The sequence below is a fragment of the Miniopterus natalensis genome, chromosome 12 (assembly GCF_054644295.1).
Source record: "Miniopterus natalensis isolate mMinNat1 chromosome 12, mMinNat1.hap1, whole genome shotgun sequence".
NCBI lineage: Eukaryota > Metazoa > Chordata > Mammalia > Chiroptera > Miniopteridae > Miniopterus > Miniopterus natalensis.
In genome coordinates, this window is record NC_142092.1 from 6342871 (window position 1) to 6487049 (window position 144179).

Consider the following 144179-nt stretch of genomic DNA (forward strand, 5'->3'; position numbering starts at 1 on the left):
TGACTGTTAACTAACCTGCACCCACCTAAGTAAAAGAAGTATGTCTATCATTTTTGCCCAATCCCCAAGGTTTCCCCTCTTTGCTTTCTCCCGCCTCCCTAATCTATCACAAATGGATTTTATGTAGCCTACTTTTGTCTCCTCTTTTGACTGTAATGCATAAAACAAGGTGCAAAACTGCCATTCTTGGGAGTATTAACCTGTTGAGATTCTGCCTCCTGGAACGTGTCGACAGTTTGGCTCAAATAAACTTGCATTCTTCACAGGTTTGAATGTTTACGTTAACCATTACCACAATTGAACTTTAAACATTTCCCCCGCCTGGCTGGCATGGCTCAGTGGTTGAGCATCAACCTATGATCCAGGAGACTGTGGTTCGATTCCCGGTCAGGGCACATGCCCGGGTTGCGGGCGTGCAGGAGGCAGCCGATCAATGACTCTCATCACTGATGTTTCTCTCTCTCTCTCCCTCCCCCTTCCTCTCTCTGAAATCAATAAAGATACATTTAAAAAATTTCCCCTCACCCCAAAAAGACTCCTAGTATCCCCAGCCCCCGTAAACAGTAATCTACTTTCCATCCCTAGTTTTCCCTCTATAGGACATTTCATATAAATGAAATCATGCATGTGGTATTTTCCATCAGGCTTCTTTCATTTTACGTGTTTGAGGCTCCTCTATGTCATAGCATGTACCAGTTCATTCCTTTCTCAAGCAGTGTTCCACAGTGTGGGGTCCTGTGCTGTGCCTGTCCATTCACTGGTTGGTGGAAATTTGGGTTATTTCCTTATGGAGGTATTATGAACAATGCTGCTACAAATATTAGTTTACCTTTTCTGTAGACTTTTTTTTTCAATTCTTATGTGTATATTCCTAGGAACCTAGGGTATTATGGTAAATTTATATTTAACTTTTTAAGAAACTACTGAACTGTTATCCAAAGGGCTGCAGCAGCTTCTTGGAGAATCAACACATCACCGCCTGATTTTTGGACTAGTCGTGCTGGTGAGTGGGAAGTAGCATCTCAGTTAATCTGCATTTCCCTACTGACAGGCTGTTGAGCATCTTTTTGTGTGTTTACTGGTCATCCATGCATCTTCTTCATAGCAATGTCTACTCAAATCTTTTGCACTTTTACTTGGACTGCCTTCTTAGAGTTCTTGATATATTCTGGATACCAATCCCTTTATCAATGTCATTTGCAAATATTTTCTCCCAGTCTGTGGCTTTTCTCATTTTCTTAACAATGTTTAACAAAAGTTTTAATTTTGATGAAGTCTTATCAACTTTACCTTTTATGGATTGTGCTTTTGATGTTGTATGTAAGAAACTTTGGTCATGAATATTCTCACCTATGATTTCTCCTAAGTTTTACAGTTTTAGCCCTGACACTTAGGTCTATGGTCCACTATGATGGTCTAAATTCAGCTTTTCCTATGTGAATATCCTATTATTCTAGCCTCACTTGTTGAAAGGGCAATCTTTTTTTCTACTGAATTACTTTTCTATCTCTGAGGAAAACCAATTAATCATGAATGTAAGCATTAATTTCAGGACTCTCAATTCTATCACTGAGATAGATGATTGATAGGTAGGTAGTAGGTAAATAGATTGATCTAGATATATCCCTATCCCAGTACAATGCAATCTGGATTATTGTAGATTCACAGTAAGTTTTAAAATTGGTGTTAGTTCTCCAAATTTTTTATTTTTCGGTATTCTTTTTTGCTATTGAGTCTTCTGCATTTCCTTTAAAATTTTAGGATCACCCTGTTCATTCTTCCAACAAAGCCTGCTGGGATTCTTATAGGGACTGCCACATTAATCATGAGTCTTCTGACACATGACCATGGACTGTCTCTCCCTTTACTTGGATCTCCTTAAATTTGTAGATTTCAGGGTACAATCTTATACTCTTATTAAATTATTCCTAAATATTTTAACCTTTTTGATGCTGTTGTGGATGGAATTAATTCTATTTTGGGTAGTTCATTGCTATATTTATTATCTACACAGAAATGCAATTGACTTTTATATACAGATCTTTCACTCTACAATCTTGCTGAATTGATTTTGTCACTGGATTTGTTGATTTTTCTGGATCTTTATTCAAGGGATATTGGTCTGTAGTATCCTCGTGATGATGTTGTCTCATAGAGACCTCATAGCATAAAGCTGGTAAGTACTCCCTCTCCTATTTTCTGAGTCTGTGAAAGATTGGCATTTCTTTTTTACATGGTAGCACTCACCAGTGAAGCTACCTGGCCCTGGGCTTTGTTTCGTGAGAAGAGTCTACTTTCTAGTCAATTTCTTTGTTATAGATCTGTTGAGATTTTCTAGTTCTTCTTGACTAAGTTTTGGTCATTTATCTAAGACTTATCCATTTGACTTCAGTTGTCTCATGTGTTGGCATAAAGTAATTCATAGTATTTCTTTACAATTCTTTTAATTTCTGTAGGGTTGGTAGTAATGTCCCCTTTCATTCCTGATGGTGATTTGTGTTTCTTTCTTGGTTGGCGTAAAGGTTTGCCAAACGTGTTGATCTTTTCAAAGACCCAACTATTGGTTTCATTAACTTTTCTCTATTGTTTTTTTTACATTTCACTGATTTCCATACTAATCTTTATTTCTTCCATTTGATTTATATTTATTTTGCTCTTCTTTTTCTAGCTAATGTGTAAGCTTAGACTATTGATTTGAGATCTCTTAAATATAGGTATTTACAACTATAAATTTCTCTCTAAGGACTGTTTAGCTGTGTCCATTAATTTTGATATATTGTGTTTTGCTTAGCACTTATCAGGAAGTGATGTTCAATTTATTTCATCAACACCTATGTAATATTCACTTACAGATTTTGCAAAAGTCAACTCCCTTTGAGAAAGGTAACAAGGAATTTAATATAAAATATAGGTTGCTACTGAACCAATTCAAGTTCTGTCTCTCAGATTCTGAAAACCTTAAGCATATTAAGATCTCTCCCCTTCTCTACCTATGCATTACAGTCCAGTAATCAGACCAATGTGAGCAATCTAGAAAGTAAACACTGATGTGTTCGGTATTGGGCCACTGCACACACACACGCCCATATCATAATTTAGATGGTTTATAGACCAAGCTCCACCCTCTTGTAACATGAGTTCTGTGAAACACACAGCTAAGGTGGTTATTCAGAGAAACTCCAAGAGTATATGACAAATGAACTGTGTTGAAATACTATGTTTGTTCCTATTTAAAATAGTTGTTTCTTGTAATAAATAGTAAATATCTTCCAAAGTTGTATCCAATCCACAATTCCCAAAGTTAAATTCATGTGTGAGAGAATGAGACAGCATCCTGCAGGATAAAATAATTTGGTATAAGGATTTCCCTGTCCTGCAAGTTTTCTGTGGGTTTTTGTTTTGGTTAATCCTCACCCAAGGATTTTTACCCACTGACTTTGAGAGAGGGAGGGAGGGAGGGAGAGAAAAGAAAGAACCATTGGTGTGGGAGACACATCAATTGGCTGCCTCTAGCATGGGCCCTGACCAGGGCCAGGGATCGAACATGCAACCCAGGTATATGCCCTTAACCGGAATCAAACCCTCAAGCCTTCAGTGTGCACGTCCCACAGAGCACACCAGTCAGGTCTCTATTTATTTTGTTTTAAAACTTAATACTGGGTATCCTTTCAGGAACAGGATGAAGTAATTGAAAGTGACTTGAGTTCGTTTCTGATGGGGCTACCAACATTATCTCAATGCTGAAGCATGAGGGCTGTTTTCCACCAGGAAGTCTTCCCAAAGACCAGCAGCAAAGGTCACCTAGAACCAACACAGCCAGGCTGCAAATGGGCAAATCACAGGAATGCAATGTGCCGATAATCTGAGCTCCACATAGAACAACTTGAATCATTTCCACAGTTCCAGTCTTTTAAGAATAAGACTCTCATACTGATAAAAAAAAAATCTGGAGCTTTAAAACAGCGAAGATTAGGTCAAGGTTATTAGACACATAAAAGCATGCCCTCCTTATCACTGAGATACAGCCTGAAATATCAGACCCTCTGTGACTTTTAACTACTCCTAAGGTTTAAGACAGGAGTCAGGGAGCAGTGCTGCTTTGACTGCAGTTTCCTGAGTCCCAACCCCAGTGTGTGAAGGCCAGGAATCTGCATTTTAATAACCCTCACCCAGAGCCATGTAGCTGCTTCTCACACTGCACTGAGACGCCAGCCCCAGAATTTCTCATTTTCAAAGATCATTCTTAAAGACCATCCATTCCTGAGGATTAACAAAATTAGTGTGTAATAAATTCCTAATTCCTGGCTCTTTAACTCCTTTCTGCCCCAGAGGAGTAAATAACTTAATGGTAAGTTACAAACACAATGTCAGACACTGAGGAAAAAGCACACAAAAAGCTGCCTTTTAAAGATATGAGGAACCAACTGAATTTTCTGGAAGAGCTCTTCTGCGCTCATTGACAAGTAAAAGCATGTGAACTGTTGACAGGGCAAGGGAAATAAAGGTATGAAAAGACAGGGACTAATTTGTGTAAAAGAAAATAGTCACGTCAGCCAATAGGCCACCTGGCAGTGGGCCGCTTGTCTCTCTGCAATCTCATCACCAATGTGTGGTGAAAGGTGGAAGGGGCAATGAGACCCGCACCGGCTGCCCAGGCTGCAACCAGACACGGCTCTTCCCGAGCGCTGCACAGGACCAACTGCTAAGGCTGCAAATCCAGCATGGCCACATGGGACCCAGGGGTGGCTCCATCTGTGAAGCCCTCCTTCATGGGCCTCCCACCACCTACAACAGGAGTGTAACTGAGATAGCACCTCCACGACAAATCTCGGGACTAAGAAAGTAGCTCTCATACTGCTCCTCTTTCCAGGAAGTGGCCTGAGGGGCAGAAGGGTCCTTAGGAGCCAGTGGGTTTGAGTGTCATTTCAGTGTCCAGCTGACAGGATACATGACCAGGGACCACATTCGCCACTGGCCAGCAGGCCTGGGCTGCTCCCTGGACTTCACAGCAGCTGTGGCGGTTGACAGCACCGACAAGCAGGTGGCCTGTGACTGGTCCTGACCTTTGGGAAAGGTTGTACAGTGGTCAGAGCCCCAGGTGGAGGACAGCATAGCAGAGGTCCGTCCTGACGCCACCTGGTGCCCGCCTGAGTGCTCAGCTTCACTCTGCAGGCACTTGAAGCTGGCGGCTGACGCTGAGAACTAGGGAACTGTTGGTGAACTAAACAGGATCTGCTCAGGGTGTGGGTTCTAATGCCTACAGTCACCTGGGCACTTGCTTCAACGCTATACTCCATATTCCCCTTTGTGGGGACTGTTTTTTCAAAGTCATGGAAATCCACTTTCTCGAAAGGTTACTCTGGATAGTACTTCCCAGCGAATGAGAACTTAGCCGTCTCAAAAAATTCATGACACAAGATTCCTAAAATCGTCCCTTTAAAGATTATAAAAGAAAACCAAGCACAAAACTATATTAACACGGTCCTTTAAAAGGATCCTTAATAAAGGTATGATAATTTTACCTCACAGACATTATGGTTTCACAAAATGTGAAGAAATATTAGTAATAGGGTTAATTATAAAAGGGACTTTGTTTTCTTGGAAAAATTAACAATTAGCCTCAGAATAAACCAACTGATTATAAAGGCCTCTCAAATCAATTCTGAAAAATTTCTAATTTACCTTCAGTACTCAATCAGCATATAAACTATTAAGTCAAAACTAGGAATCTCGCACCCTGGCCAGGTAGCTCAGTTGTCCTGACATGCCAAGGTTGTAGCTTAGATTTCCGATCAGGGTACATACAAAAAAGCAAGCAATGAATGCATGAATTAAATGGAACAACAAAATGATGTTTCTCTCTCTAAAATCAATTAAAAAACCCAAACAAACTAGGATTCTTTCCACAGTATAAGGAAAACATTAAAATACTTTGGATAAGCCCTGGCTGGTGTGGCCAAGTGGTGTTTGTTGGCCCATGCACCGAAGGGTCCCAGGTATGACTCCAATAAAGGCCATATACCTGGGTTACGGGTTCCCTCCCTGCCCCAGGTCCAGCCTAGTACGGGAGGCAACCAATCAATGTATCTCTCTCACATAGATGTTTCTCTCCTCACCCCCCTCTCCCCTCTCTCAGAAAAGCAATGGAAAAAATATCCTCGGGTGAGGGTCAACAAAAACAACAAAATACCTTGGTTTATAGTTGTAAAGCTGGTCTTTTACTAGAGGTGGCAGAGGTAATAATACAAAACCTTATTTAATTGGGTAATTCACCCAATTAAAGTTAAGATAGGTGTCTACCCAAAAACCACACCCTGTTCCAGCTTGACACCGTAACTAGAATTGTTTTTAAATAGGAAAACATGGTAAACAGTTTTAGGGTATTTTAAATTACAAAGGCATAGAAACTAGGAAAAAGGTTTGGATAGCAATGGAAAACATGAAACTTCACCTTGCAATTCATAATAAACTATAGGATAGCGTGCACAGCGAACCTGAGAGGCAGCAGAGGTAACCTCCAACCAGGCAAGGCCTTGACCACCGTGAGTGGCTTCCACTGGAAGAGACTGGGCAGAAACAGCCCTGGTGGGTTCCAAAGTACTAACATTCTCTAGGCTAATGGTCAGCTGGGAGAATTAGGACTAAAGTGAAATCATACTGCAATTCTTTCACTTTGTTTTTTTTGTTTGTTTTTTTAAATATATCTTTATTGATTTCAGAGAGAGGAAGGGAGAGAGAGATAGAAACATCAATGATGAGAGAGTCATTGATCAGCTGTAGCCCACAACCCGGGCATGTGCCCTGACCGGGAATCGAACCCCGATCGCCTGGATCCTAGGTTGATGCTCAACCGCTGAGCCACACCTGGCCGGGCTGCACTTTCTGTTCTATAAAAGCCAAACCACGCCACTCTGGTTTCAGAGAATTAAAATGCCTAGGTGGTGGCTGTGAGGCGTGAGCCTCCATGGAGCATGGGACAGCGAGAACCCTGGTGAGCCACAAATGCCGCCACCAGCTCCACATCTTCGCTTTCTTAGGACAAAAGCGTGCCCACACCCTCCACACTCCCAGGAGCCGTGGAGCACGGGGAGCAGCCTGCTGCGCGCTGCCTTCCAGTCACCATGCCCTGGCAATCTTGCTGAATATTCTTCTGAGCACACGTGAGAACAGAAGGCAATTCTGTTGCAATTTAAATAAAGCAGCTGCTTTGCTGAGAAAGACTGTGGGGACCAAGGTTAACTATCCATACCAGAAACTTAATGACAGAATGTCCAAAAACTCAAGTGAATTTTAACACCTGTAAGCTGTTCCTCCTTAGAAACATAACCCACTTTTAAAACTTCTCCACAGAGGGACCGACTTCAGATTAAACAGGAGAGGAAAGGCAGTGAAATGACATGGTGCACAAAGGCGCAACCAGGGGTAGACTGCAGAGTGACCACTGCCCCCACTGCACACACAGCTAACCATTCATCAGGCATAACCGTCCTTTTTAAAAGACAGCTTCCCTCTTTGGCAGCAATTTGTTCTGAAAGTGGACCTGCTATTTAAATGACTACCAATTAGACCACTGCCTGACACTGCAAAGTCTAGCAACACATGTCACAAAAGGTTAGTGCTCATGGCCGCTGTGATGTGAACACTTCAACAAAACAGATGCGCACCTTTATTCAGAAAGGTTAGATTTACAGAGAGCCCTCAGTTACAACAAAATTAAAAATGTAGGTGGAACATCCCACCAACATATCAATAGTACTTATTATTACAATTGTTATGTATGTGGAGATGCTAGTTTTCTAAAAAAAAAAAAACACATAAAAACAGAAATCTTCCTGACATTATATAATAAATGAAACCGTGGAACTAAAGTGTGATCTCAAAGATCAAAAATATCCAAGCAAACACGGCAAGCTCTTAAATAACAAAGCTGCAATCTATGTAAGGTGCTACCTCCTGATAAAATGCCAGCCTGGGTCGGTCCCCTCTGTGTCAGGTCAAGTCTGCACCTCGCACACATCCAGCATCTCACTGAGTGTCATGGCAGGATGTGCCCCATTTATAGACAAGGAAAACAGTGAGGGGCTAAATCATTTGCCTGGGTCACACCAGCAGGAAGTGGGCAAACAGATCTAGAACTCAGCGAGTTGGCTCTTCTTTCAATGTTCTTTTTAGTAACTATGCTTATCCCTTTGTATGAAACTAGAGCATCGGTATTACTTTAAAAATAATTAGCCTGTCAAAGATAATGCCCTGCCAATAAGATTTCTTTTCCACTGCAGGGTTAACAGTAAGAAAGCCCACTAAATTTTAATATGATGCTATGGGGTGAATTGTAATTCCCCAAAATCTACATGTTGGAGGCCTAACCCCTGGTACCTCAGAATGTGACTGTATTTGGAGACAGGGCCTTTAAAGAGATGACTAAGTTAAAATGAGGTACTAAGTGTGGGCCCTAATCCGGGAGGCTAGGACAGACACACACAGAGAGGCAGGGACATGTGAGGACACAGGAGGAAGACCGTTATCTACAAGCCCAGGAGAGGCCTAAGGAAAAACCAATCCTGCTGACATCCTGGCCTTGGATTTTCAGCCTCCAGAACTGAGAACAAACATCTGCTGTTTAAGTCATGCTTTCTGTGGTGTTTGTTACAGCAGCTCAAGCTGACTGATACACACACGTAGAATTTTATCACAAAGCACTCCTTCAGTGGTGTACCACATATGCTTAACCGGATCATGACCCTTTAAAAATTACAATTACCTAACAAAAAAAGGGCCAGTGACGATGGGCTGAGCCATTTCTGTTTTTATGAATGTGTATGAATTAAACAAATGGACATCATAGTTTCCTGTGCCCAGATGTGTTCTCTCCCCCTTCGAACTGCTCAGAGGCAGTTATTGCAGTTGTGGGTCAATGCAGACTATGGACATCATCCGCTCAGGTACATTTTTCAGTCTTTAACATTCTATCTTCCCCTGCAGGACTGTTCTAAAAAGACCACAATCTGGTCTCTTCTACCGTGACAAATCAGCTTAGGGGCAAATTAAGACACAAACCCAGTGGTTAGAACTACTTGACCATAGTATTACAGGACAAGTCAAAGCAACATCATGGTAAAAATAATGTCCCTAGTAAATAACAGACACACAGACACAATAAACACAAACACAGTCCAGAATAAAGAACAAGTTTCAGGAAAAGAGCCTGTCACCAGGGGCCACGCTTGTTTTTCCAGTGGGGATGCTCAGAGCCTATCACAGGCGCGTACACAGAGCATGTGTAGTAACTACCAGATTTCTTACAAATTGTTAGGAGACAAATTCAAGGCAAAAGCTTTAAAGCTATTTTTGCAATGTGTTTGAGGACAATGGAGAATGCTGAATTTCAACTCAATCTGTTGATAACTCATGTTAACATCAAGGTGTGTTAGAGGCCTTCCTGCTGTCCTTTTCACACCATAACCTGCTTCAGTGGTTTCAGCACAAGGACAGACTTTTAAAGTTACATGAATGTAAATCCTGTAAAGGATGTTAGGTAGTTCCCATGTTACTTCAAGCTCTTACATTCCCCCAGAGCATGAATTTTCAACAATGGGGGGGGATGAAGATACAAGTGGAGGCAGGAACACACCTACAATGTAATTGGCAGCTTACTCACCTACTGTTAATGGCCAACGTAAAAAAGAAATGCTTGGAAAGGGCCCACACATACTTCAGTGTCACCATCGCCACCTTGTCCAATGCCCTCACATAAAAATTAAGCAGAAAGGATGCAATGTCATATTTATGCAAAATGATGTGCCAAGGCAATACACAAAAACCATCTGCCATTGAGTTACCAAAACTTAAAGAACTTTAAGGCCAACAACGTAAGGGCAGACAGAGACTATGTAAGAATGTCTGGTGAAATAATTTAAAGACTCACTGAATTCTCTGCAACACAGCAGCCTAAAAACAAACTTACAAAAGATGACATAAACAATTTACTATAAAAATTTTGTGTAAGATTTTGTGCTATGGACATAAGTGGTCCAGGTTTTATAAGAATATTAATTTAATGACATGTTTAAAAGCGTCTCTGAAACAGAAAATACTATCTCCATTCTTGTAATGGAAATTATTCACATTTCTTCAGCAAACTTCTCTCCAAAATAAAGTATTTATTTTTGCAGGAAACAAATAACTTTGGGTTCTAATTCTTACCATACAGAGACAGATTCCTACATTCTAGTGACCAACATAAAACTTTTTATTAGGCAATTTGGAAATAAAAAAGGTTTTGCTATCCACTTATGATAATTAAGGTTACAAAAATTATCCATAGAAATTAGGCTATAGATTATTCAAATCATTCCACTGCAGGAACTTAATTTTGAGGTGCTGATACAGCAGCGTTGAGGGTCTGAGCCCTGATGGCCCCTGTGACCCTGGACAACATAACTCAAACCCTTTCCTTCCACACGTACAACACAGAAAAGTCACGCCTTCCTTACAAGATTAAGAACTAAATGAGCCCTGGCCGGGTTGGTTAAGTGGTTAGAGGTTCAGCCTGAGGACCCAAGGGTCACAGTTCGATTCGTCAAGGGCCCATACCTTGGTTGCAGGCTCCATCCCCGGCCCAGGTCAGTCGGGGTGCGTGCGTGCGGGAGGCAAGCAACCAATCGATGTGTCTCTCCCCCCCCCCCCCCGCCTCTGTCTCTCCCATTATAAAAAAAAAAAAAAAATCATCAATGAAAAAATATCCTCAGATGAGGATTAGAAAAAAAAAGGATTAACTGAAATAATGGGGCGAAGTACTTGGCAAGGGACTCATCAAACACCTACGAGTGCATTTGCGACCTCAGGGCTGAGCACTCCGAGAAGGAACAAGACTGCAGGCCCAGCCATCCCTACAGTTCTCCAACAGTGTGGACTCGCTCAACAGCCTGACCCATCAGTTTACAAGAGCAGCCAGCAACCACCAACATTCAGACTGAACTTGCTTTGTTATTTTGGGGAAAGTATTTCGTGAACTGTAGCGTTGATACCACAAGACGACTTAAGATCTGGCCCGGGGTGAGCACCTGCGCTCCCAGGCTCACCTCCCCACACCATCTGCAGCTACTCCTGCCAGAGCCTTGGGGCCACCCCACGTCCCCTTGGCTGTGGAAGACAAGCCTCCCTCGGCCACCTGGCCTGACCTTCACCATAGAATCCCTAAGTCAAACTCAACAAGGAAACATAAAAATAAAAAAAAATCCAATAAAGGCACATCATAAACTCTACTTTTACCTCACTGATTAAAATAATCCTGGTAGATAAAACAAAGTAAACATAGGTCACAGGAGTACCTACATTTCTTTTACCTTACCACTGAAAAATGAAGATTTTTTTACTACAGAATCTCATAGATTGGTATTTAAGTATTAATAAAGCATCATAGGCAGCATACAAAGCAAGAATAGATGTGAAAGTATAAAATACATATTTAATTCTATTTAAAACAAGTTAAAAATTTTATGATAAATTAAAATTTCTCATTAACGGCAAATCACAAACTTTAATATCTGGAACTAGATATCTGGGATACTGATTAATGGCCCCTCTCCTTTCAGGTATTATTAAATATTATATTCAAATAAAAATTCTATTTGTTTCTTGTATATCTGACATTTACATGTGGTGAAAAGGGGTAAAAAAGGTACTTAAAATCTTAAAGTAAAACTTTAAAGACTTTTTTCCAGAAGCAGGTTTAACACATCACATTTTGCTCATGAGCACAAAATTTACAGTCAAAAGTTGCACATAAAGGGTTTATTTTAAATGTTTTAAGGATAGGATAGAGTTACATCATAATTATAAAAATTACTTACAGAATTAACAGATTTATATTGTTTATACTTCTAAATGCAGAGAACAGGGAACTGTCTACACATTGTATAAAATAAAATTAAAATTAAAAAAATGAATTCAAGCTTGAAAGATGAGGTCATTACCTAATTTTAAGATGCGAACACGAAGACCTCTGAACTATACACATTCGTTCAAACTGCACTACGATGGAAAATACAAAAAGCGCAGCATTTCCAAGGAACCACCACAGACATTTCGACCATAATTATTTGTTCCTGCTTTGTCTTTGGAGAACTTTCTTTCTTTCTTTTTCTTTTTTTTTAAGACAATCAGCTTAAGAATGTTTTCAGGCACTACAATTTGTGACAATCAAAACAGCCTTCTAATAGGTCCACAGCGTTCAGAGATTCAAGCCCAATGCACTTTGGGGTTTGGCACATAAAATAATAGAAATGAAATCCGGTTTAGAGGTAACTGTGATTGTTCTAAGATGCACAGTCCCTTCAAATGCTGCATGACATACACAACTGGAAAATCACCTCCTGTTGGCACTACATTTGCTTCACCAGTGCATTTTATCCTACAACCACTAAAACAGCACAGTAAGCAAATATACAGAAAACTGAAAACAAGTAAAAACAAAAATAAAAAACAAAAAAACCTAAATACCTTTAACATGCATTTTTCGTTAGTTACACTGAACATTCTACTTAGAATAAAGCATGCAAAAAAGGATGGTCTGCTTTAAGGTTTTCCTTTGAAGCTTTACGTGGCAGCCAGACATCACACACACGCACACACGACACAGTAATACTATAGCAGGTCAATGAGGAAGGCCAATACATTTTATACAGATTCATGTCTTGTGTTGTCACAAGTCCCATAATTTTGGAAATTAATGTTGGATTCCTAGAACAAGGAACCAACATTCAGATACCAGGAAAACGCAAGCAATGCATGCAGATCTGAAACATGAGCCTAAAACGAAGCCTGAAATACTCGGCTAGGGAGGAATTAGTCACAGCGTCAGTAAGTGTGGTTCAAGCCACACACACACACAGAGGAGGATGGAAAACAAACAAAAACCCTTCCCTTTCCTTCCCCCTAAAGGCAAAAAATGGAACAATAATTAAAATAATAACAATAATCACTTGTCACATTCATCTAGAGTGGCAGATCATGTGGTACTGAAGTTGCTAAAGGTACTTGTGGGAAAACCACAATGCAAGTCATGAAGTAATGCTAGAACTGTTTCCACTGACCCGACCTCAGCACACTTCCAGAGAACTTTGTTTTTCAGCCCAAAGTCACTGTGCTGTTTGTGTAGTGCACACGCTGGACACACTCACTCTCTGGGCCACACGTGTCCACTGGGTTTGGGGAACTGGGCTTGGCCTTAGATTCACATGCAGGAACTCTTATAAGAGCCACCAGGAAAGCAGCTGACAGATGTACAGCATGACACGTGTTCAAACATGGGAGGAGCATCTAAGACCTGGGTACTCACTGCATGGAGAAGCTCACCCTTGGCTGCTGCGACGAGGCGCTGGACACGCTGCAGAAAACATGGTGTTTGCGTCTACGATGCGCAGGGTTACCATCCAACAGCGCTAGGTGCAGCCTTCCTGGAGGCAAAGTGGGCATCATGCGAACCACAGGTGAGACCTTGAAACTACAAAATCTCTGACATCAAGGATGGCCATGACAGAGGGCTCACGGACTTCTGGTGTTTGACTGACAGCATGAGCGTAATTTAGCCTTCTGCCCAAATCTTAGGTAAGATTTCCAATCTCCCCAAGAGACTGGTTTCACATAGGCCTTTATCCTAGCTTTCAAACCAGCAGGGCTTATCTAAAACAAAGTGACAGATGGGTGTCTTGCTGCTAAACCAACCGCTTTTTTGGTTAAAACCACCTTGAAGGAATAAGCCAGGGAAGGATTCTGTGGCTAAGGGCTGCTACCAGTCACACCAACAAATGGGCATGGGCGACTGATCCTTGTGTGACAGGGTCCACAGCAGTAGCACATCATAAGCAAGAACATATAGCACCCCAAAAGATGTCAGGAGATTTTAGCTGGTATTTGTCTAGACATTCTTTGTAGGGGAAAGCCAGAGGAAAAGCCTTTGGACCATAATCATGTATCAGTAATAAGTAATAATACAACTGTCCCAGAGAACTTGTTAGAGGGCAACATTGTCATTCTTCAGCTTACATTATTAATGTAAAAGTACTGTTCCTCCAGGAGTACCACATACACACAAATGACTGATGTACTGTCACTTTTAAATCTGTGTACCAAAATCCAGATTATGGATTTGTACAAATAATGGACCCAATGTGCATCCAAAATGCACTAGAATTACACCGTGTGGACCAAGCACCTGGGCTATGCTAAATAAAAAAATTTTAAAAAAAGAATTTGATAAAATATTTAAACAAAAAAGTTTACAAAGCTTAGATTTAAAGGCAGCCTTTTATCCAGATTTCTAGCTGTTTTATAAAATTCTAATGTGGGTCATTAACTATTGAGAAGCGACTCACATTTGGACTTATGGTTTGAAGCCTCCAAACTGAAAAGGTGCTCAGAACTTCTGACTTTCGAAACAAGCTGAACATCCCTATCTGCTTCCTGTGCCCAAATTTAATATTAAATAAACAGCAGTAATATATTAAGTATTGAATTGGGTCAAGCACTACTATTAAACTGGAGAAAATTATTTAACCCCCATCCCAATCCACAAAGGACTGCCAATAAAGTGTGTGTGTGTGTGTGTGCGCGCGCGCGCAAGTGCACAGAGATCTATGTGTGTGCATATATATATATATTATATATGTATACACACAGGTATAGATAGGCAGGTATTGATACATATATATCTCAAAAAAAGGCAGTAACAAAAATAGCAAACTATGCTTGCATTGTGGCAGAGTAAGAGAATGTTAAGAGTGAAGGGGAAATGGATAAGATCGATTACAGTTTTAATTGACTATGATACTAGCTTAACTTTTACCAAACTTGCCTGTAACTCCCCTCCAAACAGACTTCTTTTTCAGAGGAAAGAGTTCCTTACACAAAATGCTTTGTGTTCACATAAATCTGTACTATTCAGAACAAAACCAGTTCTGCTGGCAGAGATTGTGGGTTCGCAGGGACATTTAAGCTTTCATTAAACTGGAAAGCAAAAAGTCTTTATGTCTACAAATTATACATTTAATAGTTCCACAAATTTGGCAGAGTTCATGACGACATCTAGGATGTTTTCACCAAATCGTAGACATAAATATGGAAATCATCATCAAACTTGATGAAATAGACAGACGGTTTGGCTTCTACTTGATGGATGACCATGCCAGTCCTTTTAGAGCCATCTTCTTTGGCATATTCCACTTGTTTGCCTACCAGGCTGTCCACAACTTCTCCAGGTTCCCTTTCTGCTGGAGGTGAATCATCTATATGTAAATAGTGGGGGGAAAAGAATTTATAGCCAATTTTTAGATACATACCAACTCACATGTCTATTTTAACAATTAACATTTTTTCAATATCCTTGGTTTCTCTTATTTAGACCAAGGGTCAGCAAATTTTTCTTCAAGGGCCAAACAATGAATACATTAGACTTGAGGCCACATGGTCTCTGTACAAACTACTCAATTCTGCTTGGTGGTGTGAGAGCAGCCACATATGATACATAGTTAGTGTGGCTGAGTGCCAGCAGAACTTCCTTTATGCTCTGGCTGGGTGACGGCTGGCTGGCGTGTCGTCCCGTACACCAGAAGGCTGCAGCTTCGATCCCTGGTCAGAGTGCGTATGGAGGCAGCAGAACGATGCTTCTCTCTCTCTCAAATCAGTAACAAAAACAAAAAAATATCCTCCGGTGAGGACTGAAAATGAAAACAAAAAAACTTCATTTACAAAAATAGTGTGCTGACCGCCAAGATCTCAACGTGTAAACACATTTAAGAGTCCTAACCAGAAATTCCTTGGACTATTACCTGAAGAGGTACTAACTCAATGAAGAAAAGGGCCAAGGAAAAAATCTAAATAATTATATATCTTTTTAAAAATAAGTCTGAGCTACTCTGAAATAGGACTTCACGGCAGATGCTGCTGCTGGGTTTCTAAGGATGTGCCGCACACTGAAGATGCCTAAGTTTACTCCCCGTCTTAAAGCTCCTTTGTCCTCGGCTTCCCTGTGCCACACACTGTCTTCCTAACCCAGTTTCAAAACAGAGAGTTCTACAGGTGATGTAGTAAAGAACTGTACACCTGAAACCTATTATATAATTTAATTAACCAATGCCACCCCAATAAATTCAATATAAAAGATAAAAAAGATTTCCTATGCTTTAAAAATAGGTGCTAAATGAACTCCATCCCCAGACCAATTACAACGGAATCTCCGAGGATGGCTGAAGCATCCGCATTTTTCAAGAGGTCCTCAGGAGACTCTTAAGTGTTGAAAGACGCGACCCTGTGACCCAGCTCAGGAGCTCTATTCTAGTAATACACATGAAGTGAGAGCAAACCATCAGCGCCACCAATAAAGTAAAAGAGAAAAAAGGGGAAATGGAGGCAGGCGGTTAACAATTCTGTTTTTAGAAGCCTCTTAACCAGTCCTGAAGAGCTCATGCTTTTCCCACGTACTAGCAGAGGGCAGGGCCCTCAGGCAGGGCAACCAGATGTCTGGCGTTCTCAGGACAGTCCGGGCTCCGGCTGGCTGCCCTGGCACCATGGCTGGCAGTGCACCATTCTGTTCTCACGGCATCCGGTTTGGATCATTGTCATGTAGTTAAAAGTCAGCGGTAGTTTGCCTCTCTGATTACAACAAATTCTCTTACTGAATGACATGGTCCAAACCCTATCTGATCTGGTACTAAGAGTCACAAAAAGTACAACTGAAACGCCTGAGCACACATTACAGCGATTCTCTTAAACAAGGAAGTGAAGGGGAAACCTAAGCTGAAATCTTCAGAAATGCTTTTCGCTCAAACAGCAGCACTGCACCACCACTTTCACGGGCCTTCATGTTTACAAAGGGATCCCAAAAGCATGGTTCCCAGACATTTACAGTAACACAAGAGAGCAGCAAGGGACTCAAACAGGCCCCTGCAGAGCTCTTCGCCTCAGCGCATCGATGCTGCTTCTAACGACAAATGAGCTTCCATATCACACACGAAAACACTTGGCAGTCTGGAGAGGAGGGTAGAGGCGCAGTCGGGAGGGGAGATGGGCAACATGCAAACGACCCCAAGCTTTCTGTCGTCAAGTCTACAACACTCACTGTGACTGGATATAACGCTACAAAAAGCACCAAAAACCCCAGCTTCATACAGGCTGGAGAAATGCTTTTAAGGAATGCTTTCATGTAATTCCTACCTATATAAATACTTTCCATTACACATTTATAACAAATGTACACAAACATTTAATAAAAATCTAGAAGGTAGAAAGTCAGGGCCTGATGAAACCATGAGTAGGTTCATTGCCTGGCTTGTTCACAGGAAGAACTGAAAAAAAAAGGGAATAGAAGTCCTGACCAGATAGCTCAGTTGGTTAGAGTGTCATCCCCATACACCAAGGCTGTGGGTTCAATCCCCAGTCAGGGCTCATACAAGAATTATCCAATGAACGCATAAATAAGTGAGACAACAAAAATCCATGTTTCTGTTTCTCTCTCTCTCTCTCTCTCTCTCTCTAAATCAAGAGAAAAAATAAAAATAGGGAGAATAGAGATGCTGTCACATTACTAATATAGTGTCTGTGTCTGTCCAGGGATCCGGGATTCATGTGTTTGAAGAAAGGATATGGAGTAGTTTTAAAAAGACCAGGCTAATTCCATTCACAATAGCATTAAAACAAATAAAATACTTAAGAAGAAATTTAACAACAACAACAAAAAAAGTGTAAAACTTATACTCTGAAAACTACAAGACAATGCTGATAGGAAAAAAAATTTTCAATAGATGGAAAAACATCCCATGCTCATGGGTCAAGATGGCAATACTCCCTGAACTGACCTAGAGATTCAGTATGATCCTATCACAATCCCAGCTGATTTCTTTGCAAAAACTGACAAGCTGATTCCAAAATTCATACGAAATTTCAAGACACCCAGAATAGCCAAAACAGTCCTGGGAGTGAAAAAAAGGAGTCACACTTCCAGATTTCAAAACTTATTACAAAACAATATAATCGAGTGTGACACTGACATAACCAGACATATGAGCCAATGGACTAGAAGTCAAAGTCCACAAATACACCCATACATCTATAATGAACTGATTTTCAACAAGGGTGCCAAAACCATTCAATAGGGGAAAGAATCGTGTTGGTTTTGTTTTTTCAAATGGTGCTCAGACAACCGTATTGTCACATGCAAAAGAATAAAGCTGACCCTTAAGCCACATCATAAACAAAAATTAAAACATATCAAAGATCTAAACAGAAGAGCTAAAGACCTACATGTAAGAGCTAAAACTTAAGGCTCTTATAAGAAAACATAGGGGTAAGTCTTCACAGCCTTGGCTTTGTCAAGAGATTACAAGACACACCACCAAAAGCACAAACAACAAAGGAAAAATAGCTGAAATAGACTTCAGAACCCCATCGAGGGAGTGAAGGGAGAACCCACAGAATGAAAGTAAGTATCTGCAAATCATCTATCTGACAAGAGACCTGCACCTAGAATACTGACTCTCACAACTAACAAGTAGCCCAGCTGAAAAGGGACAAAGGACACAGACATTTCTCCAAAGACATACGATGGACAGATACTTGCCATCCTGAGTCATCAGTGAAATAATGAGATACCACTTCACAACCACTAGGGTAAAAAAGTGAGGAACATGCATGGGCGAGGGTGTAGAGAAACCAGAACCCTCACACTGCTGATGAGAAAGTGTAACAGGGGGGCCGCTCTGAAAATTAGGCAGTTCCCTACACATTTCAACAGAGTGAACTACACCCCTCAGTATATACTCAAGAGAATGGAAAACACCCAACCACTCAGAAACTTGCACACAAATATTCATTGCAACAGTCTTCACAGTAACTAAGGTAGAGGACAATCCAAATGTCCATCAATGGACGAACAAATAAAACAGTGTATCCACACAAGGAGCTGTATTTGTCCATAAAAAAAAAAAAAAAATTTTTTTAAATGAAGTACTGACACATGCTACAACATGGATGAGACCTGAAAACACCATGCTGAGTGAAAGAAGCCAGTCACAATTATATGCCCCATTCATATGGAAGTCCAAAGTCCAGAGCAAGGAAACCTACACAGAAAGTAAATTGCTCTTGGCAAAGGGGTGAAAATTTTCACAACCTATGCTTGGTGTGTGACTAAAAGAATCATCACTTATCCCTAATAATTAAAATTTAAAAATGTATCTGCAAGATAGTTAATCAAGTATCTTGCTCTAAAATTCAAATTACTTTGAAATAATCAAAAATAAAAGTTGTCAATCCATACTTACTAGAATCAGGCATAATGCGAAGGTCACCTTCTTTATAATCATCTAAGAGCTGGTACATGTACAAGACGGGGTCTTTCTCATAGGTGATGTAAAACCACGTGTTCATTATAGGGGCACGTGCTAAGACCATTCCCCTCCATTCATCTTTAGAGCCATCCTCGGTCTCAAACATGTGTTCTACCGCTTTGCCAATCATTGTGTCGGCTAAGTGTGCATCGCTGATTCGAGATGTAGCTAGGGACAAAAAAAGCAAACAATGGTCTACAATGGGTTTACTGAATATGTACTGTGAAAACTGAACTTATTCAAAGAGACTACCTGAAATGTTTTCCACACAACACACTAGCCAGCATCAGATCACCTGGTGGTTTTAAGAACCACCAAAATTACACTGTGGGGCCCAGCCCAGATTTCATTCCATCAGGGCTATTTTATTGCTTCAAGTCAGTTATCTGGAGAATATTTTTCTCCTTTTAATTTTTCTGAACTCATCTGCTCTTGGTACTATATCTAAACTGGGACTTTTAATGATTCATTCAAGGTATACATTTTTTTTGTTATTGTTTAATAGTTATTTTAAAATGCACCAGTATTTTCCTTCCATAATTTGAGTAACGAATGCTTCTCATGGGCCATCTTTCCCCGGTGGCCCTCTTCCCTCCTGCTCTGTCACCTTCCTCCTGACCACCTACACCTCAGAGGCGAGGGCCTCTTCCTTTTCCTGGGACACTCCGCTCTCCTCGTCCAGGCCACGTGCTGCTCCCACACCTTCAGGGGCCGGCTCCGGAGCAGGTCTCCTCCCAGAGGCTCTCCAGCCCTACCAGGCAGTCACCAGTCACCTCACCCAGTTTTATTTTTTAACGGCATTTACCATTCTCTGCAGTGATCTTATTTTACATGTTTGTTTACTTGCTTTTAGGCTGCAGACCATGATGCAAAGCAGAGGCCTTTCCCATCCTGTTTCCAATACCAAGCTCACGGTGGTTCAATATTTGTTGTACAAATTACTACAGAGAACAGGCTGCGTGGATGGCTCCCGTGGGGAGGAGCACAGCCCCTCCTGGTGTATCAACAGCCCTCTGCAGCCCTGCTCCACCTTCTTTAAAGAGGTAGGAAAAAACTACAAGCTTCATTTCTTTAATACTGGGAAATTAGAGAGATTCTTACTGATTATAAGGTTCCTCCTAATTTATGTCTTTAAAATAAATTAGCAACCCTATTTTACTCATGCTTTTCTTTCTGTCAAATAAAATTCAAAGGAACAAAGATTAGATAGACTTTCTTGGTAAAGATGCTGCTTACCCAATTTATCAGGACATTCTAAAAATATACAGTGGTTTGGTTAATTATCAGATAATTAATAAAAAGTACATAGAATTCCCCAGTGCACAATGTTAAAACGAAATTCCACTAGTTTCTTCATATCAAAAGTTCTCAAATTTTTAATCTCAGGACTCCTTTACATTCTTAAAATTTTCTGAGGACCCAAAGGAGCATTTGTATACTTAGATGACAACTATCAATATCAATGATTTTAGAAATTATAAATGACAAATCTAAAAATATTTTAAAATACCTACATAAACATTTCTTTTAATAAAATATATTTTTATCGATTTCAGAGAGAGGAAGGGGGGGAGAGAGAAACATGAATGAGAGAAACATCAATCCTGCATGCCCCCTACTAAGGACTGAGCCGCAACCTGGGTATGTGCCCTTAGCAGGAGTCGAACTGGCAATCTCCTGGTGCATGGGACCATGCTCAACCAACTGAGCCACACCAGCCGGGCACATAAACATATTTCTAATGAAAAATAACTATCCTCTAATAAAAACTTAGTAGGAAAAGTGTCATCGTTTTACATTTTTGCAAATCTCTTAATGTCTAGCTTTAAAAAGGACAGTTAGATTCTCAAATCTGCTTTAGTATCTGATCTGTTATATATTCTTTTGACCTATTAACCTTTTCATATAATTCTAGATATTCTTTTATCATACTATATCAAAACTCAACATGTGGTAGCTCCTTAAAGGCTAATTGCAATGTAGAATCTAAAATCATTATCAATAAATTTGTCATACTGTTATTTAAATTAAAACTCATTTACCTCCAGAATTATAAAGAACTCCTACAGCTCAACAACAAAAAAATCAAATAATCTGATCGAAAAATGGGCAAAGGACTTGAATAGCCATTTCTGCTAAAATTACACAGCAATGGTCAAAAAGCATATGAAAAGATGCTCAAAATCACTAATCATCAGAGAAATGCAAATCAAACCAGCAGAACTGGTGAGAATGTAGGCAAACTGGAACCCTGGTGCACAGTTGGTAAGGACTGTAAATTTTACGAAAACTATGGAAAACAGTAACTGTATGTATATTGCTCAGAAAATTAAACAAAGAAGTACCATATGATCCAGTAATTCCACTTCTGAGTATACACCCCAAAATACTGAACGCAGGGTCCCGAAGGGATATTTGTACCCCCATGTTCATAGCAGCATTGATCACAATGGCCAAAAGGTTGAAGCAAGGTTCGTGTCCACACACGGATAAACAAAACATGGTCTATGCATGTAATGGAGCAGTATTCAGCCTTAAAAAGAAAGGACAGCCTGACACATTCTACAACATGAATGGACCTTGAGGACATTATCCTAAGGGAAAGAAGCCAGTCACAAAGACAAACACTGTATAATCCTTATGAAGCATACAAAATCATCACATTCATAAACACAGAAAACAGAACGGTGGGTGCCAGGCATTAAAGGAAATGAAAAAGGGGAGTTGTCTAAGGGGGACAGGATTACAAATTTACAAGATGAAGTGCTAAAGATCTGTGTCACAACAATGTGAATATACAAAACACGACTAGACTATACCTTAAAAATGGTTAAAGTAGTAAATTTTATGTTGTGTTTCTTACCACAACAAAACAGAAAGTCTGTCAAGTCTGTCGGTCTTGCCCTGGCTGGGTGGCTCAGTAGGTTGGGAGTCATCCCATACACCCAAAGGCTGTAAGTTCGATCTCTGATCAGGGCACATACTAGATCAATGTTTCTCACATCAATGTTTCTCTCTCCCTTCTTTTCTAAAATCAGTAAAAACATCCTCCAGTGAGGATTAAAAAAAAAAATGTCTGTGGGTCTTTGAATGGATCTCTTACAAGTACATGATTTGGAGGGGGAAACTAATACATGATTTAGTGATGTCATGCATTGTCCATATAGAAAATACACAGTGGGACAAGTATGGAAAACTAAATAATAATACAAGAATCAACTCTGTGTTTTATGTACTCCCAACTGTAACCCGCCTTTTGCCCCACCCTGTATTATTGTTTGCTGAGCTATGCAGACCTTCCAGGTGGGAAGGGCCACTGTATGACTGTCAAAGAATGAGTTCAAAGGCAAGTTCTCCCTTGTTATTATCAAAACAAATCTGACTTCACAAACCTCCTGAATGGGCTTCAGGGGACCTCAAGGGTCCCCAGACCATACTTTGGGAACCATTACTCTGTGCCATCTCATGCTTTTAAGCTGAATGACATGTTTTTTTCTCCACCTTTAGCCTAAGGAGAACAAAATTGTAACTATAGTCTAATGTACTGCCTGAAACAAATTAGCAGACTTTCCCCACATGGATCATAATTTTTCAAACTCAAGTATCATAGGGAATACTATAATTAGCTATTAATTAAATCAGGCACATGATACACTGCTGGTTTGCATAGAGGCCTTTGTATTTTCTTTGTTAAACTGCTTTGCTGTTTACAAACCCAATTCCATGTCTACTGTTGGAAACTGAGGTGACCCAGAGCCAGAAAGAAAAACACAAACACTAAGCAGCCCTTAATCCCATCACCAGAGATACTTATTTTGGGGTATTTTGGTTTTACCTTTTTAAATCAAGATAAAATATTTGCTTCTGTCCCATGATGACAAAAGAACTGATGTAACACAGGTCATGCAGCAAAATGGTAGTAAATTTCAAATGAGCTAGTAGCCTTGCCCTAAAAGGCAGAGTCTAAAATTCTGGGGCAGAAAAAGAATGCATGATAATTGCTTACTACAAATAACCGACATAAAGGTGTGGATAGCCTTAGCCAGTTTGGCTCAGTGGTTAGAGTATCGGCCTGCGGACTGAAGGGTCCCGGGTGCAATTCTCGCCAAGGGCATGTACCTCAGTTGCAGGCTAGATCCCCAGCCCCCCTCGGGGCTTGTGCAGGAGGTGACCAATCAATGTGTCTCTCTCACATCGATGTTTCTCTCTCTCCCCTTCCACTCTCTCTGAAAAGCAATGGAAAAAATATCCTCAGGTGAAGATTAAAAATAAATAAAGGTGTGGATAATGTTTTTTTAGGCCTTGAAGGTCAGAGTCATCAATGTTAGTTTCTTATGTGAGAAATGGACTGATGTCAAGGCCAAGACGAAATAGAGGGTGTGCTTCATGAGGAGAAATAACGTGTTCAGCTGCATTTAGAATAGATAAAAATGTTTTAAAATGCCACATATTTACCATTTCACAACTAGTTATCTTTGGGAGTAATTTAAAGAATAAAAACTAAACTATGCTTATACAAAATGAATAAAGACATAATATTTGCTATCTAAAGGGAAGATTAAAAAAAAACTTGCTGCTCTGGCAAAGCATTAACTTGCTGGGGGAAGCACATGTCCCCAGAAGACAACGGCAAAAACAAAGGCGCGAAGGGACTGGGTAAGCTAAGCTTCTTCCCTTGACAATGTGATGCCAAAAGCTCTCCCCTTCAGTCCAGATCTGCTGAGACTATATTTGTTAACTGCATAGGCTTTAAAGATAGTTCCAAAAGCATCATCAAGTGTTCAAACAATAGCAGCATCACAGTGTAATAGTATGAAAACGTTCCAAAGTAAATACTCTGAAGAAAGTAACATTAATTCGGGTGTATCCAGTGATCTTAAAAACAAAATCAGTCATTATTATTTATAGACACCTTATTCCTTAAGGCATTTAAATCATGCAAAGCAAAACCAATACTGTATCACTTTTTTTTTTAAAGAGCTATTTATTTCCGCAAATATTGTATGAACACAAACCCTAAGGAAGGTATAATAAAGTTTGTTTTGCTTGCTTAATTTTGGCTGAGAGTACAATTATCACTTAAGTAATAACACACAATGAAAGATACATTTCACATAAAGATTTCAAAATGTGTAAGATTTTTCTTAGCTCTTATAATCCGATGGAATAAATACATAGGATATTTAAGCTAATGAGACATATTCTTACCTATCAAAGTACAGATAAGTAGTGAGCAAAGTAACTATATTAACAGTGAGAAATAAGTATATTAAAAATTATCAGGCTGTAAATTACTTGGGGCACAAGTTTATTCATACAGGGGAGGGCAAAAGTAGGTTTACAGTTGTGACATTCTTGTGTGTTAACAAAGCTATCGTAATAATCATAACCTGCATGTCTTTTTCCATATGAACTGTAATCCTTTTTTTTGCCCACCCCTGTATATTCCCCCCAGTTCCTTGAACTGTAGTTTTAGGACATGCATTGAACAATTTTTGTGGTATTAGGTGACTGATTAAAATACAGAATGCTTGTGTCCCAATAAAAATTTAAAAATACAATACAGAAGAATACCCAGAAAGCATCCATTTAAGTAGTTATTTTGAAAGCATAAATGCAGAAATAGTAAAGAGAACTTACCAACTCTATCAGGGAGGACTTCAAGCGCAGAAACTCTTTCATCTTTATTAAGTTCTAGTCCATAAACACAGTCAAATCCATCGTATTTTATAAGATACAAAGAAGGGTTTACAGGCACCTGGTCCAGAACTGTTCCTTTCCACTGGGTGACAGGGCCACTGCCCTCCTTCCACCCATGCTGAATCCTGCAGCCTACGATGTTCCGCCGAGGCTGGGACACGGGCTTGCTGGGCCCCACACTGCTCCGGTGTTTTCTGTATTCACACATATACACACACGTAAGGTATCAGCTCAAAGGCATGCACTACTAGATCCAACACAACTGCTGCTAACTAGCATACGCCCACTAGACTACCCCAACTGTGCTAGCTACTGCTGCCACTCAGGCAGTCCTACTGCCAGGCAGTGTGGCTCACAGGGGTGTACACGGTGGGTTGGCAGGAGCTTCATGTGCACCCCAAGTGTGAAGAGACAGAAAAACTCGACTACTCAGTAGCAATTTAAGCCCCAATATTAAGCATCAGTTTTTCAGCTGAGTTTCCTAATACAATCAACTCACAATTTATCCCCGTTAATCAAAGAAAAGAGGCACATGCATCTGACCTTACAGAATTAAATCCATTTCTAGTTAAAAAAAAAAAAGTATATCCCGAGCCGGTACGGCTCCATTGGTTGGGCATCATCCCATGCCCAGATGGAGGACCTGATCCCCGGGGGGGCGTTCAGGAGACAGCCAATCTATGTTTCTCTCTCTCTCTCTTCCCCTTCTTCTCTCTCTTAAAAGAAAACAGTAAAAATTTAAAAACATAATAAAAAAATAAAGAAGAAATGTATAACTATTCAACTTCATCCATTCTAATGCTTACATAATTTTGCCCCTCACCCCCATCTCTGCTAGACATTGAACTTTATATTATTAAACCGGAGTCAAGACTGGCCTATATCCATGATTACACCATCATTTCTTTTCTAGAAAACATATCATCTTAAACACTTAAATTTGTGACAAATACTTAAATATTAAAAATTATTGAAGCAACACCAAACTACATTCTTTCTGGATTATTAACAATTGAAAAATCTACATACACTGTTTACAAATAATACACCTGACTCTTGATATCAGGAAAAAATCTTTTGTTTCACCTAGATATCCACAGATATCCAAAGGGGACAAGACCAGGCTGGAATACAAGATGAAGGCCAAAGCCATGCTGGCACCTGGATGCATTTTATGCCAAGAAGGAGAAAATTTAGAGAGCAGAAAAGAATTCCCTTCCCACACTTTTGTGGATATAAAGCTCTCATTTGGTATACCTTGGATAAAAGCGATGAACAACTTGCATAAACACAAATATACTTTAAAAAAAATAATTTTTTGTAGGCTGTAATACTTAAAACTACAATTGTATGTATGTTAACTAGACCAGTTTGGTAAATTTAGTGAGTTTTATGAAACAGAAATAGTTTACAGCAAACCATCAGGATCATCTCAACGAGGCCTGAAATTTTACCTAAGCAAGATGGGGAACACATTTGGAGAACACCACAGAAGAAAAACTTAAGTCAGACTGAAAAAAACTCAAGAGGTTCCATGTGGACTGTGAGGAGATCAGGAAATTCCAGGGCTGCCCCAGCCCTCGAGGCTCTGCAAACACTCAGCAAAACTGCCCTCCAAGAAGGCAGAGCCCTGCACTGAGGATGCACTGCTGGGGACAACTTTCTAAATGAGAAGGATGGGGCCACAGGACAAAGGAAAGGAAGTTCACAGGCTAAGGGCAAGTCCCAAAGGAGGAAGACTTTAAAAGGGCTGATCGAGGCTAATCAAAGGCTCTATTTTCAAGTATGCCGCAGGAAAAGAGACAGCTGATAGATCTGAGGACAGCTCACCTGCAATGGTCTCACCCTTCCCGTGTACAGGAGTACAGGAGAGGATCATGGTGGGACCAACATAGGGTGATACTGTAATAATCAGAATGATGCACCAAGAGGCAATGGAGGCAGACCCAAAATATGCTCACAAGGTAGAGCAAACTGTCACCTAACATTAGGCACACAACAGAGGCCACAAAAGAGGGCCTTACATCAGAAACAAGACAGCTCCACCAGACACGAGGAAAATCAGGCACAGTTCAGGAAACAAGCTGCATTTGAAAACTTTTCAGAAATGAAGACTAAACTAGAGGAACATGAGAAGAAACAGACACCATGGGGCACGTAATGGAAATAGGTAATGAAAAGGAGATGAGGCAATTAAGAGATGGTGACAGAAACAAACGAAACTTCGACTTCTACATTAACAGAATCATCCGAAAACTAAAATCGAAGAAACAGAATACTAAAATAATTCAAGAAAATTTCCTGAAATAGAGGATTTAAATGCACATATGTATCCCTGGGAAAGCTGACCTAGAGCTATGGGCACTAAGACATTCTAGTAAAACAAATGCACTTTAAAGAAACATCTTTTGGGCATCCAGGCAAAAGAACTACATTACACGTAAGGGAAAGAAAATCAGAATGCGGCAGTGGCAAAGGAAGTGACAAACTTCAGGTCTCAGAAAAGAAAATGTAGCCAAAGATTTTATAATAAGCCAAGAATTCTATACTGACCTCAAAATGAAAGGCCACAAAGCTGTAAATGTGTAAGAATTTGGGGAACACTGTTCTCACAGATGCTTCCTGCAGAAGTCGCAGGGCAGTTTGAAATACTCAAGGAACGCTTGGGAAAGTTTCAGCTTGGGGCCAATAGTAAGCCATGAATATATGTGACTGCACAGCAATCCTGGGGACAAGAGAAATGGAATAGTATGTAACTGTTATCTGCTTTGATAATAGAGTTAACACTACTCTGAAAAGGGGAGGAAACAACTGTAAAGTGGAAACAGCTCTGTATTACCTGGAAAAAACTACCTTACATTCAATGGAGAGAAAGGACAGAGCCAAGAGCTCAATTCAATACTGTTTGGGGGAAGGAGCCAACCTGTATCACCAGGAAGACAAATAAATTAATAGACTCTGAATGTAAACCTCAATGGAGAAAAAGGCTTAATGAAGTACTATCAAGTCTATAACTTGAAAATACTAATAATACTCAAACTCCAAAAGAAAGTGAAATTCAAGATCTTTTCACAACCCTGGGAATGTGCCACTACACAGCCCTCTGTGGAAAATGGTGACAGTGATTACATTTCCTTTAGAATACAGAAACTTTTAGTATTATATGTTTCATCAGACAATCAATTACCTACCTTTTGATCTTAGGCAAAAAGTCTTAGTGATTCATGCTGGGTACAGATCAAGCTTTCTTCACAGCAAAGACAGAGATGAGTTCCCCAACTTTACTGAGGAAAGCATTCAGTCATGCGCACCACTTTGTAACTCACTACCAAAACTGTAAGCAAATACAGCATCTTCACCAGTGTAATGGGTAATTTTAATGTGTCAATTTGGCTGAGCTACAGTACTCGGGTAATTACTCTACTTTTTTTTTCTGAAGAGACTTTTGTAGAAAAACAACATGTAAACCAGCAGGCTGGCCTCCATAATGTAGGTGGGCCATGTCCAATCAGTTGACGGCTTAAGAAAAAAAAAGTCCCTGAAAGAGGAGGCAATTCTGCCTTTGAACTCTAGCTGCAACATCAGCTCTTCCCTGGTTCTAATCACTCTATATATGCACGCACACTTGCATAAGCATGCACACACCAATGGTTCAGGTGCTTTGGAAAACATTGACAACAGAAAAAGATTCTATCCTACACTTAAAGACATGAAATTTCTGTTACCATGATTCTAAACAAAACCAATATAAACTTAACCCTGGCTGGTGTGGCTTAGTTGCGTGGAGCATTGTTCCAAACACCAAAAGATGGAGGGCTCAATTCTCAGTCAGGGCACATATCCAGGTTGCGGGTTCGATCCCCGATTGGGGCACATGCAGGAGGCAACCAATCAATGTTGTTGTTTTTATCCCTCTCTCTAAAAAAAACACACCAAAAAACTCAAGCAATAATAAAAACCACACCAATATAAACTTAGCTAAGTGAGAGCAGAAAGGGGCAACTGGCAAACTCAGAGCAGCAGTTTCCAATTCAGTTACTCATCCTTTCTGCACTCATTGGTGGCATTCTTCTGTCACGTGCAGTTGCCTCTTGAAGAGGGACACAGGCGTTCCATCAATCAACAACTTTCAGAACAAGAAGTTTTCTTCCCACCTGACTTTGGAGGTGGTCACAAGGCTGCCTCTCTCTCCTCCCTCTTCTGAGCTTTAGAAGGCTCACATATGGCTAGTGGGCATTCCTGTTCAAGTGGCTCCTGTATCCTTTCATTCTGAAGACATGTGACCCTTTCTTTTGCACAGATTTTATTTCCTCACTTTCTCTATGAGATTTTAATTAACTTTTTAAAATATGTTTTTATTGATTTTAGAGAGGGAGAGAGAAACATATGGCTGTCTCCTGCACGCCCCCTACCAGGGATCGAGCCCACAACCTAGGCATGTGCCCTGGCTGGGAATCAAACAGGCGACCTCTTGGTGCATGGGACAAGGCTCAACCACTGAGCCACATGGGCCAGGGCAATTTTAATTAACTTCCACTGTTGTAAGTAATATGCCTGGGTCTATTCTAACATTGTTTTGTGTTTGCAACGCTTTCATTTCCTTACCCTTTTTTTCCTTTAATCTGTACAGTTAGAATGAAGTTTCTTCACACCAAATAAAGCTTCTAATGAAAGCTACAGCTTTTATTTCTAATCTTATAGCAATTACCACTTTCAAAATATTAAATTTATACTTACACTTTTCTACTAAAAACCTACAATTAAATCAAAACCTACACTTTTCCCTTTCCCAAACCAAGCAAGAGTAAAAGCAAAAAATTCTTAGTAAAAAAAAAAAAAAAAAAAAAAAGGGTAAAAATTTAAAAAGCAAACACATTAAGCACATAGTAATCCCACCTGGCCACTTTCACCACATTGAGGAAATTTAAACTTCTGTTCCAAACCTAGTCTTCATTTTGCTACTATTTTAAGAATTTTTTTTTTAACATTGCCTCATTTAAAATAAACAAACAAGGATTTTTGTTTCTTTTTCCTTAATGTTTTCATATATTTTCTTCTCCTGTCTATTTTGTCTTTCCAGATATAGCCTCTGGTGAATCAGATAGCGTTCATAAATACAAACTCTAAATTCTTGCAAGCATCAAAAATGTTATTTTGCCCTCACCCCTGAATAATCTAGGTATACAAGTCAGGTTCCAAATCCCTTTCCCCTCAGCACTTTTATTGGAAAAGTTATTTTCATTTTCTTCTATCTCCCAGTTACAGCCAACAGATGCCAATGTGATCCTCGCTCCTTTGAGGGTAACCTGTTTATCTCTTTGAGCTGCTTTTAGATTTTTCTTTGTTCCTGGATTCTGAAATGTCACTAGAACTTGTGATATGTTTTTAATGGTCCCTCATTAGCACTTGGTCAACCTAAAGAAAGCTGTGCAAAATCATCTTCATTATTACTTTCCTCCTCCATCCCCTTTTTGAAACTCTTATTAGATGAACGAAAGCTAGTACTTCCAGATCTATCCCTTTCATACTGTTCACCAAGAACTCCTCAGCCGATGTGGCTCAGTTGGTTGGACACTGCCCTGTGCACTGATAGGTTGCTCGCTCAGATTCCCAATCAGGACACATGCCTGGGTTTCAGGATTGATCCCTGGTAGGGGGTGTGCAGGAGGCAGATGATTAATGTTTCACTATCACATTGACATTTCTCTTTCTCTCTCTCCTTCTCCCCTCCTCTCTCTCTAAAAATCTGAAAAACAGAACCAATCAACCAAAAAAAACCCCTCACTCCTCAGCTCCATTTTTCTTGAATTAAATAAAATAGACAGGCTTTAAGTTCATCCTGAATATCTTACATAGTATTTTTGATTTCTACAAAGTGTTTCCTTATCTTCTTTTGAACAGTTTTTCTTTTTAATGAACATGCCCATGATCCCCAAGGATAATGTTCACTTCCTTTCCTGCTTTCTCTTTGAATGAACTCTTTGGGTGTCAGCCTTCTGCGCGGGCCTGGTGCCATCTGAATGGTGGTTTTCTTCACATTTGCTGACTTTTGGTTAGCTCTGCTATTCTATGTATGACTTCTTTCATGCTGTCAGTGTTCCTTGGGTAACAATGATGAGTCCTGATGTGCATATTTAAAAGGCAAGGCAAGATATGAGTGGTATCTGTGGCTATAAGTCTATTTTTTCAGGCCAAGTCGAGGTCCTGGGCGTCTAAGCAGGAAGTGCAGGTTCTGATGAAGCAGCCATGACACAGGCAGGTTAGAGCAGCCAGCAGTGAGCACAGAGACCCTAAGGGCGGGGGGGGGGGGGGGGGGGTGGGGGGGTGGTACAGCAAGCACCTGCAGCCAGACTAGTGCTGCTGGCTTTCTAGAGTGACTTTGGTGGTCATGGCTAGCCTTTGCTGTCTCTGACCTAGACAGAAGCGATCTAGTGTCAATATCCACTTTTTGGAGGTTTTCCTTTTCAGCTCAAAGTGGCTGAGAGTTCCTCAGCTTAGCTTAGTTTTTATATAAATCTGCCCCCATTTGCTTTACATCTTTCAGGTGTTTCTGTTCTGGTCTGCTGGTAAAATGACCTTTCTATATCAATAATAACAGAAACTGCAAATTTTGAGAAGTTATTTTAACATAAATTATGGTGAGGTACTATTTCCTATCTGCTCATTAAATAGATATAACCACCCTTTTGGTAAGCAATCTGGCACTCCATTGTTCCAGTGATTCCACATCTAGGAAATTTATCAAAAGAAAGTAATGGACGAGCACAAAGGTATAGCTACAGTGATGTTTTGAGCAGTGTTCATAAAAGGGGAAACTAGAAATAAAAAATGTTCAACAGGTCTTACTGATTCAATAATTAATAGTGTATCTTTATAATAAAATAACTACATGGTTATTAAAATCATGGAAAAGAACTTAAAGACATTTAAATATCCACAAATGAAAGAAATGTGACCACATGAAAAATTTTATACACACAAGTATCCATACAGATATGTAGAAAAGACTTTCAAAATATGCATTAAATTATTAACAACTGTAATCCCTGGATAATAGCATTAGTAAAATTTTCATACTAGAAAGTTAAAAATTATATAGTAATCAAATTCTTCCATTTTATTTTAACTTCTAATTGCTAATTTAGATTTTAAATCAACAAAAAAACTTGAATAAAAATTAAAGCTTACTGTAGTTGAAGTAGTCTATTTTTTGCTTCTATAGACTCCTTCAACTAAAGTTGAAGCAAACAATAGAACATGTCAGATTACTGGAAGAAAATGTGAAATGTCACCTCTAGACCATGCGATCTAAGAGAAGTACAAGCAGAAATGTGAAATTAAGGATTTAAAGTAATTTTTTCATTTAAAATGGGGAATCCTTCAGAATATGGTGATTTTGATTTATGTTCTTCTTTATATATGTATTTTTAACAGCCCTCAATCTCTTGTACTTTTCCTGGGAAAAAGTCTAAAATGTTCTTCACTATCACTCAACTAGGCAGTCAACCAACAAATAGCAATACTATACACAGATATTAATACACTTCATTCAACCATCTGAAATTACAGCCAAGTACAAATAACAGTTCAAGGATAAAAGTAGAGAAACCAGAATTAAACACTGGTCATCACTTTCTCTGTTTCTTATCTACAGAAGCTATTTCTTAAAACAAATGATTAAAGGAAAAAAATAATAAAGAAACTGGAAAGTATATGGCTTCATTAGGGATGAACTGGTATCTGTCCTGATGGCTAAGAATAGCATTTCTTATAGTTTCAATGGGAGTAAGTAGTAACCAAGTACACAGCATCTTACCACCTTTCATTGCTATAATTGTGTGTATTAATTTCCATACAACTTGACTTAGTTCTGTGATGTGCCTAAGCTATCAGCCCTGACGAGGGTATAGGCCAGTGCTTCTCACTCTCTGGCATGCATCGCATCTCCTGCAGAGATGGTGAAAGGTCAGTCCACTCCACTCCCAGGTGTGGAGAGGGGTCAAAGGCTCTAGCAAGCCACTGCACCTGCTGACCCAGCACCACACCATGAATAGTGCTGATTCAAAACCACCTCTAATTTCTATGTACCCATGTTCCCAAAAGGATAAACTGAGTGTAGGAGACATTTATGTAGTTTGCTCAATACTTTAAGTAAGTTCTGAAAGTACCATTTAAATTATTTTGTCATCAAAAAGAGAAATCCTGTGTCGAAAGGCCTTTCATCTAGATTCCCTTGATGACTTAACCACTATTTCTCATCACCAGTTAAATATCTTATTTTGGTAGCCAATATTTATTTCAAGGTGCCACAATCTTTAATTTTTCAATTATCACAATTCTATGAGCTATACTCTATTACATACTTTGTACTTTATTATACAAATTACTGACACTTTCCTCATTCTATTTAGTATTGTGATATAAAAGCACATCTGTTCCAACAGATTTCAGAAAAAAATATTGATTAAACCAAAACAATTGTCTTTTTGCAAGATGCACATCAGCAAGTAGAGAGAAAAACAATTGCTTTTCTGGTTACTTGTTGCTTCATAGAAATTCTATAACTGATATCATCACTCCCAGTTTCAAGTGACAAATACAAAAACAGGATAAAAAAAGAAGGCAAGATTTCCAACCCAATCCTTATGGTTTTTCTTTTCTTCTTTTTAGTATGTCCTTATTGACTTGAGAGAGAGGAAGGGAGAGAGACAGAGAGAGATAGATATATCAATGAGAGTCACTGATCAGCTGCCTCCTGCATGCCCCCTACTGGAGATCAAGCCCACAACCTGGGCATGTGCCCTGACCGGGAATCAAACCCTGATCTCCTTCCTGGATCACAGGTTGATGCTCAACCGCTGAGCCACACCGGCTGGGCTCCTTGCAGTTTCTTTCATTACTTTGTCTATACACTACACCTGAGAACACCTGAGATGTTCCAGTGCCCCGAGGGTCTTCCACAGGGATATTCACTTTCACTGGTGCAAATAACAAAGTTACTGCAAGTTGAATGAAAAGTATTACATGTTTTGACCAATTTAAAACTGTCAGCACCATGCTTTATTTAGACACCTGCTCTAATAGTTACCTAGTCTTTCTGTTTATGACCGAAATAACGGATTTTTCAGATATGAGACAACAAAACATGCAGTTTCAGGAACTATAGTGTGGTACTGACTATGGGTTCTAGAAAGCAGACTGTCCTGTTTCTGAATCCTAGCTCAGTCACTTCTTAGTTGTATGACCTCGGACAAGCTACTTAACCTCTATATGAATAGAGGGGCTCATGGTTTCTACTTGACAGGGGCACCATGAAAACTACAAGACACCCTAGCAGGTATACTGGGAGGAGGAGTACAATGACAATCTTTGTCAGTCACCAGTACTGTGTCTTGAAGAAAAATATTCCCTGGAAATACACCTAATTAGTGTGTAACAGTCCATTTTCTAAATGTATGTCAGTAGGAAACAGACCAAAGCCCAGTCAAACTCTCCAACAATGCCCTGAAATGAAAACCTATCCACTATTCAAATTAGGAAAGAAAAAAACAGACTTATATTGGAAAACTGAAACAAAGCCCCTCTATAGCTAAATTCACCTTAGGCTCCCCCAACTACAGTAATCTCCCTTCAGGATGTATTTTCCATGCAAACACATTTCCCAAACAATCTCCTGGGAAGCCGGGAAAGGCTTGTCCTTGTCCACAAGCTTGTTCCCAAAATGTATCAAGGCATCTGTCCTGCAGGAAGGAATATAAGTTTGTTTTTTTAAAAACAAAAACAAGGCCCAGCTATATAATGGTTCTGGGTGCCGAGGCACTGCTCTACGCACCCTGACCCGATTCCCAGCACCCTCCTGACACCCAGGGGACAGAAACTGTTGAGTTCAGGGCAATGACTGCTGCACTCCTCTCCTGTGTGCTCCTGTGACTCTCTCTCAAGCAAGCAGAGGCGTGTGCACATGGGATTACTACTCAGACACTTGTGCCACCATGTGCCAACAATACAGACATGACCACCAATGGAAAGCCGCAGTGTGGTAGGCAAGGGGAGAGGGAGGTTCCTGCTCTGTTTTTCTATGAACATTTCATCTGTAGAAAGGATCTATGCTGAAAGCTGAAAACCCCATGGTTCTAATCCAACACTGATTTTAACCATGAGTAAACTGAGCGCCAGGCAGACAAAGCAACCTGCTGAGCCCACCATTGAGCAGGTCTGGTTCCCACTCCCAAAGCCAGGCAGCTTCTGAGCAGGGGCCTCTCCACCAGCAGGCCCTGCTTACCCTTCCAAAGGCTATTAGCAGCTACCACTGAGGAAATGGGGAAATTCTGTTTTGGTCCTTTTTTCCTTTCCACTCATCTTCATATTAGCATTGAGATTAGAAAAAATAGGAAAATACTGTTAACTTTTCCTTTCATTCTGACTTCTTTTTGCTGCAGAGGGATATGTTCAAGGCTTCTTCTAGTCTGTGAGACAAGCACACCTCCTAGTAAAGCACTGGATGGAGTTCCCCACGTCACAGGACACACAAGACCGAAGATCCTCTGAGTTGGTACATATATGAACTACAAAAACCTAATAGGCATGTGATGATTCCTTGTGCTTTATGGGGAAAAGGTAACTAGTGTATCAAAGCCATGAATTAACAAACATATAGCTTAGGATGAGGCACATGAAATCCCTCTCACACAAAATGCATTCAGAACAGGCCCAAGAGCTCAGATCCACAAATGCCTAAGATCCTCTACCTGGAAATATGTAAAAATTGATAAAACAGAATATACATTACATTCTCAAAGGCATTTATTTTAACCTAAGTAGCAAAATCTATTTTGCTTCAACTGTTCTGGTCTTGCAAAGTTAGTGTGTAATTTGCTTTTATTCCCACTGTATTTAAGCTTTTATCATCACCTTCTATTTTGCCAAGAAATGGTTTTATTACCATTTATGATAATAATACGATGCTGAGTGGAGATATATTACATCAGTTATCAGATCACTGGATATGGCAGAGCAATGAGAGTAATGGGAAATAAAATGAAATTGAGAAGAACTTTATCAAACATCAGGGACATACAAGAGCATACTTACCTTCACATTTTTACTTCCCAGGTCATTTCTTGAACTGAGTATCACAGACATTTACATTACATATTCGTATGGTCACTTAAATCAGGGGTGGAGAACCTTTTTTCTGCCAAAGGCCATTTGGATATTTATAACATCACTTGCGGACCATACAAAATTATCAACTTAAAAATTAGCCATGAAAAAAGTCCCTAGATTCATTGAATTTTGAGTCCCACCTGCGGTCGCCTTGGCAGGGCCACACCAAATGATTTCTCAGGCCCGACGTTCCCCACCAGATTTAAATGGACACAGGTTTTGCATTAGTCACCAACAATTACCGAAAGGAACTGTTTTTCATGCAGACCTTCCACAATAGCCCAGAGGCCTCTTACAGTCTTCAACCACTATGGTTCTGTGACCAAGGGCATAAGCCTTTTAATAGGAATAATTTGGAAACAACTGCTATACTGAGAGGGGCTCAGGAGGTGCTAGAGTCAAGGAATCTATGATTAAGACTCTTGCTATCAGAATTTACTTGTTAGAGTGGTTTCCATGGTACAGTAGCAGTCACCAGTACTGGTGGATACTATTAAACATAATATAGTACAGGGGGATAGTATTATTTAAGATAGTAGTATCTCAATTTTTTCCTTGGACATAATTATGTTACACTCAAAAAACAATTTGAGGGAGAAAATGGCTTCTATAGTCTGGTACCTATAGAATTTAGGATTTATAACACATTTGTCACTAAAAATACATGGCTATTTAATTATCTTTCAACATGCATTTGCTTTCTCTTAAATTACTAGCTCTTCATTCATTTGAAAATGTTATAAAGCAGTGAGTGTGCCAGGCAGTGTGCTAGCCAGGCCCTCAAGCATGAGCTATGGTTTCTGTCCACAAGGAGCTGATTGTCCAGCAGTGGACCCAAGGCCCAAAAAGGAACCTGGAGGCCAAGAGTATAGCCCTTCCAAAGAAAGAGTGAGAGAGGTTCATGATGCACCTGCCACAACTGATACCTCTCCCATCAGTTCAGCTCCCATCAAGCTGGAGGGGAAATCATGGCTCAGAGGCTTTTAAAGGCTGAAAGACAGACCTAAGCACACTGAGGCCAGGCGAAGGATGAGGGAGTGGTCAGGGGTACGAGTCATTCCATGAATCATTGAACAGTAAGGTTATGTGAGGCTCAATGCTGTAGGCACTACAAGGGAGAGTGCCTCACATGGGTGACCTTGCCCCCCCCCCCAACCAAAGCCAGTTTTCGAGCTGCTTACTTGTGGGAAGTCCTTTTCTTCATCATGCTCGCAGATACACCAGCATGACCTAAAAGAGAAGTGAGTATAAGTCAATGAAAACTGGATACAAAACAGCTCAAACTCAAGAAAAAAAATTAACTTTGAAAGCTGTGACATAAAGCATGAAATGAAAATAAACTGTAAATGGCCAATGTATGAGAAAGCCATTCATTTACTGAACTTTCAAAATGGAGACATAAGGGGTTCTGAGAAGATAAAAAAACAAACAACAGTTCACCTCCCCAAATTAGCCATAAAACACAAAACCAAAATCATGTCGACAAAAAAATACAACCAAATAAAAGTGACAATCCTAGCCATAAAGTACTAAAAGTTACAGAATTTGTCGCCTTGCCACACAACTAAAAATCAGAACAGAAGATAGGAAACATCTGGACCCAGATACTCAAAGCACAGGACTATGGGACCAGGAAGCAGAAAGCCAGGCGGGGTCCCACACCAAGCAGGGCTGCGTTCTGAACAATTGTGGGTGATGCTATTATGAAACCAAGAACACTGGTTTTGCTACGTTGAGAGTCATACTAAAGCTGGGGAGGGCAAGGTGGCTGGAAGTTGTGGGCATAGTGCTAGCAATGAGATCTCAGAGGGGGCTCCAAACATTGCCGGGGGGGGGGGGGGGGGGCATAAGACACTAACCTTCAAAGGCATGAAGGTTGTTCAAAATCGGCCTACCTCTTTGAACATTTGGTGCAGTCAATAAAAACCAATAAAGGGGTATCCCTTACAGGAAGTCTGTAGTAGCCCTAAGCAAAAGAGTTGCTACAGACCCATCCTGGCATCTGCTTTGAAAACAAACTACAATATTAACCAACAGACATCAACAAAAACTGAACACTTCACAACAATTTTCAAAGGTCCAATGCCCCAGCAAAAATTACTAGACATACAAAAGAGTGGCAAACTAACCATTTAACCAAGCAGGTTACGACCAAAATAGTGAAATTAGCAGGCAAAGAGGTGAAAATAACTATAATAAATATGCTCAAATATCTAAAAGACACAAACACTTGCCCTGGGTGGGGTGGCTCATGCACCGAAAGGTTACCGGTTCAACTCCCAGTCAGAGCACAAGCCCGGGTTGTGGGCTCGATCCCTGGTAGGAGCATTAATGTTTCTCTCTCTCCCTTCCTCTCTAAAAAATCATTTAAAATATTTTTTAAAAATAAAAAAATTAAAAACACGAACACTTAAAATAGAAAAATAGTAGGTAAAAAATGAAACTGGAGAAAAATACATGTTCTGAAATTTTTAAAAAATTACTGAATGTGATTAATAGCAGATTAGACTCCACCGATAAAGTATCCAAAATGGAACACCACCACCAACAAAAAAAACCCTGGGAAAATGGACAGTTTCAGTGGCTTGTTGAACACATAACATGAATGAAACTAGACCCCACAAAAGAGAGCACAGAGGGGTGAAGGAACAAAACAAGTCTGAAACACATAACGGCAGAAATTTTTCACATGTGGTATGTATACAACCATACAGCTTACAAGATCAACATAACCAAAGAAAAAAAATTTTAAAAAAACAAGAAAAACCATGCCAAGGCACATCCTAATCAAATTTCTGAAAACCACTGATAAAAGTATTTTTAAAACAGCCAAAGAATAAAAGACATTAAAAATAGGGAAACAGAGAATACTAATTCCAGATTTGTTGTCAGACACCATGTGAGCCAGAAGACAATGCACTAAATCTTTAAGGTGCTGCTGAAAGAAACAAAGCAACCTACCTGTGAACTCAGAATACCATATCCAGCAAATACCTTCCAACCCCAGCACTGATAACATTAAACGGACATAGTTAAAATGCACCAATTAAGAGACCATATAATAAAAAAGAGGTAATTAATTGTCAGACAAATTAACTTCAGGGAACAAAAAGGTTATTTCAAAATGATAAAAGGGTCAGCCCTGGCCAGCGTGGCTAAGTGGCTAGAGCATCAGCCTGCACATCAAACGGATGCATGTTTGATTCCTGGTCAAGGGCACATGCCTGGATTGCAGGTTCGATCCCCAGCCCCCCACTGGGGCACATTAGGGAGGCAACCAATCGATGTGTGTGTGTCTCTCTCTCTTCTCTCTCTCTTCTCTTCCCCCCTCCTTTCCACTCTCTCTGAAAATCAATGGGAAAAATATCCTCAGGTGAGGATTAAAAAATAAAATTCATACTAAGCAATAAGAATACAGAGAAAACAAAGGACTTTTTACTATAACTCAGAACAGAGGTTCCCCTGGGTGGAGGAGGAAGGCTTCTGAGTTCTCTCTCCTTGGTTTAGATTAAGGTGACCACTTTGCAAACAAAAATTTCTGTACTACTGTTACATTTACAATTTTAAAAAGTTAACTGAAAAAGGAAATAAATGGCCAATTGGTTTGTGTAAGGTTGTCCGTTTTAGTTCGTAGATAAAGATGGTCAGCCACGACCCTGATAGTGAGAGAGCCATGTTCACCCACTTTCACCCTGCATGTCTTCATGTACATGAAGAAGTGGGCAGCTCATGGGTGAGGAAGATAAGACACAGACTGGAAGGAGCAAATCTACCTGAAGCATCCCTAGAACATCTCTAGGTGTCAGCAGACAAGAATGAGATAAGAAATGCAAAATCAAGTTCAACTGACATTGCACCAGGCACCAGGATCCCCTCCCTCCCTTCCCATGCTGAACATACAAGGAAAGGGCAGCTGATTTTAGCATTTGGTGCACCCCCAGCATAATAGACAGACCCTTGTCCCTGCATCCTAGAAAGCTTATACGGCCCCCACACATCCCCACAAAATTGCCTTTACTTTTTAGAAGAGTACTACAGCAGAAACAATTTTCTATTGATCACTCAAGAAAAAGTAAGCCATTTGTAATTCATCCTTAATTCTCAGGTATGAACAAACAACGATCAATAGACACGTAACAAAACCTCAGTGGTAGAACTGAGAAAGATGGAAACAAGTAGACCACTGTTTACGAAATGGTGCAAGAACTACAAAGATTAAATAAAAGAACTGGTATTCTAAAGCAACTGAAAATACTATAGTCATAAATGGAAACAAGAGGCTATGAAAAGGGAAAACAAAAGCTCTTGAAAATTAAAAAGAACAAATAGAACTTCTGGTTTCCAGTCTGGTATGTTAAGAGCTTGGAAGTCATTACTCTGTCCTAACAAGAGCTGAACAAGCCGAAAAATCAACAACTCTTCTTAGATTGGTAACAGAAGTGAGGGCACAGAGCAAACTGCTGACCCCAAAACTAGAGAAATAGACATGCAAATACACAGAATCACAACTCATTTAGCAGGAACCAGTGCTGGGGGAGGAAAACCTTAAGAGTAATTGACCAACTACTGGAGGCTCAGTGTAAACAAGTCTAAGAGGTAAAAACTCCAGGGAAACCCAGTCATGGGGGAAATGGGGGGGGGGGGCGCACAAATTTATGAGTTTTATCTCCAGGATCTCACAGAAGATCACTGAAAAATCCCCTCCTGCTTCCAGCAAGGGGGGGAGAGGGGAGTACCCATTTTGAAATATACCATAGCATCCTGTTCTTAACTGGGCCTGCCCTCAAAAGAAACTATTTTATCAGAGCCTAACTAAGCTGAACACAGGGAAATACCCAGCCCTCTCTAGCCCTGCTGCAGTCCTATCCCACATAAGGGGGAAAATACAGAGAAGCACTTGTGAAGGTCACAGCCTGGTGATACAGAGACCTAGTCGATTACAGCACTACAGAATGTATCTTCCGCACCCCACCCCACCCACCTCACCACCATCTCACTAAAGGCCTATTCACTGGAGTTCCTTTACCTAGTACATCATGTCTGGCTTGCAAATAATTAGTTGTAAGGCATATTAAACAGCAAAAAACACAATTCGAAGAGAGAGAGCAGGCATCTAAACCAGACTGAGATATTGCAAGGTTGGAATGATCAGACCGGAAATTTAAAGTAAGTGAATAATATGGTAACGGCTCTAATGAAAAAAGTAGAAAGCATGAAGAACATGTGTAATGTAAGCAGAGATAAAAATTATATTAAAAAAATCAAAAGGACATGATGGAGATCAAAAACATCTAACAGAAATGAAGAATGCCTTTGATGGCTCGTAGACCGAGCAGTGCTGAGGAAATAATCTCTGAACTTGAGAATGTCAACAGAAACTTCCAAAACTGAGAAGCAAACAAAATAGATGTGAGTGGAACACAAAACAAAATAGAATATCCAAGAACAGTGGGACAGTAACAAAGGATGTGACATATGCACAATAAAAATGCCAGAAAAACAAGAAAGAAAGGAACAGAAGAAATACTTGAAGCAATAATGACCGATGATTCCCCCAAATTAACTTCAGACACAAACCACACATCCAGGAAGCTCAGAGAACACAAAGCAAGTGACGAGACAAAAAGAAGAAGGGCATATATGCTTATCATATTGAAACCACAGAAAATCAGACTTCTAGCTGAGATGGCAGAAGAGGTAAACTCTGCTCACCTGCTCCCACAATCACATGAAATTTACAACTACATTATAGAATAACCATCACTGAGAACCACATGAAGGCTAGCTGAACAGAAGTCCTGGAACTAAAGATATTTTTTTAAAGCAGCATCAAGACTGGTAAGGAAGGGAGGAGAGACAGAATTGGTAGGTCCAACACCCACCATCTGGCAATTAAGAATCACAGCTGCAGAGGTCCCCCACACCAAGAGATAGGGGCTAGAGACCCACACAGGGTACTAGTGTTGGGAGGAAGAGTCCGCATAACATCAGACTGTGAAATCCAGCAGAGGATTGCCCAGGAGAGAGACTAGTGCGGGAGAGAGACTAAGTGTGGCAGGGGATGGAGACACTCTGCTCTTAAAGGGCCAGTGCACACTCACTTGCTTACAAACTCACTCACTTACTCTAAGCTCCAGAGCAGGGGTAGCAGCTCAAGAAGTGCCAGAGACACAGGGGGATGACCTGAATTTACTAACTTTAGGGTAATGGCTGGAGAGGCAGGGGTCAGGGCGACTCTCTGGGGAGTGGTAGGGGACAAAGTGCTGGCAGGCTATACTGTTCATTCCCTTATTGTGCTCTACTTCCATCCAGTCAGTCCAGTGCAAGTGAGAACCAAATCTGTACTCCTGATTAACCTGGCTAACACCGCTTGGCCCACCCTGGTGATTCCCCAGAGACCACGCCCCATCCAACTCTGGCCTGAGCCTCTTCCAGTGGCTTCTCCACACAGCAGTCCACCTGGACTTGTGCTATAGATTTTCCCCAAATCTCTCAAAGGTACACAAACAAGCAGCAGTTGGCCTCAGTGTGCCTTCTAATTCTTGCTAAGCGGACCCAAGCCCAGCACAAGTGGCAGCTCATCTCAACTTGCACGGTAATTCCCATCGGGTGACCCCAAGCCTGGAATAAGCAGCAGCCAGTCTTGGCCTGGAACACAGCTTCAACTAAGCAGCTCCAAGCCCCACACAAGTGGCAGCAGTCCTCTGCTAGCTTCATGGGGCCCACAAAAGGTTCCCAAACCCAGCACCAGTGGCTGCTGGCTTCAGTTCATAACAAAGCCCCTCCCAAGAGGCTCCAGTCCCAACACAACTGGTGGCCAGCTTCAGACCACACCAGAGCACCACCCAACCAGTTCCAAAAACCCAAGGGTTGACTCAGATGGCACTAGAGCCCCATTATAGTAACTCCTGCTCCATGGGGTCAGTCCATGCGCAACAGCTTGTCCTGTACAGTCACAGTCAGCCTGAGGGTCAACACCACCCACTGACATCAGCAGCAATTGAGACCCAACTACTACAGGAAAGAACACACAACCCACAAAAGGGACATCTCTGGAACACAGGGCTCAAGTGGCCAGGGAGACTCTAGGACTCATAGAACACTTACTACATAAGGCCACTCTGCCAAAACAGGGATACAAAGCAGATCTACCTACTACATAGAAACAGATGTGTCAACCAACATGAGGAGACAAAAAACATGTACCACATGAAAGAACAGGACAAAAATCCAGAAAAAAGAAATTTTAAAAAATGGAGACAAGCAATCTAACAGATATGACATTAAGAACAGTGGTTATGAGAAGAATGTTCAATGAACTTAGAGGAAGAATAGATGAACTCAGTGAGAACTTCAACAAAGAGATAGGAAACATAAAAATGGATACAGAAAACATTTTAAAAAGTCAGAAAAAGAGAATACAGTAACTGAAATGAAGAACATACTAGAAGGAATCAGCATCACATTAGATGAAGCAGAGGATCAAATCAGTGATTTGGAAGACAAAGTACCAGAAAACACTCAATAAAAATAACCAAAAGGAAAAAGGATTTTAAAAATGAGGACAGTTTAACAGACCTCCAGGAGAATAGAAGCTTACCAATATTTGCATAATAGGGGTCCCAGAAAGAGAAGAGAGAAAGGGATGGAAAACCTATCTGAACAAAATGATGACAGAAAATTTCCATAATCTGGTAAAGGAAATAGACATACAAGTCCAGAAAGCAAAGAACTACAAACAAGATGAACCCAAAGAGGAACACACCAAGACACATCATAATCAAAATGCGAAAAGTTAAAGACAAAGAGAGAATAATCGTAAAATTAGCAAGAAAAAAGCTGTTAGATACATATAAGAGAACTCCCATAAGCTGATTTTTCAACAAAAATTTTACAGGACATAAGGAAATGGCATGAAATATTCAAAGTGATTAAAGGCAAAGACCTACATCCAAGGTTACTTTATCCAGCAAGGCTATCATTTTGAATCAAAGAAGAAATAGAGTTAGCCCAGACAAGAATAAGCCAAGAGTTTATCACCACTAAAACCAGTATTACAAAAAATGTTGACGGGACATCTTTAAGTAAACACAACCAAAAACAGGAATTAAAAAAATACAGAAAAGCCCTGGCCAGTGTGGCTCAGTGGCTGGAGCATAATCCCATGCATTGAAGGGTCATGGGTTCGATTCCTGGAAAGGGTACATACCCAGGTTGCAGGTTCTATCCTGTTTGGGGCACATACAGGAGGTGGCTGTTCAATGTCCCTCCCTCCCTCCCTTTCCCTTCCCCTCTCTCTAGGATCAATGAAAATATATGTATGAAAAAAGTTCTCACTGACAAAGGCAAATACTTAGTAAAGGCAGTGGATCAACCAATTATAAAACTAGTACTAAGGTTGAAAGACAAAAGTAGTAAGACCACGGGTAATTTCAACAACAAATTAAGGGATATACATAAGCACACACAGAAAATAAGTAAAAATGACAAAAACATAAACTTGGAAGGGGTGACTAAAATTGTAGTGATTTTAGAATGTATTCGAACATAGCTGGGTATATATGAAGCTTATGGTAATCACAAACCAAAATTCTTTAAGAGTATACAAAAGAAATAAAGAGAAAATAATCCAAACACAACACTACAGAAAGTCATATACATACAAGAGAGTAAGAGAATGAGAAAGAAAAAGAATGACAAAAACAGTCAGAAAACAATAAAATGGCAATAACTACACAACTATCAATAACTATTTTAAATCTAAATGGATTAAATGTTCCAATCAAAAGACCTAGAGTGACTGGATAGATTAAAAAAAAAAAAGACATGTACATATGCTGCCTACAAGAGGTCCTCTTCATATCAAGTCACACACAGGCTGAAAGTAAAGGGATTAAAAAAAAGATATTTCATGAAAATAGAAATGAAAGAAAAAAAAGCTGGGGTAGCAATACTTGTTTCAGACAAAACAGACTTTAAAACAAAGGCAAAAAAGGGCATTTCATAATGATAACGGGATCAATGCAATAAGAGGATTTAACTCTTGTAAACATCTACACACCCAATGTAGGAGCATCTAAATACATAAAGCAAGTATTGACGGATATAAAGAAGGAGATAGACAGTAATATAGTAGCAGAGAGCTTTTCCATAAGGGAGATTTTTCCATTGACATCAATGACTAGATCATCTAAAAAGAAAATCAACAAGGAAACAGTGGCCTTAAATGATGCAATAGACCAAATGGATTTAATTGATATAGTTAGGGCATTTCACCCAAAAGCAAAACATACATTCTTTTCAAGTGCACACGGAACATTTTCCAGGATATTATACCACATATTAAGCCACAAAAAAGTCTCAATAAATTTAAAAAGACTGAAGCATTCATAGCAAGTACATTCTTTGGTTACAATGGTATGAAACTAGAAATCCATTACAAAAAGAAAACTAAAAACACAGTGACCCAAAAATCAATGGGATACAGCCAAACACTTCTAAGAGGGAAATTTATAGCACTACAGGCCACCTCAAGAAACAAGAAACATCTCAAATACTCAATCTAAACTTTTACCTAATGGAGCTAGAAGGGGAACAAACAAAACCTAAAGGAAACAGAGGAAAGGAAATAAAGATCAGTGTAGAAGTAAATGCAATAGTCTTAAAATCAATAGAAAAGATCAAGGAAACCAAGAGCAGGTTCTTTGAAAAGATGAACAGCATTAACAAAGCTTTAGCCAGGCTCATGAAGAAAAAAAGAGAGAGGGCCCAAATAAATAAAATCAGAAATGGGAAAAAAGGGGACAACAAACATCACAGAAAAGCCAAGTATTATAAGGTAATACTACGAATAATTATATATGCAACAAAATAACCTGGAAGAAATGGATAAATTCCTAGAAACACACAATCTTCCAAGACTGAATCAAGAATAGAAAAACTGAACAGACCAGTAACTACTAACAAAATCACATAAATAATCAAAAACACCTTCCAACAAACAAAATTTCCTGGACCAGATGGCTTCACAGATGAATTTTACCAAACATTCAAATAAAAATTAATACCTATCCTTCTCAAACTATTTCAAAAAACTAAGGAGTAAAAGCTCCCAAATTCATTTATGAGCACAGCATTACCCTGACACCAAAACTAGACAAAAACACTACAAAAAAATAAATTATTGGCCAAATATCCCTGATGAACATCCTCAACAAAATATTAGCAAACCAAATTCACAATTCATTAAAAAGATCATCATACACCGTGATCAATGGGGATTTATTCCTGGGATGCAAGGTTGGTTCAATATCCAAAATTCAATCAATGTGACAGACCACATAAAAAAATAGAGTAAAAATCACAGGTAGATAAAATGCATTTGACAAACACCAACATCTATTTAAGACAACAACTCTCAGCAAAGTAGGAAGGGAATATGCTTCAATGTAATAAAGGTAATTTATGACAAACCCACATCTAACATCATACTCAACAGGGAAAAGCTAAAAGCATCTTCCTTAAGAATAGAAACAAGACAGAGTTGTCTACTTTCACCACTTTTATTCAACATAGTATTGGAAGTCCTAGCCACAGCAATAAAACAAGAAAAAGAAATAAAAGGAATACAAATTGGAAAGAAAGAAGTAACTATCATTATTTACAGATGACATGGTACTATATATATAGAGGACCCTCAAGAATCCACCAAAAAACTATTAGAATAAATGAATTCAGTAAAGAATACAAATTAACATTCAAAAATAGGTTGCCTTTTTATACACTAGCAGCAAAACTATTAGAGAAATTAAGAAAACAATCATGCTCATGGATAGGAAGAATTAACATCAATAAAATATCTATACTACCCAAAACAATCTAACATACCATCCATATCAAAATACCAATGGTGTTTCTCACAGAACAAGAACATATAATACTAAAATTTATATGGAACCTCAGAACACCTCAAATAACCTAAGCAATCTTGAGAAAGGGCAAAGTTGGAAGTATCATGCTACCAGATATCAAACGAAATTACAAAGCTGTAGTTATCAAAACAGCATGGTATTGGCATAAAAACAGACACACAGATCAATGAAACAGAATAGCCCAGAAATAAACTCATACTTACATGGTCATTAATCAATGACAACGGAGGCAAGAAAATACAATGGGGTAAAGATAAGTCTTTTTATCAAATGGTGTTGGGAAAACTAGGCAGATACGTGAAAAAAATTAAACTTGATCACTTTCTTACAACATATACAAGGATAAACTCAAAATGGATTAAAGACTTCAATGTAATACCTGAAACCATAGAACTCCTGGAAGAAAACTATATAACATCGCTCTTTGCAGTATTTTTTTTAAAAATATATCTCCTTGGGAGGGGGGGGACAAAAGAAAAAATAAATTACAAGTTTTTGCAGAGCAAAGGACACCATTAACAAAACAAAAAGACAACCTACTAAATGGGAAAAGAAATGATTCGTAAATGATACACTCAATATGGAGTTAATACCCCAAATATATTAGACACATATACCTTAACACCAAAAAAAAAAAAAAAAAAATTAAAAATTGAACAGAGGACCTAAATAGACATTTTTTGAAAGAAGACATACAGATGGCCAAGAGACATATGAAAATATACTCAACATCACTAACCAACAGGGAAATGCAAATCAAAATCACAATAAGAAACCACCTCACATCTGTCAGGATAGCTGTATCAATAAATCAACAAACAACAAGTGCTGATGAGGATGAGGAGAAAAGGGAACCCTCATGGACTATTGGTGGGATTACAAATTGGTACAGCCGCTATGGAAAATAGTAGAGGTTCCTCAAAAAATTAAAAATAGAACTACCATATGACCCAGCAATCCCATTTTTGGATATTTATCCAAAGAAATCCATAACACTAATTCAAAAAGACATATGCTCCCCTATGTTCATTGCAGCATTATTTACAATAGCCAAGATATGGAATAAGTGAAGTTAAAATAAACTGTAATTTTTCTTACTTAAACTGGTAACATTTTGTTCAAAATAATATATTAGTAAATGGATCAGAGAAGGAATTAAGAGTATTTTGCATTAAAAATATATTGTTACTACCAGTGAAGCACTACAGTGTCATTTTAAAGTGGATCTGGGATAGTTGTAAATGTATACTGCAAATTCTACGGTTAAAAAAGTTTTTGAAAAGCATACAGTTGACCCTTGAACAATGCTGGGGTTAGGGGAGCCCACACTCCACACAGTCAAAAATCCACATATTAACGACTGACTCTCCCAAAATTTAACTGCTAATAGCCTACTGTTTACCAGAAGCCTTATCAATAACATAAACAGTCAACACACACATTGTTTGTTGTATGTTTTATATTCTGTATTTTTACAATAAACTAGAGAAAATGGTATTAAGAAAATTATAAGGAAACTACATTTACAGTATTTAGTGAAAAAAAATCCATCTATAAGTGGACCTGCATAGTTCAAACCCACATTGTTCAAGGACCAATGGTAATTGATATGCTAAAAGAAGAGAAAAAAATGGAATCATGTAAAATGCTCAATTAAAACCATAAAAGGAAGAAAAAGAGTAGAGACAAAAACTGGAAGAAACAATGGCAAGAAATAGGATACAGTAACGAATATGGCAAATACTAATCCAACAATCACCTTACATGTCAATAGCCTAAATACCCCAATAAAAGGACATTGTTATACTCCACCAAAAAACAAAACCACACTGTGGCTGTCTATAGGAAACACACTTTAGATATAAAGATATATTCAGATTAAAAGCAAGAAACTGAAAAGATATACCATGTTAACAGTAGTCAAAGGAAAGCAGGAATAGCTATATTAATTTCAGAAAGATTCCAGAGCAATGAAAAGTCACTGGGAATAAAGAAAGGCATTTTACTACAACAAAGATGTCCATTCTCCAATAATACATCACAATCCCTGATGTGTACCTACCTAAGAATAGAGCATCAATCAACAGGAGGCAAAACTGACAGAACTACAAGGAGAAATAGATGAATCCATGATCATAGTCAGAGACTTTGATACCTCTCTATCACACATAAATGGACAGATCCAATTAGGACATAGTTGAAGTGAGTAGCTGATATCTATCTACTATTTCATCCAACAAGAGAACACACCTTACCTTCTCAAATTCACAAGGAGCATTCACCAAGATAGACCACATTCTGGAACATAAAACACACCTTAACAAATTTTAAAGAACAGAAATCATACCATGTATATGCTCTTAGACCATAATACAATTAAACTAAATTAAATAACAGAAAGATGGCTGGAAAATTTCAAACTACATGGGAGATGAAACAATACACTTCTAAACATAAGTCTCGTCGGGCTCCACCTACATCCACTTCCACCTGCTGGCTATCAGCTTTAGTCACTGAAAAGGCTGTTTCTGAGAGGGCTTTTGGTGGAATCAGTAGTTTGAGACCTCTTGGTCTCCTGTGAGTGGGAGGTGCTGATCAGTTTTCTGAGAAAATGGTGGGTGTGTTCCCCCGTCCTAGAGCCACTCATCTGAGACTGTCCAGGAATATTTCCTTGACCTCAGCAGGGTGGAGTGCCTCGTATGCAGTCTAGGGTGGTCTGCTGGAAGCCAGGAGTTTCTATCAGCTCCCTGTGACGTAGAAGCAACTGTCAGGTTCCAGGGACAGTGGGGAAGTGGGAATGACTCCAACCCAAATTCAGTCAAACCCTTAGGCTTAGCCTCTGTAGCTGTCTCCTCAGCTGTATCTCTGTGGGTGGGGTATTTGCCTTTTCCCCAGCTGTTGCTGCTGGGAGGAGCTCAGGCATTTCTCAGGAAAAACGGCTGGTGAGGTATTGGGGGGCCTGAGAGGGGTGTCAGGGGATGACAACCAATTGCAGGCCTCCTGGCCTCCTCTTTTCCATGTCTCCCCCCATTGCTTCCCACCCCAGCCTCAGGCAACTCCAGTCTCAACCAACCTCCCTCTACCAAGGCTTCAGGTCAGTGCCTGCAAATAAAAATTCTGTGCTCTAGGTTTCTTTTTGTTCTGTTTCAAAAACAAACGTGGCTTTATCTTCCACCTGCTCTCCCCAGCAGCCAGAAGCCCCACCTTTCACACCTGGATGTTATGTGGGCTTCTATTCTCAGCTCTGGGGTGTTTGTTGATCACTGGGTCCAGTGCTGGCCCTTGAGTGCATCTTGGCCCTTCCCATACGCAGCCAAGCCCTATGCAAGCAGACACAAACTGTGGATCACTTGAAGCTTTGAACAGGTTGGTGAGAGCTAAACATGGACAGACTTGGCACCAGAAATGGCAGAAAAAAACCAGTCATTTTCAGTCACCATAAGAGCATGATCCAAAGGGAGTTCTAAGGAGGCACTAAACTCTGCCAAGACTGAACTCCGCTTCACTTTTTTCCTTTTTTTGCATTATTTTCTTTTTCCAATTGCTGTATTATTTTTCTCTCGATTTGTTCACATCTGTTACTTCTCTTTCCTTCTCTTACTCTCTTTCTCTTATCTTTTTTCCTTTTCTTGTCTTTCTTCTTTCTCCTCATTCTTTCTTTTCATAATTTTTCCTTCCCCTTTTCTTTTATAGTTTTCCTTTTCCTGTCCCTTATTCTTATTTTTCCCTCCCTTTTTTCCCCACTTTGTTATCTCTTCTCGTGTTATTTTCTTTCCTTTTTTATTCTTGTTGTCTTTTCTCTTTCCTAATTAACTTTCCTTTAGTGGTTGATTTTGTTGTTGTTATAGGGGTCTCTTATATGTATTTGTTTTGTTGTGTTGTTTTGTTTTGTTCTGTCAGTACCTGCACAACAGTTGGACCACGTGGTCGGAGTTGAGCCTCACAGCCAGCCAGCCTGAGGGGAGATCCTACCCACAAACGGGACAACAATCAACACCCAATTACAACAGGAAAGCCCAAATAACCCACAGAAGGGACATTCCTAGTGCATCCAGCTCAGCAGAACAAAGAGACTTCAGCACTGGGTCCCACAGGACACTTACTACATAAGGTCATCCCACAAAGACTAGAAGGAATAGCAGTTCTATCTAATACACAGAAACAAATACAAAGGGACAGCAAAAATAATGAGACTAATAACACACAAATAAAAGGAGAAGATCCCAGAAAAAGAGCTAAATGAAATGGAGATCAGCAATTTATCAGATATTGAGTTGAAAGCAATGGTTATAAGGATGCTAAAGGAACTCAGAATTACAAGAAACTTAATGGTAACTAAAACAGCATGACAAAGGAAATAAAAATCGTGAATAAGAGCCAGTTGGAAATGAAGAATATCATGTCTGATATCAAGAATACACTGGAAGGAATCAAAACCAGACTGAATGAAACAGAGGATCGACTCAGTAATTTGCAAGACAAGGAAGGGAAAAAACACCCAATGAGAACAAAAAAGAAAAAAGAATTAAAAATCAGGAGGTATGTTTAAGGGAACTTTAGGACAAGATGAAACATAACAACATCCACATCATAGGGTACCAGGATAAGAAAGTAAGCAACGAATACAGAAAGTGTTTAAAAAAACAGTGATAGAGCCGTATGTGGCTCAGTGGTTGACCATGGACCTAGGATCCAGGAGATCATGGTTCGATTCCTGGTCAGGGCACATGCCCAAGTTGTGTGCTCAATCCCCAGTCAGTGGGATGGAAGAGGCAGCCAATCAATGACAACTCTGTCATCACTGATGCTTCTATCTCTCTGTCTCCCTTCCTCTCTCTGAAATAGAAAGAAAGGAAGGAAAGAAGGGAGGGAGGGAGGGAAAGAAAAAGAAAGAAAAAGAAAAAGAAAAAGAAAAAGAAAAAGAAAAAGAAGGGGAAGGGGAAGGGAAAGGGAAGGGAAAGGGAAAGAAAAGAAGAGAGGAGATAGGAGAGAAAGAGGAGAGAGGAGGAAGCGGGAGAGGGAGAGGGAGAGGGAGCGGGAGCGGGAGCGGGAGCGGGAGCGGGAGAGGGAGCGGGAGCGGGAGCGGGAGCGGGAGCGGGAGCGGGAGCGGGAGAGGGAGAGGGAGAGGGAGAGGGAGAGGGAGAGGGAGAGGGAGAGGGAGAGGGAGAGGGAGAGGGAGAGGGAGAGGGAGAGGGAGAGGGAGAGGGAGCTTCCCTAAACTGGTGAAGGAAAAAGTGACACAAGTTCAGGAAGAACAGAGAGTGCCAATCAAGATGAACCCAGAGAGACACACTCTAAGACACAGCATAATTAAAATGACAAACCTTAAAGACAGAGAAAGAATCTTAAAGGGAGCAAGAGAGAGGAAAAAGCTACCTACATGGGAGTTCCCATTAGACTGTCAGCTGATTTATCAAGAAACACTTCACAGCAGAATGGACTGGCATGAAATATTCCAACTAATGAAATGTAAGGAACTGAATACAAGACTACTCTATCCAAGAAGGCTACCATTTAAAATTGAAGGTAAAATAAAGAGCTTCCCACATTTAAAAAAAGGCTAAAGGAGTACATTACAATCAAACCAGCATTGCAAGAAATGTTAAAGGGACTGCTTTAAGAAGAAATCAAAAGAGAGAGGGACATAAAGGAAAAATTGTCAATAAATAAGTACATATCAATAATAACCTTAAATATAAATGGACTAAATGCTCCAAAAGACATAAGGCAGCCGAATGGATAAGAAAACATGACCCATATATATGCTGTCTACAAGAGACCCACCTCAGAACAAAAGATTCACACAGACTGAAAGTGAAGAGATAGGAAAAGAGTATTTCATTCAGATGGAAGCAAAAAAAGCTGGGGTAGCAATACTCATAATTGAGAAAATAAACTTTAAAACAAAGGCCATAACAAGATATAAAGAAAAGTCACCATACAGTTCTAAAGGGATCAATTCAACAAGAAAATAGGACCCTTGTAAACATGTACACACCAACATGGGAGCAACTAAAGATATTCTTAAAACTCTTGGAACACTTTAAGAGAGAGATTGATAGCAATACAGTCATAGTAGGGAACTTCAACAAACCACTGACATAACTGGATAGATGTCCTAGACAAAAAACTAACAAGGAAACGGCAACCTTAAATGACACAGCAGATAAGACAGATGTAATTGATATTTACAGAACATTTCATCCCAATGCTGCAGAATATACATTCTTTCCAAGTACACATGTAACATTCTCAAATATAGACCTCAGGTTAGGACACAAAATAAGTCTCTACAACTTCAAGAAGACTGAAATCATACCAAGCATCTTCTAGGCATGATTTCTAGTTTCAGTGGCATGAAACAAGAAATCAACTACAATAAAAAAAACTCAAAACATTCAAACACATGGAAGCTACACAGCATGCTATTGAACAATAAATGGATTACCAATGAGATTAAGGAAGAAAACAAAACTTCCTGGAAATGAAAATGAACACACAACCCAAAATCTATGAGACACAGCAAAAGCAGTCCTGAGAGGGAAATTCATAGCATTACAGGCCTACCTCAAACCAAGAAAAGGCTCAAGTAAACAATCTAACCCTATGACTAAAAAAATTAGAAAGAGACACAAGTTCAGGAAGAACAGAGAGTGCCAATCAAGATGAACCCAGAGAGACACACACAAGAAAAGCCCAAAGGAAGTAGGAAGGAAATAAAGATGAGAGCAGAAATAAATGACATAGAGGCTAAAAAAAAAAGAATACAGAAGATCAATGAAACCAAGAGCTGGTTCTTTGAAAAAATAAACATGACTGATGAACCTTAGCCAGACTATCCAGAAACAAAAGAAGGAAGGAATCAAAATCAGAAATGTAAGAGGTGAAGTAACAACGGACACCACAGTATACAAAGGGTTGTAAGAAAATACTACGAGCAACTATATGCCAACAAGCTGGTCAACCTGGGCAAAATGGACAAATTCCTAGAAACATACAATCTTTCAAAACTCAATCAGGAAGAATTAGAAAACCTGATTAGGCCAATAACAACTAATGGAATTAAGGCAGTAATCAAAGAACTACCACCAAACAAAAGTCCTGGACTGGATAGCTTCAAAGGCAAGTTTTACCAAGTATTCAAAGAAGAACGAACACCTATCCTCCTCAAACTATTCCAAAAAATTCAAGAGGAGAGAAACTTCCAAGCTCTTTTTACAAAGCCAGCATTATTCTAATTCTAAAGTCAGATAATGACACTACCAGGAAAGAAAACAGGGCAATATTCCTGATGAACACAGATGCTAAAACCCTCAACAAAATATTAGCAAACTGGATCCAGCAATACATTAAAAAGATCATACATCATGACGAAGTGGGATTTATTCCAGAGATGCAAGATTGGTTCAATATTCGCAAATCAATAAACATGACACATCATATAAACAAAATAAAGGACAAAAATCACATGATCACATTAAAAGACTCAGAAAATGCATTCGACAAAATCCAGCACCTATTTAGAATAAAAACTCTCAGCAAAGTGAGAATACAGGAATCATACCTCAGCATAATAAAGGCCATATATGACAAATCTACAGCCAACATCATACTCAATGAGCAAAAACTAACAGTGTTTCCACTAAGTCGGGAACAATACAGGGATGTCCGCTTTCACTACTTTTATTCAACATAGTACTGGAAGTCCTAGCCACAGTGGTCAGAAAAGAATAGAAAGCATCTTAATTGAAAAGAAGGAAGTAAAACTGTCATTATTTGCAAGTGACATGATATTGCACATAGAAAACCCTAAGACTCAACCAAAAAACTGCTTAAATAAATGAAATCAGCAAAGTAGCAGGATACAAAATTAACATCCATAAATAGATGGCATTTTTAAAAAATATGTTTTTACTGATTTCACAGAGAGAGAAAGATCAATCATGAGAGAAAATCATCGATCGGCTGCCTCCTGCATGCCCCCTACTGGGGATCAAGCCCGAAACCGGGCATGTGCCTTGACTCGTAATTGATCTGTGAGCTCCAGGTTCATGGGTCGACAGTCAACTACTAAGCCATGTCAGCCAGGCCAATGACATTTTTATATACCAATAATGAACTCTCAGAAGGAAAAACTAAAAAAACAATCCCATTTACCATTGCAACAAAAAAAATTAAGATACCTAGGAATAAACTCAGAAAACAATAGGAGATTGAAAAAGGGAATAGAGGAAGATTAAACAAGTGAAGCATATACTGTGTCCATGGACTAAAAGAATTAACATCATTACAATGTCCATACTACCTAACTACAGATTCAACACAATTCCTATTAAAATACCAATGGCATATTTCACAGATCTAGAGTATTCCAAAATTTATATGGAACCAAAAAGACCCTGAATAGCCTCAGAAATCCTGAGAAAGAAGAACAAAGTTGTATGGATCACAATACTGGATATCAAACTATACCACTACAAAGCCACTGTAATCAAAACACCCTGGTACTAGCACAAGAGCAGGCATATAGGTCAATGAGACAGAACAAAGACCACAGAAATTGACCCATGGCAATGTCAATTTATATTTGACAAAGGAGGCAAAAGCATACAATGGAGTTGGACAGGTATATGCAAAAAATGAAACTAGGCCAACAACTTATACCACACACAAGAATAAACTCAAAATGAATAAAAGACTTAAATATAAGTCACAAAACCACAGACGTCCTAGAAGAAAACATAGGCAGTAAAACCTTAGACATCTCACATAGCAGGATTTTCACCAATACATCTCCTAGGGCAAGGAAACAAAAGAAAAAACAAACAAATGTGACTACGTCAAAATAAAATCTGTGCACAGCAAAAGAAACCATCAACAAAATGAAAAGGGAGAACATATCTGCCAATGATATATCTGATAAAGGGTTAACTTGCAAAATAAATAAAGAACTCATACAACTCAACACCAGGAAGAAAAACAATCCAATTAAAAAAATAGGCAAAGAACCTGAATAGACACATCTCCAAAGAGGACATGCCCATGACCAACAAGCATATGAAAAAGTGCTCAACGTCACTAATCATCAGGCAGATGCGTATTAAAATTACAATGAGGTATCACCTCACACCTGCCAGAATGGCTACCATCAATAAATCAACAAACGACAAGTGCTGGCAAGGATGTGGAGGTAAGGGAACCCTAATACTCTGCCGATGGGAATGCAGACTGGTGCAGCCACTGGGGAAAACATTATGGAGTTTCCTTAAAAACTTAAATGGAATATATCCCAAGAATCCCTAAACACCAACCAGAAAGAATATGTGCACCTCTATGTTCATAGCAGCGTTATTTACTACAGGTAAGATATGCAAACAGCCTAAGTGCCCATCAGTAGATGCACAGATAAAAAAGCAGTGGTACATTTACACCATGGAATACTGTGCAGTTATAAAGAAAAAGGATCTCTTACCGTTTGCGACAACATGGATGGACCTGAAGATGATTATGTTAAGCAAAATATGCCAGTTAGAGAAAGACAAATATCACATGATCTCACTTATATGTGGAATCTAATAAACAATATACACTGACAAACAAAATAGGTCCAGAGGCATAGATGTATGGTTAATAGAATGATAGTTCTCAGTGGGGAGGGGGTGGGGGGGACAAGAAGAGATTAACCAAAGAACATATATGCATAACGCATGGACACAGACAATAATGTGGTGGGTGGAGGGGGCCAAAAGGGGGAGGGAGAATGGGGGACATCTGTAATACTGTCAACAACAAATAAATAAATAAGTAAATAAGTAATACATTTTTAAAAAGAAAACAACCTGGAAAAAAAAATGGGTCAAATATCTTTACAGACACCTCACCAAGATAGATCTAGAAATGGGAAATATAAAAAGATGCTTCATGTGATATGTCATCAAGGAAATGAAAACTCAAAACAATGAGATAACACCATATACCTATTAGAGTGGTGAAAATCCAAAATAATGACCTGAAATGCTGGAGAGGAACTCTCACTCATTGCCAGTGAGAATGTAAATTTGGCAGTTTCTTATAAAACTAAACATAATCTTATTATATGACCCAGTAGTTATGCTCCTTAGCATTTACCCAAAGGAGGTGAAAACATCCACCCAAACTTTTCAACATGGATGTTTAAAAGCAGCTTTATTTATAATTGCTGAAACTTGGAAGTAACCAAGATATCCTTTACTTGGTGAGTAGATAAACTATACTATGTCCAAACAATAAAACACTGTTCCGTACTAAAAATAAATGAGATATCAAGCCATGAAAAGACATAGAGAAACCTTAAATGCATATTACTAAGAGAGAACCAATCTGATAAGACTACTTACTATACGATTCTAACTATATGATACTCTGGAAAAGGCAAAACTATGAAGTCAATAAAAAGCCAATGGTTGAAGAGATCAAGTACAAATTGGCAGTGACAAAATAGTCATGGGCATATGAAGTATAGTACAGGGAATATAGTCAATAACATTGTAATAACTAGGTACTGGACTTACTGGGGGAAATCACTCTGTAAGTTATATAGATGTCTAACCACTATGCTGTATATCTGAAACTAATATATTGAATGTCAACTGAATTCAAAAATGGAAAAAAATATGTCAGTGGTTGCCAGGAGTTGGGGGTGGGGGAGGGATTAATAGCTGGAGCACAGAGATTTTTAGGGCAGTGAAACTACTGTGTATACTATAATGGTGGGTACATGTCGTTATACATTTGTGAAAACCCACAGAATGTGTAACACAAAGAGTGAACCCTAAGGTAAATTCTGGTCTCTGGGAGATGTGTTAGTGTGGGTTCATCAAATGTAACAAATGTACATTCTCATGTGGGACTATGCTAGTGGGGAGGCTAGGGAGAGGAAGGGGGTATATGAGAAATTGTATCCTCTATTCAATTTTACTGTGAACTTAAAACTGCTCTAAAAAAATTAAGTGCATTTTTGAAAGTCCTTTTGAAAAAAATGAAGAGGTACTTAAAGAGTTACTCTTCCAGCATTCACACTTAAACAAGAGTAAGTGATACCACCTTCAAAGTTGAGGAAAAATAATTTTGAACCCTGTACCCAAGAAAACCAACTGACATTTACATTCACATATGGGCTCAGAATTCACATCTCACACAAATCTCTTAAAGTTTTGGAGGATACTCTTCAGAAACCAATAGAGAAAAGCATCACACACACACAGGAGCCAAGCAACCACAGATATAACCCTGGATTCAGAAGACCGTTTGGCTCAGTTGGTTAGCACATCGACCTGATGCACCAAGGTTGTGGGTTCAACACCCGGTCAGGGCACATACAAGAGTCAACCGATGAATGCATAAGTAAGTGAAACAACAAATCGATGTTTCTTTTTTTCCCCTCTCTCCCCTGCCCCCGTCCTCTTTCTCTCCCTAAAATAAATAAATTTTTTTAAAAAGAATCAACCAATGAATGCATAAGTGGACAACGAACTGATGTTTCTCTCCCTTCTTCTCTAAAAATCAATCTGTAAGTAAAAATAAAAACTGTACTAAACCATGATGGACAAGAAAAACTACACACACAAACTGTTCTAACAGAAACTCATTCAGACACATGTCCCCCAAATTACTAACTTTTAACTTCACTTTGTGTGAATTCAGATGTTCCAAAGATAAAGACCCAAGTCTGTTCCAGCAACTCATTTGGAATAGCAATACTCAATAATACCACTCCACACCACACTCTCCGCCTCCAACCCTATCAATTCACTCAATCCTCCCCTATGGGCACCTTTCCCTCTTGTGAAATTTCCCTGAGAAGCTGTCAAGGTGACACTGTCCCTGCTGCTCAGCCATTTAATAAGCCCAGCTTTAAATGACCAGCAATGGTCTCTGGGGGTTTCACTTCAAGAGATGGTAAAGAAGTATGACTTTATAACTTTTAGGGCAAAATCAGGAAATCTGAGATATGATGAATATTTTCATATAAGCAAGAATCTGAAATCTCATCTCTAGAGAAAACACCCACAAATACTGATACGTGGAGGCCCCAATAATATACGTGAAGCCCACCAGGCAACAAGGCCCTTTCACAAACACAGTTTCCAATCAACTTTTCTGTGTCTTGCTAGGGGATCTGCCTTGGACTAACAGAGATTTAAGGAAAATCTTCAAATGAAACACAGAGACTAAATGCAAAGAACCACAAAAACACACATACGAGGAAGAGCTAATTCAAGGAAGGCTTTTTAAAAATACAATTTATAGCCTCAGAAGTATAAGCTACGGTACTTGCATCTATGAAATAAACAAAGAGAACCAAAAAAGAGCTCTTAAAATTTTAAATCCTTACTGAAATTTTTTTAAAAGGTTGGAAAATAGCTCTAGGTGATGGAGCTCAGTTGGTTGAGTGTCGTCCCGTGTACCAGAAGGTCACCGTTTCTATTTCTGGTCAGGGCACCTACAGAAGGTAACCAATTGATGTTTCTCTCTCACATCAATGTTTCTTCGCCTCCCCACCTTCCTCAACTCCACCCCCTCTTTCCCTTCCTCTCTCTAAACATATCCTCAGTTGAGGATTAATTTTTTTTCAAAAAATGTCACTTCCAAACTAGAATCTATTACCCGACCAAAGACGAAACATAAGAGTAGAATACAATGTCAACACAAGGTCTCAAAAAAAATCTTCTATACGCATTTCTCAAAAATTTACTTGGCTCAAAAGTGTTCAGTATTTATACATAATAATTATAATAGAAACAATAAATATAATTTTAGCCAAACTCTTTATTAGGAGGCTAATGGAAGAGGGAGATGTTATGTGAACAGGTCAAAATCCTCAACAGATGTCGATATATAATATCTAAAATTGTCATAAGAGAAATTTGTATAGTCATATTTACAAATTTTGAAGGTAAAAATCAGAATGGAGGGCCTGCTTTTTAAGAAAATAGATCTTGTAACTGTTGAATGATTTTTTTAAATATTGATTTTATAGAGAGGAATGGAGGGGGAAAAGAGGGAGGGAGGGAGGGAAACATCCACAGGTTCCCTCCTACACATGCCCCAACTGGGGATCAAACCCAAAACCCGGGTATGTGCCTGACCAGAAAATCAAACCTGCCACCTTTTGGTGTATGGGACGACACTCTAACCAACTGAGACACACTGGTCAGGGCTGAAGTATATACCTTTTTGCTGTAAGTCTTTGGCACTATTTGACATTTTCAACTGTGAATTTTTATTAATTTCATAAAAATAAAAATCAGGATGGCGCTCTGTCCACGTCCTTCCCTCCCCCGTCCCCACCCCACCACAGGTGTGTTACCATTAGCTTCCTCACTCCCAAGTACCAAGGGCCCTTCCTTTACCTCTATAACTTGTTTCCTAAGCCCACTTCTTCTAGGAATTACTTTTTCTACCTCTGTGAATGTTCTCTTACAGTCTGGGTCTTGGCTCTAAACTTTTTCCTAGCCAGAAGCCCCAAAAATAAATAAAAATAAAAGTTTTAAAAATATTTGAATTAAATAGAGCAAAAATTAGTTGTTAAATCTGAGTGTTAGGTACCTGGATAGCTATTATTACCATTCCCTGTATCTAACAATCTGACTAAAGTATGCCATAAAAGGAGAAAAATTGCAGCCTTTGGTAAAACAGTAAAAATGGAGACTAACTCTAAAGCAAAAGTATATGAAAAAAATTACACCATATAATAGGACCTGCTGCCCAATGTCATTAGGTATATAAATCAGCTAGTTTTAGAATAGAAATCCCTAATATATTAAACTAAATATGTTAAAAAATGTAAAAATTTAATTTTCTAATTTTCATTGGTCACTCACACTCAATGTTAAACACTACCCAATCTATTTACCATAGTGGCAGTTTTAAATTCTTTGACATTCCTCTCATTCAGCATAGCATGTGCTCCCTCCGTTGAAACCTGGGCAGGCCTGAAGGAGCAGAATACAGCAGAAGTAAACCTGTAAGACTTCTGAGGCTCAGATAGAAGAGACCACACAGTTGTTCCAGTTTCTCTTGGGACACTTCTGGGAACCTCTATGTGAGAAGCCCAGTTACCATAAGGCCCACCTGGAAAAAGACACCCTAGGCGCTGGACTGTTGAAGTCCCAGCTTTAACCTTTAAGATGGCATCAGCCTAAGTGCATAGCTGAACCACCATACCAACTCTGAATGCCTATCTGGGCTTCCTGTTCCATAAGAAAAAGAAACCCCTCTTTTGGTGAATTTCTTTATTTTTAAAGGGCACACTCATTACTGAGGTAGGGATTTAACAGCAACAGGAAGCCCTTTGTCTTTGTTAACAAGAAGAATGACTAAGACAATTTTATAATCAATACCGATCAAGGAGTCAGCAATCTTTCTAAAATAGGTTCTATCACATAAGTAGAAAACAGTATGACCCCATGACCTAACAACAGGCTATAACTAGAATTTACAGAGTACCTACTTTGTCTTTAGCTTTATGCCACATGCTCCAAGAAATAAGGAAGAGTCAGAAAATGTAAGATCACACTACTGTTTGTGCTCAAAAAACACTTAGTGAAAAACAGGTTTGTAACTCTGGTTGCTGCCTTCCAGAAAAGAGGCTTCCTTTCTGGAAAGTATATGTTTCCATGAACTTACTTAAAATTGTATCCTGAAGTTGTTTTGCAATGCCAAAAATAATGAGCTTATTTATGTTAGCTGAAAAAAAATCCACCAATTCATTTTTGATATTGTGTAGATAGACAGACTGTTGACTTACTAAATTTTTGGCTAGCTGCTTAAGTACCTGAAATGAAGACACCACCCCAGAACATACGTAAGAAGTGTGAAACAGGAAAACACTTAAAAGTAACTAGCAAAAGCTTCTAGCATCCTGCCCGCCAAGCGTGGCTCAGTGGTTGAGTGTTGGCCTAGGATCCAGGAGGTTGAGATTCGATTCCCGGTCAGGGAACATGCCCGGGTTGTGGGTTCGATACCCAGTTGGGGGCGTGCAGGAGGCAGCAGATAAATGACTCTCTCATCACTGATGTTTCTATCTCTTTCTCCCTCTCCCTTCCTCTCTCTGAAATCAATAAAGATATATATTTAAAAAAAAGCTTCTAGCATCCTAATTTATCAATTATAAAAAGCCAATTACTGTCAAACTTTCTTTGATTCCTTTATGGAAATGAATGCTTCTTCCACAATGGCTACTAACTTCAGCTCTTTCCCCTTTCAATAAAAATCTTTCTGTGAACTCTCTTAAATTCAAATTTTTTACAACATAAATACACCACCAGATTGTTACAGGGCCATGCAGACATTTTCTTAGCAGAAGTACAGTGGTTAACTAATATCTCATTTACTATATGTTGAGCATAAAAAGTTACCAGTCTGGAGACGCCCTAAAACACCAAAATAATAATAATAATAACAATAATAATAATAATATCATCTAAGCACTGGCCAGGTTTAACAATCTCTCCCTTAAAAACAGTAACATCTCCTGGTTTAGCTCCTTCAGTTACTTATACAATACACACATCACCTTAATCAGCTCCCTCTCCTAAGATGATTTTAAAATCAATGAAAAAAACAGTAATGTTGAATTTGGAATGGTGTGCATAAAAAGAACTTGGGAAAACCAAACTATTTTAAATTACAGAAATGTGGGAAATTTCACTGATCAACAAAAACCTGATAGCAATTTTTACAACTAATGAAGTGAAACAGAAAGTATTTTATTGTAAACAGTATGATCACCAATAATAATGCTTTTTGTACCGCGGGTATAATGTGCCAGGCACCTAGCTAAGCACCAAACATGCATATGCTCGTGATTTCCTCAAATCCCCAAGTACCTACCCTAACATCCCATTGTTTAGATGAGAAAAACCAAGGCTCAAGAAGATACAAAATGCACCAATGTTCATATGGATAATGAGAGCAGGATAGTGCTGATGAGAGCTGGAATTAGAATAACAAACTCTCAGGTGACTTATACTTCAGTCTGTCATCACTATCAAAAGTTAATCTTACTGATAAATATTGAACAGTTACATCAATATTATCATTATAATTTAATATAACAGAGAAACTAAAATAAAAAAGAGATGAAGGATACTTAAAAATCTGAATCCCTGTGTCTCTTCTACAAAGGAATTCCAAATACTATGGTTAATAAATATAGGATATAGTTCTAAATCACACAGCAACCATTTCTGTAAGATTAATAATTTCACTAGCATAATTCTCAGATTCATTTATCAAAGAACCTTAAAATGTTATGACAGACTTTCTTCAACACTCAAATGTATTCTGGAATGGAGAAGAACCTGAGTCCTACAGAAACCATCACTTACCTATTTTATAGCGTCGCCTATTAAGATTTATCTTTGTTTTGAGGGTGGGTGAAAATCATGCAAAGTCTAATAAACTTCTATTCCAGTTATATTAGCTATGTGGCACAAAAATAAGAATTTCTATTAAATATTCATTTTCATACATTTATTCCAATAAAATTCTTTCAAATAAATATACAAAAACTGCAAGTTTATCTTTTTTCCTTCAAATTGCTATAAATATCCTAAATCTTACTAAATCTAATATTCGTCTATTCATCTCTTTCATTTCTTCCTTCAAAAAGAAATGACAACACCTTTAATGACTATAATCCTATTAACTAGGTATTTACCATTCACTTGCTAATTTTACTAGACATCTGTAAGTTTCTAGAAGGTGAGAGGCACACGAAAAAAATTAATATCATCCTGCCTCTCAAAAAACTAAACGTGTTTTTTCACATGTATGTGTATGAGCTACTGGAAATCACCAAGCTTTAAGAGCAAACCACTAGGAATTATGTGAAAGTATTCCACAATTTTACAACTATTTTCAGTTTATCGCACTAAGGTATGCAGAAAACTGCAATGCCTACCTGCATCAGCTCTGGACCGCTGGCCAGGTGTCTTCCCGAATGGGGTCTTCATTCATCTGTATTTAAGTGAGCAGCAGAGCTGCTTAACTAGGGTGAAAATTCAATATGCTCCGATTTGAAACTGCACAGAATTTCAGTGTTCTTGTTAATCCATCATCGAAGTGCCTCTTTTACAAGTTCAGCAAAAATACATGAAATCATAAGCACTCTGTAAAGGAGTGAAATAACAGTTCATTACTACAGCATCACAAGAACAAAATTATCCAAGTTAGCTATCAAACGTAACCATTACATTTTAAGCACAACATCAGCTAAAATGTACCCTGCCCAGAAGCAATTAACTTTATTTCCTCAGACCTGGGTGCCCAGGATAGCTCACAGTCAGGGGGAAAAGTGCTAGACCCTTCAAAGAGGAAGTCTGGGGCATTTGCAACACCCCAAAGTACAGTTCCTCAGAGGTCAACTGGAACACAATATGATGTCTAGCTTCACCCACTATAACTCAACCCATTTTGCTGCCAAAAGTCAGAAAAGGGTGACGATGCTGGAGTGTCAGAAAAGATTTAGACTGGCTTGGCCCATCTCCTTGATGGGATACAAACTCCCATCAAACCTATCGCATGGAGGTAGTGACATGTGAGGTCAGAGGGCAGCAAGAGGGGAGCAACAGCTATAGAGGGGACAACACAGGAATCAAATTCAAGACAAGAGCCAAAGCTCAGTAGGTCAGTAGGCCAGCAATCTTGTGCAACAGAAAATGAGTACAGCCAATAAGACTTTAGGGTTCCCTTTCTGTTCCAAACCTCCAGAAACCAGAGGAAAAGATCCAGTAACTTTGGAGTCTCAAAGAAACTTCCAACTCATACAAAAGTTAAGTCATCTTACAGAAGCAGTTTATCATTTAAACCAAATTTGTTTCCAGTTTCAGTCCACATAGTAACATATAGAGACGTAGTCTCGTAAAACACAAAAATGTCTACTGCAGCCCAGGCAGCATGGCTCAGTGGTTGAGCATCGACCTATGATCCAGGACATCGTGGTTCGATTTCCAGTCAGGGCACATGCCTGGGTTGCAGGCTCGATCCCCAGTGGAGGGTGTGCAGAAGGCAGCCATCGATGACTCTCTCATCACTGATGTTTCCATCTTCCTCTCCCCCTCTCCCTTCCTCTCTCTGAAATCAATATACTTGAAAAGATTATTAAAAAAAAAAGTCTATTGCAAATTTCATTTAACCACATGATGACATTTGGCTTTCATGAATTAGTCTTCATGTCTATAATTTATGGCCATGTGTTCACAGTTTTAAGAAGTAAAAAAGTTGTCCAGCCAGCATGGCTCAGCAGTTGAGCATTGACCTAGGATCCAGGAGACTGGGGTTCAGTTCCCGGTCAGGGCACATGTCCAAGTTTCGCACCTGATCCCCAGCAGGGGGCGTGCAGGAGGTAGCAGACCAATTGACTCTCATCATTGATGTTTCTATCTCTCTCTCCCTCTCCCTTCCTCTCTGAAATCAATAAAAATGTTTAAAAAAAACAACAAAATACAGTAAAAATGCAATGCTGAATTTTCTAGAAACTAAAATATAACAATATAGTTAAAATAATTAAAAAGCCGAATTAGTGAGGGTGAATCAGTTTAACTGGTACAAATTTTTAACCATATAAAACTTTTATATACAGGAAAGATAGATTTAAAATGAATAAACTGTATAACTAATTCATTCAATAAACATTCAGGAGTGCCTACTGTTTGGAGGTTTTGTAGGAGGGGAGAGACAGTACACCAGTAAGTAAGGAAAACAATGTCTCAAGTGGCCGTAAGTAATACTGAGAAAGACACAGGAGCAGCATCTTCTCTGGAGGTGACTTCCCCACGCAAGGTCGCAAGTGCACTCCCTAAGAGCTGCACCAGCCTGCCTCACAGCCCCAAGACCTAAGGAGACTAAGCCTAGAGCAACGGTGCCAGGACAACTGGCTGATCATCCATCTTTCCCTAAGAGTCCATGCAAATGCCACACAAGCCTCACATCCCTCTACCTTGATCAGCCAAACATCTCAGCTTCTCTCACTAAACTCTCCCCACACTAATGGATCTATCCTTACCTACTGAGACCCCACCGCCCTCCCCTCCATCTGCCCAAACCTCTCCAAAGGGCCTTCTGAAAGGCAGTCTGTCTTCTGTCCAGGGCCCTCCGCCCAGCAGCCCTCTGCCCTTGTGTGTACTCCCCACTGTCTATACTAACAGTCTCTTCTGAACCCCTCAGTGAAGGCAGGAGTCACAGCACCAGTAAGGGCAGCCACCCCTTTCTCCCATTAACCCTCGCCTGCACACCGAGGGCTCTGGTACCTGCTGTACCTCCTTTTCCACCACTCTCATCATGTTCTTAGCAACATACAGTCCTTTCAACAACCTGCCCCCTCAATTCTCCAACATCCTTACCTCAAACTATAAACCCCCTTTTTAAGCCACCTGTTTCCACATCACAACCTTGAACACTCATCACCAAGGACTGCGATACCTCTGGAACCTGTTTCGAGCATCTCATACTCAAAACTGCCTCTGACCACTCCACCTTCTAACACCCTCACCTCAACAATTCTTTGATGCAGCCATTACCTCCACCAGGACCACTTTTCAACATCCTAATCCAGTTTAGATTCCATGGATTGTCAATCACTATAGTGACTCCTTTTCTCCAATTTTCTCCCTCCTCTTCCTGTCCATTTTGTGGCAAAATCCTAACCCAACTCCCTGCCTACCATGCCCACAGCTTAAGCTGGTAAACATGGCTGAAAAACTAAATTTATAATCTCATGTCTCGAGTATTCAAGAATACTACCCCAATCTCAGCAGGTAAGTTTAAGAAAAAAGAAGCAAACAAAAGAAATATCTTCCCACTACCAAATTCAGACTGCTATCCTCTGCTGCTACAGTAAACAGAAGAACTGTTTCAATTCAGCCCTTTCACTGGTCTCATCTATCCCATCTTTGCCTTCTGTATCCATCTCTCAGCACTAGAATCCCCACTGGCATACAATAATGCATGATGTTGCCTGCCCCAACTTTAAGAGCATCCCATGACTCCGTCCTCTTATCTACTTCTCTTTACAAGGCTACTTCAAAGATTGAGGAATATTTTAATCTACATAAATATCAATGTGGCCTATCTTAGTAAGTTACACTGCTTCTGTAATAAGAATTTAGCTTACTAATGTTCTAAAGAGTATCCATTCTTCTCACTAGGGTATTTAAGCTTACCACTTTCTATTGCTTACCACTACATTAAAATTTTCAGGTTGAACTTGTCATACTTTTAAAAAGTATAGTCCTGGCCAGTGTGGCTCAGTTGGTGGAGCATCATCCCAAGCACCAAAAGGTCACTGGTTCATTTCCAGTCAGGGCACATACCCGGAGGTTTTTGGGCTCGATCCCCAGTAAGGGATATGCAGGAGGCAGCTGATCCATGTTTCTCTCTCATATCAATGATTCTCTCTCTCCCCCCTCCCTTCCCTTCTCTCTAAAATCAAAACATTTTTAAAAACTTGGCAAAAGAATGTAAAATAAATAAAAAGTAGACTATAAGTTGAAGGAAGAGTTGCAGTAGGGGAAGGACACGAAGAGCTTTTCAAATATAGAATGCAAAATTTGAGATGAGTCTTTCTCCATTTTTGGGTTACAATATTCCAACTGCCTAATATTATCCCACCTCCTGTTAAGACTAGAAAGAAATGTACAGAGACTGAGCAAAAGGAAAACACCAGCTTCGTTCTGCTTCAGTAGTTGCCATACAACTATTTATTCAGTTAAGAAAGCAGTCTGAGCTTTCCTAAAACAAATCTCACTCTCTTTTGACTAGAAAGGTAAAAACTTACAGTTCATTTAAAAAAAAAACAAAACCAGTTTTGCCTTATGTTATTCTACTAAGTGGTTAATTTTGTAAATAAGACAAACTAAAGGGAAAAAAAATTTTAACTTTAAATGCTGAATCTCATCATTTCTACGATAGTAGGACTTATCAAGTTTTTCAAGTATTACAGAAATGTTGTCAGATGAAGCTTAACTTCAAAGCCATAAAAAAAGATAATCCTGTATTTGGAGAACCACCCAACAGACGCCAGGACCACTAGGAGGTGGAGAACACTACTACACAGCACCGTGGGCTCCCCTAGAGCACCTGACAACAAACGCTGCCTTACAGCAGAGGCACCAAGCAGTTCAGCACCACTCAGTGAGCAGACTGCACGCCAGAGGCTTCCTGATCCACAATGCTGCACCGACATCTACTTGATTCTCTACACCCAATTTCCAGTTTTACAAAATACAGGTAATACAGGCGCAAGTGAGAAGTTTCTACAAGATCCACGGGCCATACTCTTCAAAAAGTCAATGTCATAAGGAAGAAAAAGGTACACATAACTGTTCTAAATTAAGAGAGACCAAAGGGAGATGACAGACTCAGTGAGTAAACCCTGAATGGATGGTTTAGAGAAAAAAAAAGCTAAGAGATATTTAAGACAAATGGGGAAATTTAAATAGGCGCTAAATAGTATATGAAATTATGTTAATTATCATTAGCCTTTAAAAGCACAATTATTACATTGACCATGGTTATGCATGAGAATATACTTGATTTTAGGAAATGCATGCTGAAATTTCTAGAGATAGACTGTCATAATGTCTGCAGCGAACTTCAAATGGTTCACCCCAAGGAAACCATATATACATAAAGAATTAAGTGAAAATGAAAAATATTAATTTTTTAATCTAGGTGAAGAGCAAACTTATTTTTTTCTTTTAACTTTTATTGCAACTTGAAATTTTTCATAATAAAAAGTAGGGGGAAGCCCAGGCGGCGTGACTCAGAGGCTGAGCATTGACCTAGGATCCAGGAGATCACGGTTCGGTTCCCAGTCAGGGCACATGCCGGGCTGTGGGCTCAATCCCCAGTGGGAGGCGTGCAGGAGGCAGCCAATCAATGACTCTCCCATCGTTGATGTTTCTCTCTCTCTCTTCCTCTCCCTTTCTCTCTGAAATCAATAGATATATTTTTTTAAAAAGATATTTTTAAAAAAATCATAAAAGCCTGAAATAAGACAGATTCCATTATGGGAGCAAATATATATTTTTCAGAGTGAGACTACAACAAGTTTTATTCAAGCAGAGAAAAGGAAAGAGACTAGGGCACTGGCACGTAGGAAAGTAAAAAGTATGCATCCACCAGCCAACTCCAAGAGTTGTGCAAATGCTTACTTAACTCTTGGGATTTTATGTGTTTCCCAAGGGTGGCGGTTGTCTCCAAGCTTTGCAGCACCAAATTCTGACTCCTCCTTCTGTTTGGGGCCTTGTTGTTGTTTCCTGCCATTAACTGTTTCCCTATGATCATGCCTGAAGGTGGGAGCTCTGGTGAGAGGATGTCAGCTCCTACTTCCTCACTCCACTTATAGGATTTTTCCCCTAACTTGTTTCTATTCTGCCTCATTCCCTACTCAGAGACTTCCATCCCTGAAATGTTTGAGATGATGAGAGAGGAGGGTTTGTCTTCAGTAACTGCTTCTTGCTGACAAGGGTTGTGGTGGCTGCCCATGCAGGGTATGGGAGTCTCTTTCCCTGCCTGATCTAAGAGACAGGGGAATGGGAGTTGGGGGCAGAGCGCTGACGTTACTGGCTGGGTCCTCTAAGTCAGGGATGGGTCAAAAGCTTTGAAGCATCATCAATCTTGACATGGAATTGTTATATCCAATGGTCACAGCAGTGGCTAGGCACTCTGACAGTGGGTTTACTCCATTCAGAAAGGAGGTTCAACTCCACACCTGCAATAGTAACAGGAAAAGGGACCGAAAAGAGGAAAGTGAAGTCCTCATGGCTGGCTAACCAGAGAAGTATGTTAGGAGTCCACTCCTATGCTGGAATCTTTCGTGTGTCAGATGACCTCCATGTCCTTCACTCACCCAGGAAAAATTTCAAGGATGAATCAGAGTGAGAATAAAGCAAGTTTTATTTAAGTAGAGAAAAAGGAAGAGGCCCAGGAGCAGGTGCCACTGTGAAAGAAGCAAAAAGTACGGGTCCCAGTGGACATGGGCCAACTCAAGAGTGAGTTCCACCCACGGATGCAAATACTAAAACACCTTGCTGACTGGTCAAGAGTATACACGTTTCTGTGTCCGAACACTGCTGACTGGTCACGAGATAACTTGTGTCTGCACTTACATTAATTTAAGTAATTTTAAATACCTTGCTAACCAAAGTAGCCAGCCACACAGGCGGGTCCTGGCTTGAAATAGTTAGCAAGATGTTAAACTGACTTCTTACAGAAAGAATAGAAACTGAAAATGTAATTCAATGACTTCTTTCACTGCCTTAAAAGAAAACTGACAAGTTAGGGTCCTATACACATCAAAACTATCCTTCAAAAAGGAAGGTCCATTTGAGACATATTTAGACTAACACATACTCAGAGCATTCACCATCAGCAGTCATACAACAGGCAGGAAACAAAGTATTCTTCGGGAAGACGGAAAATGTTCAAAGATGAAGAGTTGCGATTATAGCAAGGAAAGAAGAGCAACGAAAGGGTAAATCAAAAAAGTTACTGAGCCCTGGCCAGTATGGCTCAATGGATAGCATGTCAACCTGCAACAGAGGGTCTCAGGTTCGATTCCCAGTCAAGGGCACGTGCCTGGGCTGCAAGTTTGATCCCCAGCCAGGTTGGGGCTCTTGTGGGAGGCAACAATTGATGTGTCTCCCATCGAGGTTTCTCTCTCCCCCCCTTCTGCTTTCTCTAAAAATCAATTGGGGGGGAGCTACTGACTGCACAAATTAACAATGTCTAAAGATAAAATATACAGAGAATTATACCAACACAGCAGTGATATAAAAGTGAAAATGAGATAAGTGGAGTTCAAGTACCTAGGAAAAGAGGGAAATAACCAAATATTAGATTTTGATAGGTCAAAGGTGCATGTTTTAAGTAACTTTTAACAGAGAAAAATAATAGTAAAAGTTAGCATCCAATGAAAGGAGAGGAAAACGCACATAAAACAGGTACAATAGCCTGGCCAGGCGTGGCTCAGTGGTTGAGCATCAACCTAGGATCCAGGAAATTCGGGTTTGATTCCCGGTCAGGACACATGCCTGGGTTGCGGGCTAGGCAGCCGATCAATGACTCTCTCATCATTGATGTTTCCCTCTCTCTCCCCCCCCTTTCCTCTCTCTGAAATCAATAAAGATATGTTTTTAAAAAAAAAACAAACAATACAGATACAATAAACAGAAAACACTAAGATAACAGGTTTATACCCAACTATGTCTATTACCTTGTTAAATGTCATCAATAGACCAAATGTTCCAATTTTAAGAAATATCAGACTAGATTTTTAAAATTCCAACTATATATTGTTTACAACAAAATTATCTAAAATATAAGCACTTAAATTGAAAATAAAAGACTCAAAAATATATATATTGCACATACTAACCTAAGAAAAGATAGTGCAACTACATGAATATTAAGAAACTTTGTTTCTAGTAATACTGTTTTTTTCCTCACTTGAGGGTATTTTTTCCATTGCTTTTCAGAGAGAGTGGAAGGGAGATAGAGAGAGAAAAGCAGTAATATGAAAGAAATACATCAATTGGTTGCCTCCTGCATGCATTCCGACCAGGGGCAGGGATCGAGCCTGCAACCAAGGTACATGCCCTTAGCCGGAATCGAACCCAGGACCCTTCAATCTGTGGGCCGACACTCTAACCACTGAGCAAAACCGGCCAAGGCTCTAATAATACTTTTGCCTTAAGGAGTAACATGATTTTTTTTAAGTCCTTTTTTTAAAAAAAAAAGGGGGTTTTAGAGAGATAGGAAGTGGGAGAAAGAGAGAGAGGGGGAGGGAGAGAAAAAAACACTGATCAGATGCCTCCCATCCCACAACCTGGGCATGTGCCCTGACTAGGAATTGAACCAGCCATCTTTCGACGCACAGGATGACATTCAGCCTACTGAACAACACCAGCCAAGGCAAAGGTGATGATTTTAAAAAAACACAATTGATGAGAAAGATACACAATTCTAAGCATGTATGCACCTAATAACATAATCTCAAAATACATAAAACAGAAATTACCAGAACTAAGGAGAAACAGACCAATGTAAGTTGAACTGACAACTGCGATCTGTCCTGGCCGGGTACCTCAGCTGGTTAGAACCAAGTCCCAATATGCCAAGGTTGCGGGTCTGATCCCCAGTGAGGGTACATATAAGAATCACGCAATGAATGCATAAATATAGTGGAACCACGCCACAGTCAGTGTGGCTCAGGAGGTTGGAGCATCGCCCCATGCACCAAAAGATTGCCAGTTGGATCTCTGGTCAGGGCGCATATAGGAAGCAACTGATCTGTGTTTCTCTCTCACGTCAATGTTTCTCTCTCTTTCTCTCTCCCTCTTCTCCTTTCTGAAAAGCTAAATAAGTGGAACAACAAGTCTCTCTCTCTCTCAAATCAATCAATCAATAAAAACCCACTGCATCTACATTATTTCCAAGCACACATAGGACATTTACAAAAATTGATCGTCCAGCCAGTGTGGCTTAGTGGTTGAGACTCAACCCATGAACCAAGAGGTCACCAGTTTAATTCCTGGTCAGGGCACATGCCTGGGTTTCAAGCTCAATCCCCAGTAGGGGTGTGCAGGAGGCAGCCTATCAATGACTCTCTCTCATCATTGATATTTCTCTCTCTATCCCTCTCCCTTCCTCTCTCTCTAAAAATCAATGAAAATATACTTCTTTAAAAAACTGATTATCTCTTGGGCCATAAAGCTTCAAAAAATGTAATGAATTTTAATTAAACAGTGTTCTGACCACAATGGAATTTAGAAATCTGGGGGGGGGGGGGGGGGAACACGACACAGGCAGCCTAGCCAGTGTGGCTCAGTGGTTGAGCATCAACCCATAAGCCAAGAGGTCAGGGTTCCATCCCCGGTCAGGGGTGTGCAGGAGGCAGCCAATCGATGTCTCTATCTCTCTATCCCCCTCCCTTCCTCTCTCTCTAAAATCAATGAAAACATTTAAAAAAAAACAAAACAGGCAGAAAACAGAGTATTCTTAGAGCAGTGAAGGTATTCTGTATTTTACTGTAATGGTGAATACACATTACATATTTGTAAAAACCCATTGAATATACATGCCAGAAGTGAACCCTAACATAAACTATGCCTGCGGGATAATAATGATGTCAATGCAGGTTCACTGGTTGTAACAAGTATATAATGTGGTGCAGGACATGGGAGGCTGTGCCTGTGCAGGGTCAGAGAGTACAGGGAAACTTGAACTTTTTGTACAATTTTGCCAAGAACCTAAAACTGCTCTTAAAAACAAAGTCTTAAAAACAATTTTTTTAAAGGTTTATCTGTCAGGATAAGTTAATAAGTATACAACAGCTACAAACAACCCCAGAAATCTTAGTTGCTTGAAACAAATTCCCACTCCCTTCCCCTACTCTCCTCCCCCTTTTCTCCACCCTGTCCTTCCTCTCTCCTTTCTCCCTCCACTCTTGGCTCACAGTGAAAGACACACAGAAGACCTACACTACAGGAAGCTCCATCTGGAAACAGGACCACTGCAGGAGGAAGGAGATGTGACAAATCTCTCCACTGCTCCTAGAAGTTCGTGTGACAAGTCTCTTCTACTGGCATCAGTGGCTAAGACAAATCACATGAGCACACCTAACTTAGGAGGCAGGAACCAGAGTAACATACTACTAACGCCTACTGGGATGACTAAAATTAAAAAGACTAAAAATGCCAAGTATTGGTGAGGATGTGGGGCCACAAAAATGCATTCACTGTAGCAGAAATTGGTACGTCTACTTCAGAAAAGTCTGATACTATCTATGAAGACTAAACACAGGCATAATGTGACCCAGCAATTCTACACAACAGAAAAATGTGCCAGAAACATGTGCCTGAATGTCCACAGCAAGTCCACTCACAAGAGTCCCACACCAGCCATGAAAATGGAAATGAGATGAGCTCCTTCGACCACCTACCTCTGGGAGCTTCACCTACTATGGGAGCTTAAGTGAATGACTCAGCTGCTCTGCTGAATCCATCACCACCACCCCCTCCCCCCAGCTCCATGCACCCCTTACACAGACTGTTTCTAGTGGGTGAGATGCTAAAGCAGGCCCACTCCTGCAGGACAAGGGATGCCCCTGACCCAACTTTGGCTGGAGGACTCCTCACTGGCCTTGCTTAAACTTTATCAGAACTGCACTGTGGTCCTAAGACTTTTCCCACCAGATGTTCTCTCCCTTCTTCCTCCTGCACATGCATCAAGACCCGCAGGGAGCTGGCCTCACTGGTAATTCCCTCAACACAGCTAGATGTAACCCCAACTTGCCATCTTTTTGTTCTTGGGGGACCTGAGCTAATAGTCTCAAACTGGAAACAACCCAATACTTAACAGGAGAATCAGTTGCCATGAATAACACACGAATAAATCATACATGAATAGGCTGACAACTGTATGTGACCACATGAATAAAATTTATGATGAAATGAGTGGCAGTTCCCACAGCTGGTGTGTCACAAACCATGATCTGTCGCTACTTGTCAACCTACAGTATATTTCACAATTTTTTTTAAACAATTAAAAGAAAATACAAGACTGAACAGTCAATGGTCCTCAAACCAAAGGTGAATTTACTATATCAACTCAAATTAAGAAGCTATTTGAAGCTAAAGTATTACTTTCTTACACAGAGCCCACCTCCCCCTTTCTCCATCAGTCCTGCCCCCAGAGGTAACCACGGGTAAGACTTCTATGAATCTAATAAAATGTACAAATATTTAAAGCATAACACAGATACTCAAACATTTTAAAACATACACATGCGTGCAAGACAATATACAGCGCAACAACTTGCTTCTCTAACTGTTATGTTTTCCATGCAGTACAGTGGGCCTTTAAATGGAAATAAAGACCATTTATTTTAACCTGTTAACCCCAATACTCTTACACATACATATTTGTATATTTGTGCAAATGCAGCTATAAAATAAGTTCCTAGCAGTGGAACTGCTAGGCAAATAGAGTATGTGTGTTTTAAATTAAGTATAGTGAAGTCACTTTCCAATAAGGTTCTACCAAATTACAGTCCCACCAATGACATGAATTATTTAAAGGCCATGTATTGCTCTGGCAGGGTCACTCAAGTGGGTTGGAGCGTAATCCTGAACCAAAAGGCTGCAAGTTTGATCCCCAGTTGGGGTGCATACAGAAGGCAACATATTGGTGTTTCTCATTGGTGTTTCTCTTTCTCCCTTCCTGTCTCTCTAAAATAAATAAACATATCCTCGGGTGAGGATTAAAAAAAAAAAAAAATTAAAAATAAAGCCCAGCCAGTGTGGCTCAGTGGATTAAGAATCATTCCATACACCAAGAGGTCACAAGTTCAATTTCCAATCAGGGCACATGCCCAGGTTGAGGGCATTATCCAGTAATGGGCGTGCAACTGATGGGTGTTTCTCTCTCATCAATGTTTCTCTCTCTCCCTTCCTCTCTAAAATCAATAAAAATTTTTAAAAAATTAAAATTAAAATAAAGGCCATGGCCCTGGCCAATGTGGCTCAGTTAGTTGGGCACAGTCCCATGCACCAAAAGACTGCTGGTTCGATTCCCGGTCAGGGCACCTGCCCAGGTTGAGGGCGCAATCCCTGGTAGAGGGTGTGCAGGAAGCAACTAATCAATGTTCTGCTCTCACACTGACGTTTCTCTCTCTCCCTCTCCCTTCCTCTTAAAAAAAAAAACAAAAAAAAACAGAAAATCAACCCTAGCCCATTTGACTCAGTTAGAGCATTGGCCAGCAGACTGAAGGGTCTTGAGTTAGATTCCGGCAAGGGCACTTACTTTGGTTGCAGGCTCGATCCCCAGCCCATTGGGGCACGTGCAGGAGGCAACCAATCGGTATCTCTCTCTCACATCAATGTTTCTCCGCCCCCCCCTTAAAAAAAAAAAGAAAAAATATTCTTGGGTGAGGAGTAACAAAAAAAAAAAGAAAAAAAGAAATTAAAAATAATAATAAGAAATACTAGGATGTCTTTCAGCCACGGGATAAGGCATGAGCTCTGAATCCCCCCAGGGTGGGTGAGCAGGTCTTTCATGACAAATCCACTCCAACATCCCAATCTCCAAAGTTTATGAACCCTTCCTCTATGGTATACCAAGGTAGTTCTAGCAGCTCAACTTTGGTTAGCACAGGCCACATTTTGAGTGGTTTCAGGCTCAACAAAAGACCTTTCCAACCCCTCAAGCTACAACACTGAATTAAGAATCTATAAATTCAGTCTACCCCAACTTTAATTCCTTCCACCATTATCCCACATCCTTAAGATCCAATCCCACACATATTACTCAGGTTCCTATCTATCTATATAGTGGCAAATCAGGCAATCTTTTGGAACAAGGGTGGGAAACCTTTTTTCTGCCAAGGGCCATTTGGGTATTTATAACATCATTCACAGGACTTACAAAATTATCAACTTAAAAATTAGCCTGCTCTATTTGGTCAAACATTTAATTAACTCACCTCTAATGTGATAGATGGAACTGCTTCTCCTTGGTGAGGCCTTGGCAGAGCCAGACCAAATGATTTCACGGGCAGTATATGGCCCGCAAGCTGGGCATTCCCCAGCCGTTTAGGAAGGTAGCACACCTCCTCATGGGTCACACTTTGCACCTTACCCTCTGGAGTCTGCTGGGACTATCCTAGGAGAGGCCAATTACACATTTTTCAGGGAAATGGAGATTAAGTTCCTCAGGGACGAGGTCTCCAGCTTAACAGGAATCTGACCATATGCCCTGAATGCAATTTTCAGGATCCCATTCCTTACCAATCAATGCTTTCACTTTCAAATTGGGAATTCAATTTGTACTTTTAGGGCAGACACAGAAACTCCTTTATGTAGAAACTGAATGGGGTATTTAAAACCCTGAGCTCATCATTTTGCTTTGTAATGTTTTAACTTGGCTGAATCACATTCCCCAGAATTTCCTCTCCTGCTTGTTTCTGGTTTGGGTGGACCACGAGAGAGACTCTTGTGCAGCAGGCTGAGGACGACACAAGCAAAAGGGCACCTCTGTAACATGCATCCTCTGATCTTCCCACCCACCTCACTGATTCGAGGCATGGTTAGGTCTGCACCGGCTGCAGCAACTACTTGTACCTTCCCTTCCCTGAGCTCCTCTGGCCCCTGGACCAAGTGTGTGTGGTTAGCTCCATGACAAGGGCCCAGCCCTTGTAGGTCGCCCACTCAACCAAGGTCACAGACAACAAAACTGACATAGCTTTCAATCTGGCCTGCTGTGACCTACAGCTTGTTCATGTTCTCTTTTCCACTACATATGCATCTTCTGTTCCCAAATGCCTGCCCTGTGAACTTCAAAGTCCAGCATCAAGCACGCAGATAACAGCCTTACTGTCTATAAGCTATACTGTCTATAAGCTGCTCCATCAGCTCCATGTTAACTCTGATCCCTAATAACCACTGATTGAGAGACCTCTGTACAGCAGACCACCTTCCCTTGGACAATTCTAGTTACTGTCCAGGGGGTTTGAGCACTTACAACCCAGGCACTGAGCAAAATACTAGAAAATAATTATGGGCAAAAACAGGAAGAGTCTCTGCTTTCATTAAGCTCAGCCTTTTTGGGAAAATGAACACTCATTAATTTATGTAAACTATTGTAAATGTGATAAGCACCAGGGAGAACAGCAACGTCTCTAATAGGAGGACTTGACTTCTTCCTATTAGAAGTCAAGAAAAACTTCAGAAATTGGATGGTTGTTATAGCGGGTATGAGGGCTTCCATAACTATTGTCTCTACCTTTACTGAACTGCCGGAAGCCATTCCATCCTTGCTGCTTGACACAGTCCTTCAAGAAGGAGACATCTGCACAGCAAATGCTCCAAGGGACTTGGTGTATGGTATATCCCTCTTGATATGCTTGTTCCCCTTCCTGACGCTCTGTGTCCTTACCCGAGTCACTTCACCAGAAAAGGGTTTTGCCCTGGTTGGAAACTTTTCCCTAGCAGGGGAGTCAGATACAACTGGAAAAGACAATAATCCAGTAAAAGGCCCAAGTATTACAAAGATATTATGTGGCGCCTGTAAGGGACTTAGGCTGTCAGCAGAAGAGTTAGGGCTTGTTAGGCCCACTACCCCGGGGACCTTCCCACCAGGGAACAGGCCTGGGTTGGGGACCCTGCTGACTCAGCGGCACAGGGCAATCCACAGGGAGTCCACCAGTGAGTTCCCATCAAGGAATGTATTACTGGGGGATGTTTATATTAATGGAAAACTCTGGGAATCCCCACAAGGAAAGAGCAGTCTAGGAAAGAGATTATTTCAATCTACACCCGAACCCTTATCATACACAGAATATTACAATGAGGAGGGACTGCTGCAGGGAATTAAACGGAGAGACCAAGGCTAGGTGCCAGACAGGCGGTCAATCACCATACCTAAAAACAATCACACGCAAGCTACATAATCCTTACTTAGGACTTGCATAACCTTCACATAAGAAAAGCTGGCTTAGTTATTCTTTTAGCTATGTGGTAGAGCAATAAAATAGTAACTTCAGAATATAAATAACAAACTAGAGATTAACCTGTAGAATAGCCTATAGAAATATAAACAATAGATTAAGACTCAAATTAACATACCTAAACAGATGTAAATTCTTTAGCAAAGGTCAGATAAGAAGGTATATTCAGCCTGGCCAGGCGTGGCTCAGCGGTTGAGCCCTAACCGAGGATCCGGGCGATCGGGGTTTGATTCCCAGTCAGGGCACCTGCCCAGGTAGCAGGCTGGATCCCCAATAGGGGGTATGCAGGAGGCAGCCAATCCATGACTCTCTCATCATGGATGTTTCTATCTTTCTATCCCTCTCCTTTCCTATGAAATGAATAGATATATTTAAAAAAAAAAAAAAAAAAAAAAAAAGAAGGTATATTCATTAACTGAAAGGCCAAAACAGAAACCGGAACAAAGCATGATGTCATGTTGTCTAACCAGCAATAGAATCAAATAGTATAAATACAGTTATAACAAGGCAAGAAAACAGAGAAACTGATTGTCCTGATGCTCTGAACGCTGTCTCTGTGTCCTTCATTCTTCGCCGATGCCGCCCACACCTTTGGGGACCCCTGGACCGCTGGGGCTGGACCCCAGCACTGAACAAAAAATACAAACTCACACAAAAAATTTCATGAAAAAGCAATGTTTGAAACAAGCTCTGAAGACTAGAAATAACAAAACGGAGAGAAAAGCATTCCAGGCAGAGGAAAAGAACAAGTGCCACACTCCCTGGTGGAGGAGACGGTGGGCACAGGGATTGGCAGAAGGATCAGCATGGCTAGGCTAGAAAAGCAAGGGGAGATGTAGTACACATGAGGCAGAAGTCCCAAAGGATGAACTTGAGGCCATGTGATGTAGTTCCAACCTTAAAGCAATAGGAAGCCACTGAGAGTTTTAAGTAAAAGGGTGACATAATCAGATCTGCCTTTTTAAAATTTAATTTTGGACACTACCAGAATTACAAACATAGTGATTGATCTTTTACCCAAAAATCTCACTATCTTAAAGCTATTCCTGCACAAATACAAAACAATACAGCTACAAAGTATTCACTGAAGCAATATTTATAACAGCAATAGAATATAAACAACCCAAGTGTTCATCATTAGGAGACAAACTGCAAGAACAAAAGAACGAAAAAGAGCTAGTACAAAGTGATCTCCAGAATATATTAAGTAAAAATGAAGAAACAAAACAGTGTACACAGAGTTCTCTACTTTAAGAAAGTAAGAGAAATAAAAATACATGTGTGAGCTTGTATTTGCAAAAATGAAACACTGGAAGAATAAACCAGAAATTAATAAAAATGAGACAGGAGGGGACTAGGTACAAAGGACAGGAATGGGAGACTATAAACATACCTTTGTAATATAGCTTTAACTTCTGAACCACATAAATGTTTTACATATTTAAAAAAATACATAAACTAAAACAATCCTTAAGCTAAGGATTTCATGCAAATACCAAACTAATAATCAAATTGGTAACATAATCAGAGGGAAAATACTTTTAAATGATTTTGTAATTCAGAATGTCAACTGTACATTCTTATGTGGATAAATTTTAAGAATAACTGTAATAAAACACAAACTTACAATCATTTTATTATTAGTGTTTTCAAACTACTATATTTATTTTGTAGGAAAAAGTAACTAATGTTGCTAAAAATGCAAATTTTCAATGGTATGAAATAGAAATATCCATACAAAATCAAAATTTATGTATCCCAAGCCTGTCCAGTGAAAACAGGGGCATCCCAGTAGCAACCGGGGTACACAGCATCAGGTTCTGGTATCTAAATTCCACTCCAGATAAAAGAGGTTAAATGAATCAGCTGGTAGCTCAGTGTTTCTGGCTGTGCTGGGTTTATTTGTGAGACTGATGTAACAATAAGTGAAATCTTCCCCTCTGGGGAGAAAAAAAAAGAAAAAGAACCAGCTGACAGGTACTGGGCAGAAAAAACACAAAATGTACCTCAGACACCTTGTGTCAGGGAGCAAGAAATGGTTCAAAGGTTAATGGGGTTGCATCCAAGGAAAGAAAACTACCTTGAAAGGACAATAGCACAACCAAGGTAAGAGAAGCTGAAGAAAAAGAGTGATGACTACCTGATTAAACGCACTGAACACACAAAGCACCATGTGCCACAGTAATACAAGAGAGAAAAAGCAAAACCACCAACTAACCCATACACAGTAAAAAGGACATTGTTATCACTTCTGTCAGGATCTACAACTCAAGCTAGGAATACTAATTCAGATACATCATGAATTAATATAGAGAGATACATACATCATATATACATGTCTCCAGCATATAGATCATTTACAAATATATGGACCATTTGCAGACAGGTCCAAAAATTAAACCAAGGTTATAAGGATATAACTATAAGCAGAAAGTGATCAACTTAACCACAAATATAACCTAAGTTTTAAATAAAAAGTTGTTTTGCCTTTTAAAGACATTGCTACAACCTGAAAACATCTAAAACAGAATAAAAAAATGCCTTACTAGTCTTTTCATTCACTCTCTCAACACTTGGATAAAATCATACCCATATTTTATCCAACATCTGGATAAATACCACAAAAAGTCAACACATTTGACATTCTCGTGACTCCAGACCAATTCCTCCTGCCTCAAATGACTTCATCTGCCTTCCCCAACAGGCCAGGCTCAGGAGTTCAGAGACCCTACACTGGCAGAGTCCTCCAATCCACCTTCACCCTAGATGCAAATCTAGGATGGTCTCAAAACACTTTCTTCACGCCTCTGCTCCTGCTATCCCTCCATCTAGACTTCCATCCTCTCCAGCTGCAGTCTGCTGGAGCATCACCTTCTCTTCCCAGATCCCCTCTGCACAGAATTTCCTCATTATATACATGTGTATCTTCCTTACAGATGTTATGCCCATAATATGACTCATTCTAGGAAAGACTTATGGCAATTTTTGGACCATAAAATAAGCACCCAATAAAGATTTAATTAAAAATTAAACTGAATACTGGGCACAACTAAGAACCTGTTTACTTCAACATGAAAAAAATTATGTTAATAACTACAGCAAAGTTCAAAAGAAGAGCCTGGCCAGTGTGGCTTAGGAGGTTGAGTATCACCTCAGTATGGAAGGGTCGCCAGTTCGATTCTCAGTCAGGGTATATGCCTGGGTTTCAGTTCGGACCCTGGTCGGGGTGTGGGTGCTTACAGAAGGCAACCAATCAATGTTTCTCACATTGTTGTTTCTTTCTCTCTTTATCCCTCTCCCTTCCTCTCTCTAAAATCAATAAAAACGTTTTTAAAAAAATAAACATAAAATAAAAAATAAAAGTTCAAAAGAAGGGGAAGGAAATTAACAATGTTTGGCATCAGCTGCTTTTTTTCAGGAATTGTACTGGGAACTCTACAGTCTATTTAATTAAATTTTCATAATAGCTTTATATGATAGGTTTCATCAGTTTACAGATGAGGAACCGAAGTTTAAAAAGGAAAGGTAAGCCCTTGCTGGGTAGCTCAGTTGATTAGAGCGATACGCAAAGGTTGGGAGTTCGATCCCCAGTCAGGGCATATACAAGCACTCAATGAACACATAAATAAGTAGAACAAACTGACGTCTGTCTTTCTCTCTTTAAAGTCAATAAGTTAAAAAAAAAAAAAAAAAGTGATGAACCAGCTATGTGGCTTTGGACCAGTGGGGGCTGGATTTCAACCCTACTCTTCTGAGTTTAAAGGCCATTCTATCTCCATGTCCAACTCCAAAGCTCATCTTCTTTTCACAATACCATAATGTCTTCCAAAATGAACAAAATACTTGGACAAAATAGTTGATTCCCCTCTTCCAATTTATTTTTATTCAAGGAGAGGAGAAAGAAAACACATTTAATAAATATAAGGAAGTATTTACATGGATATATATTAACTCCTCTTTCTCAGCAGTTAATTAAGATCCTAACAGCTAAGCTAAAGAAATGCCCAACAGCATTATTTTTAACCTCTAAATAATCCACATTAGTAACTTCAGAAACAATGGAATCTTTTTGATGTATTTCTAACATATCAGGGGGGGAAAATGTTAACAATTAAGGTAGGCAGCCAGAAGTTTTAACTGTGCAATCAGGTAAGTCATCGAGTAGTGAAAACACTGTTTCTTTCAGTTAAGACTTCAAATTATAACTCTCATAATTTCTCATCAATACAGCAAGAGCCAAATCTGATGCAAAGGCACACACAAATGACATAAACTTCCCAGTTCACAATTAAAGGAGAGGTAACATTATCTAAGATACACTGTAAGGAGCCCCCAAAACCAACATTACCTAGATTTCATGGGTGTTAATAGGTATTACACTGCAATCAAAACAAAAAGATATCTGGGGCCAAATATAGTAAACACTACTGCACTATTTCTCACAGCCCAAATGTGAAAATGTGAATTGTGAGCCTAGGAGAGAAGGAAAGGAATAGTTTGTTTCCCAAACTTAGGTGACTACGGAATATGTTGTCTATCCTGTAACATCTCTTAGAACTACAGATGCTCCTAGACTTACAATGGAGTTATATCCCAATGAACCCACTGTTAATTTGAAAATATCATAAATTGAAAATGCATTTAACACATCTAATCCACCAAACATCATAGCTTAGCCTAGCCACGTGATATGTGGTCGGAACACTTACATTAGCCTTCAGTAGGCCAATTATCTTGAGCTTCATCTCAAGAGTAAATTGCCTTCCTCTTTCTCACCAGAAAAGGGACACACAGATGGCAGTTTTGTAGACATGATGGAATGCAAAAACTCAAAACAATGTCCCGAAAACACTGCCAACACAGTTCACTGTAAAGTACTGGTTGTGATCACGTGCCTGACTGGGAGCTGCGGCTCACTGCCCAGCAACAGGAGAGTGTACTGTACAGCACATCACTAGCCCGGAGCAAGTCGCAAATCAAAATTCAAAATTCGAAGTCCGGTTCCCACTGAACACACATTGCTTCAACATCATTGTAAAGTCAAAAAATCATAAACTGGGAACTGTCTGTAGTGTCACAAAGAATTCACCTTAAGTAGCACTGCTTCAGATATTCCAAAACTAAAACTGTTTTCTGAATTGGTAATTAAAGGTACAGTTAGAAACAGTGCTAGCAAAATTCCTGGAATCATCAAAAGTCTTTTTAAAAAACAGAGATAACCAAAGACGCCTTTTCCTTATCCATTTCACAGCAACTATTTATTTCCCTACTCAAAAGATTAGGAACAAAGAAGTTCTCTTTTATTCCTCACTTGAAACTGACGCCTACTACTGATAATTTTGACACACATTGTACAACCTTTACATATATTATCAGTCTGATAATAAACGTTCTGTAAATTAGTAGCTTCTACAATTTTTTGGTGTTTGCCCATTAATTAAGGCTGGGGGAAGGGAGTTGGGAGAAGTTTCATTTCACTTGAGCCCCATCTGACATTTCACAATCGAAAGTTCACAACCTCATTATGTCCTACTATACATCCTCAAGTACAGGTTTAATTTTCACTTCCTAACAAAGCTATGTAGAAAGCAAGTACTGTATTCTATCTTTCTGACTGCAAAGATCCTTCCAGAAAATTTCAACAGAAGTTATATACGTATTCCCATTTTTTGTAGGTATGACGTCTACTGCAGGTCACGTTACACAGCGTAATCCTTGAAACAGTTACATGGATCTCGAGCTGCTCTGTGCTGTAGAACTGAGAACCAAACAGTCCGCACTTGACACTTGAACATGCAGGAAAAAATCCTCTCCAAAACCTGGAACCCCAACCCACAAATCAAAGAAAGCAAATATACATAAAACAACTGCGTAAACAGATTTGAGGTGCCTATTTCGAGGCATATACTGCGGAGATCGTCACTAAAACCCGGTCTAGTTATGGCGAGGGTCGCACCCCCCGTGGAGACGCAGGCAGAACCGAACCCAAGACACTGCGCAGTTTTCCGCGTCGTGCAATTCATCTCCACAAACGCTGCGGAATGCGCTCAAGGTCATCGTGAGAAAAAGTGTTGGTGTGCGCGGGGGCACCGACCTCGACGCCCTCCCGCCCCGCGCCAGCCGCCTGCGCGCAGGGCGCCGCGCGGAAAATGGGGCGGCGGGGTCGCGAGAAGCCGCCTTCTCCGCCAGGCCCACCGTGGAAGGCTGAGGGCAGCGCCAGGCCGCAGGGCACCACCCGCACACCCCCTCCCCACCCTGGGGTCCCAGCAGGGCCGGTGCGTCGCAAAGGATTCCGCGCAGCCTCGCCCGGGCTCCGCGGACCCACCCCCTCCCCTCCCCTCCCCTCCCTGCCCCTCCTCTCCCCTCCCCTTCCCTCCCCACATCCTTCCCTCCCCCACATCCCCCCGCCCCCCAGGACCCCGGAGACTCGTACCTTCCCCCTCCCTACAGCCCCTCCCCCGCCTGGAGGGGTCCCCTTCCCCCGGCCCGGCCCCGGCCCAGCCCGCATTATGCAACTCACCCCCCCGCCCCCGACCGCACCCGCTGCATCGCCCCCCCTCGCAAGGCCGCGCAGCCCGCCCCGGGCTGCTGCGTCCAGAACAAAGCGCGCGGTGCGGCCGGGCCAGGGGCGGCGGCCATGTTGGCGGGGGCGGTGAACAAAGGCGAACGGCCGGAGGCCCCCGCCCGCGGCCCAGCCGGCAGGGGGCGCTGTGCAGGCGCCGCTCGCCGCCCGGACAATGCGCCGTGGCCCGCCGCTCCCCGGGCGCAGCCGCCCCTCAACGAGCCCGCCGCGCCCCCCCCTCGCGACGCCCGCTCCCTTGCGGCACACGGGCCTCACCTGTCGGCCACTGAGGCCGTTGTCCTCAGCCCGCGGGCACCGCCGTCCCGCGCCGTGCTCCCGCCCGGGCCCGACCGAGCCAGACGGCGCCGCCCCGCCCCCGCTCCTTCGCCGCCGCCGCCGCCGCCGCCGCCGCCCGCCCTCGGCCGCACGGCGCACGCGCACTGCGCCCGCCGACTGCGCCGGCCGCGGCGCCCGGCCTCGGCCCGACGGGCCACACTGCGCAGGCGCCGCCAGCAGTGGGCGGGGCCTGGAGCTGCTCACCTGGTGGCAGGAGGGCGGACGCGGCGGAGCACCGCGGGGCCCGGCGGGAGGGCGGGGCCCGGCCGGCTGGAGGTGCGGCCCCGAGGTGCGGCTGAGCGGAGCTAGCGCTGCTCACCTGGCGGCGGCCGCGGGGCCTGAGGTGACCGGACTGGGTCTGGCGGGGCGTGAGCCAGGCGATGGTGCGAGGCCACTGGGCCCCAGGTGCGTGCGGGGAAGGGGCGGTCTTCGAGGCGGGGAGCCCTGAGAGCCCCGGCGGGCGCTGCTGTCGCCGGGAGTAAGGCTTCCAGGGAAGTTTCGTTTTCGCTCAGTAGGAGGCTTTTAACGGAATTGCCGGATCTCCTAGTCCTCGGCTTAAAGCAGCAAGTCGTCCTGCGGCGCGCACGCTGCCGGTGGAAGGAGGCCGGACACCGTGGCACCTGAGCGTCCTCCGGCGGAGCCTTAACCCCCGTGGGCCGCTCCCTTCCCGCGCGGACCCGCCGCCGCCCCGCGCTCCGCCGCCGCGACCGGCCTCGGCCGCTCACTTGCCCACCTGGGGAGTTGGGAATGAGGGAGGCCCCTGCGGGACCTGCTGTCCCCGGCCCCGCCCCGCCCCGCAGCGCCCGGGAGTACTCGCCCGTCTCTCCTGCCATCAGGAGCCAGGCGTGCCCACGGCCACTGGGGAATTTGTTTGACTTTATTTCACCCAAGGCGCCCTTTAAACCTTAGGGTGGGTGTTTGCAGGAGGAGGAGGGGGAGGAAGAAACAGTTTTGACTCCTACGGAGCTGAGTGCGGGACCTGGAGGGTGAATCCCGGGTATGAAGCTTGCGCTGCCCGGCGCTCTCGGCTCTCCCGCACAATCACACCCCCTCGGCGCTCTCCGCTCCCTCCTCCTCGGCTCTCCCGCACAATCACACCCCCTCGGCGCTCTCCGCTCCCTCCTCCTCGGCTCTCCCGCACAATCACACCCCTCGGCGCTCTCCGCTCCCTCCTCCTCGGCTCTCCCGCACAATCACACCCCCTCGGCGCTCTCCGCTCCCTCCTCCTCGGCTCTCCCGCACAATCACCCCCCCCCCCCGGCGCTCTCCGCTCCCTCCTCCTCGGCTCTCCCGCACAATCACACCCCCCCGGCGCTCTCTGCTCTCTCCTCCTTGGCTCTCCCGCACAATCACACCCCCTCGGCGCTCTCCGCTCCCTCCTCCTTGGCTCTCCCGCACAATCACACCCCCTCGGCGCTCTCCGCTCCCTCCTCCTTGGCTCTCCCGCACAATCACACCCCCTCGGCGCTCTCCGCTCCCTCCTCCTTGGCTCTCCCGCACAATCACACCCCCTCGGCGCTCTCCGCTCCCTCCTCCTTGGCTCTCCCGCACAATCACACCCCCTCGGCGCTCTCCGCTCCCTCCTCCTCGGCTCTCCCGCACAATCACACCCCCTCGGCGCGCTCTCCTCCCCCCAGCCCCCACTGGCCGTGTCCTCCAGCCAGTCCCAGAGCTGACATGATTCCTCGAGTGCAAAAGTACAGCCAGCCGCCTCGTGATAAACTGCCTCCTCGAGTGTTGTCAGGGTAAATGACAGGACGTATTGGAAAGCACTCTGTATACTCTAACCTTCAGCACATTTGTTAGTTAGCAGTGCTCTTGGGATTTCCCTGGCACCTTTTCTTTCAAATAAGATTGCAAGGTGCCTGCTCTAACAAAGTGCTCATCTCAGATGACGCATTGGCATGCGCAGGAAGTTCACAGGCCAACTAGAGGACCAATTTACTTATAAAAGCGAATCTCCTACTTAACAGGAAGTGTTGGGAAATTGTTACTTTCGTTTGTGTTTAGTGTTGATGGCCCAGACAGTAGTGAAGCATTTCGCAAACAAGGAATGGTGCCAAGGAGTCGGCTGGTTGGAACACTTAAGTGGCTCCCTTGGTTTTTCCACCTCTCCAGATAATACATTTTCAAGGGGGGTGTTTGACAGCATCACTGGCCTCTTCCCACTTACATGCCAGTAGTACACCCACTCGCCCAACAGTATCACAACCAAAAATGTCCAAAGCCAAATATGCCCCCCAACCCCTGGTTTATTTTTTTAAAATATATATCTTTATTGATTTCAGGGAGGGGGGGGAGAGAGAGAAACATCAGTGATGAGAGAGAGTCATTGATCCGCTGCCTCCTGCACGCCCCTAACTGGGGATCAAGCCCGCAACCCGGGCATGTGCCCTGAGCAGGAATCGAACCAGGATCTCCTGGATCCCAGGTGGATGCTCAACAGCTGAGCCAGGCTGGCTGGGCCAACCCCTGGCTTAAATGTTGCTTCTATACTGGTAACTGGAGCTATCAAGGCCAGGGAACTCAGCCAGCCCTTTGAAAGGGCCACACTCTCCAGGAGGCAACTACCATTCCTGCTAGAAGTATCCCAGCTGCCCTCTGAAGACTTACTTATTAGCATGCTGAATGTCAAAAGTGGTTTTTGTTTGTTTTTTTTTAATTAAATTTATTGGGGTGACAATGGTAAATGTGAACATATAGGTTTCAGGTGTGGGTTTCTATGTTACAAGATCTGTATATTGCTCTGTGTGCCCACCACCCAAACTCATCTTCTCCCATGACCATATATTAAGACTCCCTTTACCCCCCACCCCCTCTCCTCTGGCAACCACCACACTGCTATTTGTGTCCACAAGTTTCAGTTTTATATCCCACATGAGTGAAATCACATGGTTCTTAGCGTTTCCTGACTGATTTCACTTAGCATGATATTCTCAAGGTCTATCCATGTCGTTGCAAATGACAGTATTTCATCCTTTCTTAAGGCTGAGTAGTATCCATTGTGTGCATGTCCCACATCTTCTTTATCCAGTCCTCTATCTCAGGACACTTGGGTTGTCTCTGTATCTTTGCCACCGTGAATAATGCTGCAGTGAACATAGGGGTGCATACATCTAGATGAATACATGTTTTCAAGTTTTTCAGGTCTATACCCAGGAGAGGGATTGCTGGGTCGTATGGTAGCTCCTTAATTTTTTGAGGAATCACCAGACTGCTCTCCATAGTGGTTGTAGTAGTCTATATTCCCACCAGCAGTGAGTGAGGGTCCCTTCTCTCCACAACCTCTCCAACACATTACCTGCCTTGTTGACAGTAGCCACTCTAACAGGTGTGAGGTGGTATCATGTAGTTTTGATCTGCATTTCCCTAATTGCTAGTGAGGTTGGACATCTTTTCATATATCTATTGGCTGTTCATATGTCTTCTTGGGAGAGGTGTCTGTTCAGGTCCTCTGCCCACTTTTTGATTAGGTTGGTTGGTTGGTGTTGAGTTTTATGAGTTCTTTATTATTTTGGAAATTAAACCTTTGTTGGAGCTACTGTTTGCAAATATCACCTCCCATCTGGTTGGCTGCCTCTTTGCTTTGTTGTCAGTTTTTTTTGCTGTGCAGAATTTTTTTAGTTTGCTACAGTCCCATTCACTTATTTTTGCCTTTACTTCCCCTGCCTTTGGGTCAAGTTCATAAAATGTTCTTTATGACCAGGACCCATAAGTTTGGTACCTATGTTTTCTTCTATGTATCTTATTGTGTCAGATCTCGCATTTTAGATCTTTGATCCATTTTGAGTTAATTCTTGTACATGGGGACAAACTGTAATCCAGTTTCATTCTTTTGCATGTGGCTTTCCAGTTTTCCCAGCACCATGTATTGAAGAGACTATCTGTAGTCCATTGTGTGTTTCTGGCTCCTTTGTTGAGAATTTTCTGCCCACATACATGTGGTTTTATATCTGGGCTCTCTATTCTGTTCCGCTGATCTGTGTGTTTGTTTCTCTGCCAATACCATACTGTTTTGATTATTACAGTTCTGTAGTATAATTTGAAGTCAGGTAGCATGATACCTCCAGCTTCCTTCGTTTTTCTCAGGATTGCTTTGGCTATTCTGGGTCTTTTGTGGTTCCATACAAATCTGGTGATTTCTTGTTCTGTTTCTTTAAAAAATGACATTGGTATTTTGATGGGGATGCATTAAATCTGTATATTGCTTTGGGTAATGTGGCCATTTTAACTATGTTGATTCCTCCAATCCATGAACACAGGATACTTTTCCATTTTGTTCTTTTTCAATCTCTTTTAATAATGCTTTGTAATTTTCAGCATATAGGTTTTTCACATTCTTGGTTAAGTTTATTCCTAGGTATTTTATTCTTTTGGTAGCAATTGCAAAAGGAATTGTTTTTTCATTTCTTTTTCTGAAGTTTTGTTGTTACTATACAGGAAGGCAATTGATTTTTGTACATTGATTTTCTATCCTGCAACTTTACTGTATTTGTTTATTGTTTCTAATAGTTTTTTGGTAGCGTCTTTAGGGTTTTCTATATACAGAATCATGTCATCTGTAAAAAGTGACAGTTTTACTTCTTCCTTCCCCATTTGGATGCCTTTTATTTCTTTCTGTTTCCTTATGGCTCTGGCCAGGACTTCCAGAACTATATTGAATAAGAGTGGTGAGAGTGGACGTCCTGGTCCTGACCTGATCTTAGAGAAAAAGCTTTCAGTATTTCACCGTTGAGCATGATATTAGCTGAGGGTTTATCATATGTGGCCTTTATTATATTAAGATACTTTCCTTCTATTCCTGTTTTATTGAGTGATTTAATCATAAATGGATGTTGTATCTTATCAAATGCTTTTTCTGCATCTATTGGTAAGATCATATGATTTCTACCCTTTCTTTTGTTAACATGTATCACATTGATTTACATATGTTAAACCATCCTTGTGCCCCAGGAATAAACCCCATTTGATCGTGGTGTATTAAAAAATGGGTTTTTACATCACCTATGTATATCTGGCCCCCCCAAAAAATATATTTAAAATAAATCTAGTCATGGGGGGAGAATCAGACAAATCCAGATTGAGAGACATTTTGCAAAATAGTTCCACCAGACTCTTCAAAAAGTCAATATCAAGGAAAACACAAAAGTCAATGAATCTCTCCATAGGAGACCACCAGCAAATCATCCCATAACCCTTGGTCCTACACCAGGTTGAAGGAAAGAAGCTATGAAGGAGATGTGGGACAACTGGAGAACTTTGTATGATGACTGTATATTAGACAGTATTATTGAATCATTAAATCTTTCAGTGTTATGGCTGTTTATGAGAATGCCTTGTTATTAGGAGAAGTGTAACCTGAATTATTTAGAGTAGAGTAGAGTTCTCATGGCTGCAACTTTCAAATGGCTCAGAGACATTTGTTTTGTACAGACATAAAGCAAATACTGCAAAATGTTAACTGGATCTAGGTGGTGGGCATATGTGTGTTCACTGAGCAATTTTTTACAACTTTTCTGAAAAACTAATTTTTTTCAAAATAACTTGTAAAAGTGGAATCCAAGTTATTTTTTAATTTCTAGGGTGCTAAGTAAGCCACGTTGCTCAGCTTCCCAAGCTGCCCCTGCTTTCTTCCAACTTCCTAACCAAGCATTTTCAGAAACAAATATGTAGTTAATTTCTTTAGTTTCTTAGCCACATTAGGTCAAAGAACCTACCACTATTTTCCTCCTGCAGGAATTTGATTGCTGGCAAATATAAATTGGCATGATAAAAGTTTACCTATAGTGCTTGCTTCATCAGCACATACACTAAAACTGGAGTGATACAGAGAAGATTAGCATGGCCCCTGTGCAAGGATGGCATGCAAATTCATGAAGCATTCCATATTTTTTATGAAAAAATGCTCAACATCGCCAACCTTCAGAGAGATGCAAATTAAAACCACTATAAGGTACCACTTCACACCTGTAAGAATGGCTCCATCAACAAATGACAAGTGCTGGCGAGGGTATGGAGAAAGGGGAACCCTGGTACACTGCTGGTGGGAATGCAGCCACTATGGAAAACAGTATGGAGAGTCCTCAAAAAATTAAAAATGGAACTGCCTTTTGACCCAGTGATCCCACTTGTAGGAATATATCCAAAGAACCCTGAAACACTACTCAGAAAGAATATATGCACCTCTATGTTCATAGCAGCACAGTTTACAACAGCTACAATATGGAAACAGTCCAAGTGCCCGTCAGTAGATGAGTGGATAAAAAAGCTAAGGGACATTTACACCATGGAATACTATGCAGCTGTAAAGAAGGATCTTGTACCCTTTGGGACAGTATGGATGGACCTGGAGAATATTATGCTAAGCAAAATAAGCCAGGCAGAGAAAGACAAACATCCCAGAATCTCACTTATATGTGGAATCTAAAGAACTTAATAAACTGATGAACAAAACAGTTTCAGTGACATGGAAGCATGGATCAGACTGACGAATCTCAGAGGGAAGTTGGGAGTGGGTGGATGGGGAGAGATTAACCAAAGAACTTATATGCATAACCCAAGGACACAAACAATAGTGTGGTGAGGGACTGGGGAGGGGGGTTGGTGCTGGGTGGAAGGGGTCAATGGGAAGAAAACCGGGCATCTGTAATATTTTGAACAATTAAAAAAAATTCTCGGCCCAGTATAATCTCTGTGATGTCTGGGGATAAAAGCTCTACCAACACCAAAAAAAAGTGTCTCCTTTATTTTTTACTTTATTATTATTTTTTAAATCCTCACCCTAGGATATTTCCATTGCTTTTCAGAGAGAGTGGAAGGGGGAGAGAGAGAAACATCGATATGAGAGACACACATCATTTGGTTGCCTCTGGGAATCAAGCCTGCAACCGAGGTACGTAAGCCTTGGCTGGAATCGAACCCAGGGTGATTCAGTCTGCAGGCTGACGCTCCAACCACTGAGCCAAACCGGCCAGCGCGGGCCTATGTCTCTTTTAATGCTGAGTCCTGGCTTCCAACTTGGGGATACAGGAATTTCTGTCCCAGAGATGAATACATTTGTTAACCCCAAAATAAAAGGCCAAAGTGAGAGGCAACAAGCATTTACTTGAGATCCAAAAAGTTAGCTATTGGGGAAGCACTGATTTAGGCAGAAACCCAAATAGTGTTCCGATTAAGAGGTGCAGGCAAAGGGCGGGGGGGTTGAGAAACGGAAAGGGAGCAATAACATCAGTGAAGGGGAACAATTACATTAATAGAAGGAAGGAATTTCTGTAACTGCAGATAAGCTAGCAAAGTGATGCAAAGGTTATTTTTGCCTTGTTTTAATATTCCAAAGGTTTGAGGCACAAGACTGAAGGCAGATCCTCTGGATTGGCAGCTCAAACTCCATTTTAAAGTGCCTCCATTATTTTTTTTACATATTTATGATGTGGGAGTGGGGCAGACTTAGACCCACATTGAACCTCAGAATATGTACCCCACTGACATTGATGTGATACTTGGAAACCGACCAGTTTCAAATTAGTTATATTTATTAAAGAATTGTTCAGTTATTCAACATAGCAAAAGTATTCAGTCTTCAATATACAGACCTCACACACAGTGATAATCCTTTGTATTAGCTTAACCGCCAGGTGGGTGAGCTTGGTGGGCCGCCCGTCACCCTGTAGATAAGGGTGCCCTTACCTCAGTGGTTGCATGGGTCATCCCCCAGTTGATCCTGTGGGCGAAAAGGGGCCACATACTAAAACTGACAGGCTCAGGGGAGGCTGCATGGCTGCTTTACAAACTCAGACCCAAAGTAACCACATAGGATGGTCTAAAATGAAAACATTTTAGCCAAAGCAGTTCGAGGTGGGTGGTTATGTGCTAAGGCAGTATTTTTCCCTAACAAAAGTCAGTCTTTACCTTAATTGAGCCTGTCAATTGTCTTTGCATCCAGGATAACACACCTTTGGAATATCAAAGTAATTTTCTTCTAGACCCCTCAAAACAGGCACCCTCTGCAAGACCACAAATCCCCTCGTTACTGCTACTGTGTGGCTGACCGTTACCTGTCCTGTAGTCACCTGTGTAAAAGAAGCGTGTGTCTGTCATTTTACTCTATCCCATCACAGAGGTTCCCCTCCCCTCCACGGCGTTGCTTTCTCTCGCCTCCCGAATCTGTCACCAATGGATTTCTTGTAGCCCACTTACATCTTCTAATTTGATTGTAACATATAAAATAAGGTGCATAACTGCCATTCTTGGAAGCATTTTCCCCTTCCCTTGAGGTTTTGCTTCCCGACAACTGTCGTCAGTTTGGCTCAAATAAACTTATAAAAATTCTCTATAGGTCTGAACGTTTGTTTCTTATGTTGAAGGTCCTATGGCCTAACCCCAGGCAGTGGGGGCAAACCATTGAACTGGGAGTGCTCAGGGTTCTTACACATGGAACACTTTGGCCTGAAGCATGTAACCCTCGTTTTTAATCTAACTGCCAACCCTGTTCTATAACCCTGAACAGTTATAAGCTAGGAAATAGCCAACCGTAACGGGTAAACAATGCTTGCTTTGGCTTCTGTACATTGCTTCGCTAGGCTCCCACCCCTCTCCATGCCAACCAGGATGCAGTTTTTGTCTTTATATTCCATCTGTGGAGACTGTTTGGCGCTGCGAGTCTGTTAAGGTCATGAGCCCACTCGCAGCTGCCGGCTAATAAATTCCGAACGATCAGTTTGGTCTCGGTGTGAATTAGTCTCGCGAAAGTAGGGTATAACAGGCCCTCGTGGTTGGGGCTCATGCTTGTGTGGGGGAGGAATAAACTTTCCTCTACCTTCAAGGGTCTTCTGGCTGGCCTAATATCAAATACACATGGGACAGATTAGCACATATATATGGGAACCCCACATACATGAGAGATTCAGAGATCCCACATGCAGAAGAGTTTCAGAGATAGAAGAGGGGATTGCAATATGTAAGGAATTCTGTGCCCTGGCTGGGTGGCTCAGTTAATTAGAGGATATTGTCCCATACACCAAGAAAGGTTGCAAGTTCAACCCCTGGTCGGGGTGCGTATGGGAGGCAACCAATCCATGTTTCTCTCTCATATCAATGTTTCTCCCTCTCTTTCTCCCTTCCTCTCTAAAAATCGATTTAAAGAAAGAAAGAATTCTGAGCTGGGGATGAGGTAATGCACCTTGGGGGCTTTCAAAGGTCATTGTAGGGTGATAAGAGCAGATGTTTAGTAGATAAAAGTTTTCCCTGTCACACAGTGGGTCAAAAAGCTTCCTGCGGATAGTTTCTTATTATGGGCAAGGCCACTAATGCAAGTTCTTCTAGAGTTAAAGGGAGGAACAGAAGTTTCTCTTAAGCTGGAGCTAAAATTGCCTTTATCTCAAAACAATCTACCACAGAGGCACATCTTGGGGTGACTCATTCTGAACCCCCATACTGGCTCTCCCTCTCCCACCCATGGCTCCAGGGTTGTGGCTACACTGATTAGGCAGCCCTAACTGGGAGCCCTGAGAAGACGGTGGGCCCACTAGGACAGAGGCAGATCTCTGGCTAAGAGCCATGTTGATACCCCACCAGAGGAAGGGCAAGGTCCCGAGCACAGGTGACCAGAGCCTCCCTGGGTGGACAGCAGTGGGACCAGAAAGAGGAGAAAGGAGGAAAGAGAGCTGGAGAAGCAGTGAGCTGTGCCTGGAACCCATCCAGGTGTTTCCCCCAAGGGGCTGCAGGAGTAGGAATGGGTGAGAGTGGATTCCCCAAGCCTCTCATCAACCTCCACCACATTATCTCCTCTTATCACCCTCCCAGAGGGCAGACCCGTTCTGCTTTCCCAGCTGTATCTCCACTGCCCAGATTAGAGCCCGAGGAGAGAAGGGGTTCAGTAACAAGTCTACCGAAGACCCTTTTGTGGTCTCTAGATGGCTTCTCCAGGTTCGCTCCACAATTTCAATTCTGAAGTTAATCTTCCAGGGGAAGTAACCTGTTAGGAAAGGCATTTATTGAGAAGGCCAGCCAACCAAGAAGACAGGAAGCATAGGAGCATCCGAAACCTGTCTCAAGGAGTGGCCTGAGGGATCGGGTTATATAGGGAAATGGGATAAACTGAGACTGGGAACAGAACGCAGCTACGTGCAGGCCCCGAGGTCCGCAGGTGTCATCCATTGTTCTTGGTCATCTGGCAATGTCCGATAAGATGATATCTTGGCTCCTGGTTGGGCCAGCCTGACCAATGGATACATTGCTCACAGCTGTGTCACCTCCTTAATTGCTCCGTCTGCGATTAAGGGAGTGCAGGGTGCAAAGGCCTAGGAAAACGAAACTTAATCCCCTGTTCACATGAGTATATGAGTTCCATAATTCATAAGTAATATAATTATAGTTCAGATTAATTCAGGTGCTAAATCTTGGAAAATATAAGTGCCTCTATCAGTGCCAAAGAGGGTCCCTTACCTTTCAGCAAGCCTGTTTCTCAAAACATACTCTCTCTGCACACTCATTTTTGGCTTGATAATTTGCTCTTGGAACCTTAGCAAAATCACAAATTAGAGCACCATACCCCTTCCAGGCTTCTCTCAATCCATTGAAACTTACTGTCTCAGCACCGCAGAGTGGAGAGGACAGGACTAGAAGAGCCTTTCCACTCCCCGTCTCAGCAAATGCCCAGGGACCCACCAGCACAAGGCACTGCACTAGCCTCGGGAGGGGACACGAACAAGAATGTTTACAGGTTGTGGAGGGAATATTACATGGTGCTAGTGAAATGTTTACTGAATGAATGACTCCAAGGGAGAAGCTGCAGAGGCAGAGTTCAACTCTGGCGCTTCCTCCCCTGGCTTACTCCCACCTCCCTCCAGGTCATTTTCTACACAGCAGGCAAATAAATGCTTTTAAATGACACCTCCTCAGAGAAGCCTCCCCTGACCACGTGCACAAGTAGGTTGTCCTCTCTCTGTTTTTTTTTTTAAACTTACATCCTTGTTTATTTTTCTTTGTAGCACTTACCCTCTTTTGTGATTATATACAGTATTGATTTGCTTACTGTGTATTGTCTGTTCCCCACCCCATTTATAAAGTCCAGATGGCAGAGACAAGATCTGTTTTCCTTATCAGTATACTTCCTGAAGGACAGTAAGTGTTTAACAACTATTTATTATAAATGAATGCATGGCTTGTTCTGGGAACCCTAGATAGTGTGAATTCATTAGGACACAGCTTGTGAAGGGCCTCAAATGCCAGGATACTGGGAAATTTAAACTCTCCTTACCAACTCTTACAGGGTTATGTCAGGATCAAAATAAATTTTACGTAGACCTACATACGTGTAAGAAGCTTCACCATCCGTAGGAAACAACTCAAGTTTGTGAGGTTTAAAAAAATAAATACTTTTCCTCCCACTTTCAAAGTTCTTCTGGTTGGGCTAACAATGAAATTAACAGAGACAGATTAACAGGAGAAAATCAAAGTTTAGTACATGCGCATGGGGAGTCACATAAGCATGGACATTCCAAAGAAAGTGAGGCAACATTGGGTGTATAAGACATTTTCGGGTAAAGAAGTGGGGTGAGGATAGTAGATTTCAGAAGTGAGAATGGGTGACTTACAGGTAGTTGAGGAAGAGCAGAACTTATGTGGCCTGAAAATTCTTGCTAGGTGACTCAGAAACAGTGGGACAGGCAGGATCTCGCTAACGGGCTTGCTTGGAGTCTTTCTGAGAGGGTGAAGACTTTTTTTTAACTTTATTTTTCAATTACAGCTCACATTCAGTATTATTTTGCATTAGTTTCAGGCGTAAAGAGTGAAGATGCTTTAGGTGGTGACGCCAAAGCTCCCTTCTGAAGCAGGTTTCTCTCAATCTCTGGGGCAGGGAAGTGGGAGGGTCCAAAGCTTCCTCTGAGTCTTGCTTCTTCCTGAGCAGCACAGCCAGTGTCGCCCAAGCAGCTCCACCTGGCCGAGGAGCTCAGAGCGTGCTCTCTCTCCACACTCATTTTTGGCTTGGTAATTTGCTCTCGGGACCTTAGCAAAATCACAGATTAGAGCATCATACCCCTTCCAGGGGTGTCTAACCATGGAAACTCAGCCTCCGCCCTGCGGAGTGGAGAGGGCGGCACTTGGTTAGTGCCCTTCCCCGGTCAGGGTACATACAACACTGAGCCAGTGAACGCGCAAATAAGTGGAACAGCAAATCGATTCTCTCTCTCCCCTCCTCCCTCCCTCTTAAATTAGTTAATAATTTTTTTTTTTTTTTAAAGAAACTTCATGGTGAAAAAGTTTGGCTCCCTTGAAGATGTTCTGTCAGGCTGGAGGGGTGACTGTTGAATCAGCCTGGTGCTCTCTGGAGGAAATTTTACAGTGGAGTTGTTGCCGGGGGAATCCGTGAGCCAGATTTCCCAGCTAGGAGTGGGCATGAGGTTCTCGGGGTCCCGCCGAAATGAGCACTTTCAGAAGCCCCCGCGGGAGAATGAGAGGTGGTGAAAGGCTTTATTTGTGCGGAGTTACATTTCTCGGGCTGTAAAGCGCCATGCCCCTTCACCCAGTCCCAAAAGAGGTGCACCTGTCTGAAGCCCCAAGCCTGAGCCTAACCCACGAATGCCCTCAGCAACAGAGTGATGCAATAGAGGAAACCATGTAGGAGGCCACTGCAATGATTTGAGGGGACAGTATTTTAACTGGATGGGGTGTTTATGTAAAGGGTAATATAATAAATTTGAAACAGCAAGCAAACTGGGTGCTTGATGATAATGGGCAGTTATTTTATAAGGGAGGGATATAAAAGCAGCATTGTGCTTCATTGGGAAGGAGGAAGTGCTCATTATTAAATGCCCTGAAGGGTTTTGATTAAATGATATGATGATACAGTTATGCTGATTTCTCTCAACAGATTAGTTTTGCCCGTTTTCGAATTTTATGTAAATAGAATTAAACAGCGACATGCCGGCGTATCACCTATTTCTTCAATATTGTTTAGTCATCCCTGTGATGCTGTGTGTAAACTGGAACGCAGCTCCCCTAGGAGCTGCTCCTAGAAGTGGGATTGCTGAATAAAGAATATGAGTATTTGTGTTAATACATACCACACCCGTATGATGATATTGTGGGGGTTTTATAGAATTTATTGGGGTGACGTTGGTTAATAAAATTACATGGGTTTCAGGTGTACAATTCTATAGCACATCATCTGTATTTTGTACTGCGTGTTCACCACCCCAAGGTAAGCCTCCTTCCATCACCATTCACCCCCTGTACCCTCTCTTACTCCCCCCCAGCCCTTCCCTCTGGGAAGCACCACACTGTTGCCTGTGTCTGTGAGTTTTCTTTGGTGGTGGTGGGTTTTTTTGCTTAATCCCTTCCCCTTTTTTCACCCAAGCCCTCCAACCCCCCTCCCCTTTGACAGCTGTCAGTCTGTTCTCTAGGTCTATGAGTCTGTTTCTATTTTGTTAGTTTAATTTAATTAGATTTCACATATAAGTGAAATCGTATGGTATGTCTTTCTCTGACTGGCTTATTTCATTTAGCATAATACTCTCCAGGTCCCTCCATGCTGTCCCAAAAGGTAAAGAGTTTCTTCTTTTTTATGGCTGAGTAGTATTCCACGGTGTAAATGCACCACAGCTTTTTACCCACTCATCTACTGATGGGCACTTTTGCTGCTTCCAAACTTTGGCTGTTGTATATATCGTGGCAATGAACATAGGGGTGCATGAATTTTTTTTAATAAGTCTTTCGGGTTTCTTTGGATATATTCCCAGAAGTGGAATCACTGGGTCATAGGCATCAAAACTTTAGATCTTTGCCAATTTAGTAGGTGAACAAAACCGTATCCCATGATAGTTTTTATTTGCATTTCTCTCATTGTAATAGAGGTTGGTCTCTTTTTATATATTTAAAAGTCATGTGATTTTAAGCAATCCACTAAAAACTATCAAAGTAATAAACGAAAAAAAAAGTAATAAATGAATTCAGCAAGGTTGTAGGATATAAGGTCAATATACAAAAATCAATTATATTTCTGTATTTCGCTTTTTGCCAACTGAAAGTGAAATAAAAAAAAACAATTTCTTTTATAATAGATTTTCAAAAATAAAATAGCAATAAAATTAACAAAAGAAGAGAAAAAATTTATACTCTGAAAACTACCAAACAATGTTAAAAAAAATTAAAGATCTAAATAAGTTGAAAGTATCTCATATTTACAGATTGGAGTATTTATAGATGGCAATACTCCCCAGTTGGCCTACAGATTCAATGCAGTCCTATCTAAATGCTAGCTGAGCCTGGCCAGTGTGGCTCAGTTGGCTGGAGCATCACCCCGTAGACTGAGAGGCCTCGGGTTTGACTCCCAGTCAGGGCACATACCTACGTTTCGGGTTCGATCCCTGGTCCATCAGGGCCAGTACAGGAGGCAACCCATCGATGTTTCTCTCTCACATCGATATTTTTCTCTCTCCTCCCTGACCCCTTTCCCGATTTTCTCCCCCTCCCCCCTCTCTAAAAATCAGAATATGTCCTCTGGTGAGGATTTAAAAAAAAAAAATCCCAGCTGATATTTTCAGAAATTGACAAGCTGATCCTAAACTTTTGATACAAATTCAAGAGATCCAGAATCACAAAAACAATATTGAAAACGAGGGATGAAGTATGAGGAATCACACTTCTTGATATTAAAACTTAATACAAAGCTACAGAAATCAAAATAAAATGTAGATAGATGGAATAGAATTGAGAGCTCAGAAATAAACTCTCACACGCACAATCAATTGATTTTCAACAAGGGTGCCGAGACAGTTCAACAGAGTCCCAGTCTTTTCAGCAATGATGGTACAAGTGTCTATCGGCAAGTGAGGAAATGAAGCTGGGCCCTGGCCGGTGTGGCTCGGTGGGCGGAGTGGCAGGGCGGGGGCACTCAGGCACCTGCAGCCCCCCTCCTGTCTCTCAAGCTGGCCCAGGAGGAGGGAGGCAGGCCCTGCACGCACTCGGGGCAGAGGCCCGCGCCCGCCGGCCCTCCTCTCCTGCCCCCTCTCTCCTTTCCAAATGCATCCCGACGCTGGGCAGGTTTCCCATCACTCCCTTTAAGCAATTTTATTACGATAGGCCATGGAGCAGTTTCCTTCATGTTCCTTTTGCTTGGAGTTGTTGAGTTTTATATTTTATTGTTGTTTGTTGGTTTGGGCTGTGGGTTTATAGTTTTCATAAATCTCCTCCCTCCCCCATATTCTGGGACTCAAATTACAAAAATGTTAGGCCACTTATGTAGCCCCACAGCTCACTGATACTCTATTCATTTTTCTTTTCAGTCTTCTTCTGTTTATTTTTATTTATTGACTTGAGAGAGAAACATCAGTTTGTTATTCCACTTACTTATGCACTCACTGATTGATTCTTGTGTGTACCCTGACCAGGGACTGAACCCACAACCCTGGTGAATCAGGCTGACGCTCCACCTACCTGAGTTACCTGGCCAGGGATTTCTGTTTCATTTTGAATGGCTTCTAGGCCCTGGCCGTTGTTCGGGAGCACATGAAGGTACTTGGATATAGTCTGATCTTTCTGAGGCTTGTTTTCTCTCTAGGGCTAATTTGACCTGCTACTAAAGCAATACCCCTTTGAGTACTTTTCTCAATAGCATGTTTTTGGCAGTCTTGCTAGTCTGTCTGGTGGAATGTGAATCCGTCCTGACCTGTGTGAGCCTGGGCATTGCTTTCTCTGGTGATCTTTTCCTGGTGATCTTTCTCTGGGCCTCAGTCTCCTCACATACTCACACTTTTCAGGACTCAGTCACTGCAGACAGGTTTCTGGAGTTCTCTGTGAGATCTCTCCTCTGGGACACTCTGCCCTGTGAAGTCCAGCCTCCTTGGCCTCCCCCATCTGTGCGCTGTCTCTTTCACTCAGGGGGTTGCCACCAATGGCTACACCTGGGCATCCCTTGTGCTCTGTGGCCAGCACACTCTCCAGGCGGTCACCCAGAGACCACTGTCTTGCCTGCTAATTGCTGACGCTGTTGTTTCCTGTATTTGGTCTGTTTTTCTGTTGTTGTAGGCTGGTATGGGAGATAAATTCTGTCTGCATTCCTCCACGTTAACTGGAAGGAGCATCGCTCTCTTTGTGATCTCTGAATGGCCAGCCCTCTAGGACCTTCATACTTAATGAATGTGGGCTCACGGACCACCAGCCTAGCAGCCCCAGGAGACTCACCTGCCCCCCCCACTCAGTCACATGCCTCCTCTAACCTCCCCCACACCCTCCGGTACTTCACACACAAGTGTATGGTGCCTCAGGAAACAAGCTCAAGAGCACATTCTAATTTCAATAGTACACGAAAAGCCAGTGGAATTAGACAACAACCCCACCTACACATGGAATGGAAAATGCTGTATTCTTTAACTTGCTCTCAGTCTACAACCATTACGGAAAATTACTGTTCCCACAAAGATCCTTGACCACATGTTCATTCCGTTCAATTTGGCAGAAGATCCTCCTCTTCCTTGTGGTCTCATTTTGGTTTAACTTGCAGCTATCCTGGCTGGAAAAGCTTTGTAAATCCTAGGGTGAGCCCAACAGCGAGCCTCAGACGTCCCTCCATCTCAGCTGCAGCAGACAGCGTCTGCGCCAGAGCCCGCTACAGGAAGACACATGACAAATGTGTCAGTTACTTGTGTGGCATTTTAATTGAACCAAAGGGAGTTCATTTTTGGTACAAAGATTTAAAATGACCAGGTGTCTCATACCTGGCTGTCAAACAAACAAAAGGATAAGGTCGGATAGAAGATCCACTTGAACAGGTTCCAACAGCAGGGGTGCTTTTTCATGTAGGTGAGTAGCCAAAGCTCTTATCTTTCAAAGCATCTTATTAATAAATTCAAAATAATATCAAAACAAGGCGAGTGCATAAATGATGAAAGTTCACTATATATCAATTTAAATCATTCAATAATTCATTTCCTAAATACTTCTGATATGATACGACTCATTCAGAAATGTGACCCCCACATTTTGGGAGATCAAACTCTTCGGATCATCATGGCTACACCATCATGGTGGGCTTCTTAGGTGTTCATTGAGCATCTATACCGTGTTTAATTGTGCTTTATTCTGATAAATGTACACTTTGCACCCAGGGAATTCAGAGTCAGAGGCACAGAACTAGTGGACAGTGATCCAGTAAGTTGGTGCCTACCCACCTACAAGAGAAAGCCCTCATAGCCAATAAGCTTCCAAGTGTAACAAAACACTAACTATAGTATTTAAGTTTCCACATTATAGTGAGTAACATTATTTCAAAAATTTTATAGTGATGACTGTAAAGGCTTGTTTGTAAAGCATTTAAAGTACTTGTAGTAATGTAGTTAGAAAGCTATTCATGTAGCTTTTACACATATAGTCAGTGTATTGGGAGAATGACAATATTGTGCTCAACCAAAGGGAGCAGTTATGACAATGGTAATCGGAGCTCCTCAGTGGGGCAGGTCTCACTCCAAAACCGCCACAGCATGGGATACCAGCAAGATATCCTTTTATTTTATTAATATATCTTTATTGATTTAAGAGAGAGGAAGGGAGAGGGAGGGAGAGAGAGAAACATCAATGATGAGAGAGTCGTTGATCGGCTGCCTCCTGCACGCCCCCTGCTGGAGACTGAGCCCTCAACCCTGCATGTGCCCTGATGGGGAAAGAAACCTCAGTCTCCTGGATCATAGGTTGATGCTCAACAACTGAGTCACGCTGGCTGGGCACCAGCAAAATATTAACAGGACTCAAAAAAAAAAAGCCCTAACTGGGCATCTCAGCTGGTTAAAACATCATCCTGATACACCCAGGTTGCAGGTTCGATGTCCAGTCAGGGCACATACAAGAAGCAACCAATGAATGCATAAATAAGTGGAACAACAAATTGATGTTTCTCTGTATCTCTCCCTTTCCTCTCTCTCTCAAATCAATCAATAAAAAATTTCAAAAATTATTTTAAAAAGAAGTAAAAAAAAATCCACTAAAATAAAACAAAATTATCTCCTGGCATGACGACCTCTACAAGATACTGCCATTTGTTGTGTTATCTTTTATGCCAAAGGTCTAGAAATAACGGAGTCTTTGATTTACAGTTATAGATACCAGGCTTTTCTTTCCACTCTCCTGTGCTATTCAGTCAACAAATATTCCTTGGGGGCCTACTGAGTTTTTAGCCACTGTAATGTGCCAAGGATATTGTGCTTAACAAGATGAGAATAATGCCTGAAAAAAACAGAATGCACCACCCCCAACAAAAAGCTAAGGCTGGTTTCCATAGTTGAAACATGTCCTTTGGTGCCAGAACATCTACCCGGTTGAGAGACATGAGGCCACATGGGTCGGTCACCTGAACCTCAGAGGCAGGGAATCACCTTAATCCAAGTGCAAGTCCTCAGAAACTGAGAGCATGTGTGATACAAATAAAGCGAGTGTAGTGCAGGTGAAGCATTCTTCTAGTTGGTCTTGAAAGTAATTGGCTAAGCTTCGATCAACTTGATGGGAAACTTTCTAAAAGATTTCACTGTATTTTTAAGTTAAACGGTCTGGACTTTTGAAAATGGAATGATACATGAGAAGTGGCCAGTGGGACATTTCAGAACATCCTAAGAAGTCTGTACTGCAGCATACCTTAAAAAAAATTATTGAGTCCTTGCCAGTGTGGGTTAGTGGTTAGAGCACCGGCCTGCGGCCTGAAGGGTCTCAGGTTTGGCTCCCAGTCAAGGGCATGTACATGGGTTTCGGATTCATTCCCCGTCCCAGGTAGGGGTGCGTGCAAAAGGCGACCAGTCCATGTGTCTCTCTCACATTGAGGTCTCTCCCTCCCCCTTCTACTCTCTCTCAAAATCAATGGCATGTGCCCGGTGTGGGCTGGATCCCCAGTCAGGAGAGAGCCAATCAATGACTCTCTCATCATTGGTGTTTCTCTCTCTCTTCCTCTCTCTCTCTTCCTTCTTCTCTTTTTTTAAAATTTTTTTTATTTTTTTAAATTTTTTAAAAAATTTTATTATTGTTTAAAATATTACAGATGTCCCTTTTTCTCCCCAATGACCCGTTCCACCCCATCCCTTCCCCCTCCCCAGTCCCTCTCCCCACCATTGTCCTCTTCCTTCTTCTCTTCAAAATCAATAAAGATATATTTATAAAAAAATAAAACAACCCAACATCAACTTATTGAGATAATAATTCACATAGCGTACAATTTACTCATTTAATGTGTACAATTGAATGGTTGTACTATCTCCACCACAATCAGTTTAGAATATATTTATAACCCCCAAAAGACCCCATAATTTTTAGCAACTACTCTCCATTCCCTCCTCTCCCAGCTCTAGGCAAGCACTAATTTACTTTCTGTCTATGGATTTACCTATTCTGGATATTGCACGTGAATGGAATCAGACCATATATGATCTTCTGTGACTGGCTTTCACTTAGCATAATGTTTTTGAGGTTCATCCATGTTGTAGCTGCATCAGTACTTCAACCCTTTTTATTGTAGAATAATATTCCATTGCATGCATATATCACATTTTATTTATGCATTGATCAGCTGATGAACATTTGGGTAATTCTATTTGGGGGCTACTATGGAAAACGCTGCTATGAACATTTGCATACCAGTTTTTGTGTGGCCATACATTTTTATTTCTCCTGGGTAGATGCCTAGGAGTGAAATTGCTGGGTCTTATCTATAGAAACATTGTGTTTACCATTTGAGAAACTGCCAAGCTTTTCCAGAGCTGCATTTTACATTCCCAGCAGCAGTGTATGAGGGCCCCAGTTTCTCCGTCTCCTCACGAACGCTTTTATAGCCTGTCTTCTTCATTACGGCCGCCCCAGTGGGCGAGATGTGTCTTGCTGTGTATTCCCCATGGCTAATGAAGCTGAGCGTGAATTTATGGGCTTATTGGTCATTTGAACATCTCCTTTGGAGAAATGTCTATTCAAATTCTTTGTCCATTTTAAAATTGTGCTCTTTTTTAACTTAAACTAAAAATGTTTTTATCCTCACCCAAGGATATGTTTATTGAATTTTAGAGAGAAATGAGGGAGGGAGGGAGAGAGAGAGATCTGAGAGACAGATCCATTGGTTGCCTCCCCCATGCGCCCTGACTGGAGATCGAACCCGAAACCTGGGTATGTGCCCTGACTGGGAATTGAACCCACAACCTTTCAGTGTATAGGATGACACTCCAACCAACCGAGCCACCCAACCCCAGCAAGACAATTTCAGAGTCAAATGCAGTTGTAAGAAATAGTAGAGAAAGATACCACTTCCCACCAATGTAGCATCTTGCAGAATTATAGTCCTGTGTTAGGGTCAGGGTATGGATGCTGATCCCCTCAATACTCAGAACATTTCCATCCTCACAAGGATGCCTCTCGTTACCTTTATATAATCCACCCACTTCCCCCTTAACCCCTTCTTAGTCTCTGGCAATCACTAATTTATTCTCCGTTTCTATAATGTTGTCATTTCAGGAATGTTATATAAATGGAATTGTATAGTATTTAACCCTTTGGCGTTTAGTGTGTTTTTCACTCAGTGTAACTCCCTGGAATTTCACCCAGGTTGGTGCATGGATCAACACTTTGCTCTTTTTTGCTGAATAGTGCTCCAAGATATGTATGTACCACAGTTTGTTTAATGAGTCACCCACTGAAGGACATCTATGTTGTTTCCAGTTTAGGGCTATTAGGAGAAAAATCACTATAAACATTCATCAAGGGTTTCTGCATGACGTAGTCTTCATTTCTTTGGGATAAATACCCAAGATTGCAAATGCTGAGTCACATAGTAGTTAAGAAACTTCCAAATAGTTTCCTGTGGTCATAACGTTTTACATTCCCACCAGCAGTGTTTGAATGACTCAGTTCCTCAGCATTCTCACCAGCCTTACATGTTCTCACTATTTTTTATCTTAGCCATTCTGATACGTATCTCATTGCAGCTCTAATTTGCGTTTTCCTAATGGTTAATGATTTTGAACATCTGTATTAGTCGGGCTTCTCCAGAAACAGAACCCATAGTATATATATGTATATATATGAGAGAGAGAGAGGGATTTATGATTTATCTTAAAGAAGATTGGCTCACATGATTGTGGGCCCGGCAGGTCCAAAATCTGCAGGGTAGACCGAGAGGCTGAAGACCCAGACAAGAGCTGATGTTGCAGCTTGAGTCCCAAGGTCATCTGGAGACAGAATCCTGTCTTCATTGGGGGACCTCAACCTTTTTCTCTTAAAGCCTCAGCTAATGATTGCTTGAGGCCATCCACACTGTGAATGGTAATCCACTTCACTCAGAGACCACTGCTTTAAATGTAAATTACATCTAAAATAGACCTTCGCAGAAACGTGTAGATTGGCGTTTGACCAAATATCTGGGTATGATGTTGCATTAGTATCTAGGGCTGTCATTACAAATACCACAGAGTGGGTGGTATAAACAACAGAAATGTATTTTCTCAGAGTCCTAAAGACTGGATGTCTACGATCAAAGTGTCAGCAAGTCTGGTTTCTTCTGAGGCCCTCTCCTTGGCTTGCAGATGGTTACCTTCTCGCTGTATCCTTCCATAGTCTTTCCTCTGAGCACACGAGCCCCTGGTATCTGTGCTTCAAAATTTCTTCCTTTATAAAGATATCAGTCAGATTAGATTAGGACCTACACTAGCAACCTCATTTTAATTTTATCTCCTCTTTAAAGATCTTATCTCCGAATACAGTCTCATTCTGAGGTACTAGGGAACATGACTTCAGCACGTGCATTTGTTTGGCGGGAACAGAGGGAGGGAGGCTGACACAGTTCAGCCTGTAACATGGCCTAGCCGAGTCGACACATAAAATTAGTCATTACAGCACCTTTTCATGTGCTTGGTTGTCATCTGTACATTTTCTTTGGTGAAATGTCTCTTAATGACTACTCATTTTCTAGTTGGATTATTTTATTTTTATTGTTGAGTTTGAGAGTTCTTTATATATCATACATACTAGTCCTTGGTTGAATATGTAGTTTGCAAATATTTTCTCCCACTCTGTAGCTTGTCTTTTTATCCTCATAATAGAGTCTTTCGTTGAGCAAAAGTTAAAAAAAAAATTAAATATATTTTTATTGATTTCAGAGAGAGGAAGGGAAGGGAGAGAGAAACATCAATGACAAGAGAATGTCACTGATCGGCTGTCTCCTGCATGCCCCTTGCTGGGGATCAAGCCCCAAACCCAGGCATGTGCCCTGACCGGGAATCGAACCTCAATCGCCTGGATTATAGGTTGATGCTCAACCACTGAGCCACGCGGGTCAGGAAAAAGTTTTAAATTTTGATGAAGTCTAATTGTGTGAATTGAATTGTACCTCCCCAAAAGATATATTGAAGTCCTAGCTCGTGGTACCTGTGAATATGACACATGCAATCAGAAGTTATCTGCAGATATAATCGAGCTAAGATGAGGTCATGCTGGATTAGGGTGGACGCTAAATCCAACAACTGGTGTCCTTATAAGAAGAGAGAAGCACACAGACACAGAGACACAGGGAGAACATGATGTGAAGACAAAGGCAGTGAGTGGAGTGAAGAGATAAGCCCAGTGAGACCACTGGAATTAGCTTAGTTATTAATAACAGGAAAGGAGCAAGGGAAGGCCATACATTATAGGCATGTCACTTGTGCAGCTTTGCCAGGAAGCTGCAGCTTTGCACTCCCCAGGGAACTGGGCAAGAGGAGGATGGACGCATGCCCAATAAATTTGGGGAGACATAGGGAAGGTACTTGGCTGTCAGTCACACCTGGGGACAGGTCATTGGCCAGAATAGGCATGGCTACTGCAAGGGTGAAAAATTTGGGATACTTAATCCCCTAAAAGCCTAAACAAAGGAGTTTGCTCTCTTAGTTGCTCCTGGGCTCTTGGCCCTGGCATGTTGCTGTTGACTCCTGGTTTGTGGGGCTCTCTCCCTCCTGCTTTCTGTATTTGCCCACTTGACCCACAGCCGTGTGGACCCCACCCACAATGGACTAATGGACTGCAACTAGCCTGATTTTGAATTGGACCCCGCTGCAATGCAGAGCAGAAATTCTGGACACTGACTTTGCTTTTAGTTCTACTGAAACCCCAACTATACGTCTATGACTGGAATGGGACTTTAGAAACACAGAGATGTAATTCCACGCAAATAAAAATCACTCATCCTGCTGAGCCAGCATGGCTCAGCAGTTGAGCATCAACCTATGATGCAGGAGATCGCAGTTTGAGTCCAGGTCAGGGCACATTCCCGGGTTGTGGGCTGGATCCCCAGTGGGGGGCATGCAGGAGACAGCAGATCAATGACTCTCTCATCATTAATGTTTCTATCTCTCTCTCTCCCTCTTCCTTCCTTTCTCTGAAATCAATAAAGACGTATGTATATATTTAAATCTTTTTTTAAAAAATCACTTATCCTCTCATGCAAGTTTCAAAAAATTCTTTTCTCAAGATACTGTAAGGACTCCACCCCCAGCATCCAGTGGGAAAAAAGATGTGTCAACCATCAGAAAACAGAAGAAACAAGGAAGAATTCTTCCCTAGAGACTTCAGAAGCATGGACCTGCTGACACCTTGGTTTCAGATTTCTAAGCTCTAGAACTGTGAGAGAATATCTTTTGGGGTTTTTTCTGCCACGCAGATTATGGTAATTTGTTAAGACAGCCACAAAGCTAACATACCAATTAATCAAGTTTTTCTTTAAATGGATTGTGCTTTTGGTGTCAAGTCTAAGAATTCTTTGCCTTGCCCTAGAATAAGATCTTAGATTTCCTCTTATGATCTATTTCTAAAAGTTTTATAGCTTTACATTCTCATTTAAGTATGTGATCCATTTTGAATGCATTTTTCTGTAAGATATGAGACTTGGGTTTTGATTTATTTTTTTACTTATGGATATCCATTTGCCCCAATACCATCTATTGAAAAGGTTACCTTTTCTCCATTGAATTGCTTTTGTACTTTTGTGAAAAATCACCTGGGCATCTTTATGTGAATCTATTTCTGGGTTCTCTTTTATGCTTTATTGATCTATGTATCTATCCATTTACCAATACTACACAGTTTTGATTGCTGTAGCTATGTTAGAAGTCTTGAAATCAAGTAAACTGATTTTCCTACTTTATTCTTTTTCAAAATTTCTCTAGCTATTCTAGCTCCTTTGCTTTTCCTTATAAATTTTAGAATGACCTCATCTATAACTACAAATAATGTTGCTGGGATTTTCATAGTAATTGCATTAAACCCGTGTGTCAATTCGGGCAGAATTGTCATTTTTACTATGTTGAGTCTTCTGATCCATGAATATGGTATGGCTCTCATTTATTTAGATTGTCTTTAATTTCTTTCATCAGCATTATATAGTTGTTGTTTTTAAATCCTCACCCGAGGACCTGTATATTGATTTTTAGAGAGGGGGAAGGGAGAGAAAGAGGGAAACATCAATGTGAGAGAGAAAAATCGATCAGTTGCCTCCCATATGCACCCCGACTAGGGATCAAACACAAAACCTATGTATGTGCCTTGACTGGGAATTGAACCTGTGACCTTTCCTTGTACTGCATGATGCTCCAACAAACTGAGCCACACCAGCCGGGGCAGCTTTATATAGTTTTTAGTAACAAGTCCTGTAATGTTTTATTACATTTACACCTAAGCATTTTTGAGTGATTTTCAATGGCGTTGTATTTTTAATTTTTGGTGTCTACATGTTGATTGCTAGTATATAGAAATACAATTGACTTTTGTATTAATTTCAGGAACTTTTTAATAAAAATACCTCGTGATTTTAATTTTGTCAAAACCTTTTTCTGCATCAATTGACATGATCCTGGGGAGGTTTTTTCTCTTTAAGTTGTTAATAAGGTTGCTTACATTGATTTCTTTTCAGCTATCAAACCAGTCTTGCATTGCTAGAATCACCTCTACCAGGTCATCATGTATAATTCTTCAATATATTATTGAATTCTGTTTGCTAATATTTTGCATTTATCTGTTATTTTCTTTTGTTGCACTGTTTTAGTCTAGTTCCGGTATCACGGTCACAGAGCCTCAAAAAAAAAGGTTGTGAAGTTTCCTTTCTCCTCTATTTTTTTGAAAGAGCTTATGTAGTATTGACATTATTTCTTCCTTAAATTTTTGATAGAATTCACCAGTAAAGCCTTCCAGGCTTGGGCCTCTCTATAAATGAAAGAAATTTTATTCTAAATTAAATTTCTTTATAGATTTGGGGCTGTGTAGATGTTCTTATGTCATATTTGCTAACTGTATTTTTCAAGGAATTTATCTAAGCTGACTTACGTCTTGAGTGTGGGTTACAGACCAAAATATGGACAGGCATTTCAAGCACAGAGAGTTCCATGGTCAAAGATGCGAAGTGTGTGCATGTGGGTGGGTATAAGCAATTGTTGCTGGAGCATGAAGTGGTGGAAACAGAGATTGAGACCAAACTGTAGACAGGCTGCTCTGAGCCCTCTTTTCAACTATGCCTTGTCCTTTGGCCTTGACCTTGGCCTGCTTAGTCCAGCAGTAGCCCAAATCCTGCTGAGTCAGTTGAGAGAGAATTCCCCACCTTTGATATTGTAGGGAGGGAAAGACTCCCTCTGCCTTCCTAGATTCCATGGTTGGGTCTATGAAATACACTGACAAATTACCAGGAGAAAAGGCATGTGAATTTATTCATTTTTAATATTATACTCATGAAGGCATCGTAGGAAAAAAGCGAATACTTCAAAGACACAATAAGAGCTCATACACTATCTTACTAGGGGGAAAGAACAGGGGATATGGATCTCTTAGGAGAGAGTCAGTGGTTTTTTTCTTTTTTTTTTTTTAAAAAAAAAGATGACTGGGCCTTAAAATTAATGGGAGGTTTGGGACAAAATTTGTCTGGATGTAGTGGTGGCTTCTAGTATCTTCATCTAGTGGATAGAACTCTGAGGGCGGGGATTTAGGACAACAGAATTCCTTTTGGAGGATCTGTCTTTAGGCAAGTCAGGGAAATTCAGAGAAAGATTCTCCTAACATTTGCTGTTTTTCAAGTGTCTTCAGCTCAAAATAATTAATATACACCAAAGTGGCATATTTTGGGGTGGGATGTCTTGAACTCCTTCAGTATCTGCTCACCCCGTGTACCCCTGATTTCTGACCATCCCAGTCTGTCTTCAGCAAGAATCCTGTTAAGTAGGTTTAGCAAAAATTCCCCACCCTGGATGTCTCCTCTTAAGGAGACACCGACCCCTCCCACTCTGTTTGCGAGAAAGATGGCTGGAGGTTGTCTATAAACGACCCCCAGCCATCTTTCCTGCAGTGGGAGTTGGGCCAGATCTCTCTCTCTTATTATAATAGTCTCAACACCTATTGCCATAGTGCTGAATAAAGTTTTCCTTTGCTGTTTTAACAAGTGTCAGAATAATTTTTTTTCTTTAACAGGGCCATGGTCTTAAGAATTTTCTAAGCTTTTGAGGTATTAGAAAAAATATAAATCATGGTTAGATTTTTCAGTACAAAGTGTGAAGCAGTGATTCCTTTTGATGGGGTTCAGGACATCTTGGCACTTTGAATATTTTAAGCTGAAGGCATTCCAGAGCTGGTAGGTCCTGGAAGGATCCTCTGACCTTTTCCCCCTGAAGCAGGTCATAAGGCTCTTTGCTAGGAGGTGCCATCCTTGTGAAACTGGACAACAAATGCGTCCAGGCTTCTGGTCACTACTTGAGCCAATTAGGCAGAGACAGGGTTGAATTGTATATGAGCATTTATTCCAATATTGCCGGCAGCATGGGAGAGCAGCAGGTCATCCACAAAAATCTACTATTCATCACTCCCTCTCACAAGCCAGCTACTTATATTAGGTAGGAGGACAAACATTACATGGGGAAGTAGGCAAAAGGAATAAGAATGGGTATGTAAAAGGAATAAAATAAGTAAAATGGTTACAGATTACAGGCAATGCAGGCTGGGAGTTGCAAAGGGCAGGAGCCTCTGGGAGTCCATTGTTTTGGCAACAAGGTTGTTAATCTGTCCATGATGATGGACAATTCTGGGATAAGGAGAATGGACATCATTTCAATGTTAACTCCCAGGTCCTGGGGTGTATAGCTCCCATCCAGGTCAGAATTTGCTTTATTTAATCAAAACAAAACAATCATGACTAACAGAGCATGATTAATACTTCTTATAACTATAGCTAGTCCCCACTATTCTATTTCTCCCTTCAACCCCTACCTTTTGTACCAGAGGAAAGGAGCCTATTATCTCCAAGACAGAGGAGATGCTAAGAAAAGTCTAGAGTAACATGCCTTGCTGTCTCCCTCAGTTCACCACACTGACTTTTTACCATTGTTCTGTCATATTCCTCCATGACCATCCACTCTTCACCAAATCTAGCATAAAAACACTCAAGTTAATGGTTTCTTTGGGTTTTCATTTCTTTATGAAGGCTCCTATGTCATGTAAAACTTACATTAAATAGCCCTGGCCAGGTAGCTCAGTTGGTTAGAGCATAATCCCAATACACCAAGGTTGTAGGCTTGATCCTCGGTCAGGGCACATACAAGGACCAACCAGTGAATGCATAAATAAGTAGAACAATAAATTGATGTTTCTCTCTCTCTCTCTTGAATCAATAACTAAAAAGCATTAAATAAATTTGTATGCTTTTCCCCTGTTGTAGTGTCTTTATCAGTTTAATTTTCACACCAACTTTTTTTCTTCCCCTGTGCTTTGGGATAGCTATGTTAAGTTTTCTCCTTGTAACTAACTTTAGTGAAATTGTTAGAGGTGAGAGGGAGAAATAAAATAGTAGGGACTAGCTATAGTTATAAGAAGTATTAATCATGCTCTGTTAACCGTGATTGTTTTGTTCTGATTAAATAAAGCACATTCTGACCCTGTTTCTGCTTAATTGGCTCAAGTAGTGACAGGCAGCCTGGACCCATTCATTGTCCAGTTTCAAGATGAAATTAATGGCAATCCATTGTTCCCCAAATTGAAGGAAAGGTGGGACTCAGGCTTGAAAAGGATAAGGAGGCAGAGAAGACTTGAGAGACCTGGAACAGGAAGAGATAGGGGTCTCCTCATGGGGAACTGGGCCATTCTTAACCCCTTTGTATCTCTGAGGCTCTAATTCCAGTGGAAGTGGGGTTGTTTGGTCTCCCAGAGCCACAAATCTCAGCTGTGCCTGCACACTGAACTCTAGTAGGAAGTTTTAAAAAACATGATGATTTCCCAGCCCTACCCCAGAGATTCTGATGGATGGCAATTGTCTGGACTCCCTCTTGGCCTTGATCTTTTCCAGAGCACCCCTGGTGTTGGGACCAGAGATATTGATCATACACTTTTGACCATGATTGTTAGCTATAGTTATAAGAAATATTAATCATGTACTGTTAACTGTGATCTGTTCCAATTAGAAAAAGCACTTTCTAACCTGGCTGGGAGTTGTATGCCCCAGGACCTGGGAATTAACATTTGGAATGTGGTCCATTCTTCTTTTATCATGAAAAGATAACAACTTTGTTCCAGAAACAAAGGGGTCCCGGAGGTTTCCCACCCTTTTGCAACCCCCAGCCCACATTTCCTGTAACCTATAAACCATTATACCTATTCTTATTCCTTTTTGCCCATTTTCTCATGTAATTTTTGTCCTTCTACTCAATATAAATAACTGGCTTATAGGGGACAGGTAGAGCAGATTTTATGTGAACAAATCCTGCTGCTCTCCCACATTGCTGGCATTATTGGAATAAATGCTCATATATGATTCAACCTTGTCTCTGCTTAATTGGCTGAAGTAGCAACAGGCAGCCCAGACCTACTGTGTCCAGTTTCAGTGGGAGAGGAGCACCTGTTGGGGTGAGGATGAGAGCCTGCACCCACCTGCAGGTGCTCTGAGGCAGGTGCCCCGGGAGTTGTTCTCAGCTAGTGTCGGGGAAACATAACTGCCAATAAAATCCTCTGCCAGCCCAGAAAAATCACTCAACAAAGTGTGGACAAAAAGAAGCCACATGCTAACATGTCAAGCTCATGGGAGGCGTGCACAGTGGCCTTACAAACTCAGAGAACTAAAATACCACAAAGGATGGTCTGGAATTAACTTTTTAACTAAAAGCAGTTTATGGTGGGGAGTCATGTCCTAGGCTAGAATCCTCATTGGCAAAAGTCAATCTTTACCTAAACTACACTTGTCTTTTGCATCTACCATAACGTTCCTTTGGAATGTCAGGGTAATTCTCCTTTTTCAGAACCTTCAGGGCACAACTAATGCACCAGGGTGGAGACTATAAAGCCTCTCATTGTTATTGTTATTATGTTAATTGTTGACTGTTAACTATCCTGAACCCACATAGGTAAAAGATATATGTGTCTATCATTTTACTTTTCATCCAATCCAAGAGGTCCACCCCCCCCTCGCTTTCTCCCACCTCCTTAATCTATCACCAGTGGATTTCATGTAACTCACTTGTGTCTTCAAATTTGTATTGTATAAAATAAGGCGCAAAACTGCTGAAACAATGAAGCATGTAACTTTCATTTTTAATCTAACTGCCAAACCCTGTTCTATAACCCTGTTCTATAACCCTGAACAAACAATTACAAGCTAGCGCCAGAAAATAGCCAACCGTAACGGTTAAACAATGCTTGCTTTGGCTTCTGTACATTGCTTTGCTAGGTTTCCACCCCTCTCCATGCCAACCAGGATATAGTTTTTGCCTTTATATTTGATCTGTGGAGACTGTTTGGGGCTGCGAGTTTGTTTAGGACAGGAGTCCGCTCGCAGTCGCCAGCTAATAAATTCCAAACGGTCAATTTGGTCTCTGTGTGAATTAATCTCGTGACAACTAGGTACAACATTTGGAGGCCCCAGGGAGATCTAATTCTAAATTTCTCCAGACTGCTGGGCCTCCGAGACTGGCCTGCCAGGGAACTTCCCGTTGCAGGGGGGGGTACCCCCTGAAGAAGTTCCAGGGCCCTGAGACAAGGACTTCTCCCCTGTGGGTTGAAAGCTGAGGCCCTATGGCCATCTATCCATTTGGAGTCCCTCAGGATGCTTCTGGAGGTAAGAAATAATTCTAAATTATTTTCTGGTTTGATTAGTCTCTAGATTCTCACCAATTAGGGCCAGATGTGGCCATTCTAATTGTGGGGGGTCCCTCCTTGGGTCGGGACGCTGATTGACAGATTTACCTGGTTCTGAAAATCTGTTCAAGGGAGACTGATCATCTCCCCGGACCTATAGAGGTCCCAGTGAGGTTTTGCCAGGTGGGAATGTCGTAACCTCTGAATGAGTGTCATGTGAATGTGTCTGTAGTCCCACAGCTTTCGCTACGGGATTTGAGTGGGCCCTAATCCACTTCCCTAGTCGGCCACAATGACATAACGGTGACTCAGCTTTAGCTGACCAGGCCTGGGGTTTATATGGGTGCATCTTAGTCAAGGCCTAACTAAGTCACCACGAGGCAGCGGACGAACGGACATCTGATTGGGTCCCTTCAGGGGCTTCCTTTCTTTTTGTCTGTTCTCAACACCAACCACAAAAACACAAGGGGCAAAGGCGTACAGTTCAGTCTAGTTCAGGCTGCCTAGATTGAATGTCTTATCTCCTATTCTAGGACTTTTTGTTTCATTTCACGTCATTTGTCTCAGATATATTAGAGGATATTTCTTGGTTTGGTGCTACTTTGTTCTCTGTTGAATCTATCTTCTCCTGGATCATGGACTTAGTCTTCCAAGGCAGCCTCTGTCTCTACTCTCCGTGTGAGACTCAATTATTTATCTTCCTTCTAATCTCTGTTTTATACTCGTCCCCCCACCCCCCAATCTGTTCTCCCATTCACAAGAGGACGAGACTCGGCCTTGGCCTCCTGGACAACATCAAGAATCCTTCTCATTCCCTTTCCCTTGGCCACACTAATTGTTTCACTCAGTTTCGACATGGGTGGATGTGGCGCAAAGACTAACATTCCTCTCCAATGCATGTTAGATCATTGGGAGGAAGCTGGATTTAGTTAGCACTGGAGGATATGGAGAGCCCCTCTCAAAAGGTGTTCTCAGAACACTCTGTGAGTTAGAATGGCCAACCTTTGGAGTAGGGTGGCCTGACATTGGCTCTTTTGACACTAGGACCACAAAACAGGTTTGGAATGTCGTGACAGGTCACCCAGGCCACCCGGACCAGTTTCCGTATATTGACATTTGGCTATATCTAACCCAGAACCCACCTCTGTGGTTCAGAAAGTGTGCCAAAGACATGGGTACAAAAATTCTAGTCACACAAACTCCTTTTCAAAAGACAAAATCAAAGAAAGAAGTCTCACCCCATCTTCCAAAACCCCGAACCAGAAGACCTGCCCTATAGCCCGTGGTGCCCCCTCTCTGACCTCTACCTTCCTCCTCAACCGACCCCTCAGTGCCTCCATTGCCTTTCTCGCCTCCCCAGACCCATAGCTCCACATTAAGGGCCGTGCAGGAGGCACCTTCTTCCTCTAGCACTGTCCTCCCCTAAGGGAAGCCCCTCCAGCTGATGGGGATCAGGAGGGAGGCCTCCTTTCCTAGTCTAGGTCCCTTTCTCATCTAGTCATTTATACAACTGGAAAGCCCAGGGTCCCCCATTTTCAGAGAGACCACAGGCCCTCACTGGACTCCTAGAGTCCGTATTTCATACCCACCATGCCACATGGGGTGACTGCCAGCAGCTTATGGTTACCCTCTTCACATCGCAGGAACGCGAAAGAATTAAGCAGGAGGCCCGAAGGCTGTCCTAGGTCCTGGGGGAGGGTCCTTAGAAGAAAATAGAAACCGAATAGAACAATATTTTCCCACAAACAGGCCAGAGTGGAACCCCAACACCTCCGCAGGAAGGGATGCATTGTACAATTTTCACCGGTACCTCCTAGCAGGCCTAAAAAGGGGAGCTAGAAAGCCAATTAACCTATCCAAAGTAACTGCAGTTTCCCAAGGGCCCCAGGAATCGCCCACGGTGTTCCTGGAGAGGTTACAGGAAGCCTATTGGGTTTACACTCCAATAGATCTTGCCGCCCCAGAGAATAGCAGCACAGTCAATGTAGCTTTTGTCACACAATCAGCACCTGATGTTAGGAGGAAATTACAAAAGTTAGAAGGATTTCAGGGAATGAACTTATCTCAACTAGTAGAGGTAGCTCAGAAAGTTTTTCAAATCGAGATAGCCCCTCTGAGAAACAAGAAAAGAGCCTTGCGAGAGTAGTAGTAGCGGCCCTAAAGGAGCCTAGTAATCAGCAACCAAGAGGAACTAGAGGAAGAGGAAAGCCAGGGCCTATAAGCCAGAAAAAGGGCTCTCGTAGCCAAGGGAGGCCACACCTAGGGAAAAATCAGTGTGCTTATTATAAGGTGGAGGGACACTGGAAAAATGAGTGCCCAAACAAGCCAGAGAAAAACAAAAAGCCAGTGGAGTTCCTAAACCTGGACACAGATTGACGGGGCCAGGGCTCCATTCCACTAAGTCCCCAGGAGCCCATGGTGACTCTTAACATAGGGGGCAACCCAGTAGAGTTCCTAGTAGATACTGGGGCTACCCACTCTGTTCTCACCACTCCCCTGGGGCCCCTTTCCACCAAAAGGACAGTAGTCCAAGGGGCCACTGGAAACTCTGCGCAATACCCTTGGACCTCCTGGCGGACTGTTGACCTAGGAAAAAGTACTATTACCCACTCTTTTCTTGTAATCCCAGACTGTCCCGACCCACTCCTAGGAAGAGACCTCCTCTGAAAACTCCGGGCCACTGTATCCTTCATAGAGGACTCAGCTTAAACGTCCCAGAACAACAGGCTACCTGAATCATGGTTACTCTTCCCTTTCTGAGGAGTAGCTGCTACAAGATAATTCCCCTGATCAGACCGACCCTGACCCCTGTCTGCTGGAGCTGCAGCAGCACTACCCTAAGGTCGGCTGAGACAGAGCCCCAGGATTAGCTTTGCATCACCTCCCGGTAGTCGTTCAGCTCCAGGCAACCGCTACACCAGTCAGGATAGGTCAGTCTCCTGAGTCAAGAGGCAAGGCGGGGAACGACCCTGCACATCAGCTGCCCGGAACCCTAGTTCCTTGCCAGTCCCCATGGAACACTCCATTACTACTGATACACAAACCTGGGACGAGTGACTATTGGCCGGTACGGGACTTACAGGAGTAAATCTTTGGGTTGAAACCATACACCCCACTGTGCCGAACCCATACACCCTCCTCAGCCTCTTACCGCCTAACCAGCATTATTATCCAGTCCTCACCCTCAAGGATGCCTTCTTCGCTATCCCACTTGCGCCTGTCAGCCAGCCCATCTTTGCTTTCGAATGGTCAGACCCTGTTACTGGGTTCTCTGGCCAGCTTACTTGGACACGGCTGCCCCAGGGGTTCAAAATTTCCCGTTATTTGACTAGGCACTAGGCCCAGACCTCGCTGACTTCGGAAGACAGAACCATTCCTCCTGTACCCTACTACAGTATGTAGATGATCTACTCCTAGCTGTGGACTTGGACAGAGAGTGCAAAACAGCCACGGAGGATCTGCTACAGCACCTACGGACTCTTGGATATCGCGTCTCGGCCAAGAAGGCCCAATTCTGCACCACGTCGGTAACGTACGTTGGCTACCAGCTCCAGGGAGGTAAGCGAACTCTTTCGGACAGCCGAAAGCAAACCTTCCTCCGAATTCCTACCCCCACCACCAAACGACAGGTACGGAAATTCTTAGGAGCTGTTGGGTATTGCTGACTCTGGATTCCTGGGTTTGCGGAGTTAGCAAAACCCCTTTATACCCTAGCTGGAGGGGGAAAGCCCCTAGACTGGACTGAGACTGAACAAAAGGCTTTCAAAACCTGAAGCAGGCCCTTCTATTGGCATGAGCCTTGGCCCTACCAGATTTATCTAAGCCATTCCACTTGTTCATTCATGAGTCAAAGGAATTGCTAAAGGGGTCCTAACGCAGACCCTAGGACCATGGGGAAGGCCTGTTGCTTACCTGTCAAAGAGACTTGATCTTGTAGCATCAGCATGGATGGCTTGCTTAAGGGCAATGGTGGCTACAGCTGTTCTATTTAAGAGGCGGATAAACTGGCTCTTGGGCAAAAATTCACCCTCACCGCCCCACATGCGGCTGAAACTCTTCTACGAGGAAGCCCCGAGAAATGGATCTCCAACTCCCAGGTAGCCCAGTACCAGGCTCTCCTCCTTGAGCAACGCACATCACCTTTAGCGAGACGCAGGCCCTGAACCCAGCGACCCTGCTGCCTGATGACGAGAGGATGATCTTGCCCTCCCGATACATAACCGTGAGGACCTCCTAGGTTTCACTCGGCCACCAGGCCAGATCTTACAGACGCACCACTCACCAGTCCCGACATAGGATCGTGTACAGATGGAAGCAGTTTTATAGAAAAGGGAATCCAGCATGCTGACGCCGCTATAGTCACACAGGAAGAAACCATCTGGGCCCAGGCCCTACCTCATGGCACCTCGGCCCAAAAAGCTGAATTAATTGCCCTAACGCAGGCGCTCAGGTGGGCAAAGGACAAAACTGTCAATATCTACACAGACAGTCGGTATGCCTTTGCTACAGCCCATGTCCGTGCTCATATTTACAAGGAAAGAGGACTATTAACTTCAGGGGGAAAGGAAATTAAAAACAAGACTGAAATTCTAGCCTTCCTAGAAGCTATATGGCTCCCTAAAAGATTCGCCTTAATACACTGCCCGGGGCGTCAGAAAGGACGATCCAAAGAAGCAAGGGGAAGTAGAGCCGCCAACCTGGCCGCAAAAGAAGCTGCAAAACTCCCCATCCAGCCACTAGACATCCTTCTAGCCTTGCCAGACCGGTCCTACCCCAGTCCCCCCATTATTCTCCAGAGGAAATAAAATTAGCTGCAACTAGACAGGCAACTAAAGATAGAGAAGGATGGTATCACCTGCCTTCAGGCCAGGTATTTCTACCAGAAGCTCTAGGAAAAACACTTGTATCCCAGTTACACCAGCCTCACCTAGGGCAGTCCCAGCTATGGGCTCCTCGGAGATAATTCTCTACTAACCAGAAGTCCATCGTTGAGTCTACCCCTTCCAGGAGCCTGCGCTCAAGTCAACGCTAGACAAGCCCGCACCCCGGTTAGGAGTGCGGGCCTGAGGATCCACACCAGGAGAGCACTGGGAGCTTGACTTCCCCGAAGTCAATCCCCCGCCAGACAGGAATAAGTACCTCCTAGGACTCGTAGACATCTTTTCGGTCTGGGTCAAGGCTTTCCCCACCCGAAATGAAACCGCCCTCACAGTAGTCCGGAAACTCCTATCCGAAATAATTCCTAGATTTGGCTTACCCTTTTCCCTCGGTTCAGACAATGGGCCGGCCTTCATGGCCCAGATATCCCAGCTCGTAACAAAGGCCTTACACATTAATTGGAAACTCCACTGCTCCTACCGACCTCAGAGTTCAGGGCAGGCTGAACGCATGAATAGGACTCTAACGGAGACCCTAACTAAGCTCATTCTAGAAACCGGTGAAAATTGGGTCAATCTATTACCCCTAGCTCTCCCAAGGGTTAGATGTACTCCCTACAAGGCGGGTTTCACCCCCTTCAAAATTATGTTTGGGAGACTGCCCCCTCTTCTCCCTTGGCTACAGGCAGAGCCATTAGCAGAAATCCATAACACCTCTCTACTTAAGTTTCTCCAAACCCTACAGGATACCCAGGCTAAAGTTTGCCAGGTTCTCCCTCTACCCTCCTCAGACCCTGTACACTCGTTCCAACCTGGGGACTCAGTATGGGTTAAAACTCACCTGAAGGATGGACTACAACGTACCTGGAAAGGGCCCTTCCTCATTCTAACCACACCCACAGCAGTCAAGGTCCACCGCCTCTCCACCTGGATCCATCACTCCTACCTCAAGACAGCAGACTCCAGATGGACGTCCCAGCCAACTGGCAACCCGCTCAAGATAAGACTAAAGGGGGGGGATATAGACACAACCCAAGGACATGGACAATGGTGGGGAGAGGGACTGGGGAGAGGGAAGGAACGGGGTGGAATGGGTCATTGGGGAGAAAAAGGGACATCTGTATTATTTTAAACAATAATAAAATTAAAAAAAAAAAAGACTAAAGAGGGGGGGATTCTCCTTCTTAATATCTATAACCCTTATTTGTCTCATTTGGTCCCCAGCATCTGTATCTGGGGCATCCTATTATTGGGAAGTCTGAAATGGCATCTCAGGGGCGGTTTTAGCAAATTACACAGACCCCCGCTACAGCTGGAACCTAAACTAGTATGCTATCCAAATTGATCTGTGCACCCTTTTTAAGGGTTCCCTATGCACAACACCCCAACAATCCAAATCAGGGTGTGGGTATTGGTCCCCAGAGCGTAGCCTACAATCTGCTGACTTTTACCTATGCCTAGGAACAGGTCCTGTCAATCCCCGATGTTTATTTTCCTCACATTACTTCTGTCCCAGCTGGGGTTATGTAACCCTTGCCACCTGGGGAAGAGATGGGGACAAATTCCTAAAACTTTGGAAGACAGCAAGACGCACGACCTGCACAGTAGGACAGTGTAACCCTCTTTCCCTCCAACCCAAGGATAGGAGTCACTCCTCATGGCTCACTGGCCAGACTTGGGGAATCCGGTTTTATCTAACTGGTTACGATACTGGGACTCTTCTTACCATCCAGAAGAGACCCAGTCTCCAACCAAAAAGGCCCATAGGTCCCATAGCCAAGCTAAAGCTCCCTGTCCCTATAGCACAACCAAAACCTACTGCCCTGAACCATCTCGGTCAACGGTGTAGGGTTACTAATGCAGCCCCTGCAGAGGTGCCCCTGCTCTCCCTCTCGACAGCTATGCACCACGTGATCAATTCTACACACCCTCACTTAGCCTCCAGCTGTTGGCTGTCTAGCCTCTAAATCCCCTTTCTATTCAGGCATAGAGGTATCTCTCCCTCTTACCCCGACTTCAGATCAGTCCAATTGCCGTCAAGAGCCCCATCAACTTACATTAGGAGATATACAAGGCCCAGGATTATGCCTCCTCACTGGAAACAGTGATATTCCCAAACCGTATTCTAACCTCTGCAACACAGCATTATATGTCAACCCTCTTTCCCCTCCTCTAGACAGCATTTTCCAGCCCCAAACAATACATGGTTTGCATGCACCACGGGCCTAACTTGCTGTCTCAGTTCTGAGGAACTACAAGACCCCTGTAATCCTGTTTTCTGTCTCCTTGTACATGTCCTACCACAGGTCTCTATTTACAGTGGGTCGGAAGGGAACACCCTTGTTTTTCCCCCTGAAGGTTTAACTCATTGGAAATGAGCAATCCCCCTCGTCCTGCCTGTTCCAGCTGACTCGGCATAGCCGGATCGGCAGCTATAAGCTCAGCTGCCTTAGTCACCTCTGATCTCCACACCTGCAAACTCACCGAACAGGTTAATACAGATCTTAGCCACTTAGAGGCCTCAATAGCTGCCCTTAATGAACAGGTAGAATCCTTAGCAAAAGTAGTCCTCCAAAACCACAGGGGACTAGACCTCCTCTTCCTACAACAAGGAGGCCTCTGTGCCGCCCTAGGGGAAACCTGTTGCTTCTATGCTAATAACACTGGTATCATCCAGGAATCTCTATCCCTCATATGGAAAAATATTGAGGAGCGCAGAAGGCAGCTCGAGAGTTCGCAGTCTTGGTATCACCGTATATTTAGCTGGTCCCCTTGGCTCATCACCCTCTTATCTGCAATAGCTGGACCCCTACTCCTCCTCATGATCGCCTTTATCATAGGTCCCTGCCTCCTTAACTGCCTGACCTCTTTCATTAGAGATAGAATCAACTCTGTAAAATTAATGCTTCTTAGAGCTAAGTATAACTCTCTACCCTCTGAGGAAGAATCAAGGATTTAATTGTCATCATAATTTACAAACAGGAGTGGGGAGTGGAGCATGTAACCCTCTTTTTAATCATGAAGCATGTAACCCTCATTTTTAATCTAACTGCCAACCCTGTTCTATAACCCTGAATAAACAGTTACAAGCTAGTGCCAGGAAATAGCCAGTCGTAACGGGTAAACAATGCTCACCCTGGCTTCTGTACTTTGCTTCGCTAGGTTCCCAGCCCTCTCCATGCCAGCCAGGATATAGTTTTTGCCTTTATATTTGATCTGTGGAGACTGTTTGGGACTGCGAGTTTGTTTAGGACAGGAGTCCGCTCGCAGTCGCTGGCTAAAATTCCAAACGATCAATTTGCTTTCCGTGTGAATTCATCTCGTGAAAAATGGGTACAACACTGCCATTCTCCAGAGCACTATCTCAGTTGTTAACAGTTTGGCTCAAAGAAAGTCACACAATTCTTTACAGGTTTAAATATTTCTTATGTGGACAAAAAGTAGAAGAGAAAATGTTGTTACCCGATCAGCATTAAATCAGTGTGGTGCACAGTACAAGCAACCCACCGAAAGCACTGTGAAGACTGAAAGAAAGCTCGCGCCTTGCTGCCCAGGGCTCACGACCCATCACCTTAGGTAAGCTTTGCTGTTTGCAGTCAGGTGACAGGCTGGCTCACCTCCTCCCGGGCACTGGGGGTGGGCTTCTCTGCCTTGGTGCGGACATTTCTGAGAGGCCCACACCCAAGCCCTCTAGTGAACACTCCTTTAACATGGCAGGGGGCCATTAAAGACTTACATACATTTGAAAAGGACAGGCCAAGAAATTCTAACAAAAAGGGAAAGGAAGAAGTCTCTATTTTCACTGGGGACAATGAAGCCTCTTTTCAACTCACTTTTGCTCTGGCTGGGGAGCCCTCTCCATTTGCAGCTCCGCTCGAACTCACAGAACTCACACTCACAACTGCCCTGTAATTCCTGCATTTGCTGGGATACAGACGCCCCACCACCACCTTCCACCAAGATGAGGAGCCCCACCGGAATTCTCCAACTTTCCACTAGTCACCTGGTTGGCACAAGGTGTCACTGTCTTAAAAGAATTTGCTCGGTAATTGTCCTGAAGTTAGTCACAGCAGGGCCCATGTGTGAGTTCGAACTGTGACCTAGGACTGAGCTCACAAAGAACCTGTGGCCCATTGGCCTTAGACCATGGGCGCTCTGTGAAAGGACTAGGATGCTGGCTCCCAGGCCAGCCCCGACTCTCAGCAGCACCCAGAGCGCCGTCAGCCAGGCCGCAGTTGGTTACAGGCTGGGGGTGGCCACCGGTTTCTGCTGCTCTGAGGACCTTCTTGTCTCACTGGCTGCGCTGGAGCCTTGTAAGCAAACGGCTTGCATCACCCTTGCGGGGAAGTCATGGTCAGTGGCAGTGGTCAGGCTGTTGGCCTTTTTAAGAGGACAAACATTTTCTCTCATCCAGTGGAAGGCGTTGATAAGAAAGAAGCTGTCAGGGCCACCAGTGAGAAGTGGTCCTATCCTTAAGAATAGTCTCTTCCCACAGCTAAGTGACACTACCTCTTTCATCCTGGACCCTTTTCCTGCTCTAACATACCCATTCAATAGCACGAGGCCTGCCACGCAGTAGAGGGAGGCTTAAAGGAAGTGATACTGTTGAAATTAGGTAGCTAGTAATAACAGCAAGGGAGCAAAGGGAAGGCCAGGCACGCCGGCATGCCACTGGGACAGCTTCCCTCGGAAGCTGCACCTGCACGCGCCCCGGGGCCCAGCAAAGGGGAGAGAGAAGCACGCCCAGTAAAGTCTGGGTGACATGGAAGATGCTTGTTGTCAATCGCACCTGGGGACAGAGAGGGGTGGCCACAATGGGCGGGGCCCTACAAGCCCAGGAAGATTTGAGATACTTAACCCCCAACAAAGAAGCTCGCGCTCTTGGGCTCTTGGGCTCTTATGCTCTTGGTCGCTCCTGGCACGCTGGGCGCATGGCTCACACGGCTTCCTGGCACTCTCCCGCGTGCCCCACAGCCATGCAGCCCCCTCAGTGAACTAATGGGCTACAGCTAACCCGCTGCTGAGCTGGACCCGGCTCCAATGTGGAAGGGAAACTCTGGGCACTGGCTTTGGTTTTATCTTTGCTGAAGCCCCAGCTCTACTTCTGCTATGACTGGACCAAGGGAAATGGGATTTTGGAAACCCAGTCAGGTACTTTCACGCAAATAAAAATCACTCATTCTGCCCTGTGAAGCCCAGGAAATTCTTTTTCTCAGGATATGGCAAGAACCCTACTCCCAGCAGCACCCAAGCAGCACCCAGGTCTTCAGTGTGCTTGCTATTTCCTCCCTGTCCCTGCCAGTCTGGACGGTCACCGGCGAGAAGTCACGTGCTAACGGTGGGCGCAGGGTCGCCTGGCCTAGCGGAGCCCCGAGTCTCTGCTCTGCGACCCCTGGCGCGTGGTGGGTGGCTCTGGCGCACGTGGGGGTGGGGGGGCCACGCCAACTGTCAAGTGAAAAACAACTCTGACAGCAATTCTAAATGTGATTTGCAACATTTTCTTTCCTTTTTGTTAAACTGTCCTGGGAAACACTGATTTCTCTCCCCTCCCCCCGTTTGATCAGGGGAACTGCATATAAACATCATGTTTCTGGTCAGTGCACGCTTATCCCACTTTCACACTAACTTTCAAATAAATACGTTTCTGACACAAATTCATTTTATTAGCACGATCGCTAGTCCTGGCTAATTTTTAGACTATTTAAATATTTTATTGTGTCAATGTAAGAAACCTTTAAACATGTAGAGAATTTTTATGAGTTTATTTGAGTTAAACTGACAACAATTGCCGGGAAGCAAAATCTCAGTGAATTGAGAAAATTCTCTGGAAAATGGCAGTTTTGCACCTAATTTTATATGTTGCAATGAAAGGAGGACATGTAGGGGGGTTACATGAAATCCATTGGTGATAGATTAGGGAGGGGGGAGAGAGGAAAGCGGGGAAACCTCTGGGACTGGATAAAAAGGAAAATGATAGTCCTGGCGGGGTTGGCTCAGTGCTGAGAGCGTCGGCCCTCAGGCTGAAGGGTCCCGGGCTTGATTCTGGCCAAGGGCACGTACCTCGGTTGCAGGCTCGATCCCTGGTTGGGGCACGTGTGGGACGCAACCGATTAATGTGTTTCTTTCACATTGATGCTTCTATCTCGCACTCTCTCCCTGCCACTCTGGAAAGCAATGGAAAAAATATCCTTGGGTGAAGATTAAACATTAAAAAGTAAAATGATAGACACACTTCTTTTACTTAGGTGGGTGCAAGACAGTTAGCAGTTAACAGTGAACACAATAACAATGAGTTTTGTGGTCTCTGCTCTGTTATAGTGAGGGGTCTGGAATCAAGGAAATTACTGTGACACTCCAAAGGTATGTTTCATAGATGCAAAAAAACAATAGACAGGCTCAGTCAAGGTAAATATTGACTTTTTTCAAGAAAGATACTGGCCTAGGACAGGGCTACCCACCATTACTTGCTTTTTGTTAGGAAGTTTTAATTTCAGACCATCCTATGTGGTTACTGTAGGTCTCTGAGTTTGTAAGGCCACCGTGCAGGGCCCCCTGAGCTAGTATGTGGGTTAGATATAGCCAAATGTCAATATACGGAAACTGGTCCGGGTGGCCTGGGTGACCTGTCACGACATTCCAAACCTGTTTTGTCGTCCTAGTGTCAAAAGAGCCAATGTCAGGCCACCCTACTCCAAAGGTTGTAAATAAGTGATTTCTTTTCTTTTAAATTGATTTTAGAGAGACGGAGGGAGAGAGGGAGAGAAAGAAACATAGATGTGAGAGAGAAACATTGATCAGTTGCTTCCTGCACGTGCCCCCACTGGGAATGGAACCTGCCACCTTTTGGTGCACGGGATGACACTCCAAGCTCTGAGCCACTCCTGCCAGGGCTCTTTTTTTTTAATTGATTTTTTTGGGGAGGGAGAAGGAGAGAGAGATTGGTTTGCTGTTCCCCTTATTTATGCATCATTGGCTGATTCTTGTATGTGCCCTGGCTGGAGATCAAATTGGCAACCTTAAAGTATCAGGGTGATGCTCTGCCCAACCAACACCCAACCAGGGCAAGAAGGGATTTCATTAGAACCTTGAGCAGATCTCTTTGCTCCAGTTATTTTTCTATATAGTTAGTACATTTTTAAAAAGCTGACTGTTTTTGTTTTTTTTTTTAGAATAGCTTTAGCTTCACTGTGTGGGGGCTAAAAAAGTATCAATATTTTTCCTCCCACTTTCTAAGTGCTTCTGGGCTGGGCTAATTATCAAATTAACAGGAAAAAAAAATCCATTTTAATACATGCACATGGGAAAATTCCAGAGACAGGGAGGCACACTGGGTATATAAGGCATTTTGGACAAAGGAGAAAAGAGGGGAACAGGGCATTAGATTTCAGCAGTGAAAAGGGAGATTTACAGGCAGTTGAGGAAAAGGGGAACATACCTGGCAGGCAAGCCCTTGCTAGGAACTCAGAAACAACGGGCCACAACGGGATACAGGGGGTATCTAGCTAGCAGACTCCACCCCTTCCCAGTCTGAAGCCCCTCTTATTTATGAGACTTAATTCAAATGAGGCTGAGGTGACATCCTAAGATCTCCTTCCTTAAGCAGGTTTCTCTGTCTGAACCCCTTGGGCAGGAAACTGGTAAGAGTCAAAGGTTCCCTCTGAGGCCTGTTTCCTAATAAAGAGCTTAAAATCAATACCCCAAAATGGTAGCTTCAGGGTGGCAGAATTTTGGTCCTTTCAACAGTACAATTGAGAAGAAGGTAGAGAGATTCCCCGCAGACCTCCCCACCCCTGCACAGCCTCCCCCACGTCAACATACCACCATCGTGGTGCATCTGTCGTCACTGATGAACTTGCACTGAGTTTACAGTTTACATCAAGGTTGCTCTTGGTGTTGGACATTCTAACGTCCTGACGAACGTATCATGACATGTATCTACCATTACAGTAGCACACCGAGTCATTTCATTGCCCTAAAAACCCCTGTGTTCCATTCACTTTTCACCCCTCCCTTCCCCTTGGCCCCTGGCAACCCTAAACTTTTCAGTCTCCATAGCTTTGCCTTTTCCAGAGTGTGGTGAGTGGGAATGACACAGCACGCGGCCTTTCAGACCGGCTTCTTTCCCTTAGTCATGTGCAGGCAAGCTTCCTCCGTGTGTTTTCATAGCTGGACAGATCATTTCTTTTCAGTGCTGAGAAGTATTCCATTATCTGGAACACTAGCTATTTTTACAAAATTAGTTTAGAAACTACTCCTTATACCAAAATGTACGAGAAAGTAAGTGTTGGGACTGGGGGGAGGGGGTCACATAATGACTTACTACTTTTTTGTCTTAGTTCTCAAGGTGGACAGGGATATGATGGTGGGCGTCCCCTTAGAGATGTTATTAAGTGATCTCCTTATGAAAACAGTCATGGCCGTGTAAAGTACAGCATAGATGATATAGTCAATAATATTTTAATAACTAGATATGGTGTCCAACACGGGGTGATCACTGCGTAAGTTCTATAATGCCACATTGCTAAGTTGTGCATCCAAAGCTGATATGATATTGTATGTCAACTGTACAATAATTTAATTTTTTTAAATTAATAAAGCATTATACAATATGCTTTACAAAAGCAAAACTAATATGTTTTTAAATTAATGAATATGTAATAGGCAGTTAGACATGAGCAGGGCAAAGACAATGGTCCAGGTACTGAAAGAAGGTCATGAGGGCAGGAAGCCCCAGGTGCCTAGCAAGGGGCAAAATTGGGAAAACAAGGATCTCACCCCAGGGTGACCTCTCTTTCCTGGCGTTTCATTGGTCATGCGGTTTGGATTCCTGACCTTTCCTCCATAAAGATAACATCTAGGCCTCAGTTGTATTTCAGCTCCAGGCCCACAAAAGCAGCGAAACCAGACCAGCGATGCTGTGGCTGCCTCAGGACCAGCTGCACTGACTGAAGACCCCCTGCCCTGGTGACCACCAATCACTGGAGACCACAACCCTGAAAGAGCCCACCTGGAAAGCTGATATTCTATTGAGACCCTCCTTTGAGCCCTCCCCTAAGATTCCCCACCTGCAAGAGAGAGATAAATACCCTCAACACAAAGGACCCAATGTGCACTCTTCCTCTGGGGAGGATGCCCTTGCTATTCCCTTCCCCCTCTCCTTCCCCCACAGGCATATATCTCCTAAACTCCAAGGGACCCCAAGAGACTTGCAACCAAGGGAGCAATGGACAGTGGCAGCTTATCCAGGAATAACCCCTGAACCTGTCTCCAAGGCCCCCTTTCCTCTGACTTCTCAGTGAGCCAAAGCAGCCCAACCAGGTTCTCCTATAGCTTGTTCTATGCCTTTCCTTGTCTCACTGTCCTAAGTGTGTTTTTGCTGCGGCCAATAAATTCTTGCCTGCTTTTCTACACTTTATCTCTTGATTGAAATCTTTCCTTCAAGAAGACAAGACTGAGGTCTCGTAGTCTGGCAGACAACAAATGGACTTTGAAAAATCCCATTACACAATGTAAAATTAAACTTTTAGATAGTTGACCTGATATTATTAATCTAATCAGCAGCTGCCTTCCATTAATGTGAGAGAGACACATCTACTGCTTGCATCCTGCACGCGCCCCAAGGGGATTGAGCCTGCAACCAAGGCTTGTGCCAGCTAGAATCAAACCTGGGACCCTTTTGTCCTTGGGCCAGTGCTCTAACCACTGAGCAAAAGTGGCTGGGGCTGTAGTTTTTATTTTAAATGAAGTAAATCTGTCTGTCTTGGAGTGGCTCGATCGGTTGAACTTTGTGCACTGAAAGGTTGCCGGTTCAACTCACAGTCAGCGCACATACCTGGGTTGCTGGTTTGAAAGCTGGGTTGTGGGCTTGATTCCCGCTTGGAGTGCATACTGAAAGCAACCAATCCACGTTCTCTCTCTGTCTCTCTTTCTCACTCTCTGTCTCTCTCTCTTTCTCTGTCTCTCTCTTCCTCTCTCTAAGCATGTCTTTGGGCAAAGATTAAAAATAAATGAAATACATCTTACCATGATTTTTTCAAAGTTCTTTTCTCTGCATTCTCTCTTGTAAATTATGTTAGTTTGAAATGTGCTGCGCCCATGACTTTCTGTCTAGGTCCAAATAAAGGCTGTTGCTGCTTTCAGCAAGATTGAATAATTCTTATCCAGATACAACCCATAAAGTACACTCATCCCAAAGTTCACAGAGATCCTGTGACTACACGTTATTGCTAAACTCTTTTCATGGCTAAATACTAGGTGACACTTATAGGGTGCTTACTCTGTCCTAGATAGTGTGCTAAGTGTTTCAGATATGTTAACTCATTTTGCTTTTACAACAGCCTTAGGAGCTACTTAGAATTAGAATCGCCAGTAAATAATGAATAAACTGAGGCCCAGAGAGACTGGGGACCTTGTCCATGGCTCTGCACCTGGAAGTGACAGAGCCAGAAATTTAAATTTGCTCGACTATATAAATTCCAGCTCACCACGATTGTCCTGAAACCTGGGCAGTGCAGGTTTCACCACCACACTCGTTTTGGGGTGATTAAGGGTTGTAGCGATCAGAACATGCCTCCCCAAAATAGGCCGCTTTGGCATATGGATTATTTTGAGCTGAAGACAATTGAAAAGCAGCAGATGCCCAACAAAGCTCTCTGCCCTCCCCTGTCTGCTGGAAAGCAGGCTATTGGTCCCCACCTTTAGAGTGAGCCAGCAAGGGCATGAGCTGGACTCCTAACCACTGAGGACCCTTTGGACTCCTACCAGCCCAGAGATGGCAGGAGGAATCGCCTCCATCCCAAACCTGATAAAACAACCCTGTTCTTCCACGATGTCTTCCCCACACATTCACCTTCCTGAGTTTGCTGCCTCTAAAGCCTGAACACCCTCGCCTGAGCCTTGTCCCTTCTTGACAGATTTATTGTTTGTTAATGTGGGGAGGGGACAATTTCCCCTTCCCTCCTCTGGTTGTTTTGGCTGGTTGAATAATTAAAAACACATAAGACTGATTAATAAGAGAAAGTAAAATTTAATTTCTCGTACATGGGAACCCCACATACGTGAGCAAGTCAGAGACCCCCACATAAGGTACAGATGGCACCTCGAGCTGAGGATGAGGTAAGGGGGCCTGACACTTCAGTGGGAGGAAGGTCATTGCAGGACAATAAAAGCAGATGTTTAGTAATTAGTAGTTTGTCCTGCCGTATAGATAGGTCATAAAACAGTATTTCTGGTAATGATTCATTATAGGCAATGAAACTGGACACAAAGGGTCCAGGCTGCCTGTTGCTACTTCAGCCAATTAAGCAGAGACAAGGTTGAATCGAATATGAGCATTTATTCCATTTTTGCTGGCAAATGGGAGAGCAGTGGGATTCGTCCACAGAAAATCTGCTTTGCCCTTCCCTTATTACCTGGCTGGTTATATAGGGCTCCATGCAAGGGGTAAGGGGGTGGGGTGGGGATGGCTGCAGGGTCTGTGGTCCCTGTGTCTCCTTCCAGGATCTTGAAGTCACATAAACAAGGTAGTTAATTTTCAGTGATGTTAAAACCCAGTCCTTCCAGTTCCTGGGACCTGAGAATGGTCGGCATTCCTGCGGGGGTGGTGTCAGGCTCCAGGCACAGCAACCAAATCAAAGCGCATCTTGTCCTTTGTTTCTTTTCTGAGCAGTGGACCCATCCAGGCCCCAAGGTGTCTCATCTTTTTACAGCTGTTTCTCTTCTTGCAGCACATCCTCCAGTTTCCCAGGGTCTGTAGGGAAACTTCTTATCTATAGTTAGTAAGGGGAATAATCATTAGACAACGATGGTCCTATTCCTATTAGGTGCCCTCCCCCATTTCAAAATCACGGTCAGGGCATGATCAACATCTCTGCCCCAACAGCAAGACTCCCAATTTAGATCCTTCCAAGTTGTTAAGGGGGGAGCAGAAGTTTTTCTTGAGCCCAGAGGGCTTGGTTGCCTTTAGCTCAAGATAATGCACATACCAAAGGCACACCCCCGAGTTTCCCCAAGACTGTGTGTGGTGCACAGATTAATAAATTGATTGTCTCTTAATCTTGTCACTCTAATTTGTACCTGGAGAAGATAGGAGGGAAGAGGGAATGGGTTTTTTCTTCCCCTACAGAGCAAATACCTTTCCCTCGTGGTGGGTTGGATGCCCTCATCACTGTCCTGGAGCCAAGCTTGGTGACTCAGAATACAAAAGTGAAGCCACAGAAAGGAGGCAGCATTGCCCGGCCTGCCAGAGGCTCAGGAAGCCACAGTGGTGGGGCTTTCCTTCCACATTCTGGAAGAACAGGGTTTATTTATTCACTGAATCAAAAAAATTTTTTTGAGCACCTATGTGCCAGCAGTCAGCTAGGCACTGGGATTAAACAAAACAGTAAAACGAATTCTCCTACGATCTGAAGTGGAGGGAGTGAGGAGAGAGGAAGGAAAGCTTCTCCTTCCCCCCATGCTGTACCCCAGGCCTCCCATTCTCCATTCCCTCAGGGCCCTGGGAGTGTTTGCTTCCCACCTTCGCTCCCAGACCACAGGCTCCTCAAGAGTGGGGGCAGGTCCTTAGCATCTTCTCTGAGTCTGTTTGGGGCCTACAGAGACCTACCCTTAGGGCTTAGTATGCAGATCACTCCAACACTGTGGGGACAACAGGACCTTCAGGTGGAAACCGAGGGGTACAGCAGTGCATGTGGGCCTGCCCCTGGCTCGCCTCACTTCCTTGAAATTTCTCTGGCTAGTTTGTCCCTGGGAGCAGATTATAGTTGTACTTGCAAAAAAATGAATGGAGCAAACACTTGATGGTTCACATCTCTGGATGGAGAGGAGGGACAGGTCCCCACTCCACCTGGTGGACTGTCTTCTCTCATCTGGAAATGCACTTTTCCTGCCTTGTCCATTCCCATAATTAAACGCGTGCATGCACGTGCACACACACACACACACCTGTTGATAGGGGCACTTATAATGTCTGAAGATTGAGCACCTGAATTAATCTGAAATATAATTACATTACTTATAAAATTGTAGAACACATATACTTATGCGAGCAGGGATTTAAGTTTCTTTTTTCCTTAGGCTTCTTTTCCCTAGGCCTTTTCACCCTGCACTCCCCTTGATCCCCGATGAAGCAATTAAGGAGGTGACACAGCTTGAACAATGAGTCAAGATAGGACCTCACGGAGACATCCCCAGACCAGGCGACTAAGAACAAAAGAATGACGGCTGCGGACTCCCAGGACTGCACGTAGCCGTATTCCGTTCCCAGCCTCAGTTGGCCCCGTAGAACCCGACCCCTCAGGCCCCTCCTGAAGACAGGTTTTGGATGCCCGTGTGGCCGCCTTCTCAATAAATGCTTTATGGGATTCAGCCCTGCCTCCGTTGAATTGGACACGGCGACAGGCCGTGGAGCCCCACCGGGGTTTCCCCGGCAACGCTGTCCCAGTTTAAATCTGTGGTTTACAAAGGCTCTCTCCTTAAAAAAACACTAGTCAGCCTCCTTACCCTTGGCCTGCTGGAGATAATCTTTGCAGAGAACCCTACTAAGTCTGTGTGGACAAAAAAGGGGCCACATGCTAAACCTGGCAAGCTCGGGGGAGGCCTGCATGGTGGCCTTGCAAACCGAGACCTAAAATAACCACAAGGGATGGTCTGAAATGAAAACTTTTGAAAACATAAGCAGTTTAAGGCTGATAGCCATGTCCTGAGGCAGTATTTTTCCTTCACAAAGGTTAATGTACCCTTAACTAAGCCTGTCCGTTGTCTTTTGCATCTGAGATAACACACAGGATGAACACGGGCCTCTGCTGAACGCAGTGCTTTCCCCCTTTCTGGTCCCCGGTGCACCCGGACAGGGGCCAGGGCTCCCCTGGTTATTGGTACCTCGCTGACTGCTGGCTGTTGCCTCTCCCGTTCCTGCCTGAGGAAAAGAAGTGCGCCTAGCGATTTACGTCTCATCCCATCCCGGAGCTTCTTCGCTCTGCTCTCTCCCGCCTCCCTAATCTGTCACCAGTGGATTTCGTGTAGCCCACTTACATCTCCCCCCCTGACTTAATCTATAAAGCAGGGTGCAAAACTGCCATTCTCCGGAGCATTATCTCAGTGCGTTGAGGTTTTGGCTTCCCAGAAATTGTCCACAGTTTGGTTCAAATAAATTCACAAAAATTCTTCAGAGGTTCGACCGATTTCTTATGTTGACATCAGTTTAGCCAGTTTTCCCCACTCTTGACATCTGGCCAAATTCCTTGCCCGCCACCTGCCGTCTCACGGCCCTCACCGGGTTCAGGGGAGGTGTTCAGCCGGAGCCCCCCCCCCCCCCCCCCGAGTCCCCTCTCTCAGTGGCTCTCCACCCACCAGCCCCTCCTGCTCCGTGGCCATCGCCCCCAGCCCACTTGGCTGCGTTTGGAGTGGGCTAATCTCTTGCCCCTATTGCAATTTGTAGTCTTTAATTAAGTCCTTACTGTTCGAACAAGTGTCAGAAAAATTTTCTTTGCTTCTTTGAGAAGGAAACAGAAGTAGCCTAGTGCGCGCTTCTTGTTTCGTTCCTACAAGTAACCCGACTACAGCCAGTGCGCCTGCGAGGAAGCACCGACCGGGGCCCAAGCCCAGGCAGTGGTCTGGGGGACGCAAAGCAGGGCCATTTATGACCAAGGGAAGGGCAGCAATTACATCAGCAGGAAGAAGGCATTTCTACTGGTGCAGATAACAGTGACGTTAATTCTAAAGAAGGTTTTTAATCTCCAGCCTGGGCAGTCATGATGTCTGCTTTCTTGTCATCTCTGGAAACAGTTATTTGGGATACAATCTTGCTTTCTGCCCAGTCCAAAGGTAATTTTGCCCAAGTTTGAGAAGAAAGGCATACAAGGCAGCTCCTCTGGGATGTCAGGTCTGACTCCATTTAAAAGTGGCTTCATCTGTATTATTTTTCTTACAGCTTACATGGAGAGAATATGTTATCTCTACAGCTAAAAAAATTTGGAGTTCTAGGGAAAAAAATCCTCTAGATATCAAATAAGATTTATAGAAAAAATTTACCCAAGTGGTAATGTAATTCAGCAGTTTACATTATGGTTTTTAAAAGTTCTATATAAAACCCAGAATAGAAAATTTAAAATTAACATTTTTAGACCACCTTCCAGGACTGTGATTTCTTCTTGACCTGGAACCCAACTGTCAAGGTTAAGAGAAAGGGAAGTAGTTGGGGAGTGGGGAGGGGCAGTGGCCACTAAAACCACAGGGTTCACTAGGGAAACAGCTATAAATTATAAATGCAGATCAGTTAAAAATTCAGCCAAACAAAATACACTCAAGCATTTAGATTTTTTCTTTTCTCTGGGTACTAGTGAATGTGTAGTTATGATAGTGGGGAAGGGCACGTAATGAGAATAGAGCCACAGATGTTAAATAATTATTCACCTTACTAACTATAGATACGTTTTCTTACAGACCCTGGGAAACTGAAGGATGAAACAAGGCTGTAGAAAGATAAGGTGCTCTAGTGGGTCCATTATTCAGAAAAGAAATACATTTTGAGAACAGATCAAGGACAGGACATGCTTTGATTTTGTTGCTGTGCTGGGACCCTGACCCGCCCCTGGGAGTTTGCCTCAGGAACCCTGACCACTCTTTGGTCTCAGGAACGGGCTGAGCTGCTTGTAACATCATAGAAGATTAGCCGCCTGGTTATCAGACTGTGAGCTCCTGAAGGCGGCCTGCAGACCCTCCCCTCCCATTTCCCTGTATGCCTGCAGCTGCGGCTGCACCTAACTGTCTTCTCCCTCACTGGTATATAATCAGCCAGCTGGGGAGGGGGTCAGAGCAGAATTTCCAGGGTGACTGACTGCTCTCCCGTTTTGTTGGCAATAATGGAATAAACGCTCACATATGACTCAACCCTGTGTCTACTTAATTTGGCTCAAGTAGTGACAGGTGGCCCCGGACCCCTTGTGTCCGGTTTCAGTTACTGGGGGAAATACCAAGATTATCCCTTTTCTTCCAGGTGTGTAGAGCTTGCTGCAGGACACCACCGTGAGCCCTCCAGAAGGTGCCTCTTTGGCCCTGGGCGATTTTGAGAAGCCGCAGGTGAAGTCCCCCTTCGGGAGGGACGTTTGTGTTTATAAAGGATGTCTCCATGTGTAGGTGTCTCCCTCTCTGGACCAGGAAGAGGAGGGTGACTAAGTTAGGAGAGAATCTGCTTGACCACCTTACCCTTGCTTACCTGGCTCTTCCTGGTCACCCCCCATAACTGGTCTCCTCTCCCCCCAGTACCTTTCTTTTCTTTTTAGCTGAAGATGATATTTAAGGTGGTGGCTTGGGCCTTCTGGGGAGTTACTCAGTTTCCCTGTGTCCCTCCTATGTATATATGAGATGTACATGTTGATAAACCTCTGTTTGTTTTTCTCTTGTCAATCTCTTTTATTACAGGGGCTGGGGGGTGCCTCAGCCAAGAACCCAGAGGGTAAAGGAAAAATTATCTTTCCCTACACTGCTAAGCATGGATTTAAAGTTCCCAAGTCAGTTGCTATATTAGCTTTTCCAGGCCCAAGTTTCTGATCTCAAAAATGAAAGAGGAAGGTAACAGCTCAAAGGTGTGTGCGCCCATGACTTGTGAGACTTGTGGTTCAACAGTCTTTTTAATTAGGGTGGTTAAGAATTCTTTTATCCCCTGTTCCCACAGAACAAGTGATCCTGGCTGGCTGTCAAGAATAAAGGGCCACATTCCTCCTCTGGTCTTCAGGAGGGGTCCCATCGGGGAGCAGATGGTAGGGGTTAGCACCTCTCTCCCTGACGGCCGAGGGACTCTGGCTTCAGCTGCAAAGGGCAGGGGGATTTGTCACCTGCTCCTGGGCACTGATACCCACAAGTTGATTGACTTCAGGCAGCTGACTTCCCAGGGGCCGGAGCACATGGATCTGCAGTGAGAGCTTTGCCTTCGCGCCTCATCTGCTGGGGCGCCACCCATCCACCTTCCTCTCGGTCTGGGATGGCGGAAGGTGCCTTGGGGTGGGGGCAGCCGGGTTGTTGGTCTTCACTCCTCCTGTGGGAGGCTCCTTTTTCCTTTGTTGGGCCTTCAGGGTAGCGATGCTTTTGCTGTGTGGTGTTCGGTTTGGTATAAGTTATAATAATCTACTATAGGAGTCTATTCCTATCACCAAACCAGTATTTGTGAAGAGACTGCTCTACAAAAGTCTCCCACAGGCTTCCGCTGGGGACATGAAACAGTCACATGTGGGACAGGAATGCATGTCAGGGTGTGCACTTGGCTGCACCTGCACCTAACCCTGCACGAAGTGGCTCACATCGCCAGGGCCATGAGAAGGCGGAGAGGGCTGGCAGGACCGGTGGAGGGCCGCTGCGCTCCGCGGCCGAGGGCTCTGCTCCTGCCTTCCCTCGGACCCAGGCAGTGGTGGGTCCACAGCGGACACAGCCCGGAGTGTGCACCCTGCCCAGGAGCATACCCAGATGTCAAACCAACAATTCCCACTCGCATCTGCGTTCCCGCCACCAGCTGCAAGGGGCACGCTGCCACGTGCCAGCTGGTCAGAACCTGGTCTTTGGCTTTGGTCATTCATTTTTCATAATAGCCTGGTTTTAGTTTTTAAATTGTAGTGAAATATACATAACATAAATCTGCCGTCTTAACCACTTGTAAGTGTGCAGTTCGGTGGCATTAAGTACGTTCATTCACAGCGCTCTGCCCCCGTCGCCACCCTTAACCTCTAGAACCATTCCTCTTGCAAAACTGAAACTTTCCCCATTAAACACGAACTTTCCATTTAGCCCGGATTATTTTATGGTGAAAATCTTCTGAAATCTCTCCAAGTTCGTTAGAAACTGTCTAACTTATATGTTGTCTCCCAGTCATTTTTTCCTACCCCTGCCCGACCATTTGTTATGTTGATACCGGACACAAGGGGTTTGAGGCTTCCTGTTACTACTTGAGCCAAATTAAGCAGACACAGGGTTGAGTCATATATGAGCATTTATTCCAGTAATGCCGGCAGTATGGGGAGAGCAGTCGATCACCCTGGAAATTCTGCTCTGAACCCCTCCCCAGCTGGCTGATTATATACCAGTGAGGGAGAAGACAGTTAGGTGCAGCCGCAGCTGCAGGCATACAGGGAAATGGGAGGGGAGGGTCTGCAGGCCGCCTTCAGGAGCTCACAGTCTGATAACCAGGCGGCTAATCTTCTATGATGTTACAAGCAGCTCAGCCCGTTCCTGAGACCAAAGAGTGGTCAGGGTTCCTGAGGCAAACTCCCGGAGGCGGGTCAGGGTCCCAGCACAGCAACCAAATCAAAGCATGTCCTGTCCTTGATCTGTTCTCAAAATGTATTTCTTTTCTGAATAATGGACCCACTAGAGCACCTTATCTTTCTACAGCCTTGTTTCATCCTTCAGTTTCCCAGGGTCTGTAAGAAAACCTCTTCTCTACGGTTAGTAAGTGAGTAATTATTAAACGTCTCTGGCTCTGTTCTCATCACGTGCCCTTCCCCACTATCAGTGTGAGTGTTGCTCTGGGTAACCATGGTTCTTTTTTCTGCACAGTGACTGTGGATGTTCGTAACAGGAGAGCTCAGTGGCCAATGAACTTTGTGCTGCCGGTTTGGATGGAGGTCATGCCCCCCGGGGATCTTTCCATTGAGCTCAGGGGACTATTCATTGACCAGCAGACTTCACTTCAGGGTGTATTGGCAAGGAGCTGGGAAGAAGATGCTGTTGCTCCAGGCTTGAGGTCTCAGAGAGGTGGGAGGTGGCATGTGCCACTGGTCTGTGCTGAACTGGAATTTTGTTCTTATTTTTAACTACTATATCTTTTTCCATAGTGTCTCGGTGCCACAGTTTATTTAAACACCCCTTCTGATAGACATTTAAGGTTTCCATGTTTTATTATGATGAACAAACTTTCGTAAACATCACGTACATGCATGAGTTCTTGTCAAGGACAGCCTTTTAGAAATATAATTCTATATAAAGTATACGGACACCCTAAATTTTGATAGATGCTTCCAAATAGTTCTTCTAAAAATTCAAAACCAATGTCCTACCAAAAATGGATGCAGATACACAAGCATCTCCCTGCATTGGATATTATTAATCTTTAATATTTTTGCCCATCTAATTAGCTGAAATGATATCTCACTATTTTATTACATTTCCATGTTGTTCAAGGGTCATCTGTACTAAAAGAAACCAAGAAAGAATTTTTATGACGGCTGGTAGGAAAGTGCTGTTATAGACTGGATCTCTGTGTCTCCCCAACATTCATGTGTTGAAATCCTAACTTCTAAGGTGGTGGTTTTTATTAACCATTTGCATGTTTCATTATCTAAATGGTCTACTCTTACTATTTGTACACCCCTCCCTCCCCCGCTGGGTTATTGTACTTTTCTTTTTATGTTAAAATTTTTTGTGTGTGCATTATTTGCTTAACTTTTTCATGGTGTCTTGCTATGTAGAACTTTAAATGTTAATACAGCCAAATCTATCAATTTAATTTCTTTACAGCTTCACTATTTCATGCCTTAATTAGTCAGGACTTTGTCTTAGTCTGTTTGAGCCACTATAACAAAACACCACAGACCAGGTGGCTTATAAACAACAGAAATTTATTTCTTACAGTCCTGGGGCCTGGAAGTTCAAGATCAAGGCCCCACCAGATTTGGTGCCTGGAGAGGGCCCACTTCCTGCTTACTAGACAGCCCTCGATCTCCTCCCTGTGTCTCACAGGCAGGAGGAGGGGAACTCTCTGGAGGGGGGAGTTCCTTTTATTAGGGCACAAATCCTACTCATGGGGGCGCCACTCTCATGACCTAATTACCTCCCAAAGGCCCCACCTCCAAAACTCATCACATTAGAAGTTAGGATTTCAACATAAGAATTTTTTTGTTGTTTTGTTAATCCTCACCTGAGGATATATTTCCATTGCCTTTCAGAAAGAATGGAAGGGAGGGAGGGAGGGAAGCATGAATGTGAGAGAGACACATCCAATGTTAGCCTCCCTCACCAGGACGGGGCTGGGGGGAGAGCAAACTGGAAATCCAGGTACCTGCCCTTGACTCGGAATCGAACCTGTGACCCTTTGGTTTGCAGACCTATGCTGTAACCACTGAACCACACTGGCCAGGGCTCAACATCCTGTTCTAGTTATGCATTTATATATAAATACATATAAATGTATTTATACATTTACTCTCTGTAGGATGCATTTTCTTCCCTGCATCTAAGGAGCTTATAATTTTGGAAATTAAGTCAGGCTTTAAAGTCATAAAACAGTAGAGGTTCATCCCGTGGTGGCAGAACAGGTCATCACCAAATGTCACAGCAAAGATACTACCTTGAATGGACCCTGCAACCCTGTGCCTGGGGGCAGTGCCTGGCCAATTGTCCTGGCAGCTCTGTGCATGGGTGGGATGGAGGTGTGGGGGGTATTGACTGTTCTGTACCCAGGTCTTTTTACAGTGCTTGGTTTTCAGCCCTCCTCTCCTCTCCTACCCCTAACTGTTGAGCCCTGGGCTCACCCCACAACCCCACAACCTGTTCTAGCTGTGGTGTCCTCTGCTCTTTCCTCCATCACTGCTCCCAGTCTGCATTCAGTGCTCCAGAAATGCGCTGGGATCTTCCTCGGCACTTGTCTATCCGTCAGCATAGCGCATCCTACCAATGTCTGCTGTCAGGTGCGTATCGCACCTGTCCTTTCCCTTCACTTCTGCTCACTGGTGCCTACAGGTGACCCCCAGTGCACAGCACAGCAAACACGGAGATCCAAGGACACCAGTGAGCCAAGGGTGAGGCAGGAAGGTTCTGGTGCAAGTTCTGGCCACAAATGCACACATTTACCACGTAGAATTGTTTTACACGTTTGAATGTTGATGGGATGGGCACACGCTTGAGGCAAGGAGAGAAAGGTGTTGGTCTGGCTACCAGGCGCATGGCATGGCCACTTACTGAGATGGAAGAGAGGGAGAAAGGCAGGAACAGGGGCAAACTTGGGGGCACACCTCTCAGTATGTTATGTTTGAGAAACCTGTAATTGTTGTAGGAGTTCAGAATATGTCACCCCGAGTTATGCCACTTTAGAATATCGATTATTTTCAATTAAAGGTCCTTGAGAAACAGTTTGTGCAAGGTCACTCTGACCTTTTCCTGTCCCTCTGAAAGCAGGAAACAGCTCTCCCATATGAAAGGTGCCCTCCCTGCACAGGAGGGAGAGACGACTTTATCAACAGAGACAGGGAATTTAGGCTTAAAGGCTGTATCAACAAACCTGGTTACTCCTCACTGATTTACTACCCCATACACCTGTCAATTCTTCACACATTTATTGTTTCTTTGTCTAAAAGGTATCAAAGCTGCCTGCTTTGGTAACTTCTTTGAGTTTCATATTTTTATAGGGCTCCCGTAAGTACAAAATTAAATTGGTTTTCTCCTGTTAATCTGTCTTTAAAGTTTTTTATTATTGATTGATTTTGAGAGCGAGAGAGAGCGATTTGTTGCTCCACTTATTGATGCATCATCGGCTGCTTCTTGAAGGTGCCCTGACTGGGGATTGAACCCACAACCTTGGCATATTGGGACGATGCTCTAACCAACCGAGCTACCCAGCCAAAGCTCCTGCCAATCTGTCTTATGTGAATTTAATTGTTAGATCAGTCAGAGAACCTAGATAGGAAGAGAAAAGTTTTCCTGCCCTAAGTTCACACAGTTGCGTGGCAGCTCCTTGCACTCCTGGGCGTTCCAGGCTGCAGAGCACTTTCTAGCTTTCTGGGAGCCAGGACCCCATGAACAATGACAACTTTTTCACTTACTCCAAACAGTGTTTACCACTGGCAGAATTTTAAACAGCTTTAGAAATCAATCAAAGAAATAGAACAACTGCCTGTAAACCTCAATTTCATTAGTCAGTTAATGAAAAGAGTACTTGCTCAGAGAGAAATAAGTCAAAGGTCATGATTTTCCTTGCAGTAGGGCTGTAGGTAGGCATCACTGTCTGATTAAAGTGCTCCCTTGGGCAGGCATGTTCCCTCTATTCCCACTTTGCTGACAGTTTTTATCAGAAATGGGTGCTGGATTTTGTCAAATCCTTTTTCTGCATCTATTCATATGATCATGTGGTTTTTGTCCTTCACTTTGTTTCTGTGATGTATCACATTTATTGGTTTGCAGATATTGTACCAGCCTTGCATCCCCAGAATAAATCCCACTTGGTCGTAGTGTATGATCTTTTTAATGTATCCCTGGATCTGATTTGCTAGTATTTTGTTGAGGATTTTAGCATCTATGTTCATCAGGGAGATTGGCCTGCAATTTTCTCTTTGTCGTGTCTTTATCTGGTTTTGGAATTAGGGTGATGCTGGCCTCATAAAAGGAGCTTCGGAGTCTTCCCTCCTCCTGAATATTTTGGAAATGTTTGCAGAGGATAGGTGTAGTTCTTCTTTGAATGTTTGGTAAAACTCACCTGTAAATCCATCTGGTCTGAGACTTTTGTTTGCTGGGAGTGTTTTGATTTCTGCTTCAATTTCATTAGTTGTTACCGGCCTATTCAGGTTTTCTGACTCTCCCCGACTGAGCTTTGGAAGGTTGTATGCTTCTAGGAATTTGTCCATTTCACTCAGGTTGTCCAGTTTGTTGGCATATAGTTGCTCATAGTATTTTCTTACAATCCTTTGTATTCCTGTTGGGTCAGTTGTTACCTCACCTCTTTCATTTCTGATTTTATTCATCTGTACCCTCTCTCTCTCTTTTTTTATCCTCACCTGAGGATATTTTTTTTTCAGTTGCTCTTCAGAGAGAGTAGAAGGGCAAGAGAGGGAGAGAGAGAGAAAGAGAAACATCCATGTGAGAGAGACACATCGATTTGTTGCCTTCCCCACACGGCCCTGAGCCTGCAACTGAAGTACGTGCTCTTGTTTGGAATCTAACCCAGGACCCTTCAGTCCGCAGGCTGATTCTCTATCCACTGAGCCAAACTTGGCTAAGGCTTTCCTTCTTTCTTGATGAGTCTGGCTCATTGTTTATTTGAGCTTTTTCTTGTTTTTTGTGGTAGGCCTGTAATGCTATAAACTTCTTCTTCAGGACTGTTTTGCTGTGTCTCATAGATTTTGGGCTGTTGTGTGTTCATTTTCATTTGTTTCCAGGTAGATTTTGATTTCTTCTTTGATCTTATTGGTAACCCATTCATTATTTTTAGCCTCCATGTGTTTGAATATTTGTCAGTCTTTTTATTATAGTTGATTTCTAGTTTCACACTGCTGTGATCTGAGAAGATTCTTAGAATGATTTAAATCTTCTTGAACCTGTAAAGACTTACTTTTTTGTCCTAACATATGGTCTATCTTTGAGAATGTCCCATGTGTACTTGAGAAGAATACATATTCTGCAGCTCTGGAATGAAATGTTCTGTAAATATAAATTAAATCCATCTGATCTAGTGTGTCATTTAAGGTCATCATTTTCTTGTTATTTTTTTTCCCTGGAAGATATATTCAGTGTTGTCAGTAGGGTGTTAAAGTCCCCTACTATGACTGTATTGCTGTCTTTCTCTCCCTTAAAGTCTTTAATATGTTTAGGTGCTCCTATATTGGGTGCATATATGTT

The 144179-nt window shown here is 42.3% G+C and overlaps 1 protein-coding gene and 1 non-coding gene across 3 annotated transcripts; one reads left to right on the top strand and one right to left on the bottom strand.

The window, feature by feature from the left end:
• Window positions 1–14702: 14702 nt before the first annotated feature.
• SPIN1 (spindlin 1) lies at window positions 14703–85653 on the bottom strand. Of its 2 annotated transcripts, none has more exons than XM_087822531.1 (6): window positions 85567–85653; window positions 64125–64332; window positions 37430–37478; window positions 25023–25276; window positions 19317–19550; window positions 14703–15284 (listed from the first exon to the last, which is right to left on the bottom strand). In XM_087822531.1, the coding sequence occupies exons 2-6, from the start codon at window positions 64174–64176 to the stop codon at window positions 15085–15087; spliced, it is 789 nt and encodes a 262-aa protein (XP_087678657.1). In that variant the 5' UTR covers window positions 64177–64332; window positions 85567–85653; the 3' UTR covers window positions 14703–15084. The 2 variants fall into 2 exon arrangements, with proteins under 2 accessions (XP_087678657.1, XP_016057971.1); XM_016202485.2 differs by lacking the exon at window positions 85567–85653 and adding an exon at window positions 76707–76794.
• A 5759-nt stretch (window positions 85654–91412) lies between these two features.
• LOC148091753 (U6 spliceosomal RNA) lies at window positions 91413–91519 on the top strand. Its single transcript, XR_015715459.1, has one exon. It is a non-coding gene; the product is annotated as a U6 spliceosomal RNA (small nuclear RNA).
• Window positions 91520–144179: the final 52660 nt, after the last annotated feature.

Coding starts and splice junctions, on each gene's coding strand:
- SPIN1 (XM_087822531.1), bottom strand. CDS start 64,176: ATGAAGACCCCATTCGGGAAGACACCTGGCCAGCGGTCCAGAGCTGAT. Junction 37,479..64,124: donor GCGGTCCAGAGCTGATGCAG/GTAGGCATTGCA, acceptor CTTCTCTTTTAG/GTCATGCTGGTGTATCTGCG. Junction 15,285..19,316: donor TCGCATTATGCCTGATTCTA/GTAAGTATGGAT, acceptor ATTTACATATAG/ATGATTCACCTCCAGCAGAA.